The 142,879-nt window shown below is 45.5% G+C and overlaps 2 protein-coding genes, 1 long non-coding RNA gene and 1 pseudogene across 7 annotated transcripts; all 4 read left to right on the top strand.

The window, feature by feature from the left end:
- The first annotated feature begins 23,765 nt into the window (after positions 1-23,765).
- On the top strand, positions 23,766-81,908 carry DCP1A (decapping mRNA 1A). Of its 2 annotated transcripts, XM_045493178.1 has the most exons (10): positions 23,766-24,003; positions 26,031-26,071; positions 28,195-28,322; positions 52,089-52,155; positions 57,528-57,666; positions 62,671-62,784; positions 72,873-73,625; positions 75,810-75,875; positions 77,392-77,610; positions 77,918-81,908. In XM_045493178.1, the coding sequence occupies exons 1-10, from the start codon at positions 23,809-23,811 to the stop codon at positions 77,996-77,998; spliced, it is 1,803 nt and encodes a 600-aa protein (XP_045349134.1). In that variant the 5' UTR covers positions 23,766-23,808; the 3' UTR covers positions 77,999-81,908. The 2 variants fall into 2 exon arrangements, with proteins under 2 accessions (XP_045349134.1, XP_045349135.1); XM_045493179.1 differs by lacking the exons at positions 23,766-24,003; positions 28,195-28,322.
- On the top strand, positions 50,225-52,080 carry LOC123604865 (annotated as a pseudogene).
- A 5,346-nt stretch (positions 81,909-87,254) lies between the features above and the next one.
- Positions 87,255-101,546, top strand: LOC123605745. 2 transcript variants are annotated; one of them, XR_006715870.1, is made up of 3 exons: positions 87,255-88,861; positions 92,981-93,192; positions 101,288-101,546. It is a non-coding gene; the product is annotated as an uncharacterized LOC123605745 (long non-coding RNA). The 2 variants fall into 2 exon arrangements; XR_006715869.1 differs by having other exon boundaries at positions 87,256-87,643.
- A 2,945-nt stretch (positions 101,547-104,491) lies between these two features.
- TKT (transketolase) lies at positions 104,492-135,661 on the top strand. 3 transcript variants are annotated; one of them, XR_006715868.1, is made up of 16 exons: positions 112,753-112,882; positions 113,427-113,472; positions 114,823-114,940; positions 115,801-115,914; positions 116,667-116,764; positions 120,582-120,773; positions 122,754-122,872; positions 124,332-124,525; positions 125,297-125,461; positions 126,554-126,710; positions 126,840-126,970; positions 127,875-127,958; positions 128,065-128,158; positions 129,368-129,490; positions 130,208-130,458; positions 135,648-135,661. XR_006715868.1 is itself a non-coding variant. In XM_045493175.1 (15 exons), exons 1-15 carry the CDS (start codon positions 112,801-112,803, stop codon positions 130,381-130,383), a joined length of 1,893 nt encoding a protein of 630 aa, XP_045349131.1. In that variant the 5' UTR covers positions 112,753-112,800; the 3' UTR covers positions 130,384-130,459. The 3 variants fall into 3 exon arrangements, 2 of the variants coding, with proteins under 2 accessions (XP_045349133.1, XP_045349131.1); XM_045493175.1 differs by lacking the exon at positions 135,648-135,661 and having other exon boundaries at positions 130,208-130,459; XM_045493177.1 differs by lacking the exons at positions 112,753-112,882; positions 113,427-113,472; positions 135,648-135,661 and adding an exon at positions 104,492-104,738.
- Positions 135,662-142,879: the final 7,218 nt, after the last annotated feature.

Here is a 142,879-nt window from a genome sequence, read left to right as displayed (position 1 = left end):
TCTAAGATAGGAAACCATTAAAATCCTCGAGGAGAAAGCAGGCAAAAGCCTCTTTGAACTTGGCTGCAGCAACTTCTTTTTTTTTTTAATATGAAATTTATTGTCACATTGGTTTCCATACAACACCCAGTGCTCACCCCAACAGGTGCCCTCCTCAATGCCCATCACCCACTTTCCCCTCCCTCCCAGCCCCCATCAACCCTCAGTTTATTCTCAGTTTTTAAGAGTCTCTTATGGTTTACCTCCTTCCCTCTCTGTAACTATTTTTCCCCTTCCCCTCCCCCATGGTCTTCTGTTAAGTTTCTCAGGATCCACATAAGAGTGAAAACATATGGTATCTGTCTTTCTCTGTATGACTTATTTCACTTAGCATAACACTCTCTAGTTCCATCCACATTGCTACAAAAGGCCATATTTCATTCTTTCTCATTGCCAAGTAGTATTCCATTGTATATATAAACCACAGCTTTGTTATCCATTCATCAGTTGATGAACATTTAGGCTCTTTCCATAATTTGGCTATTGTTGAAAGTGCTGCTATAAACATTGGGGTCCAAGTGCCCCTATGCATCAGCATTCCTGTATCCCTTGGGTAAATTCTTAACAGTGCTATTGCTGGGTCATAGGGTAGATCTATTTTTAATTTTTTGAGGAACCTCCACACTGTTTTCCAGAGCGGCTTGGCTGCAGCAACTTCTTACTCAACACAAGGGAAGGCAAGGGAAATGAAAGCAAAAATGAATTATTGGGACCTCATCACAGTGAAGGAAACAATCAGCAAAACTAAAAGGCAACTGACAGAATGGGAGAAGATATTTGCAAATGACATATCAGATAAAAGGTTAGGATACAAATCTATAAAGAATTTATCAAACTCAACACCCAAAAAACAAATAATCCAGTGAAGAAACGGGCAAAAGACATTAATAGACACTTCTCCAAAGAAGACATCCAGATGGCCAACCGACACATGAAAAAATGCTCCACATCACTCATCATCAGGGAAATATAAATCAAAACCACAATGAGATACCACCTCGCACCTGTCAGAATGGCTAACATTAACAACTCAGGCAACAACAGATGCTGGCAAGGATGCAGGGAAAGAGATCTCTTTTGCACTGCTGGTGGGAATGCAAACTGGTGCAGCCATGCTGGAAAACAGTATGGACGTCCCTCAGAAAATTAAAAATAGAACGACCCTATGACCCAGCAATTTCACTACTAGGAATTTATCCAAGGGATACAGGTGTTCTGTTTCAAAGGGGCACATGCACCCCAATGTTTATAGCAGCACTATTGACAATAGCCAAAGTATGGAAAGAGCCCAAATGTCCATTGACAGATGAATGGATAAAGAAGATGTGGGATATATATACAATGGAGTATTACTCAGCAATCAAAAAGAAGGAAATCTTGCCATTTGTAGCTACGTGGATGGAACTGGAGGGTGTTATGCTAAGTGAAATTAGTCAGTCAGAGAAAGAGAAATGTCATATGACTTCACTCATATGAGGACTTTAAGATACAAAACAGATGAATACAAGAGAAGAGAAGCAAAAATAATATAAAAACAGGGAGGAAGACAAAACATAAAAGACTCTTAAATATAGAGAACAAACAGAGGGTTGCTGGAGGGGTTGTGGGAGGAAGGATGGTCTAAATGGGTAAGGGGCATTAAGCAATCTAGCCCTGAAATCATTGTTGCACTATATGCTAACTAACTTGTATGTAATTTAAACAATAAATAAATTAAAAAAGAAAAAAGAAAAGAAAAGAAACCATTGCCTATTCCACCATCATAGGTTTACAACTATGTTTCCTGCTATGAGTTTTATAGCTTTGTAAAATGTCATTTTATTATATGATATTTTGGGGCACCTGGGTAGCTCAGTCAGTTAAGCATTTGACTTCAGCTCTGGTCATTATCTCGCAGTTCATGGATTTGAGCCCCATGTCAGGCTCCACAATGACAGTGCAGAGCCTGTTGAGATTCTCTCTCTCTCCCTCTCTCTCTGCCCTTCCCCCACTCACACTCTCTATCTTTATCTCCAAATAAATTTTTAAAAATAAATAAATAAAACTAAATGATATTTTGATTTAGGTAAGACAACTGTCATGCCAAAGCTCTTCTACTATAAGTGTTATAAAAACATAAAGAAAACACACAAAATATATTCTAGTTTTATCTTCTATAGCAAAACGGTTTAGAACGTAGTTACCAGAGTCCAATCCTAGATTCAAAGGAGCTCTTTTGGAGAATCTGTGTGCCCTGATTGAGAATGAGTGTTCCAAATTATATATATGTGTGTGTGTGTGTGTGTGTGTGTGTGTGTGTATATATTCCATGTATTATCTATAATTATTTGTATGTCCAAATCTACATAACTACAATATATTGTCCTACTACCAGAAACCACTAATGTGGGGAAAAAAAGCAAAACAGAAACTTTGTATAGACTGATATACTCCCACACCTCTAAGCCATAGAGAGGCAAAGGGTATGTGAATGGCAAAAGAACTGCCCATTGATACAATATTAATGGTATATTTTAAGACTGAAAAACTCAATCCCAGTTACCTAACCTCTTCTAGACTCAACGGTTGCCTCTGTAATATGGAGATGATGGTATACCTACCTCATAGGTTATAAAGATTAGATATGATAATGTATGAAGAGGAATAATACCATCTGTTATACATAATATGCTTAACAAATGTTGGCTGTTATTATTTTTATTGTGTTATGTACATTACATTTTTTGTAGTAATTTTTTAAATAATGCATTTTCCTTGGGACCCTCTCTGTTCCCTCTTGCCCATAGAAAAATATATGCTCTATGCAAGCAAATGACTAAATAATGATTTGAGCTAAAGTTAAATTGCCTGGGAAGAGGTTTACAAAATTAGAGAGATAAGCTGGAAACCTTAGAGAGGTAATAGACCAAGAAATGCTCATTTCTCCATCTCTTGGGTGATAACTTCAGCTACTTGTCTACTGGCACTGAGCTTCTTGAGAGCTAAGGTTCACCTTCTCCAAGATAATTTAATTGACCATTTTCCTGACTATTTCTTTGTTTACTGGGAAGGCAGCATTATGTATTCCGAAGATTGAGAATCATGAAACCTGAATTTGGCTCTGACTCTGCCATTAACTGTGTGACCCTGGGTATTTGCTTCATTTCTTTAGCCCTTGGTGTTCCATTTGAGGAAGGAAGGAAGGAAGGAAGGAAGGAAGGAAGGAAGGAAGGAAGGAAGGAAGGAAGGGAGGGAGGGAGGGAGGGAGGGAGGGAGGGAGGGAGGGAGGGACAGGAGGGGAAGGAGTGAAGGAGTGAGGACCAGAAATGCCCTTCTAATTCTGAAAGTCTAATTGTTTGAGACTACATTTAGAATTTATCATCTCTACTTGTAGCCAGCAGAATTGTTCAAACCAGTTTTCAAGCTCTTTATGTGTGTTAGCCTTTGTGATGGCACTTCTATCACATTAGGCTTTTGGAAGAAATCCCTAGCCCAAAAACTAATCTTCCTGTCTTTGTTTGGCATCTCTACCCAAAAGCCAAGCATCGCACATCTTGAGGGCAGGAAGGCTCTCTGCCAGGCTCATGGATGGGCATAAATATTGACTCCCCAAGGACTGCAGGAGATCAATGGGGGGATATGTGCTACTTGAAGGTCCAGTAGGAATCACTGTTGGCCCAGAGCTCAGAAGGACTCTGTCATCCCTGACCAGCCTAAGTTTGGCAAAGAAACAGAGGACCCCTACCACTTCACATCAAGCAGAAGGCAACCAAAATCATGCTTTGAAGTTTCTGTTTTTGCCACATGTCTCTGCGAGGAAGATGAAGTATATAGACAGTTTATTCATTCTGCTCAATGAAAATATTTTGAGAGCCTACAATATGCCAAGCACTATTCTAGGCACTGGGAGTACAACAAGGAATAAAATTAAGTTGCTGTAACAGTAGCCAAATTATGGAAAGAGCCTAAATGTCCATCAACTGATGAATGGATAACGAAGTTGTGGTTTGTATATACAATGGAATACTACTTGGCAATGAGAAAGAATGAAATATGGCCTTTTGTAGCAACATGGATGGAACTGGAGGGTATTATGCTAAGTGAAATAAGTCAGGCAGAGAAAGACAGATACCATATGTTTTCACTCATATGTGGATCCTGAGAAACTTAACAGAAGACCATGGGGGAGGGGAAGAGGGGGAAAAAAGGTAGAGAAGGAGGGAGGCAAACCATAAGAGACTCTTAAATACTGAGAACAAACTGAGGGTTGATAGGGGGTGGGGGAGAGGGGAAAGTGGGTGATGGGCATGGAGGAGGGCACCTGTTGGAATGAGCACTGGGCGTTGTATGGAAACCAATTTGACAATAAATTATATTTAATATAAAAAAAGAAAGGAAGAAAATTAAGTTGCTGTATCCACAAAGCTTACATTCTGATGGGGAAGATAGGCAAATGGACACGTAAACAATTAGGTGTATGTGTATGCATACACGTATGCACATGTGCAAAAATGTGTGCATGTGTGTGCTATACATGTACATAGGTGGAAAATGTGTGCACGAGTGGCTGCAAATGCTTACATGTATATGTATGTGCCAGTAGGCAAGTGTTTTAGAGAAAAGAAAAGCAGAGAAATTGGCATAGGGAATGTGGAGAGAGAATTGGGTGCAAGTTGCTATTTTAAATAGTGTGGTCAGAGTGGGCTTCATTCATTAGGTGACATGTAAACACAGAACTAACAGATGAGGAACTGAGACATCTGGAGGAAGAGCATTCTAGGCAGAAAACAGAAAGTGCAGAAGCCTTGAGATGAAAACATTTTGTTGTATATGAAGAATGGCGAGGAATCCAGTGCAGCTGAATCCAAGAAATCAAGGTGGAGAGCAGCAGGTGGTTAGTGTGATGGGGTAAGGGGAGGGCTCATCATGTAGGGCTTGTAAGACACTGTAAAACATTTGGCTTTTATTCTAATTAACATAGGGATCCACTGAACAATTTTGAACAGAAGAGACATATGATCTGACTTGTGCTTTAAAATGATCCCTGGTGGGGCGCCTGGGTGACTCAGTCGGTTAATCGTCCGACTTTGACTCAGGTCATGATCTCATGGCTAGTGAGTTCGAGCCCCGCATCAGGCTGTGTGCTGACAGCTCAGAGCCTGGAGCTGCTTCGGATTCTGTGTCTCCCTCTCTCTGTGCCCCTCCCCCGCTCACGCGTGCATGTTTGCTCGCTCTCACAAAAATAAATAAAACATTAAGAAAAAAGCTTTAAAAAAAATAAAATAAAACGATCCCTTGAGCTTCTAATAATATACTACGAGGGAGGTAGCAGGGACACCAGTCAGGAGTTTACTGCAATTATCCAACAGGAGGCCAAGAGGGCTTGGACCAGGAGGGCTTAGCTATGAAGGTCATGAGAAGGAGCTGGATTCTGGATGAGTTTTGAAGGAAAGGCCAGCAGGATTTGCTCATAGATGCAGTGTGGAGGTGAGAAAAATAAAGTCAAGCACAGGCCTATCAAATTTTGGGTCTGAGCAACTAGAGCGAAGGCAGTGGGAGGAACACATTGGAAGGCAGGCGGTGTGGTGACACATTGCTTTTGCGATGTATGCTAGACACCCAGGGAGAGATGAGGATACAGCGCTGGAATTCAGAGGAAAGTCCAGGCTGGGATACCAGCTTAGGAGTTGATGGCATGTATGGGATGTAAACCCACGAGACTGGATGAAGGCCCTGGGGAGGAGGCATAAAGAAGAGAAGAGGTCTGATGCCTGAGCCCTGGGGCTTACCCACGTTAAGAGAGACTGAAAGATAAGGAGGAAGAAGCATTTAAGGAGGCTGAAAGATGTGGCCGAAGGAACATAAGAAGGAAGTTGCTCCAGAAGTCAAAAGAAAAAGAAAAATGGTCATCATGTCAAGTGCTCCTGATAAATCAGTATGAGGATCGCACCATGGAGGAAACTTTTAAAACATTGTAAGTAAAAGAAGCCAGTCACCAAAGGCCACATATTATAGGATTCCATTTATGGGATGTCCAGAATATGGATATTATATATGGAATGCCAAAAATGTCCAGAGCAGGCAAATCCATAGATTCAGAAGGTAGATTAGTAGTTACCAGAAGGTGGGGGAGGAGAGTAACTACTAACGGATGTGAGCTTCCTTTTGCGGGGTGATGAAAATGTTATGGGATTAAATAGTGCTGGTGACCGCACATCTTTGGGAATAAACTGAAAACCACTGCGTTGTATACTTTTTAACAGAATGAATAATATGGCGTGTGAATTGTGTCTCAACTTTTTAGTAATATATCTTGGCAACCTTTACCAATGTATTTCTTTTAATGGCTGTAGTGCACTTCTTAAAACGCGCTTTGTTGTCTGTCATACCTTAGTCTCGTTGAAACATAGAGACCAGATGGCATTCTTCAGATAACAAGACAGACCCGGAGAGAAATTAAATGACCTCTCCAAGGTCTCACGGGAGTTGGAAGCTGAAGACTAGTAGGCCGGGGGTTCCTTTCTCTCCCTGTGCCACAGCGCCCCCCAGTGGCGCTCAGGAGACATTTTCCGCCCAGGGCAGCCGGCTTCCAGCCTCCTGACGGATTCACCAGTTCTCAGGAAATTTTTCATTTGAATTGTTAAGACTGTATCACATCTGAAGACAGCTGTCCCTTTTTAAGATCTGGTTTATCTTTTGGTGAAATAATTTCTATAACCATGGCATTGGGGTTTGAAATTCTTAAAAAAAATGTTAAGTTGTAGGATCCTATGCCTAACATTCCAAGACTTTCAAGTAGAAAAAGAAGTTCCTTTTTATCAGTGCTTTAAATTGAGTCCAATGTACTGAGCATTTTCAAATGTTTGTGGTTCCTAACCTTCTGGGGAGGTTGGGGGACATGGCACTTTTGGAGAATTTCAGGAAAGCCATCAATCCTCTCCTGAGACAAAAGCACACACAAAATCTTGCTTTTAATCCCAGGACATTCACAGAACTTCGAAGGGCCATCCACAGGCCCCTGGATAAAAACCACCTCCCAGTTTTGCTACACCCAGGTCTATCTATAACATTTTCATCAATGCCACTACGTGCTTTTAATTCATTCTAACGTTTAGCATATGTGCACATCTTCTCAGCCTGACTGCTTGTTTAGGGATATCTCAGTACAAACTCAACTATCACAGGCAACCTGAAAACCCTGAAATATTTTGTTTCAAATGTTTTAAAAAGGACAGAATTGGGGCGCCTGGGTGGCGCAGTCGGTTAAGCGTCCGACTTCAGCCAGGTCACGATCTCGCGGTCCGTGAGTTCGAGCCCTGCGTCAGGCTATGGGCTGATGGCTCAGAGGCTGGAGCCTGTTTCTGATTCTGTGTCTCCCTCTCTCTCTGCCCCTCCCCCGTTCATGCTTTGTCTCTCTCTGTCCCAAAAATAAATAAACGTTGAAAAAAAAAATAAAAAAAAAAAAAGGACAGAATTAAATTTCAATTACCACTGAAAAAGGTTTTCAACTAATAAGATATTCAAATTAAGATTTGGTCCAGATTACACAGTGATGCGTTGATGTTCGGTCTTTAAATACACTGAGGATAAAACCAAACCAAATCAAACTCTAGGCTTTGAATATGGAGCAGAGGGGTACACGGGATAGACGATTCCTCATAACAGCAATTAATTATTAACTTCAGAAATATAAGGAAGCTCAGGGGTAGAGAAATTTGTCTTTTGAATGGCAAAAACGCTCCCTAAAGAAAATTCTTTCTTCTACAACCTTTCAAATCCTCTATTCAGGGGCACCTGGGTGGCTCAGTCGGTTGAGCATCCAACTCTTGATTTTGGCTCATGATCGCCAGAGTCGTGGGATTGAGCCCCACACTGGGCTCCCCACTGAGTGTGGTCCCCATCGAAATGGAATCTGCATATACCACTGTCATTAAATAACAATAAAAGATTGCATTGATTTTTTTCTTCACCTTGTTAAAACTACCTTTAATCTCTCTTTTCTACCAGGTGACTATCCAACTCTCTGGTCCAAAAGCCATTCTGAACAAGAGTTTGGTCATCTGCCTAAAATTAGAAGCCTATTTTCAAATATTTTTAAAAGTGATCCCTTTTTTCACTGTTTAATGATAAGGCGAGGAAAAGAGGGTAGTAATAATATCATCATTTTCGAGGCACCTGGCTGGTTCAATCGGTGGAGCATGGAACGCTCCATCTTGGGGTTGTGAGTTTGAGCCCCATGTTGGGTGTAGAGAGTACTTGAAAAAAATAAAAATCTTTTTTAAAAAAATAACATTTTCTTACCTCTAAGAGCTTCTCCTGATGCCCTGTTCCTAACACGTTATCTCCCAGAGAAAAAACACTTTCTTCAAGACAAATCCAACCCTCCTCTACGGACTTGCTGGGTGTCTGAGCAGGTAAGGGGGAACAGAGGCCCCTGCAGACGAGAAGGTGGTGACCTTGCTGTGCCGCAGACCGGGTGCCCAGCAGAAGCAATCCCACAGAGCCACGGAAGCCCCTCCCTCCCTGTGGTTGTAGCACAGGTTAAAACAGGTGATTGTACTTTGTGGGGCTCGGGGGAGTTTTTGCCTTAGATCCATTTCTCTGAATGGAAAACTTTGCCGTTTGTGTTATTGCTTTTACTATTGTTAATTCAACAGAAACCTTGGAGCATCAGGACACAAGACTCATAGGTGTGTACCTGATTCATTCTGAAATTATGTTTGGCTTTTAAAGGGATATTATTCAGCTTGCCGGGAGGACCGAGGGCTGTGATCATGCAACCTCCCCCTTTCTTTAATTCCTAGTCTTACAAGAGGCACCAAAACCAGATTCTCCCCCTCACAGTGGCTGCTTTTCCAGTAAGAAGTTTCAATCAATTAAACAGAGCACATAGGCTATTTCTCCCTCTCTTTCTGCTGATAAAGAGCAGGTTTAACCAGTATGTCTGCTCCATCTGATTATACTACTATAGGATTTTGGACGGCCACCAGGAAAATATATGTAAGAAAAATTACTGTAGCTCTGTGCCGGACTAGCTCACTGAGAAACTCCTGATTACCTAGCAGTATGCACTTGTCCTTGGCTAATGAATGTCCTCACTTTTTAACATATATGCCTGGCCTCAGCACTTTTCGGTCCTAAACTCTGCTGTACTTCAGTCCTCTTGACAGCTAGCGTGTGTTCCAAGACTCTCTAGAGTTGTGGATGGCAAAGTACCAGGAAGTGTGAACCGTGGTGCCACCATCCATTTCCCAGACAGGGATGAGGGTCTTTGGGTGGCCACCAGTGAGAGGGCAGGCTTGGGTTTCCAAGAAGGTTGACCCACATTCCAGAGACTCGCATTTCAGCAGAAGTACCACATTCTTCACATGCTGCCAGGGGCTATGCTGATTGTCCCCTACTTATAAAATGACAAAGCTAATTTATGGACTGTGAGAAAAGAAAAGAACATTGTGATTGATTGAGCCCTTACCATGTGGAAAGTACCATGTCAGTTAATTTGCCCACGTTTTCTCAATACAGGCAAATTTCTACAAGCCTAGGAGGTAGGTATTATTAACCCTATTTTTTTTTAATTTTTTTAATGTTCATTTTATTTTTGAGAGAGAGAGAAACAGACAAAGCGTGAGCGGGGGAGGGGCAGAGAGAGCCAGAGACACAGAATCCAAAGTAGGCTCCAGGCTCTGAGCTGTCAGCACAGAGCCCCCAGCTGTCAGCACAGAGCCCCACGAGGGGCTCAAACTCACAGGCTGTGAGATCATGACCTGAGCAGAAGTCTGATGTTCAACTGACCAAGCCACCCAGGTGCCTCTCCCCCCTTTTTTTTTCTTAGATGAGAAAACAGATCCAGAGAAGTCAAATGACTTCTTCTGAGGAGACAGCCATCAGGTGGCAGAGCCAAGACTGGGGTTCTTTTTTGACTTTCTGCTTTAGAATGCTCAGACATCGGGTGTCTTAAAGCCATTGGTGAGATACTGCTTCAGCACATCACAGCAAATAGGAGACATGGAGAACATTCTTTCCAAGAATGTTCCAAGAAATATTACCCAAGAATGTAACCCCAAAGAGAATCCATATGGTTTTCTCTGTAACAAAACAAAAGGGCGGGGGGAGAACATTGGTGTCTTCTCTCCTCTCAGCCTATCCTAATTTTACCCATCACCAAGGTTCAATTCCAGTTCTGTGTCCTCCATGATGGCTTCTCTGCACGTCCTTCATCTGGGACTCAGCCCTGGCTGTCAGTACTATTTTCTTGGCACTTAACCATAGACTGCTCTGTGTTGCTCATTTCCCTCCCTCCCCTAACTTCCCTTCTTAGCTCCTAATTACCTGATGGAAATTCTGATAAGCAGAGAAATGCTAAGAAAAGAGAAAAGGAAGCAACCTAAGTATTTATTGATGGATGAATGGACAAAGAAGATGTGGTATATACATACAATGGAATATTAATCAGCCACACAAAAAAAGAAGGAAATCCTGCCATTGGTGACAACGTGGATGGACCTTAAGGGCATTATGCTAAGTGAGGGAAGTCAGACTGAGAAAGAGAAATACTCTATGACCTCTTACATCTTAAAAACAAAATCTTAGGGGCGCCTGGGTGGCGCAGTCGGTTAGGCGTCCGACTTCAGCCAGGTCACGATCTCGCGGTCCGTGAGTTCGAGCCCCGCGTCGGGCTCTGGGCTGATGGCTCAGAGCCTGGAGCCTGTTTCCGATTCTGTGTCTCCCTCTCTCTCTGCCCCTCCCCCGTTCATGCTCTGTTTCTCTCTGTCCCAAAAATAAATAAACGTTGAAAAAAAAAATTTAAAAAAAAAAAAAAAAAACAAAATCTTAAAATCTTAAAAAACAAAACAAAAAGCCTCACAGATACAGAGAACAGATTGCTGGTTGCCTGAGGCAGGGGATAAAGGGTGAGTGACATGAGTGAAGGTGGTCAAAAGGTACAAATCTCCAATTATAAAATAAATAAGTCAGGGGCACCTGAGTGGCTCATTCACTTAAGCATCTGACTCTGGTTTCGCCTCAGGTCATGACCTCATGGGTTGTGAGTCGGGGCCTCATTTCGGGCTCCAAGATGACAGCATGGAACCTGCCTGATATTCTCTCTCTCTCTCTCTCTCTCTCTCTCTCTCTCTTTCTCTTCTCCCCAACTCATGCTTTGGCTTGCTCTCTCTCTCTCAAAATAAACAAACATTTTTAAAAAATAAATAAATACATAAGTCATGGGGATATAAAGTACAGCATGGTAACTCTAGTTAATAATACTGTATTGGGTGTTTTAAAGTTGCTAAGAGAGTCAATCTGAAGGTCTTTTTTTATTTCATTTTAATTTTTTTTTAATTTCTTAATGTTTTTATTTATTTTTGAGACAGAGAGAGAGACAGAGCATGAGCAGGGGAGGGGCAGAGAGAGAGGGAAACACAGAATCCAAAGCAGGCTCCAGGCTCCGAGCTGTCAGCACAGAGCCCAACGCGGGGCTTGAACTCATGGACTGTGAAGTCATGACCTGAGCCGAAGTCGGATGCTCAACCGACTGAGCCACCCAGGTGCCCCTGTTTCTTTTTAATTTTTTAACGTTTATTTATTTTTGAGAGACAAAGAGACAGAATGCAAGTGGGGGAGGGCCAGAGAGAGAGAGGGAGACACAGAATCCAAAGCAGGCTCCAGGCTCTGAGCTGTCAGCACAGAGCCCAACACAGAGATCAAACTCAAGAACGACAAGATATGGCCTAAGCTGATGTCAGACACTCAGCCGACTGAGCTACCCAGGCGCCCGTGATCTGAAGAGCTCTTACCACAAGACAAAAATGTTTATAACTGTGTGGTGACGGTGGTAATCATTTCACAATGCATACAAATATCAAATCCTTATGCTGTAATCTGCAACTAATAGGATGCTATTTGCCAATTATATCTCAATTTTTAAAAAGGTTTTAAAAAGTGAATACCCTGGACATTCCACAGATCGGATCATCAGCCCCTGAGACCCAGAGCTGACTCTATTACAGCAGGAGCACCGTAACATCATGGTATCCCACCTGCAGAGAAGGAAGGGAAGCCAGGGACAGATGCCCCAACATCCCGTCCTGTCAGAGTGAATGTACTGAGCTGTTCAGCAATGAAGGAGCAACAGACAAGGAAGCAAGCCTGTGCCCTGCTTCAAGACAGAAAAATTAAGAGTTAAGTCCACCATGAGTGCCTTCCAAAAATAGTTCCCAAAGTTTTTATGCTATCTAACAAGATTTTATGGACGCTAGAATTTTTATGTTTCTCCTGTCTTGTTTCACAGCCCAGTTCCATTATCCTTCTAGCATAAAACCATCTTTAATAGTTTCTGAAACAGCCACCAGAAAAGCTCTAGCAGGATAGCTCAGGCGAAATGCACATTACCTGGCAGTGGTCCACTAGACCACCGTTGGTACATTAGCATTTGTTTATCAGTTTTGCTACCTGATTTTCTTGGATGCCAAGGAGCCGAGAACCCAGATGAGTCCATGGACAGCGAGGCAGAGCAACCTTGTGGGATGGGCCCCGTGGTTGTGGGTACTGGCTCCGTCACTTAGTTTACCAGAACACCCATTCTCCCCAAAATAAAACAAGGATAAACATCCTTGCCCTGTCTTGTGTTGAGGATTAAAAGAGGTAATAGGTATGCATGTTCAACGAAAGAGATAAATATTTCCACAGCAGTGATGGGGTTCAGGACACATTACCCCAAAATATGGCATCTTGGCACATTGAATATTTCAGGCTCCAGGAACTTGAGAAAGCAGTAAGGACTCTCTGACCTTCCCCTGAAGCAGGTCATAAGACCCTCACATGAGAGATGCCCTCCTTAGACCCAGAGGAAAGAAGCTTTCTTATTTCAGAAGACACAGGGACACAGAAAGGAATTTAAACAAACAGACCTTGCTGAATTCCCCTCAGTTTACACTTAGCTCATACTCTTTGCCCTATCATGTCTTTCTGCAACTTCCCGTTGTTATCAAACCCAGCATAAAAACACTGAGGCTTGGGGTGCCCTGGTGGCTTAGTCAATTGGGTGTCCAACTCTTGGTTTCGGCTCAAGTCATGATCCCACGGTTCATGAGTTCAAGCCCCGCATAGGGCTCTGTGCTGGCAGTGCAGAGCCTGCTTGGGATTCTCTCTCTCCTTCTCTCTCTCTACCCCTCCCCCACTTGCTCTGTCTCAGTAGCTTTCAAAATAAATAAATAAACTTTAAAAAAAAACACTCAAGCTTAACCATTTCTTTGGATTTTCATTTCCTCATGATGAAGGAAGTCTTGGGTCACGTAAAACTTGAATTAAATCAATGTGTATGTTCCTCTCCTGCTATCTTTGTCAGTTTGAACTTCAGACTCAGCCTATTAAGGACCCTAGTATGGTTGAGGAAAGCTTTTCCTCCCCTACAGCAGGGAGCGTATTAAAAGATCAAAGTACCGGAAGAGTGGTGCTTTGTCATCATGGCAGAGTTCAGATGTAATTGACCAATTTTCTTATCCTGGAACTGTTAGGTCAAGATTGTTTGGTCAATTAATTCTATGCAAAATTGAACTGCCTAATATTTATTGAAAAAGATGCTACTGAATCCTCAAAGGTTTGTTGCTATGATTTTGGTTTAGAGTTAAAAGTAAAGCGTTTTGGGGTGCCTGAGTGTGTCCGGCTCAGGTCACGATCTCATGGTTCTTGAGTTTGAGCCCTGCATCGGGCTCACTGCTGTCAGCATAGAGCCTGCTTTGGATCCTCTGTCCCCCTCTCTCTCTGCCCCTCCCCCACACGCATGCACATGGGCTGGTGCTTTCTCTCTCTCTCTCTCTCTCTCAAAAACAAACTTAAAAAAATAAAGTATTTAATATACATATAAGTGATGATGATGGTTTTAAATAAAAGTAGATTCAAAAGCTGGGTAGAAGATCAAAAGAAAGCCATGTCTGTGTTTTTCTCTCAGCTTTTAAAATGCCCTTTTCTCCCCATCTGCATCTTGGAGGACAGGTGACCCTAAGGCACGGCCACTCTATGAGATTGTGCAATCAGCAGCTCATTTTGCTCAGCTCAGTTCTATGAAATGCGTGGGTCTGGTGGATGTGGGCCTAACCTACATTTTCATAAAAGGTCAGTTCTTTTTTGTTTCACAATGTTAAAGCATTTACCCTCTGCCAGACTGAATAAGAATGACATAAACTCATTGACTTTGCCTCTGAGACCTATTTTGCACTACCAGTCTCTAGCTTGAAGGACAAAATCCAAAGACTGCTCCTTTTTTATAGCCCCTATTACTTTTTTTTAACATTTATTATTTATTATTGATAGAGAGAGACAGACCGTTAGCAGGGGAGGGGCAGAGAGAGAGGGAGACACAGAATCTGAAGCAGGCTCCAGGCTCTGAGCTGTCAGCACAGAGCCCGACATGGGGCTCTAACTCACAAACCGAGAGATCATGACCTGAGCCGAAGTCGTATGCTTAACCAACTGAGCCACCCAGGCGCCCCCAGCCCCTGTTACTTTTTAAAAAGACCTTTCTAGCTCACATCAGAAAGATGTATGCTATTAAAACTTTAAAGATCAGTCAACTTCTTTGTAGGGCCAAGAAAAGACTCCTGGCTTATTCTGAGAAGACACACCAAAATATGACATTAAGATTACCTGTCAGTTTGGTTCAGCTGATGTATTTCTAGCAATTGTAAGTTACACGGTTCATTTCTTTGGTATGATGTGCCTTTCAACAGATCTCTTGGCTGCTTCCCTACAGATGATATACTCCAATCCTCAGGGATTCGTGGACTAACGAGTTCGACAGTTTTATTCGCATATATGCTATTAGTATAAGCTATGGGTGGGAATTTTTCCCTCCCAAGCCTCAGTTTCTAGTAGATTACTTTAAATGCAGGCATCTGTAAAGAGCAGAAAATGCCCATATGGTAATGTTTCACCTGAGTAATCATATTTCCATTACCTTTACTTAACCTCAAGGCAATTTAGCTCAAAAACAGATAAATGGAAAGTTTGGAACTGTGTATGTTTTCCTATGTTTCATTATTGAAGAATAAAAGGCCATCAGTGGAAAGCGAAGATAGGAAAGGAGTCACTGGAAAAGAAAACAAAAACCCTCCTATATGAAAGCATCCATCAATACTTAGGAAATGCATGACTTTTAGACATTTACAAATAAAAAGTCCCATCTCCCCAAATCCCTTAAAACTAAGTACATTTATATCCAAATAGTCCCACCTAGATTATTTTCCAGCATTAAATATACAAATATGTGTGCTCTAAAAATGCTCTTAAAAAGTACAAAGACTTAGAGGAGTCTGAAAGATTAAAGAAACATTAATGAATAATTTTTCAAAACTATAGCTCTTTAAAGAAATAATTTTGCCAGCTTTTGGTACAGGAAGATTTCACATAAAAATAACTATATCGTGTTTTTCACACAATTTTATCCAAAGGACCATTAATATAGTATAATATTTTAATGCCATATCCTTTTACTTCACTTTTGTTCTTTTGCTTGTACTTATCAGCGACCTAAGTAAAACAAAATTACAAATATACCGAATATACACAAAATGATTCTATTTGGTTCACATTTTAACATTACCTTTTTACACCATCTGCCTCGGGATTTTCAATAAAAATTCTTTTAGTTTGAAAATCTTCATCTTTGCCAAAAGACAGTTTCTAGAGCTTTGGAAAGTTGTCATGCTAATACAATCAGAAAATGAAACGGCACGGAGCGGCTTAGGAAGACACAGGAGAGTGGGTGTTTTATTACATTTCTGTACCAGATCATTGTTTCTAGGAGGTAATCCATAAATTTTTAATCCTTCTAGTGTTCTTGAGCAATGTAAAAGGGACTGCTCCTGACCTAGTTCAACCTCCTTTATCACAGTAGTGGCAACAATTTTATTGCACAAGAGAAATGGGTTTTTCTATTATCTTTTGGGTTAATGTTTATTGGATAGCTAAGGGTAATTTATGCTCTTCTCCTCAGATAATGAATATTGATATCTCCTTCAAGGTCCAGAACAGGGAATAGTCCTTAAATTCAAGGCTGCAGGCAACATACAGATGAGTGAATGGTTTTTCATATTGTGACAGCTAATCTCCATTAAATTACAGCATTTCCATAATTCAGAGTGCTTTTTAGTGTACATTATTTTGTGTTTAACATTATTTTATGTTATGAGTGCAATTGAGTGGGGAAAGATAGGATTAACTAATATTTGTGCCTTCAGGATAAATGTAATCAAGTTTACCAAAATAACATAAACTATATCTGGACCATATTTGTTATTCCACAAATCATGTAATAATTGATTTACATAAGAAAGCCTCCCATGAATCTTGTGTCAGTTTTGCCTCAAGCTCACATGTTGGATCACATATTGGATACCCAAATTAAGACAATATATAAGCAGAAAAAACAAAGCATTGAACCCTTTAAGAATGTAATACTGTGTGGGGTTCCTGGGTGGGTCAGTCAGTGGGTTCGAGCCCCTCATCAGGCTCTGTGCTGACAGCTCAGAGCCTGGAGCCTGCTTCGGATTCTCTCTCTCTCTCTCTCTCTCTCTCTGTCTCTCTCTCTCTCTGCCTTTCCCCCACTAGTGCTCTGTCTCAGTCTCTCTCTCTCTCAAAAATAAATAAACATTAAAAAAAATGTAACACTGTGATTTTACCTCAAAGTGGGAGGGTACAGTGAAGATACATATTCATTGTGGGGTTTTTTAATGTTTATTTATGGGGGGGGGGGGGGGGAAGGGCAGAGAGAGGGAGACACAGAATCCGAAGCAGGCTCTAAGCTCCAAGCTCCGAGCTGCCAGCACAGAGCCCGAGATGGGGCTCAAAGTCACAAACCTCGAGACCATGACCTGAGATGAATTTGGGCACTTAACTGACTGAGCCACCCAGGCACCCCAATACATATTCATTCTTAAGTGTATCTCTGTGCACATCCAATCCATAAGAGTTCAACAATTTATTAATATGCTTTAGCCACTGAACAAATTTTGTGTTGAAGGGAGCTAAGACTCATTAAATGAATTAAATGCATATGTAGAAGTGATTATGATGGCAATTTCACCAGATAAATAAATATTAGTAAATGAATAATGGTTATATAAGACTAGAAGCAAACCAGAACTAAAACTGGAAAGATATAGAAAAGAACTCGTGAACAAAAAAAGTCTCTAAGTTCTGTTGTCCATACTTAGTACATTTCGTATTAATCTGTAGAGTCAACAAGGAAGATTTCAGGTTACAGAGTTAACACAGCAGATTGATGCCTTTAAACTCTTTCTTATTGTGTTGGCTTAAGAAATACAGTTGATCCTTTAGATGAACAAATAAAAGAAGATGTGAGATAGATAGATATAGATATATATCACATATCACACATATCATATAGATATGAATATATATTCATATATATCAGTTCAATATAACTGATTGAATATATATATATGAATCATATATATATATATACATATATATATATATGATTCAGCCATAAAAAAAGAATGAGATATCGCCATTTGCAACAACATGGACGGACCAAGAGAGTATTTTGCTAAGTGAAAGAAGTCAGAGAGAGAGAAAGACAAATACCATATGATTTCACTTATATGTGAAACCTAAAAAAATAACACAAATGAATAAATGAACAAAAAGCAGAAACAGACCCTTAACTACAGAGAAGAAGACGGATGGTTGCCAGAGGGAAGGGAGTGAAAGGATGGGCAAAATGGGTGAAGGGGAGTGGGAGATACAGGCTTCCAGCTATGGAATGAATAAATCACAGAGTAAAAGGTACAGCATAGAGAATACAGCATAGTAACAGTGTCGTGTGGTGACAGATGGCAGCTACGCGATGGGGAGCACGGCATAGCGGATACACTTGTCAAGTCACTATGTTGTATGCTGAAACAAATGTAACATTGGGTGTCAACTACACTTCAATAAGAAAATAATAATACAAGAAGATAAAGGTGCTTTAGAAGTGGGGGGAAAAAAGAAATACAGTTGATTCTTGAACAACACATAGGTTGGAGCGGCAAACCCCCACACGGTTGAAAACCCAGGTAAAACTTTCGACTCCCCAAAAACTTAACTGCTACTGTTGACAAAGCTTTACCAGTAACATGAACAGTTTTTGTATGTTATATGTATTATATGCTATATTCTTACAGTAAAGTACGCTAGAAAAAAGAAAATGTCATTAAGAAAATCATAAGGAAGAGAAGACATACTTTTTCAATTTTTTAACGTTTGTTTATTTTTGAGAGAGAGAGAGAAAGAAAGAGTGTGAGTGGGGGAGGGACAGAGAGAGGGAGACACAGAATGTGGAGCAGGCTCCAGTCTCTGGGCTGTCAGAATAGAGCCCAACACGGGGCTCGAATTCATGAATCAGGATATCATGACCTGAGCCAAAGTCCGATGCTCAACTTACCAAGCTACCCAGGTGCCCCAAGAAAATATATTTATAGTACTGTTACTATATTTATCAAAAAAAAAAAAAAACCTTCCCATATGTGGACCCACACAGTTCAAACTCATGTTATTCAAGTGTCAACGGTACTTGCATTTTAATGCGCCCAAGGGAGAAAGAAAGACAGAATTAAAAGAAGTCTGAGAGCGTCTGTGGCAACTGTCATGCAGAAGTACATTTTAAACGCCAGCCTCCCAATTTGGCTTTAGTAGGTTATTTCATGATGCAATTGCAAAATCAATTGCCTAATGGTATAGGCAAGAATATTTTTGGTCTTTAGCCACTTTGTGACTCTGCAAATTTGTGCTTATAACTGATTGCTAATGCAGAGCTCTGGCTGGAGTTCTCTTAAAGTCTTGACTTCTTGTCAAAGCACTAAGCAATCTTCTGGTAAATCATATGCTTAATTTTAATTCCACTTCAGAAGACTGAAGTTTTATTGCTGACTTTCTGAACAATCTGGAGCAGTACAATTAGTTGGGATAGGCTAGACCGAGGTAACAAAAAAGTACATAATCTCCCAAAGTACATAATCTCCCAAGCCCAACACAGTCTACTCAATCATCTAACAGTCTGAGAAGGATACCCTGGACAGCAAGCAGCTCTCCTCTTTGTGGTGATTCAGGGTCCCAACCCCTTTCATCTTAGGTCTCTGCCATTCTTCATGGCCCCACAGTTGCCTGCACCCAGACAACAGAAAGGGGAAAAGCAAGTCAAGGGGGAACATGCTCCTTAAAGCTGTGGCCTGGAGAAGCCACACATCACTTCTGCCAACATTCCACTGGCCAGAATTAGATCAGAGAGCTGTACCTAAGCTAAAAGAGTTTGGGAAATGAAACCTATCTGTGTGGGGAAGGCAACAGAAAAGGATAAAAATGACTGCTGGTGAATAGTGTACAATCTCTGCCTCAGGGAAATCAGCTCATCTTGTACCTTTGGATGCCTTCATTTACAAATGCATAATAATTATCTACATCCATATACCAATCTTGAGAGTTTGTGAGTGAGTATACCTATGAAGCACTTTGCTGTTCCATGGAGAAGCAGTATGTATCAGTATTGAATATACTGCTAGTGTTTATACTGCTGCTATGCTATGGTTAATTTGAAACGTTCCATTGGGTTAAGTAACGGCAAAGGATGTAGAACTTTCTCCCAAAGAACATTATCAAGAACACCATGTTAAACACAATAAACAGATTAACTAAATGGTATGCTAATCCCATGTGCTTTTATTCCAGTTACATTACCCCATATGGAGATTTCTTTCTCCCTGGTTGAAAGCATTAGTATGTCTGCTCCAGAACTGACAGATTAAACTAGTTCACATATCAGAAATGCAATTCTAGAAAGCATCTAGTACCTTTTAGGATACTTTCATAAAGCTATGGGAAACCCAAAAGATTCCACCAAAAAACTGCTAGAACTGATTCATGAATTCAGCAAAGTCGCAGGATATAAAATCAATGCAGAGAAATCGGCTGCATTCCCATATACCAACAATGAAGCAACAGAAAGAGAAATCAAGGAATCGATCCCATTTACTATTATAGCAAAAACCATAAAATACCTAGGATTAAATCTAACCAAACAGGTGAAAAATCTATACACTGAAAACTATAGAAAGCTTATGAAAGAAATTGAAGAAGACACAAAAAATGGAAAAATATTCCATGCACCTGGGTAGGAAGAACAAGTATTGTTCAAATGTCAATACTTGGGAATGCAAGCTGGTGCAGCCACTCTGGAAAACAGTATGGAGTTTCCTCAAAAAACTAAAAATAGAACTACCCTACGACCCAGCAATGGCACTACTAGGCATTTATCCACGGGATACAGGTGTGCTGTTTCGAAGGGACACGTGCACCCCCATGTTTATAGCAGCCCTATCAACAATAGCCAAAGTATGGAAAGAGACCAAATGTCCCTCAATGGATGAATGGATAAAGAAGATGTGGTATGTATACACAATGGAGTATTACTCAGCAATCAAAAAGAATGAAATCTTGCCATTTGCAACTACGTGGATGGAACTGGAGGGCATTATGCTAAGTGAAATTAGAGAAAGACAAAAATCATATGACTTCACTCATATGAGGACTTTAAGAGACAAAACAGATGAACATACGGGAAGGGAAACAAAAATAATATGAAAACAGGGAGGGGGACAAAACAGAAGAGACTCATAAATATGGAGAACAAACTGAGGGTTCCTGGAGGGGTTGTGGGGGGGAGGGGGATGGGCTAAATGGGTAAGGGGCACTAAGGAATCCACTCCTGAAATCATTGTTGCACTATATGCTAACTAATTTGGATGTAAATTATAAAAATTACAAAAAAATGAAAAAAAAATAATTGACATGCATGAAGCACAAAAGTGACAGGTCTTCCAGGGAAGAGGAAGACACTTTCCCATCTCTGACCTGCCCAGCCACCTCTCCCTTCTCCAAGTAGTCTCCTCCATGGCCTTATAGGCGTTGGGTTTGAAGATGGCATTCACTCATGAATATTTATGGAGAATCTACTCTATGCCAGGGGCATAAATACTAAATACAAGAGACCCAACAAAGATGCACTCGCTGCCCTTAGCCTGTAGTCTAAGACACAAGAAAGATCTTAAGGTTTGGTTCACAAACACAAGGCAAAACCATGCATCAAAGCAAAGGGGGAAGAGTTTCAATTCCAAAGTATTCACATTGTCCTTAATATATCTTGAGAACTGTACAGAGCATTACAGTCAACATTAACACGTTTTGGGCCATGCACACATGCATTTTTGAAGCAATTTTCCATCTGAATATTGGTAAATCTATGTAAGAAAAAAATTAATGAATAAGTCATGGGGATGTAATGTACAGCATGATGACTATAGTTAATAATACTATGTTACATATTTGAAAGTAGCTAGGAGAGGGGATCTTGAAAGTTCTTACCACAAGAAAAAAAAATTTGTAACTAGTCATGGTGACAGATGTTAGCTGGACTATTGTGGTAATCATTTTGCAATGTATCCAAATATCAGATTAGTATACCATACACTTGAAACTAATACAATGCTATGTGTCAACTATACCTCAATAAAGTAATAATTTTTTAGGAGAAAAAAAATCACTTAAGTTTCAGGTGTGTCTTTGAATTTTATTCCAAGGGCTTGCATTATCTATTCAAAAAATACATATATTTTTTAAATTAGGGCACAGATTTTTAATTATTTTATTGAAAGTAGGTGGGAGTAAGACTCATTCTCAATGATGAAGAAAGGTAGCCATGGTGTATAGGAAGGGAGCCCTGGGGGAAGGCAGGAGTCTCTGGATTCTAATACCAGATGCCCCCAGACTAGTGTGGAACTGAGCCAGTGATTTCTCCATCCAGCTTCAATTAAATCACCCGTCAAATGAGGATGATCACACCTTCCCTAGCTCACCATTAGACTGTAAAATGAAAGGGAGCCCTTGCCTTTCTTCTCTGGTGAACTCCTACTCACCCTGGAGCACTAATGCAAACATCATCTCCTCCATGAAGCCTTCCTAGACTTTCCTGACCAGATGGAGTGAAATCCTCTGGGTTTCAAGAGCAACATCTCTAGCCTGGTCCCAGTTTCCTTACATTGTCCTACTTGTTTCTCCCGGAGCCAGGAAGTTGTCTTAAACAGTCTTTAAAGCTCCCGAGGGGCTACCAGTGAAAAGGGAAAGGGTTAACATTAGGCAGAGAGAGATAAAGGACCTTCAGGGAGGCAGACTGCAGCTACAAGTGGGAGGCTGAAGAAAAGGCCAGGTTTGGAAGAAAAAAAAAAAAAGGATGAAGGTATTCCAGACCTACCTGGGCTAGGTGCCATGCATGCAGTCTCACAAACTTTCTGATAAGGTCCCAATAAGAAGTCAGGGACAAAATTCTTCAGCAGCTACCCAGCCGGGACACATCTCACTCTTTAGAGCGTTATACTTTCCCTCAAACTATCGCTTCGCTGTTTCCACAAGATTCATTCGACTCCGTGAGACAAAGACCAGCGTCTCTCCGACCCTCCTGTGACACCAGCTCACACCTAAAAGTTCCAGATACTTGCTTAAGGAACAGTGAATGACTGACACGTTTCCTGTCTGCCTTTGTACACGCTTCTCACGTGATACTGCAAAGAATGTAAGACATGAAGTCTCTTCCCATTCACAAATGTAAAATCATAAATACAAATATTACAGGGCTTTTTTTTTAAGTTTATTTATTTTGAGTACGAGTGTGAGTGGGGTAAGGGGGGGGGGGGGGGGGAGAGAGAGAGAGAGAGGAGAGAGAGAGAGAGAGAGAGAGAGAGAGAGAGAGAGTGAGTGCGTCCCAAGCAGGCTCCATGCTGTCAGCCCAGGGCCCCACCGCCATTTCAGGAAACATGAGATCATGACCTGAGCTGAAATCAAGAGTGAGGCTTAACTGAGCCACCCATGCACCCCGGGGTATTTTGTTTGTTTGTTTGTTTTTTCCTTTCAAAAATTCAATTCCATTGGGGTATCTGTTCAATGTAAGAAAAAAAATTTTTTTTTAACAAGTTGAGTGGTGTGAACAGAGCTCCGGAGAGTCTCCGTTGTTTTACTCTTTAGCTAGTACCTGGCTCTTCAAAATGTGTTAAAATGCCCAACAGATGTTTGCTAAAATAATGTATTATCTTTATCTTTTTAAAGCTTTAATCGATATAGGACAAACCCAGGCCTTCGTGCTCTCCTCCCAAGACCGGATGGAAGGAGTTGCATGAGACCAAGACGAGGAAAATGAGCAAAAGTGAATTGCACAAGACATTCCTGTGTAGTTACAGGAGGCTTAGTTTGGCTTTTCTCAAAATTTTCCTACAGAAAAACACCAAATTGCTGGCGATAGTGATCCAGTGAGATCCGAGACCTGGGGCGACTTTCAGGGTACCGCCCTCCCTGCTCCCAGCTTCTCGGTGCTTTCCCCCCACGACCTGTGGAGTGCCACTCAGGCACAGCCGGCTTTTCGTTCCGCGGCCCGGCCTGCGCGTCCTCAAGCGCAGGCTGCCCCCGCGTCGGCCTGCTGCCTCGTCCGGCAGGAGCCCGAAGAAAGCTCGAGGGCAGCCTCGATCCCGCCGACAGGACATTTTAACCCGAGTACAGGATGCGCCTGCGCCCCCGCCGGCAAGCTCGGCCGCCAAAGCCACGCCGTACCCTAGGAGCCTGACGGTCCCGGAACCCGGCGCCCGGGCCGTGGACGCAGCGGAGCATAATAGCTGTTGTACCGCCCCGCCGCGAGGCCCGGAGGAGAAGCGGAAGTTGAGGGTGCTGACGCAGCTGGGGAACCTTGCCTGGATGGCACCATCCTGCCCGCGACTCCGCCCCCGCTGGAGGGGCTCGGCTCCGGAATTCAAGATGGAGTCGCTGAGCCGAGCTGGGCAGGAGATGAGCCTTGCGGCCCTGAAGCAGCACGACCCCTACATCACCAGCATCGCAGACCTCACGGGCCAGGTCGCTCTGTACACCTTCTGCCCCAAGGCCAACCAGTGGGTGAGTGCGGCCAGGCCGCTGAGGTCGCCCGCCCGGCCACCGCCTCTTAAAGGGACCGCGCGGACTGTCCTGGGTTGGGGACGATTCCGGAGGCCAGGGCGGCAGAGGAGAGGCCAGGGACTGGAGAAGAGACAGGCCGGTCCCTGAAAGGTGTCAGGGGCTTCGAGGATTGGGAGAGAGGAGCGAGAGAAGTAGGCCCAAGACGTCCCGAGGGAAAAGCCGATAGAGGGGAGGATTGCAGGAGGATCAGTCCCATGGGGTCGGGTCCGGGGACATGGGCGATCTGCCTTTGCAGATGTGTTGGAGGATGAGAACGGTGGGGTCAGAAAGATACCTGAAAGATTGCGTTTGAAGCTGTGAGGGTTATTAGGTAAAGTACATATACATAATCTATAAACACCCGTGCTCTCCCCCAACAAGCAGGTAAATAAGAGCCCTCTTCATAGAGGTCATTTGGATTTAAAGCTTGAAATCCAATTAGTTTCAATTCTTGGAAGGGAGGTGGTGGGGATAAATCCGGCTTTTATCTAACTGCACTCTGTTTCCAGAGTTTTGGAAAAGATTTCAAGGCACTTAGGAAAAGGGATTCCATGTTAATTGGATTCCCTTGAAACCTTTGGAAAAGAGACCCTGTAAATGTGTTTCGTTCCAGCTGTGCTGCTGGTGATGTCACTTCTGAATGCTCCATTCAGACTAAGTACTTTTTGGCTTTTTTTGCACGGGAGGGGGTCTGAAAAGTTACATTCAATCTGTTCTCTGACTTGTGAACCCCTGTTTAAAAGTAATATAGTTTCCAGTTTTCTAGTAATTGACCCTCAGTAATTTGCTCATTCAGCTTTAGGCTTTACTTTTGTCAAATAATCTGTAAATGTTTGTTGGATTGAATTCATAAATGACTAATGTTCACATTTCAGTAAGAAATGAAATGCTTATACTAACAAAGCTCTGAAATATTATTGGAATATATTCTTTAAGGTATAAAACAGAAACATAGGTTATATTTAATCAATAATTTTGTAAAAATGATTTGACATTTATAAACACTTAATTCAGATGAAGAAAGTGTTCAGAATCCTCTTGCTTTACTTTATCTTCTTTCCTTTACCTCCTGGAAGAGAAGGAGATATGGAAAGTCAAAAAGAACAAAATTATAGAATTTTTTTTTTTAGTGTAGCTGTTTTAGACATTGCCTTAGTTTGAATTGTTCTGAATCATTTTACTTTATTTGGTCTGCATATAAATTTGTGAGCTGTGAATTGCAGACAAATGGTGAAGACTTGGGGGCAGGAACTTATGACTAACAAGCTTTTATTTCTAGTTTTTCACGGATTTTCAGTGTTGTGGAATTTTAATTGTGGAGTCCTGCTTTACATGTGAAATGCAAGCCATAATCTGAATTGAAAAATAAGCTGCCGTTATTCATTCATTTGGATAATGGCACATAGAACATAAGCAAAACTTTTTCTTTGTTATTTTACAATGAGTTGTAACTTCTCACAAACTATGTTGCTTAAATGAACCAAAGATAAAATTAAAACTATCATCAATGTTTTGGGGCACCTGTTAAGCGTCCAGTGGTTTCAGTTCAGGTCATGATCTCGTGGTCTATGAGTTTGAGCCCCGAGTCAGGCTCTGTGCTGACAGCTCAGAGCCTGGAGCCTGCTTCCGATTCTGTGTCTCCCTCTCTCTCTGCTTCTCCCCCGTTTGCTTGCTCTCTCTCTCTCTCTCAAAAATAAATAAACATTAAAAATTTTTTTTTAATTTTAAAAAGAAAAATGTTGCAGATAATAGACATGTTGCTGTATTGAATATTGTGTATACATTAGTATGCATTAATAGCATAGAAAGGTTAAGAAAGAAACTGGTAACAGTAGTTTGTGGAGTAAAAGAGTTACTTGACCTGTTCCAAAGTGAGTAATTTTAAAATCAATAAGCTCATTTTAAACATGAATTATTTCTTCTCCATTAGGACCATTTGGGGCTGAAGTATGGGGGAAAAAAACTAATTGACTCATTGTCTATTATAGGAGAAGACTGATATAGAAGGGACCTTATTTGTATATCGAAGGTAAGCTTTTTAAAAAAATGATACATCTCTATTTTTAATCTAATGGTGAATAGTGTCCTATAAAGTTCAGCGTTGTTGTACATTTGTCTTTGGAACCTTCCTGCTTGTCCCTATTCATCCATTTGTAGCTGTGAGATTCTAACCAAGTTATGTCCCTTCTTTGAGCCTTCCTATGATTCAGAGCTAGTAATGTGTAATTTTAGCTTGAGAGTCATTTAGAAAGCCTGGATTACTCAGTTGCACACTTTATATTTTCAACTTTTCTGAGAGGTCATTATGTAAAATAGGATTGGTTTACAAACTACAGCTTTTGTTTTATTAGGCAACTTTTGTGTCCTAACTGTAACTGACAGGAAAGGATAGTCATGAGTCCTTATTTTTCTGGATCTCCCTTAGGTCTTGCTCTGACTGGGGCAGGTTCCTTCCCATGGTTTCTAAAGCAGAGGGATTCAGCAGGAATTATTACTGACATCTGGTCCTCCCCACCTTTTTGTATTAGGAGTTATCTTTTAAGGATTGCCTTTCTCCATTGATGGTAATTAACAAGAATTTGTCAAATATTCTCTAAATTCTGGTGTATGGCTTTGAGATCTTGTCCAAATACACTGCTTTTTTTTTTCCTTTGTATGTAAGTGCTTTGATATTACATATTAACTATAGCAGCTCTTTAGTCTTTGCCACTTTGTTCCCTGCCCTTCATCTTTCTCCTTTAAAAAAAAAAAAAAAAAAAAAAAAGGCCTTTATCCTTCACCTACTTCATTATTCTTTATTACCTATGTAAATCTCTAGAAACTCATTGTAGTTAGAGCCTCGGTATCTATGATATTTGGAAAGTACTTTCCTGGCCTTACTGTTACAGAATAGTACAGATCCACTGTTTGTAGAAAATATGAAGTTTAGTATAATAAATGATTTGGTTTAATAATATTCATAGAGGATTACACAGTGTTGATCCTAACAAAAGGAAACCAATGAAACTATCTGGGAAATGTGAGAATATTTTATGTGCCTTGGATTAAGGTATGCCACAGTGTCAGAATATCACTTTGCAGAGACCTTAGTCTAGAAGCCTGGATTTGGAGTCAGAAAACCTAAAGCTGAATTCTAGTCACATTATTTGTGTGACTTTGGACAAAAGCCTTAATCATTCTGAGTTTATTTCCTAATCTGTAGAGTAGTATTCTAAAATCTCTCCCATGTACACAGAGAAATGAATGAGAAACTGTGAAATGTTGTATACATGTGAGGAGTGTCTAAAGGGTCATGTACTGACTCACCCTGATAGGAGAACCAAAGACATTTGTTATCATAGGATTCGAGGCATTTTCTGTCTAACTCAGGAGAACTGTGGAAAGACCTGTTTGGTGTAAGAAACAATCATGATTGTTATGGTTGACAGTCTATACTAAAACCAAGTCTGTACCGTATTTAAAATTAGTGATATTTTTGTTGAGCAAATGTTTATTAAACATCTACTGGCTATCTATCTTGGGATACAACTGCAAAAAAACAAGACAAGAACCCTATTTGTGTGGAGTTTACATTCTAGTGGAGAAAGACAGTAAATATAAAAAATAATAAGTGGTATGGGAAAAAAGAGGTGGGCTGGAGGTATTGAACTTGAGAGCTGGCTGGGAACCTGAGAAAGAGTAGTTCTTAGGTAAGTGTCACTGAGAAAGTGGTATTTGAGGAGAAGCTTGCAGGGGGTGAGATAACTAGATTTGGGACGAGTGTTCCAGGCAAGGGTCTTTAGGTAGAAGTGCTCTCCTGTAGGGAAAGTGAAGAGCTCGGTGTGGCTGGAGCAAGAGAACAAGGGAAGAGGCAGAGGAGAGGAAGGCAAGGAGGACACATACCAGCCAAGGCCCTGGTGGCCTTAGCAAGGCCATCAGCCTTCAGTCTGAGGGACTAAGCCCTTGGAAACTTCTGAGAAGAGGAGGGATATGATCTGTCTTAAATTTTTTTTTTACAATTTTAAGTGCTAACAATGTTGTGTAATGCAATAATGTAGTTATTCTTTGAAATGGAAATGAAGTAGATAACATTTCTGTGAATTAAACAGTGACTACAGGGTTGTTTGGTTTTTTTTTTGTTGTTGTTGTTGTTGTTTTTTTGTCAAATCTAAGGTCAGCCTCACCTTACCATGGTTTTACCATTGTGAATCGACTGAATATGCACAATCTGGTTGAACCAGTGAATAAAGATTTGGAATTTCAGCTCCATGAACCATTTCTTCTGTATAGAAATGCAAGCTGTAAGTATATCTGTCTTATTATGGTTCATATGTTTACAATTAAAATTGAGTGACTTTAGTTTCTATCACACTATTTTTGGATTTGCAAGTTAATAATAAAAAACATAATCTATGCTCTTATGGTTATAAATGAGTCTCTTAGTAAGATCAAGCCTTTTAAATTGAGCTTCTAAAATTGAAACAGTATACACTTTTGTATACAGTAACATTTATATTGTTTTAGTTAAATAAACTATTCCATATAATAGCATTACATTATATTCCTATTGTTTGTTTTATGAAAGTAAGTTTCACCCTTTGTTTTGGTTGTGACATTCAATTATTGGCTGTCCATGCCCCTGAACAACAGAAATAGAACTTAGTTTGAGAGATACAGGGACTGATATTTCTGTCCCTAAAGCAAGTACTATCTTTTGCCCTGGGAGTGTTATTTTTCAGTCTGTTTATTGAGTGTCTGCTGGGTCCAAATTCTGGGCCACGAGCTGTTGTACTCACTGTTAATGACACAGTAACCTACGTACGGCAGGAAAGCAGTTAAGTCAGCTGTGACTCAGATGCAAGTGGCAGCTACTCAGTTGTAGAGCGACTTCTAGAGACCTTTCAGGCATTTTACAGACTCCTCAGAATGGTTGCATACAGTCCACAAAGCTCTTTCAAGAAGTAAGATACTAAAAAGTAACCTCAATTCCTGTATTTCAGTATGGGTGTTGAAGATACGAGTGTTTGAGGGCAGAAGAAAGGCAGTTTGTTTGGCACTGAGTGTAGGTAGATCAGACCTGGTTGTGGTAGCAGAGCGACTGTCACTATCATCCAAGGAGATTGCCAGAGAGATGTTACTTCTCACTTAAAAAGGACAAGTTACTCTTTGGATTTCACTTGACTGGGCGGTAACTAGTATTGAAGGAATGTCTTCAGTGTAAAGTAGCTCTGGAAATTAGGCAGCTTTTAATTCCCTGAGTGAGAAAGGATGTTGTTTCAGAAACAGAAGCCCCAAACTCTTCTCCACAGCTCACTTTATGTATCTAAGTGAAATAGAGTCTCTTGATTTTGCAGTGCACCATTTGTCCAGAAAGTTCCTCTCTGAGATTTAACTTCTGGGGACATACTGGAACTAATGTTAACAGCAGAGTTACTTCAGATGGCAACTTTCTTTGTGCTGAACTTTCGATTAAAGGGAAGATTCTGCAGCGAAACACAGATCCAGTTTTTTTGTGTTTTTTTTTAAGGGAAATTGGCTTAATTCTGCTCCTCACTACCTGGAAACTTAATCTAGCTATTGCTTCTAACAAAAGTTTGAAAGTAGTCTGGAAAATTATCAGAGACCCATGGATTTCATAACTATTTAGCATAAGCCTAATGTGAATCATAGTATTTCTTTCACAAGCAAAGGTTCCTGTGGAGTTGAAAGTGCAACATAGCACAAATAGAATTAAATCACGATTAACCAGAATTTCACTAATCAGAGCCTCGGTTATCTGGAAAGGTAGATCAGGCTTTTTTTGTGCACATCTAGCAGATACCTGGAGTACAACCTGATGTCACCATAAAAATGTGCTGTAACTTTAACCCCACTATAGTATCCTAGATTAATTTGTTGTGATGGTAAGAATTTAAATCGTCAGGAGTGTTTATTACGTTAATTAGAATATTCTCAAGCAGAAAGGTACACTAATGCATTTTATTCTAGAAAGATTTTCAACAAGAAGTTGAAACAAAGGTTTCCTTAGTAGAACAGAAAACTCACTTAACCAAAGTTGTCCAATTCCCCAGTTAGTTGAGGCACTGAATTATTTTCTAAGGGCTGTATGGTTTCTGGTATTGCTAATTAGAAATGCAAGAGCACATCAGCTTGTTTTCAGACTAGAGAAAGGCCTGAAAAGGTCAAGTACAACTCTGTGGGTGTATTAGAAACAGTCTACAAGAGGAGCTCGGGGAAGGTATTTAAAGGAACAGCTGTATCAGGGAGAAGTGACAAGGCAGGGTGAAGTGATTCTGGAAGTGTGATGGCCTCTCTTGGGTCTATGTTTTGTCTACCTAGTCTCAAATGTGGAAAATAGTCTTGTCAAGGCTGCAAGCGATTGAGTTGTTAAGGGATTTGTTCTTTAAACAAAAAGTTAATTAGTGTCTGATTGTGTATACAGGTAATTATACCTGATTCTGTGGCTGCTCTTCTGTCATTGTCTTGTGGGAAATATCACTAAAACACTGACCCGTTTCACTCGTTATACCTTCAGATCCAGCTTCTTTCAGTCATGTCCGTTTTTGGAGTTACTAGAAAATTGAGCTCTCATTTTTCCCAGTTCTAAATAAATTGTTTTGTTTTATTTTATTTTTTAGTTTTGATTTATACAACACCCCACCCCCACCCCCACAAGGAAAAGGTAAAATCTTGCAGAGAAAATGCCTACACTAGCCAAGGGCTTAGGTTGGTGATTCTGTTGAATATTCTGGAAGTAGTATATTCTATACTCATCAAAGGGCCTTTTGGCAGTCATGAGACCCCTATGAGGCTGTGGCGAGGGTTGGGAAGACTGCAGATTCTGTAATTGATTAAGCAAAGGTGTAGTTCCTAACACCTTATTTCTGACTTATAGTGAGGAGACAAGAGTCCCAGAGAAGTTAAGAAACTTGCATAAGAGTCGCAAGTTTGTAAGTGACATAGGCAGAATTCAGATCATCAAAGCCCGTGTTCTTTCTGGATGGCTGCAACAATAAAATTACTTAACTTCATCAATCCACGTTCTAGAGCAAGGCTGTCAACTAGAACTCTAATAATGGGAATAATGGAAATGCTCTGTATCCGTCCTATCCCATAGAGCAGCCACCAGCTACCTGTGACTACTGTTGAGCATTCAAAGTGTGGCTGGTGCTACCAAGACATTTTCTTTTCCTTTTTAGTTTATTTAATTTAACCAATTTGCATGTAAGTAATCATATGTGGCTAGCGGCTACCATAATGGACAGAAGAGTTGTAAACCATGAACCCATGCTCCAAACACACCCTTTTGTTGTGCCATATCTGAATTTGGGTTAGATTTTTATGCCTCTCATTTAGTCATTCTTTTTTAAAATTTATAAGTGATTCCTAGATACAAAGGCTGCAGAAGATATCCCTGAGGGTGGCTTTGCCATGGTAACACTCTTTTGGCATGAAATTTAATTTTCGGAAAAGAATTCTATTCTAGGCTTTGCCATTTTCGGGCTGTAACCTTGAATAAATCATGTAAACCACTGATCTGACCTGCTTATCTTAAAAGAGCATCATATACATGAAGGTATTTTGTCAGGCACTTATAAATATAAAATATTATAGACTGTGTCTCCATCTTGGACCCAAGCCAAGTGATCTTTTTAAAAAGTGAAAGAGTTGTAGGGATTTTAATATTATCCAGGTTCTCTTATAACCCAGACCCGTAGTGTCCTTCTTCACATCCCTTCTAACTCGCACCAGGACAAGCTGGAGACTCTGTTTGTCTTTACAGATATTATTTTCAGATGTTATAGGGGCCATTACCAGACAGCCTGAGGTATGATAAGTTGAAAATCTATACATGTTAAAAATGAGAAATATTAGAAAGTACAAATTTTTTAAAGCTCTCAACAGAAGCAGTTCTGGTCAGTGGGTCACAGTGTTCATTTTGATCAGTATACTGGAACGCAAAGCACCCTCCTGTCTAAAACTTGGGATTGAGGTAGGTGTTTTATTTGTGGACACCTCTTCCTAAAAAACACTAATGATAGTTTTTTTTTGTTTGTTTTTTTTTTAGTTTTTTTTAATGTTTATATATTTTTGAGAAAGAGAATGACAGAGCGTGAGCAGGGGAGGGACAAATAGAGGGAGACACAGAATGCAAAGCAGGCTCCAGGCTCTGAGCTGTCAGCACAGAGCCCGACGCGGGGCTCGAACTCACAAATTGTGAGATCATGACCTGAACTGAAGTCAGACGCTTAACCGACTGAGCCACCCAGATGCCCCCAAAACATGATGATAGTTTTAATTTTATTTTTGATTGGTTGAAGAAACATAGTTTTTTTGCTGTGTAAATATGCGTTACTACTGATCTGCAGATCTTCTATTCTCATTTGTAAAGAGAATCCATGTTACCAACTGTATTATAAAACCATTCTTTGGAGACTCTGAACTTCCAGGAGTTCCATGGCAGAGGCACATCAAAGTAAATCTCCTTCAACTCCTGTCCAGCAGTATCATGACAGAAAACCTTCCTCCTACAAACATTTAGAATTGCTGTATAAAATATTAAATGCATAGCTTAGACAAAAAGAGAATAGGGGACATTTCAGTGGCCAGCATCAGAGTGAGAGCTGAGGGCTGAAGTGAGGAGCTTATAAACTGACACTGGCTGCCAGCTGTTAGAGCTTCTTATGCATGGAGCTCTCCTTCAGTAAGGACCCCATTACAGTGACACGGGGCCAGGAGACAAGGCCATGAACTCTCACAGGTGGAGAGGTGGAGCTGAGACACCTTTATATACATACAGCCAGGTCCCCTAATGCGCTACATATTAATGAATCAGAAAGATAGCCCACCAACCAAAGAGGAGGACAAGGCAAGTTTATCTATCTCAGTATGGGCTGTGGTTAGAGGGAAAATGTCTCCCCCTGAAAATTGTGGCCATGAGCCTTCTCTCATACAGGATTTGGGGTTTAGGTTATACCATTCATTTGGTATAATTTCTTACCCAGGCCAAAAACTAACATAAAAATTGATCCTCAGCTGGTGAGTACCCTAGGACACCTGGTAAAAGCAAATGCAAAATTCTTCTAGAGGGACAACCAGATTGCCCAGGGAGCTCATTGATAAGCCTCATGGTGTAAAATTACTAACAAGGAGTAATTATCTACAAGGAGATAATTCACAAGGAGTGTGAATTATCTACAGGGAGATGATTCACAATCAGTGAAAGGTAGAACACAACAAACAGGATTAGCCAAACCTTCCCAGGAACTTTAGTTAATGAAATGATCAGAGACGTTAATGGATGTAAATGTCACATGTATAAAATAGTGACAGGTAGCTTTGAAAAATAACCAAGTCGAATTCCTAGAACTTAAAATTTTAATTATTGAAATAAACTCTGCCTGGACTCAGCAGTTAATTTGTAACAACAGAAAAGAGAATTGAAGAATAGAAAAGGACATCTGAGGGAATTCTCCAGAATTCATCCCAAAAATGGAAAGAAATGGAAAATGGGACCAAGAGCATAGGCTTGGAAAGTCTAGCATGTAACAGAGAAGAATTTCAGAATATAAAATAGGTTTAAGAGAGACAGTATCTGAAGAGATTACAACTAAGAATTTTCTAGAATCCTTGAAAGACATGAACCTCAGATTTAGGCAGTAAAATAAGGCACCAAGCATAGTAAGTAGAAATACACAAAAAGAAGCAACCAAAGGCTACTTGAGACTAATTACTTACAAAGAGCACCAGTTAGACTGACAGCATATTTAGTTGCAGCTTCTGAGTTCAGAAGACAAAGGAATAATGTTTTCAGAGTACTGAGGAAAAAACAACCCACACTTCAGGAGTTCAGGAGAACAAAATAAAGACATTTTTCAACAAAAACGGAACTTTTGCCTCCAGCAGCCCCTTTCTGAAGGTGCTTCTAAAGCAGTGCTGCCTGGTACAATAGCCACTAGCCGCACATGGCTGTTGAGCGCTTGAAATGCTCCTAGTGCAACTGAATTCTGAATTGTATGTAATTTGGTTCAGAAATAAAATTGAGTACAGAAGTAAGAAATGAAGTTTACAAACTATAATGAGCAAAGAAAAGGAGGTGAGTCAAAGTAAGCATGGACTGTATAAAACAGTGAAATGACTGACGTGAGCAGAGGTGCTAAACAGGTGAAGCAGGATGCTGGGGAGGCTCAGTCGGTTAATACCCGACTCTTAATTTTTGGCTCAGGTCATGATCTTGCAGTCATGAGATCAAGCCCACCTTGGGCTCTGCGCAGACAGCAGGAAGCCTACTTGGGATTCTCTCCTCTGTCTCATTCTGCCCCTCCCCTGCTTGTGTGTTTTCTCTCTCTCTCTCTCTCTCTCTCTCTCTCTCAAAATAAATAAATATTTTTTAAAAAGGTGAAGCAAAAATACTAGACACTAATAGCTTAAGGTAAAAGCTCTTCAAACCTAAAGCATCCCACGACTCAAGTAAGAATAGATAAATTGATTAACCATAGACTTAAATCAAGCTGTTTGTGTTCAAATGATTCAGGGTAACCACTGCAAAACAAACAGGATGTCTTTTAAACCAGTGCAAACCAGGATGGGGAAAGAAGTGAATGAACACCACGGGAAATAGAGAGCCCAACATAAAATGACATAAATAAATCAGTAACTAGAACAAAATGTTAAGTGAACTAAACTTGCCAGTTCAAAAAGATTGTAGGACAGGATGAAGATACAGAATTTGTGAGTAAGGCTGTTTTCAAAAAACTTAAAACTCAAAACCTGGAAAGATTGAAAGTAAGGGGATGGAATGCAATCTATCAGGCAACTGTTAACCGAACAGAGCTGCTGCAGCTGTGCTAATCATACCTGATAGACTTCAGGTGAAAAACATCAGGGGCTAAAGTTGCCACATAATGAGAAGAGGAATGAATTACCTAGAAGATAAAACTACCCCATATGGGATATCCCATATCCCATACGTATACCTAGTATATGCCAGAAATACATATCAAATGTTAAAAATCCATAATCATAGGGGGAGATTTTAACAGGCCACCTCAGTAATTGACAGATAAAGCAGATGGTTGTGAGTTACTGAAACAGTACAGTTAAACTTGATCTACCGGGCATATAAAGAACCCTGCCTGCTTCCAGCAATTCGAGAATTTGCATTTTTTTCAAATACATATTAGAATTTTATAAAAATAACCATATGTAGGCCACCCAGCCCAAGAAGTTAAGAAAAAAGAGAAACTGGGTTAAGTTGGAGGAAAATACAGATGAGTAGCAATTAACTGCAGAACAAAGAAATTTCACTAGAAGGATAGAACGAAATCAACAGTAAAAACTCTCCCCCATAACCTGATTGATCCAACAACAACAAAAAGAGTGAGGATGGGGACAGATTGGGCAATATTAGGAATAATCAATATATTTTTTACATATTGCAACTAAATGTAGGGAACACGTTTTTTTTAAAAACAAGAAATCGCTATGAAAAACTTTCTGCCTATATGTTTAAGACTTAGATTGTATGGTTTCTTAGAAGAAGCATAGTATAACAAAACTTATTCAGGAATAAAGAGATCTGAATACACTCAGAAACAATAAAATGTTGGCTCAGTAGTTTAAAATCTTTCCCATCACATCTAAATAAAATGCTAAGAAGAATGTCGTATTCAGTAAGTGGTACGAGGACAGTTACTCTCCATTTAGAGACTGGCCTCTGAAAAAGCAGATATAGGATCTGTACATTTCTGATCTTCTCACAGGACACTTATCTCGACAGTCCACTCTTCTACAGTGAGGAGATCATGATTCTATTACCCACTATTCCTTCAGCAAGCATTTGGGAAGCCCCTGCTACACGCAACTTAGCTTACTATTCTGTTTCTTCTAGAAAACGCTTTCCCTAAGACCAGTGTCAGGAGTCCTTTGATTTCCACTTCCGTGGAAATTTAATTTTGGAATGCCCCAAGACTATTTTCTGTAAACAGGGTCCTGAGCAATTTTTTTCTAATCCAAAATTTGGTATTATATGAATCAACAAAAAAGTAAAAGTAAGCAAAATTAGTTTTTCTCTTTGTTACAGCAAGACAGTCTCCATCGTAACTTGGTTCATCGAAAACATTAAAGTAAAGGTTTGTGGTCCCAATAAGCTCTATAAAGTCAATTCTGGCATTCAGTGATTTCCTTTTGCAAAAACTATTTCGGTATTGTCTTTTACTCTGTTTTTAAACAAACAAGCTGATTATTTAACTCAGACGTACACCTTAATACAGTGATACTTAATGAACATCTGTCATTTACCAAGCACTTTACCAAGCGCTATATATACCATTTCGATTAAAACTATAAGGTACTTTTAAAGAATTTTAGTTATTTTTTTAATCCTTAGGTTCTGTTGCATTTTCTTAGAAAAATTATAAGCAAGAAGTCATTAAATTGTGTTAGAACTCTACCTTTCTGAAAGGGTCAGGATTCTTAATGAAATATGTTACTATATCAATCCCAGTGCTATGACTATTACTCCTAAAACAGCTCTGTTAATTAATGGTAAAACTTAATGATTTAAAATCTGTGATTAGAAATACCAGCTATAAATTTTAATGATTAGGCTAGTACTAGTGAAAATCTGATCCACCAGAGACTGTGGAGGAATTTACATGTTTAGGGTTTTTTCCTGGTCATTTTTAGCGGCAACACTGATCCATTAATTAGAAGAAATACACAGTCTAGATTTTGTCTTCTCAGACCTAACTTTATTCCTTCCTTAGACCAATGTATGATGGTGGTTTTAGCCAAAAAAAAAAAAAAAAAGATTATTTTACTTTATGTGTATGTTAGACTTTGCATTTTTTTTACTGAAAGATAAACAAGGACAGTTATTCACGTTTCCTGCATCCAACACCTCAGGGCATGGATCTCCCACTGAATGACACTTTTCATTTTTTTTAATGTTTTCTATAATCCAAAAGCACTTTTGGAAAAATGAGCAAAGTATGTTGCCCTGTAACCTGCGTAACGACAACAAATCACTGTAACAAGCAAGTGAAAATAAAAACGTTATTGCTATTGAATATTTTTAAGAACTTACCTCCAAAAGTCTGTGAGAAGTACCTCTTTGTTTCCGCTTCACTTACAACTTTTCCTTTGTATCGGGCATCAGTCTCTTGATAGAGAGCATTTTTAATTAAAATTAGATCACTAGAAAAGGCAGGGAGATTCATTTCCATAGTGTTGAAAATACAGCTGCCAAATGGAAAGTTTTAGTAGAAGAAACACTGTAATGTGTACTTTTTTTTTTTTTTTTTTTTTGGTCTCTGCTTGCCCTTTCTCAGTTCAAGGGCAAGACTCAGAACAGTAGAGATGGTAGGTGGCTCCTGGCATTTGCACAGATCTTCAGACTCCAAGCACAGTGCAGGAAATGTCCTTGCAAGAGAAGTTTACAATTTGTCAGGTCAAAAAATGTGACTTCTACCTCCAGACTGAAAGAGGAATTTATAAACAATTCTAAAAGCTCCACAGTCCATTCCCTGTGATCTTTGAATGCAGCACAGTGCTTCTCGAGCAGCCTGAAGAAAGGCAGGCGGTGTTCGCCATCTGCAGCAGCAGTGCTGTGGTTGGTGTGATTCCGTAATCAGTGGAGGAGAAAGGACCTGTGGCAAGTGCATTAATCTGGCCTTCTGGACAAAGATAAGGAAAGAGCCTTGCTGTTGCCACGTTAGTAGATTGAGGAGGTAGAAACACCATGAAAACATAGAGTGTAACTGAGACCCCAAGGCTGACCTGGCGACGCTGTCAGGTCAGACATTTCAAATGTCTCTATTGCTCTGTCTGTTGCAGCCACTGTTTGGTGTTCTAATAGAGCCTGTAGTGTTCCAGTGGAGTCTCTAGTAGGGCCTCTGCCAAGTACCTTCTGGTTAACTTTGTAAGTCTGTGAACATTTCAGAATTTCCAAAGCAGATTCATTTAGTGTATCTCACTAAGTACTGGCTTTTTTCCCCCCTAAAGTAGAGTTGTCAGGTAAAATGCAATTTTATCTTTGTTTTTTATTGTGGTATTACCATAATTATAAATATTTTAAAAGTTAACCATGCATGCACCATTTATCTCCTTTAGATAATTAATAGTTTCTCTTCTGAGAACTCGCAAAGAAAAGCAACAATTACTTATAGCTAAGTGGCAGAAATGTGTTCTTTATATGTATGTATACAGGTTTTCACCTCTTGTTTACAAAGTGAAGTTCATTGTGGAGGTAAAAATTGAAACGGGTGCCTGGGTGGGTCAGTCGGTTGGGCGTCTGACTTCAGGTCAGGTCGGGTCATGATCTCACAGCTCGTGAGTTCTAGCCCTACGTTGGGCTCTCTGCTGACAGCTCAGAGCCTGGAGCTTGCTTTGAATTCTGTGGCTCCCTTGCGCTCTGCCCCTCCCCCGGTCGTGCTGCCTTTCTTTCTCTCTCTCTCTCCCTCCCTCCATCTCTCTCTCTCTCTCTCTCTCTCTCAAAAGTTAAAAAAAAAAAAATTTGAAGCAGAGTAACCACTAGAAGATTTGAAGCCACTCTGGAGTAGGCAGAATAAACCTCAAGACTGAGGTTCAGTCCCCTGGAGGGTCCAGGCAGATCTGAGCTACTTACAAAGTCACTACTTCCAGGGATGCTCAGCATTTTTTTTTTTTTTTTAAACAGAAAGGCATGGGATAAGCATTTGCTACCATTTAAAAATGACATTTTAGGGGCGCCTGGGTGGCGCGGTCGGTTAAGCGTCCGACTTCAGCCAGGTCACGATCTCGCGGTCCGTGAGTTCGAGCCCCGCGTCAGGCTCTGGGCTGATGGCTCAGAGCCTGGAGCCTGTTTCCGATTCTGTGTCTCCCTCTCTCTCTGCCCCTCCCCCGTTCATGCTCTGTCTCTCTCTGTTCCAAAAATAAAATAAAATAAAATAAAATGTTGAAAAAAATAAATAAATAAAAATGACATTTTACACAGGCACCTGGATTTCTACCTTTCCTTCTTATGACAAAGTGGCTGTATAGCCATACAGCACCTGCATCCCTATAAGCACTGATAGTCAGGAACTCTGGGTAGGGCATGCCCCCCACAGCCTCACGGATCCCACCACACCCTGTGTCTCTTAGACTACCATGGGCATTTGCCTTACAACCCTGGTTTGGATGACCTGTTAGTAAATCGGCAGAAAAATACATATATAGCAGAGAAGTTAGGGAAAGGAGAGAAAAGAAGTTCCCTCTTTTCTCACCTACTATTTGAACTGTTTCCCAAAGCCCTAAATGTGGATTTTTGGGAGCACAGAAAACAGGAACTCAGCTCCTTGGAGGCCAGGGACCATGCTTCCCAACCTTTGTTGTCCCTTCTGATACATAAAAGTGATCATTTCTGTGTGGGACACTGGGGTGAATAGACCACTAGGGGTCGGACAGGTCCAACATTTGGCATACCCATAATCACTTGCAGCGACCCACCCCCACCCCCAGGGGAAGCTCTGCCTTGGGAGAGCAAGTACTGTGTGGCAGGAAACTCTTAACAGCAGGCGTCAAACCCTGGTGTGACTCCCCATTTTGTTTCATTTACTTAGAGCTGCCATTATTTAAGAATAGGAAGTCTGTAACTGGAAACGATCAGTTGTAATATTCTTTGGGTTTATTTTCTTAATTTCCCAAAAAAAGTTAGTGGTCATTTCATGTATCTGAATCCCATACTAAGATTACAGTGTTTAAAGGGACTATGGAAGTGATATTGCCAGTAAATGGTTTCAGGCTTGATTTAATTTAGAGAGGGGCACTAAATGTGAAAATACTAAACCAAAGAGCGTGCAGAATAACATTTTAAAATTTCCTGACCTATGTCTTTAATCAGTGTTCACTAAATAGACACTGCAATTTTTTTTTTTTATCATTTATTTATTTTTGAGAAATAGAGACAGAGCGTGAGCAGGGGAGGAGCAGAGAGAGAGAGGGAGACACAGATCTGAAGCAGGCTCCAGGTTCTCAGCTGTCAGCACAGAGCCCGACGTGGGGCTCGAACTCCCGGACTGCGAGATTATGACCTGAGCCGAAGTCAAGACACTTAACCAACTGAGCCACCTAGGTGCCCCTAGACACTGCAATTTAAATTTTTTTTTAATTTTTTAAAAGTGTATTCATTTATTATTTCTGAGAGAGAGAGAGCGCGCGCGCACACGGACAGAGGAGGGGCAGAGAGAGAGAGAGGGAGACACGGAATCCAAAGACACAGAATCCAAAGCAGGCTCCAGGCTCTGAGCTGTCAGCACAGAGCCCACATGGGGCTCAAACTCATGAACCACAAGATCCCACCTGAGCCAAAGTCCAACGCTCAACCGAGCCACCTAGGCGCCCCTGCAATTTAAATTTTAGAAAGTACACTCTCTCTTCTATGTTTGTGTTCATTGGTGTTTTAAGATGTGTGTTCTTTGGCCATAACAGGTAAGCTGCTGAGGTAACTGAATCCCGTTTACCAGCTGCATGTATGGATTCATAGCATTTTCCTGCCTGCCTGTTTGCCACCTACCACAGTTCCTGTCAAAATCCTAGGCCAGCCAGGCTGCGGCCCCACACCCTTTTTCCTGTGTTCTACTTTCCACCTCGGAGCCTTTCTCTTCTCTCTTTCCTTTAATGTCAATGTGGAGCCACCAGGCTAGGCTTATTGTCCTAAAGGAAATGATCTTTCAAGGCAGGGGCATTTGCTGTTTCACTAGCTGGGGCAGGCTACTGTTAACATAATCTATTCCATTCTTACATTACTTTTATAATCAGAAGGATCTTCCTTATGTTTAGAGTAAATGTTTTTGACCATATTCAAAACACATTTTCTTGTTCTTCCTTCCTGTGTAGAGGATCTTTGTCAGTATCATCTTTAGAAATTTTATAACTCTTAACACCATTGCCAAAAAGCTTTTATCAAACCCCTTTTGTGTTTGGCACCATACTGAGAAAATCTCCAACCTCCTCAGATCCTTTTAGAAAGTAGGTCAGATCTAAATAATAAATGAATCAAAAAGACAGCATGTGCACGAGAGTGATTCCCAGCTCTGTTCTTGTGACATTTCACAGCATCTCAAGAAGTCTCAAGGGATTTTACAAAGCCTCCAAATTAATTTGGATTCTCTTGATCTTATACATGCCGTATACCATTCCAGATGAGAAGCAGAATGAGATGTAACATCAAATCATAACGGGCTGCTGGATCTGCAAACTGCGCTCTCTGGGAAAATGGAAAACTCTTGCTCCTCAGCTTTTTCAGATTTCTCAATATTGGGGCACCTGGTGGTTCAGTCGATTAAGCATCTGACTTCAGCTCAGGTCATGATCCCACGGTTCGTGAGTTTGAGCCCCACGTCGGGTTCTGTGCTGACAGCTCAGAGCCTGGAGCCTGCTTCGGATTCTGTGTCTTCCTCGCTCTCTGTCTCTCAAAAATAAACATTAAAAAAATCTTTAAAATTTCTCAGTATTAAGTAGTCTAATGGCTTTAATCTTTTGTCAGTCTTGTTTTTCACGATTTTAAAAGAAAGATGCTGTCATTTAAAAAGCAAAGGAAACACTTAATTTTCGATATTCTTTTCTGCATTTTGATGTTTTTCATGGAAGTACAACTTAAAAGTAATTAAATATCCTACCACACTCCCTAACTCTTTGGTGACTTGCCTGTACTGCATGACTTACTTGGGACAGCTGTTAACAGCTGCAAATATGGTGGGGGGTCCAATAGGTAGATAGTTTGCTTTTGTCTTGAGAAAAGCCACTTATAAATCAGGATGCCATCATTATTTGCCACAGCAAAATAATACTATATTGTCAAATCCTTAAATTGCTGTAGTTAATCAAGGAAAATTATGTCGGGATGTTTCAGCAAATGAATTGTTCACGGTATGTGTTGGGCCTTGGAGTGGAAGTTCTCTTGAGGGAAGAATACTTGGCTTTGGCTGGGAGACAGGTCCTCCGTGATCTGAGCTATCTGGTAACTTGTCTGTCTTTCCTCACCAGTGACAGTGACAGGCTCAGGGGCAGCTCTCAGGGCTTTCTTGCCAGTTGCATGCACTGTGCATTTGATATGTTGGCAGACAGAGCTGATTCTTGGATGCGTGTCTGAACCTCTACAGGTCCACTTTTGGCAGAATCGAGTGTGACTCTTATCCCGTACCCATTAAGCTATCGTTATGGCTTCCTTATCTTTATTTCTTCTGCAAACATGCCTTTGAAAGTGTTTGGGTCTCTTTTGGCAGTTTACTTGATAATGTACAAGAGTGGAAGGCGTGTGTCTTATTTCTAAATTCTAGAGTATTTCTTTAAGGGAAGAAGAGAGGATATAAGTAAAGTTTTGTCAACGTAAGTTGATAGTTCTGCTGGGTTTATTTTGATTATCCATCCATATGGAACTCTTCTTTCTTAAGAGTTAGGCTTTCAACCCCCTATGAAAACATTATTAAATGCCCCTGTTCAGCCCAAAGAATGTTCTGAGCCTAATGTATTGCATATCACAAACTTTCTGATCAGTCTAAGTTACATGGGTGTGTCCATCAGAGGGAAACTGGAATCTTGTATTTGGACTCTTGTGTTTTGTGTGTTCTTTAGCCAAGGTTGGAAGAGGCATATTTAAAGAAAGATGGTTGCGTGTACTTGCCATATATGGAGTCTTTTCAAAGCCCAATCTGATTACTCTATGTAGGAGCAATCCTTAGCCGCGAGGAATAGGAACATAACCAAAGATACTGCGGAAGATACTGCTTATATCTTGTCTGTAACAGAGCTTCCTCTGTGTTCCTTGTCAAAGGGATGTCAAAGCTAAATTTAATCTGTTTACTTACATGTAAGATATTCCAAGATTACTTGTTATTCATTAGACATTGATTCTGCTTGAAGCGTTGGTGGTGTTTTATAGTTCTGTGAACAGAAGAGGGGCTGTGAACCTGGATTCCAAACATGGAAAACTCTTCACATCAGGCTGCATGAAGGCTCAGAAAACAAAAGCCAACCTGGTAGTGTGGTAGTTAGTGTGCACAGTCACCTGCAGGACACATAGCCAGGCATGGAGCCCAACAGTCAAGGACGGTTTTAGTGAAATTGAAGGGTTTCTCTACCAGAGAACAGGTTAGGAAAAAAATTCACGTTGATGATTTCATTCATAAAATGAAGCCATTCATTCACTGTATCAATGTTTTCACTCCCTTTGCAAGGACAACTGAAAAAAATCCAATTAAACTTTTATTTCTGTCAAAAAAGGAACTTTAAAGTTGTGATTGGCCATGAATGTTTTTGTAGAATATAATGACGTTAATTCAGCATGAATAAAAATTTGCCATTAAAAAGCTTTTGTACACTGAAAACTATAAGACATTAATGAAGGAAGTCGAAGAAAACACAAAGAATTGGGAAAATATTTCATGCTCCTGGATTAGAAGGAGTAATATTGTTAAAATGTCTATACTGCCTTAAGCAATCTACAGATTGAGTGTATTTCGCATCAAAATTGCCATGACGTTTTTCACAGAAATAGAATAAACGATTCTAAAATTTGTATGGAACCACAAAAGACCTCAGATAGCCAAACTTGAGGATGAAGAAAAAATCCAGAGGTATCACAGACCCAGATTTCAAGATAAACTACAGAGCTGTAGTATGCAAAACAGTATGGTACTAGCACAAAAATAGACACATAGATCAGTGAAACAGAAGAGAGTACCCAGCAGTAAACCCACACATATATGGTCGAGCTAATTTCCAACAAGGGAACCAAGAATATACCATGGGGAAAAGACAGTCTGTTCAGTAAATGGTGTTGGGGAAAGTGGACAGCTACCTGCTACTATCTTATCTTACACCATACACAAAAAATAAATTCGAAATAGATTAAAGACTTGAATGTAAGACCTGATACTGTGAAACCCCTAGAGGAAAACATAGGTGGTAAGCTCCTAGACATCAGTTTTGACAATGATTTTTTGGATTTGACACCAAAAGCAAAGGCAGAAAGAGCAAAAATAAACAAGTGAGACTATATCAAACTAAAAGGTTTTGCAGAGCAGAGGAAACCTTCAACAAAATAAAAAGGCATCCTACCAAACGAGAAAAATGTTTGCAAGTCATATATCTGATATGGGGCTAATATCCAAATTATATAAAGGACTCGTGCATCTCAATAGCAAAAGAACAGTCTGATTAAAAAGTGGGCAGAAGATTTGAACAGACATTTTTCCAAAGAAGACATACAGATGGCCAACAGGTACATGAAAAGATGCTCCATATCACTAATATCAGGGAAATGCAAATTAAAACCACAGTGAGGTTACTCCACACATGTTAGAATGGCTCTTGTCAAAAATACAAGAAATAACAGGGACACCTGGGTGGCTCAGTCAGTTGAGCATCTGACTCTTGATTTCAGCTCAGATCATGATATCATGGTTCGTGATATCAAGCCCGGCATCTGGCCGTGCACTGACAGCACAGACCCTGCTTGGGATTCTCTGTCTTCTCTCTCTGCCCCTTCCATGCTCAAACTATCTCTCTCTCTCTCTCAAAATAAATAAATAAAACTTTAAAAAAATATGTAAGAAACAACAGGTGTTGGAGAGGATGTGGAGAAAAGCAAACCTTCATGCACTGTTGCTAGGACTGTAAATTGGTACATCTACTATGGAAAACAGTATGGAGATTTCTCAAAAAATTAAAAATGAAACTACCATATGATCTGGCAATTCCACTTCTGGGTATTTATCTGAAAAAAATGAAAACACTAATTTGAAAAGATATATGCACTTCTGTGTTTATTGTAGCATTATTTACAATAGCCAGAATATGGATATAACCTAGGAGTCCATCAATGGATGAATGGAAGAAGAAAATGTATATATACACAATGGAATATTATGCAGCCATTAAAAAATTGAAACCTTACATTTTGCAACAATGTAGATGGACCTTGAGGACATCATGCTAAAATGAAGTAGATCAGATAGAAAAAGATAAATATTATATGATCTCACTAATGTGTGGAATCTTTAAGGAAGAAAAAAAAAAAAACAGGATGCCTGGGTGGCTTAGATGGTTAAGTGTCCAACTCTTAATTTCGGCTCAGGTAATGATCTCACAGTTTGTGAGTTCGAGCCCCTCATCAGGTTCTGTGCTGATAGCGCAGAGCCTGCTTGGGATTCTTCCTCTCCCTCTATCTCTCTGCCTGTCTGTGCTCACTCTGTCTCTCTCTCTCTTTCAAAATAAATAAACTTAAAAGCTCATGGATATAAAGAACAGATCGATGGTTGCCTGAGATGGGGGGAGGGGAGATCAAAAGGTACAAATTTCCAGTTACGAAATGAGTAAGTTATGGGGATGTAATATACAGCATGGTGACTATAATTCTATATTCTGTCATCCTTTTATTGTATGTTTTTTAACTTATTTATACTCTTTTATGTGTTAGTTTAGTCTATAAGCATAATTAAAGCTCATTAAGTTTTTGTTTTATAAAAAAATGTGTTCTTTCATGTAATGAGGCAATGGCTGTGTGGTGTCAAGACCACTGGCCTAAGAGTGAGAGTACCTGAGTTCTAGCCACAGTGCCAAGACTGTTTTCTTCTGATTTGTAATAAGCTATTTAGCCTTTCCATGAACCTCAGTTTCCATCCATAAAAGTGCACAGTGAGACTTCTGATCCAAACAAGATGGCCTAGACCTACTTGTCTCTCCTTGCTTCTCCCTGTTAAGTACAACTATAAAACCCAGAAATAACACAAGAGACAATCAGTAGAACTCTGAAAGGTGGAAAGGGGAAGACTCACAACTGGCAAAACAGCACAGCAACAGGGTCTTACAACCCTCTCGCCCAACAGAAGATGGGGACCCAGGCCTGGTATTTGCTGACCTCCAACCTAGCAACACAGGACAGGTCAGGTAGGCTCATTCCCCTCCTGGATCAAGTGGTAGTCCTGCCAACAATATCAGGTGAGCCCAGAAAAACTGGCAGAAAGGATTAGAGGAGCCCTGCTGACAATGAGTGGCCACCAGGGGGAGTGCTTTCCCTCCCTCCCACGAAGGGGAGGGAGGGGTGGAGGAGGAGTCACATCACTGGCCTAGTCTGGGAAGCAGTCTTCATCTATGAAAGTCAGAGGCTCTCTTCCAGGACAGGCACACCAGGTGGCCTAGCCATGGGGAACTCCTCCCACACCTTCAAGATACTTGGCTGAGAGCCGACTAAATTCTTACTTCAAGAAATTATAAAAAGAAGAGCAAATTAAGCTCAAAGCATCCAGAAGTAAGGAAAGAATGAAGATAAGAGCAGAAGAAATCAATGACATTGAAAATATGAAAAGAGAAAAATTAGTGAAACAATAAGCTGGGTTTTTAGAAAACTTTTAAGTTTATTTTGAGAGAGATGGAGACAACACAAGTGGGGGAGGGGCAAAGAGAGGGAGGGAGGGAGAAAATCTCAAGCAGGCTCCTCACTGTCATTACAGAGCTCCGTGTGGGGCTCAAACCCACGAAGCAATAAGATCATGACTTGAGCCGAAACCAAGAGTTGGACATTTAACTGACTGAGCCACCCAGGCACCACAAATTAAAAAAAGATCAATAAAATTCACAAACCTTTTTAGCAATACTAAGAAAAAGAAAACACAGTGTACCAGTATCAGGAATGGAATAGTAGGTATCACTATAGATTCTCCAGACATTAAAAGGGTAATAAGCTAATGCTGTGAACATTTAAGTACTTTATTTTTCTTTAATTTTTTTTTTTTACATTTTTTAAAATTTATTTTTGATAGCACAAGTGGGGGAGGGGCAGAGAGAGACAGAGACACAGAATCCGAAGCAGGCTCCAGGCTCCAAGCTGTCAGCACAGAGCCCGACACGGGGCTTGAACTCACAAACTGTGAGATCATGACCTGAGCCAAAGTCAGACGCTCAACCGACTGAGCCACCCAGGCACCCCCTGTGAACAGTTTTATAGTCATAAACTTGATAACTTGGAAGAAATGGACCAGTTCCTTGAAAACCCAAACTACAAAATTCAACCAAGACAAAATAGATAACATGAATAGTCCTATAGCCATTGAAGAAATTGAATTCATAATTCAAAAGAAAAAAATCTCCAGGCCTAGATGGTTTTACTGGAGAATTCAAAGAGGAGTTAACACTAATTTTACATAGTTTCTTCCAGAAAACAGACAAGGAGGGAACAATTTTCAACTGATTTTATAAAGCCAGTATTACTCTGATACCCAAACTAGGCAGACAGTACAATAAAAGAAAACCACAAACCAGTATCTCTCAAGAAGTAGGTTAAAAAGGGGGCGCCTGGGTGGCTCAGTTCGTTGAGCATGTAACTTTGGCTCAGGTCATGATCCCACAGTTTGTGAATTGAAGCCCTGCGTTGGGCTGTGTGTCGACAGCTCAGAGCCTGGAGCCTGCTTCAGATTCTGTGTTTCCCTCTCCCTCTGCCCCTTCCCTGCTTGCACTCTGTGTCTCTCTCAAAAATAAATAAACATTAAAAAACAAAAAAATTTTTAGAGAAGTAAGTTAAAAAAAATCCTCAGCCAAATATTAGCAAACAACAATATAGAGAAAAGGGTTTTATTCCAGATCTGCAAAGCTGGTTCAGTATTGAAAATAAGGGGCGCCTGGGTGGCTCCATCAGTTTAGCACCTGACTCTTGGTTTCAGCCCAGGTCATGATCTCACAGTCATGAGATCAAGCCTCTTATCAGGCTCCACACCAAGTGTAGAGTCTGCTTGGGATTCTCTCTCTCCCTCTTTCTCTGCCCCTTCCCTACTTGTGCGCACACACATACACACTCTCTCAAAAATAAACATTTAAAAAAAATACATTGAACATCAGTTTAATCCACCATATCAAAAGACTAAAGATGAAATAGAACTATCACATGATCATATTTAGTGTTTTTGATGCAGGGAAAAAACCCATGTCCATGCATGATAAAAACTCTTAAGTTGGGAATAGAAGTAAATTATGTGATCTTGATAAAGAGCATCTGCAACAGACTTACAGCCAGCATTATACTTACAGTGAAAGGCTGAATGTTTTCCCTTTAAGATTGAGAACAAGGCAAGGATGTCCACTGTCAACACTGCTGTGCAACATAGCACTGAAAGTTCTAACCACTGCAATAAGGCAAGAAAGAAAAATAGGCCTACACATTGGAAGAGAAAGGGGAGAAAAATAATAAAAATGTTATTCGCAGATAACAGACTAAGTACAAATTCCTAGAACTAATTAGTGAGCTTGGTAAGATATGAGAATACAAGATCAACATTCAAAACTCAGTCACAATTAAAAACTACCATTTAGGGGCGATGGCTGGCTCGGTCGGCAGAGCATGCGCCTCTTGATCTCGGGGTCGTGAGTTAGAGTCCCACAGTGGGTGTAGAGATTACTTAAAAAGATAACCTTAAAAACAAGCCACCATTTATAGCCCTTACAAAGAAGGTTAAGTACTTAGGCATAAATTTAACAAAACATGTACAGGATCTGTGTGCTGAAAATTACTGATGAAAGAAATCAAAGAAGATCTAAATAAATGGAGAGATAGACTGTACTTGTGCATTGAAGTACTCCACAGTGTACAAATTCACCTATTCCCAAATTGCTCTGTAGGTTTAAAGCACTTTCTTCTATCAAAATCCCAACAATGTTTTTTGTAGGCATAAACAAACTTATTCTAAAACTTCTATGGAAAAGCACAGGCCGTAGAAGATAAAACAATTTGGAAAAGCATAAATCAGGGGGAATTATTAAGGCCTACTATATAGCACAAGAATCAAGACAGTGTGGTCCTGGTGGAGGAATAAACACATAAATAGGATAAAATAAATCTGGAAATAGACCCACACAAATATACCCAACTGATATTTGACAAAGGTACAAAATACTCCTCAATAAAGAGAGGAGAGCATTTTCAACAAGTAATGCTGGATAGAACATTTAGACCAAACGAAAACCTTAACCTAAACCTTTTTATACAAAAATTAACTCAAAATCAATTACCAACTGATGGAGCGCCTGGGTGGCTCAGTTGGTTAAGCGTCTACCTTCAGCTCAGGCCATGATATCATGGTTCTTGGTTACAGGCCCGCATCAGGCTCTGTGCTGACAGCTTAGAGCCTGGAACCTGCTTCAGATTCTGTGTCTCTCTTTCTCTCTGCTCCTGACCCTCCTCCCCCCCCCCAAATCTTTCTCAAGAATAAATAAAACATTTTAAAAAATTGATTACCTACTGAAATGTAAAACTATAAACCTTTTAGGAAAAATCATAGAAAATTTTGTTACTGCGGGTCCATCAGGAAAGAATCCTTGACACCAAAAGCATGATCCATAAAAGGAAAAATTGGTAAGTTGGACCTTGTCAAAATTAAAAATCTTTGCTCTGGAAGGACCTTACTAAGAATGAAAAACAAGCTCCAGATAGAAAATATCTTCAAACCACATATCCAACAAAGGCCTAGTATCTTGAATATCTAAAGAACTCATAAAATTCAACAGTAAAAAACGTCCAATTAGAAGGGGCAAAAGACATGAACAGACATTTGACTAAACAGAAAATATGGATGACAGAGAAGCACATGAAAAGATGTTCAGCATCATTAGCTTCTAGGGAGATGTAAACTAAAACCACAGTGAGATGCCACTATATACCTGTCAGAATGGATGAAGTTAAAAATAGAAGAACAGATGCTGGCAAGGATGCAGAGAAACTGGATTGCTCATATGTTGCTGGTAGGAATATAAAATAGTACCAACACTCTAGAGAACAGAGTTTCTTGTTTAAACTGGACATGCAACTTCTGTGACTCAGTAACTGTGCTTTGGGGCATTTAACCCAGAGATGAAGACTTACATTCACACGAAAACCTGTGCATGAACATTCATAGCTGCTTATTTGTTAATAGCTCAAAACTGGAAACACACCACGTGTCCATCAGTGGATGAACATTTGAACAGGTATGGCCACACCATGAAATACTACACAGCCGAAAAAGAGAGTGGGGGTGGGGATGAACAATTGGTGCAAGCAACAACTTGGATGAATATCCAGAGAATTATGTTGGGTTAGAAAATTCAATCTCAAAAAGTTGCATGTTATATGATTCCCTTTATATTCTGTAACATTCTTGAAATGACAACATTAAAGAAACAGAGAACAGATTAGTGTGTCTGCCAGGAGTCAGAGATGGGGGAGAGGACCAAGGGAAGAGGGTGTGGCTATAAAAGTCCACCAGGGATCTTTGTGGCCACAGCAATGTTCTGTAACTTGACTGTATCAGTGTCAGAAGCCTGGCTGTGAAATCATACTATAGTTTTACCAAACGTTACCAATGGAAGAAACAAAGGGCACATACAGTCTCTGTTTATTTTTTCCAAGCGTGTGTGAAGCTACAATTATTTCAAAATTAAAAGTTTAATTTAGCCCTTTTCCTTTGGAGCGCCACTGAAAATCCTGGTGTCGCCATGGTGTTACCGGTATTGTAAGAACAAAACATACCCAAAGTCTCACTTTGGCAGAAGTGTCCCTGATGCCAATATCCACATCTTTGACCTGGGGCAGAAGAAGGCAAAAGTGAATGGGTTCCCACTATGTGGCCACATGACGTCAGATGAATATGAGCAGCTCTCCTCTGAAGCCCTGGAGACTGCCTGTATTTTTGCCAGCAAGTTCATGGTGAAAAGCTATGGCAAAGATGGTTTTCATATCCAGGTGCAACTCCACCCATCCCCATCATCTGTATCAACAAGATGTTGTCCTGTGCTGGGGTTGACAGGCTCCAGACAGGTATGTGGAGTGCCTTTGGAAACCCCCAGGGCACATGGTTAGGGTCCACAGTGGCCATGTCATCATGTCCTTCCAGAACCATGTGATTGAGGCCCTACGCAGAGCCAAGTTCAGGTCCTCTGGCCACCAGAAGATCTTCATTTCCAAGAAATAGGGCTAAGTTTAATGTGGACAAATTTGGAGACATGATGGCTGAAAAGCAGCTCATCCCAGATGGCTGTGGGGTCAAATACATCCCTACTCATGGCCTCTTAGACAAACGACAGGCTCTGCACTCATGAGAACCTCAGCACTGCTCCCTCCTTATTCATGCCCACCAATAAATTCTACTTCCTGTCTTAAAAAAAAAAAAAGTTTAATTTTTAAAAAAAGACATAATGATACCTGCACTGCCTGTACCAGTCACTTTAAGTATGAAGGAAGGTGCAGCCTGGGCCAAGCTGTGAGTATCATGGTGGGCGCACGTGGTAGCAATGAGCCATAGCTATTCATATGTTTGTTTTGACTTACAATTCAGTATTTCTGTCCCACCTTATCCAGAAAGTGTTTACAGTGGTTTTTATGTATTGTTAACCTTTAATTATAAAGTTCATTTATCTATTCACCAAATAGTTTTTGAAGGTTTTTTTAGTGTTGATCACACCACACGTGCTGGGAATGAAAAAGGAAAAGAAGTGTGATAGACTGAGCTCAGCCCCAGCATTTCCATTTCCTGCGTGAACGATGTTGATCATAGGCTGGATCTGGAGCTGGTGTTTGTTTTTATTGTAATTACTGATTCCATATTTCAAGCTTCGAAAGATTGATGGAGGTTCTGTTGTTTGGTTCTGCTGGTGGGTGAACTTGGTTTTCGATAATTAAAACACTTTTTTTCACATTTCACTGTCAATTTGAAATGCATCTCACAATGTTGATTCTTAGTTTAACAGCACTTTCCTTTCTTGGTAACACAGAAAATAATGGTACCTCTTACACTTAGTGGCACCTTAGGCTCAATGAGATCTGGAAATCATGTCTGAAAACTTTCTTTCGCAATTTTCATCTGAATATTTTACCTATCTTAATTTTATTAATAATTTTATTAAGCAGTTTAAGGGAGAGGCTTTTTTGTCTTTAGAGGAACTCTTAACAATTTGAGGGTTTGATGGTAAATTCTATTGGTGGTAAGTTCTCTGACATTCCGTGGTAATAATATAGTATTTACGTATGCTCAAATGTTGAAACCGCATTTCCCATTATCTTTTTTTCTCCTTTGTTTTTCAAGTGTCGATATACAGCATCTGGTTTTATGATAAGAATGACTGTCACCGCATAGCCAAACTCATGGCCGAGTAAGTATTTCTTTTACAACATAGATCTAATTAATGATATATGAGAGATGAAAAAATTACTTTCCCCCTCGCTTCTGTTTGCTACTGAGTCTACTAATTTGTTTCTCCCCTGATTTCCTGCTTATTGTCCAAAAATTGGAAGAGGCAGAAAAGCTTAAAACTAGAATTATCTGTAACCCTACTACTCCCATTGTTAGTGTTTTAGTCTGTTTCCTTCCCGTCTTTTTATTTGTACATTAGGTCGTGTGTGGTGGTTTTTTACAAAAATAGATCACCCTGTACCTCCTACTTTTCAGTTCAACAGCCTTTTTCCAGTTTACGCTAAAGAGTCCTCTGTGGTATTTGTAATTTTATCCAGTCCTGAAGACAAATCTTAATTTAACCAAACCCTTATTGTTAAGCATGTGCTTAGGGCTGACCCCAGAGGACGCTATCACGCCCAGGGCACAGGCAGGCGGCGCTAGGCTCTGGAGAGACGAGTGGTGCGGCGCTCCGCAGCCAGTAGAGAACTCCTGCCCGCGCCTCCTTGACGTGAACTCCGCTGTGGCGCCGACTCTAGGTGTAGTGGTCCCCCAGTTCACTGATGGGCTGTGTTCCAGGAGATGCTTTGTATGTCAGAATCTTGGAATTGGAAAGCAATTTCATTGAATGAGAGTTCTAAAGGGGTGGCTTACTGTCTTTTCTCAAGCTAGCCCGCAGGAGCCACCCCTCATCTGGCTTCTCTGTGCTGCTGGTGCTGCTGGTCTGGGTTCTGGGAGCCCGAGACACCGTGGCGCTGGAGGGGCCTGCGGTGCTGCGGCCACCAGTGTATTCTGGCTCACCTGTGTTTCCTTTTTGGTTTTTGCCTAAATCTCCCCAGAGATGTGAACCCCCACCCCATCATCGGAATTCCTTTCGTTCTCCTGCAAGGTTTTTATCTACATCTTTGGAAGAAAACTGTCTTAATTTTTTAAGAAACAGTCCAATTTCACACTAATTTCTGTAAAAGTGTAAATAAATAAGCCCCAAACCTCAATTCCAGGCATATTTGCATTTTAAAAGAAGCCCATATGGCTAAAGCAAAGTTTTAATCGAAGACCACTGTCGTGTCCTGATTGGATGTCTGTCCGCCTTCTGCTTTGATGGCTCTGGCCGTGAGCTCACAGGATAGGCTGTGTTTATTACTGTGGGCATATACCCCTGAAGACATTGTTCCAAATGAACTTGCATCAGTCATGTTGGAAAACATGTTGCCTCTCTAGAAACACCCTTCTTTCCTTCCTTTCCTTTCCTTTCCTTCCTTCCTTTTTTTTTTAATTAATTTATTTTTTTAATGTTTTTATTTATTTTTGAGACAAAGACAGAGCATGAGCAGGGGAGGGGCAGAGAGAGGGGGAGACACAGAAGCAGAAGCAGGCTCCAGGCTCTGAGCTGTCAGCACAGAGCCCGACCCGGGGCTTGAACTCACAGACCGCGAGATCATGACCTGAGCCAAAGTCAGACACTCAACCGACTGAGCCACCCAGGCGCCCCCTTCCTTCCTTCCTTTCTTTTAATGTTTTACTTATTTTTGAAAGAGAGAGAGAGAGAGCAGGGGGAGGGGCAGAGAGAGAGGGGGACAGAGGATCCGAAGCGGGCTCTCTGGCTCTGCACTGACAGCAGAGAGCCCGACGTGAGGCTCCAGCTCACTAACCTCAAGGTCATCATCTGAGCTTTGCGAAGTTGGACACATAGCAACTGAGCACACTTTATTTTTACAACACCTTGTCCCTGGAAATGAATTAAAACTACTTTTTTTACAAAGTCATTTACTTATTTGATGACTACTTTTTGTATTTTTGAAAGTGACAGCAAAGGCAGTTTACTTCAAATTACTTAGAAGACACAGATGTATTGATTCTTGGTTATCCTGAAATCCAGAATATTTTTCTGAAATATCTAAACTTTGGAATATGTTAGTATATAGACTTTCTCCTGTAGGTTGAGAACTTTTGGGCCCCAAGTAAGAAATATGTTTCTTTTAGCTTTAATAGCTACTTACAGGAAACCATTTTGAGCTTTTGTCTAAACTGTCAAGGCCAGTGGTACGCCTCATACAAGACTTCAGGTGGTAAATGAGGCAGAAGACTGAAGGCCTATCTGAAAATATTGTACTGAAACCAAAAGTAGGATGAGGAAGTAGAAACAGAAAGCAAAAGGGAAAAGGAGCATTTGAGTTTCTTTCACAAGAAATGCCCAAAAGAAGCATATTTGCCTACACTTCCAGCTGGTTTTACTAGAAGCAGGGGAGTTATTGAAAGTGATTAGAGAGTGCCCTCATGAAACTGTTAGTAATGAGTTTTCAAGTGCCTGGCCTATTTATGGCTGAAGAGAACACCTTATATGTTAACATGAACTCTGTGATAAATGGTGTCGTGGTCACCAAAGATAAAGAAAAGACTGCTTTATCTTTCTTTGCTCTGACTTTGCCTGTGTACAGCCTCTGTTTGCTACATAATTCAGAATATTATCTCTGCCCACCAGAAATACAGGTGTGTATTGGCATATTGTGTGTGTGTCTCAATAAATGTGCCTGTCGGTGCCCATTCTGTTAAATCACTGTTTCAACAGCTGCAATATAATAAAAATTCTCCAAGTAAAGAAGTTGATTTATTCCAAAAGATGTTTATAAAAACTGAGAAGCTCTGCGGTAGAGCATGCACACCTCTAGACCTGTACTGTATCTGAATTTAGAAATCCTCTCTGGTCAGTGGCAGGGTTGAAAATCCACTAAACTTGGGAAATGCTGACTCTCCTAAAGAGGAAATCCACCCTGCCAGAAACTCTTCCTAACAATAAATACTTGTTTGAACGGTTGCATACGAAGACTGAAATTTGGAGAACTCATGGAAGTGAGCCTTATTCCTGATTTATGGGTAGTCTTGAGGGCATATTTGAGAAGAGGGTGCTCCTCAGAGAGTTTGGATTGGAAGAGGCCTGATAGAGTCCCGGCATCTTTCCTGTCCCTTCCTTGCCACCTGGACATGCTGTTCAAAGCAGAAGTGAACATTGTAAAGAGGCCTGTTCCATCAGTCTAATAGTGGCGACTATTAGAAATGTTTTTGGGGCACCTGAGTGGCTCAGTGGGTTGAGCGTCCAACTTCAGCTCAGGTCATGATCTCACAGTTCACGAGTTCAAGCCCCGCATCGGGTTCTGTGCTGACAGCTCAGAGCCTGGAGCCTGCTTTGGATTCTGAGTCTCTCCCTCTCTCTCTGCCCCTCCCCCACTTATACTCTGTCTCTCTCAAAAATCAAACATTTTTTTAAAATTAAAAAAAAGAAAGAAAGAAATGTTCTTTTGGGGGGCGCCTGGCTGGCTCAATCAGTAGAGCATGCAGTTCTTGATCTCAGAGTCTTGAATTGCAAACCCCATGTTGGGCATAAAGCTTACTTTATAAAAAAAAAAACAAAAAAACTTTGAACCAAAATTACAGATCCAGATCCAGTCTGGAGCAGGGATGAGGGGAATACCAGGATGGACAAACCAGGCAGCCTGGCAAGAGGGAGGAGAAACAGGCTGTGTGACCGGAGTCTTCAATGAAGGTGAATTCAAGCTGGTGCAGCTTGAAACTGAGTACAAATACAAGTCTCTTGAAACAGCACTCTTTTTTTCCCCCTCGTTATTAAAGGAGTGCCTGTTAATTATGGAAAATGAAGAAACGGACAAAAAAGGAACAGGAAATTGCTTGTGATCTACCATCAAGAAATAACCAACGTATATCTCTCCAGTCTTTTTCTCCTTTGCAACAGGCCTCACAGTTGGGGCCATATAGTCTTTCTTGTCTGATGTGGATATAAATGAGACAATATGGATGCTAATTGGTCTGATCTTCATATCACATACCAGTCTTCTTTCATTCTACTGTAAAGTCTGTGACTGTACATTTATTTCAGAAATAATCATCGTATTCAGAGCTATAAGCATCTAGATAGAGAAATAACACCATTACTTTAAAGCAAGATCTTCTAAACAGAAATCTTGCCTTAGGAGAAGATTCTGGTCAAGTAAATTTGGGGAAATGTATAAGCCCACCCTTCTTGGAGAATCAAATATACTTTAGTACGTTAAAAACTCAGAATGAGTCTGCTGTTTAAAAAAAAAAAAAGTGCTTAATACTGTTTAACCCAGTGTTTTCAAATAAAAGAACCATCCCACGCACATGAATGGGAGCTCCTAGGCAGGTTGTTTTAAAGCAGTGAACTGACACTGAAGTGGCCTATTCTTGTCCTATTCCTGTTGTTCAAAAAAACCCAAGGGGGCACCTGGGTGGCTCAGTTGGTTAAGCGGCTGACTTCGGCTCAGGTCATGATCTCGAGGTCCGTGAGTTCGAGCCCTGCATCGGGCTCTGTGCTGATAGCTCAGAGCCTGGAGCCTGTTTCAGATTCTGTGTCTTCCTCTCTCTGACCCTCCCCCATTCACACTCTGTCTCTGTCTCAAAAATAAATAAACGTTAAAAAAAATTTTTTTTAAAAACAACAACCAAGAAACAGATGTTCTGCTACTGAATTGTTTTATTGCCTGTCCTTATCACCATCCAGAAAGTTTTCAGCTTATACAATAATCAAGTTGTCCTGTGCCCATAATATCCTGTGGCAGGTAATCCTGTTCATTAGAGCTGGGATTAAAACCTAAATGAATCTTAAAAAGAAAAAGACCCCAGCCCTGTCTGGCATTCTTAACCCTCAACTTTTCTTGCTTTATTTTCAAGTGCAGAATTAGCCTGAGCACCAATCAGAATGAATAGCACTGCCATGATCACCCTGACCTCACCACCCACTTGGTGATTTCTAAGGAGAGAATAAGGGAAACCTTTGAAGATTTGCTGAAATCTTTTTTTTTTTTTTTTAAGAAGCTCCTCTCCCTCCCTCTCCCTCCCTCTCCCTCCCTCTCTCTCCCTCTCTCTCCCTCTCTCTCCTTCTCCCTCCTTCTCCCCCCCTCCCCCAGTCCAGTGTCAGTACAGACTTTCCACAGTGGTTGCTCAGCTATGCAGCCTGCCCGTGTCTTGCTGACTACATGCTTTTGAAAATGTACTTCACCTGGTAGTTTGAGTTTGAAACTTCAAAAAAGAGAAATAATTTGGTCATTTTTAACATATCTGCTCCTACCATCCCTAGAAAAGAATTCTGTACTCTGCCCTTCTAACAGTGAGACACATCAGTTGGCATTGTTGCACATGAGCTGGTAAAGCAGTTAGTTATGTACTCCCAATACAGACCGAGGCCCTGCAATTGTATTCGGAGGAAGCGTATCCTATGACATTCTTCCCGTATCCTCAGAAGACAAACACCAGGAGAGTTCGTGGGTCAGATTGTGCCTAAAGAAGTCTTTCTAAAATCTGGTTCTCCTCCTCTAGTGTGGTAGAAGAGGAGACACGGCGGTCCCAGCAAGCTGCTCGGGACAAACAGAGTCCCAGCCAGGCTAACGGCTGCAGTGACCACAGGCCCATCGACATTCTGGAGATGCTAAGCAGAGCCAAGGATGAATATGAGAGGGTGAGACGGACTGGGAGGACCAAGAGGGGAGAAGGAGGCAGGCGGGGAATAGGGGGAGAGGGCATGTTGGCATGTGCTGGGGAAGTCACCTCTAGGCCAGCAGAGATAATTAGTCCAGAAAGAATACATGTCTTACAGTTTTTAGCCTAAAAGGGAAAGAAATTTGCTTACGTCCAAGCCCTTGACTTGGTGTGAAAGTTTAGAATGCTCTTTTTCTGTTCCCATAAAATTACTGAAAATGGTTTCAGGGTGCAAAAGTTAGCCTGCAGCAGGTAGTTCTTCAAAAGCTTCTTGCCTGTTCTTCACCCCTGCGGCCTCTGCTAGGGCTTAGGAATATGTGTAGCCTGATCATTTGCACCTGCTAATACAAAGGGTATATTTATGGTCTGCAGTTGGTGGTAGGTTCACAGCCTTCATTAAGCATTATTTGAAATTCTACCCACGTGTGAAGCTTCTCTAGATTTTTTTTCTTTTCTGTATATTAGTTTAAAAGTGAAAGGATGGCGTTTTCTCCCTGAAATTGAATAAAATGGAAGTTGTAGTGCATTTGTTAACTTATTCACTACACACTTACGAACCGTCCACAATGCGTCAAGCAGTGGGCATTTCATTAGTGGTCTTCAAACCGCGTGGCTTTGGAACTGCCCTGACTTTTCACTTGACATGGGCCCCTGAGAGCTTCACGCTTCATAGGAGGCAGACTGAAGGTTTCCACTGCTGCGCTTTGTTTCAGTGGAATTGTAATTGTCACCTTACTCTTTACTCATATGTGATTAAGTACTTTTCTTTTGTTTTTTGTGTAATCCTCACCTCACCAAAAGTTCCAGGGACAGGTGTGAAAAGCACTCTCTATGGTGTGTTTCCCAAACAATTCTGCTCCAACACTAGCCTCTACATAGTTAACAGGTGACCCTTAGGAAAGGTTCCAGTTGGTCGAGTGAGTTAAGGAAATATTGTTAACATGGCTCCTCCTCCCCCATCCTCCTGGGGCTTTGGGCTTTGCAATGCTCAAGACTCTGAGGGGCCCTACAATAAGTACAGCAGCACCGATTCCCAGGTTGATCAAACTGTGGGACCATTTTTCTCATATTCCACTTCAGCATCTTAAGAATCTAGAGTTTAGGGAGCAGACTTTGAAACAGTGCTCTGGAAGGTCGTTTCCTCCAGCAAAGGAAAAGTCCTATTCAAACACCAAAGGAAATCTCACTTCTGAGGTAGAGAACTGTACATTAGAGCCCCTGAGAAGTTCAAGTTGCATCAAATTCCTCAGTGTCTCATAGAGAATTAAGAGGAATTTATGGAACTCTGAAAATTAATGTAGGAAAAGCAGTATCTCTGTAGTGGATGCATGAACACTTAGGATCCTAACTGGATGAGAATAAATTCCGAGAATAATTTTCTGTTCTTTTAGGTCACCTTATATTCCCCCAAATTCCCTCTCATATCCTTAATGAGATCTGGCTATCTATATAGATGCCTTGTTCTGTTTTTATAGAGGCCTTTTTGTGTTCTGAGAACAGGTAGCTAATAAATCCAGGGCTCTGTCACGCATTCCTAGTGATGACTAGATCACGGTGCCACACGGGACAGAAAGCGTAGGTGCTGTGCACCAGAGCTGGTGCTCTGGGAGGTGGCCTGGCTTACTCCTCAGCCTAAGAAGCAAGTAGCCACAAAACGAAAGAAGGAACAGAGCCTTGGTTTTGTCCACAAAGCTATAAAGGAACTCTAGGTCAAGCAGGCAATCTGAAAATGTGACACATTGCAAAAGGTAAGAATATGGAGAGCACGGTAATTACCGTTGTAAAGAAAATTCCCCCATGCTATGGAATAAGTAAAATGATGTCTATGGCTAGATTAAAACTAATAAACCTTTGGGAATTTTGTAAATCTTTGGTACTTCCTTTTTATAATTCTTTCTGGTTTTGAAAACTATCTGTAAATAGGTGGAGCTTCCTGAAAGAGCAGGTTTTTTTCATGTCTACACTTGCCTGTCGTCCAACCAAATGGGAGTTGGAATTCGCAGTGACCCGTGAATTCATAGCCAAGTATTTGCATGGGCGCTCTCAGCTGCCTCACAGCTCCAGATGGCCCTTTGTTTATCTGTAGTAGAGACTTAGATTGACAGTCTAGGGCAGAGGTGCAAGCCATGCCTCAGTGATGGCATGTAACCCCAATCCTAAATCCCCCCCCACCCACCGTGAATGAAATTCCATGCTTTGGGGTGAAGGATTTACAGTAAAGACTGTTGGGAAATTAAAACTCTATAGTAAACATTTTCTCCTAAAGTCCTATAGTTTGTTTTAACCAACTTACCTTTTTTAAAGGTAAGAAACAGGGCCCCAGGTGGCTCAGTTGGTTGAGCGTCCAACTTTGGCTCAGGTCACGATCTCATGGTTCATGAGTTTGAGCCCCGCATCAGGCTCACTGCTATCAGCATGGAGCCCGCTTTAGATCCTCTGTCCCCCTCTCTCTCTGCCCCTCCCCTGACATACTCTCTCTAAACAATAAACAAACCATTAAAAAGTAATAATAATAAAGGTAAGAAAGATAGCTAAAGCCACAATCCTTTACAGCGGCCCCTTACTGAGTTGCTTGTAGCCACAGGATATAATCCTGGATTTTGGTTGAGAGGTTGTTTGTATTTCATATTTAAAGATTAGAGTAAAAGAAAAAAACATAATCCCACCACCTAGAAATAATCACTGATAATACTTTGTATCCTTCCAAAAATATGTGTAAATGTGTCCCAGAGTGTATGGTATGCTTCTCTACACTAGTTTTATTATTAACTAGTTTTAAAAGTCGCTTTTATTAGTAACTCTTTTGTAACCAGTTTTTTTTTTTCAAAGAACAATACCTTGATGACAGTAGCTGTTTATTCATCTCACAGGGGAGTCCCTGTGAGATTTCTTTCGGTAGAATGAAAACTTTTTGAAAAAGAGAAGAGTGGTATTAATAGCTGCATGTTTTTTCTCCCGTGCTTTACATAAACAATATGCTGTTCTTTTCTGATTCTCTTAAGAACTCAGAAATATATCCTGTGGCTAAGTCTTCGTGTTCAGCATTTTCTCTTAAGATAAACTATTTGAAATACAATTGGTAGATCGAAGGATTTTGTCATTTTTAAGGTTTTTACTAAATATTATAATTACCCTCCAGAAAGTTTGATTGTCCATTTCCCCGAATCTGTACAAATAGCAAGTGTCATCTACAAACTCAGATTAAACCTTCCAAGAACAGCCCTGCACATGTATAAAAAAAATGTCTGAGACCTTTTAAAGTACAGTCCATCTTGTAGTTCATGTTGAGTTAAGTAGAGGAGACTAAACTGCCCCAAAAACCACATGGGCCATGGAAGCACATGTAGTGGGTGGGCCAGGGTAGCCCTGATGCAAACAACCTGGCCCTGCATCAGAGAGTCATGTGCAGCTCAGCTCCAGCCAGTTGTTGCAAAGGTGTCCAGCTTCTCTCCGAAAATAACAAGCTGGGATTTTTATGTGAAAACTCCCAATTTTGAAAATGTTTCTGAACATTGTATACCCTCTGCTCTTAGGAACTTGTTATGAACATTGTTTTGAGCTTTTCTGTGATGCAGTTTAATTCCAAGCATTCTCCATAATGTGTTAGTACATATTGATGGTGGTGTTGCACAAAGGGGTAGAAAATAAGATATTTCATAGGCAGTTGAAGGGGGTTAAGAAGTACAGACTTCCAGTTATAAAATGAGTAAGTGATGGGGATGAAAAATACAGCACAGGGAATATAATCAGTAATGTTGTAATAACTTTGCATGGTGACCACACTTGCCTGGGTGAACCCTGTGTGATAGGTAGAATTGTCTAATCACCATGTTGTGCACCTGAAACCAATATAACATTGTGTGTCAACTGTATTTCAGTAATAGATGTTTTTAAAAAGATATTTCATAGGCTGTCCCAGGCTATTTCACCTCTGTCTAAATGGATAACACTGAATAAAAAGTGTTATAAGGATTACGTCATTTGAATAGAATAAATGCATTTTAGCCATTCATTTAACATTGGAGTACCTAACGCTGTGCTAAGCACATGTACTTATTCTCTGCTATCAAAATTAATGTGTCCCTGGACTGAAGTTTGGGGCTTCGTTTTTAAGTCTGGTCTCCTGAGTGTTCTAAACTGTTTCTGGTGTCCATTGTGACATGGGTAATGGATCACATAGCCCAAATATAATAACTTCAGCTCCTAAGAATTCATAATTCTGTGCCCACCTAATGATCTGTTTTTAGGATTCTCTTTAAGACCAAAAGTATTTTCACTTTTGGTGTTACATATAAGTTAACAGGAATTTTAAAACATTTAATGACTGTCATCTTGATGGTGATGCTTAGAGATCTTTTTAGTTTAAGTTTTAAGAGTATACAATGATTTCAACCAATAGTGTTGGGAACAATTGGCCATCCATCCACATACAAAAAAAGAAAAAAAAATCCATAACATAAACGTAACACCTTATACAAAAATCAACTCAAAATGGATCCTAAATCTAAATTTAAAACTACAAAAATTTAGAAGAAAACTGCATTTTACCATATGACCTAGGTATACCACCGCTAGGTATTTACTCTAGAGAAATGATGCTTTTGTCCACACAAAAACCCGTGCATGAGGTTTTATGAATATAAAAGCTCTATACGTAATTACCAAAAACTGGAAATAGCACAAATGACCTCCTATGGGTGAGTGTTCCACAAGACAGTAATGTGGTCATACAGTGCAACACTACTTAGCAGTAATATATGCACTTCAAGGGATATAAAAACAATTGTCACTATTATCTAAAACCAAGTGCTCAACTGTCTAGAAATTTTATTTTTTAAGTTACTTACCTGAGAGTCCAAAGCAAAACATTTGGGGGAATTTTTGCTTGTTTTTAAAATAACATTGCTGATAACCTCAGATGTCTTATGAGCCAAATAGTAGTCAGCAAACTGTTCACATGATATACTTTTCCTTTTAATTTCAGAATCAGATGGGCGACTCCAATATCTCCAGCCCTGGGTTACAGCCAAGCACTCAGCTCTCCAATCTGGGAAGCACCGAGACTCTAGAAGAGATGCCATCTGGGTCACAAGATAAGGTTTGTACAGTTAAAGCCCTAGCTTTGCCCAGGGTACAAAACACAGAGTAATATTTTGTAAGGATATCAGTGAGGTACAAAAAATATTTGTTGTTTACCTGTCGAGGTGGATACATACAGGCAACAACATGGTAACTCCTGTCATTTGCCCTGTGTTTCCGTCTGGATTTTGCAGGAGCCTCCACTCTGGTTATAGATCTTTTGCCATTGCCATTCCCTTCCCTGCTCTTCACCCAGCAGCCAGAGTAATCCTGATAAACCAGAAGTTAGAGCACGACATCACGCTGCTCAAAACCGCCCAGTAGTATCCCATCGCCCTCCATTAAAAAAAAGCCAGGGCCTTGTCACTGGTCCATGGCCTCCTGACCCCTGCCTCATCTCTTACTTCCTGCCTTGCTTGCTTGGCCCTGGTCTCGTTGGCCCTTCTGCCTTTCCACAAATGTGCCAGGCTTGCTCCTGCCTCAGGACAGGCCTTTGCACTTGTTGCCTTCGCCTGGAGTACTTTCCTCCCATATAGGGCTTGCTCCCTTTCTTCCTTCAAATCTCAAGCATTCTCCATACAGGTGAGGCCTTCTCTGGTCACCCTGTTTTAAAGAACCCTTACCCCTGTCCTCCCATGCCTTATTTTCTCCCTAAGGCTTCACCAGCTAACCTGGTTTGCTGTTTTCTTACTGTATGCACTGTGTCTCCTCCCCATCCGAATGTAAGCTCTTGTGGGGGCAGGCACTTCTGTCTGCCTTGTTTGTTGCCATATCCCCCGCACTTAGCATTGTGAATATTTGTTGACTAAATTAGTTTTCTTTATAACCAATGGCTTGGTAAATGAACAAATACCAAGTAAAACCCATAGCTTTTTAATTAAACTTCTTATTTTGAGATAATTACAGATTCACATGCAGTTACAAGAAATAATACAGAGGGACACCTGGGTGGCTCAGTAAGCTAAGCGTCCAAGTCTAAATCAAGACATCTCAGGTCATGATCTCATGGTTCGTGAGTTTGAGCCCTGCATGGGACTCCGCACTGTCAGATTGGGGTTCTCTTTCCCTCTCTCTCTGCCTCTACCCCTCCTGCGTGCACACATGTGCACACGTACCCTCTCTCAAAATAAACTTTAAAAAATAAATAAATACAGAAAGATCCCATTTCTGTATTTACCCTTTACCAATTCCCCCACTGATGACAGCTTACAAAATAAAGTACAATATCACAACTAGGATACCGGTAAAATCTACCCATCTGGTTCACATTTCCTCAGTTTTATTCACATTCACTTCTGTGTTAATGTGCATGTCTGTATTTCTGTGCAATTTTATGTCATATGTAGCTTTGTATATCTGACACCACAGTCAAGATACCGAAGACTTACATCAACACAAGGATCCTTTGTGTTGTGCTTCTATTCTCACACTGACTCCCCTGTCATACTTCCTTTCCCTCTCCTCTCATCCTTAACCCTGGTAGCCATGAAGCTGTCCCCATTTCTATAATGTCATTTCAAGGATGTTATATAAATGGAATGATATAGAAACCTTTGAGATTTTCTTTCTTCGTTTAGCATGATTTCATTGAGATTATTAGGTTTTTCAGTAGTTTGTTCCTTTTTACTCTTCCACCCAGTCAAGTAGAAGTACCAAAATATGTTTAACCATTTCTGGCAGTTTGCCTGTTGAAGGACATCTGGGTAGTTTTCAGTTTTTAGCTGTTGCAAATAAAACTTCTGTGAACATTTCTGTACAGGTTTTTGTGCAGAAATTTCCATTTGTCTCGGATAAATGCCCAGGAGTGCAGATGTTGGGTCATTTGGTAATTTCATGTTTTAGTTTATTAAGAAACTGCCATAGTGTTTTCCAGAAAGGCTGTACTATTTTACATTCCCATCAGCAATATATCCATAATGTTTTTAGATATTTAGATGACGATTTAAGCCAGTTTTTTAATACTATATTCCCATGCTTCATTTTTACTGTGTTTGCATTTAGAGTCCTGAAGGTCAAACATATATTAAAAACTGTGCTATATAAAATGCAATTTTTGCAAAACATGTGTTGAGGGAGAGAAGGAACAGCCTGCCTGTGTTCCTTCTGGTCTGGCTTATCAGCCCTGGGTGTTCAGTGGAGGCAGTCACTTCCCCTTTGCTTTCTGAATGATGGGCTTAAGGGTTCTTGCACTGCCAACTCCCAGAGTTCTTGTCAGAACCAAATGAAGAAACAGACCCAGGACCCAGAGAACCATTTAGAGCACAGACCTTAGGATAAAAGAGGTTTCCTATTACTGATCAGTATTATAATTCAAACCAGGCTCAGGAAGTCAATGCCTGCTTTCTGAAAGGGTAAACAAAGCTTCCCAGAGCCCTGCCCAATATCCAGAGTCTGGCCTCGGCACCGCAGCAGAGTACTCTCACGTCTCAAGAGTACAGCAGGTGGCAGGCCACACTCTTCTTGGCTAGATAGGTTTTGCAGTGGGTTGGAGCAGCACTCCAACCACGACCAGGAGAAGGGCGGGGAGGAAATGAGAACTACGCAGAGATTTCCAGGCAATTGCAAACAATCAAAATGCTCTTAAGCTTTGTTTCTTAAGTCCAGTAGCACCTGGTGTCAGCATTTTTATTGTACAGAGAATAGTTCTTCACATGGCAACATAAATTATATAATCATGAGATGAAGGTAGCATTAATACCAGTATTGTGTGTGTGTGAAAACTGAGACCCAGGCTATTTTTTTTTTTTTTTTTTTAAATTTTATTTTAAGTAGGCTCCACATCCAGTGTGGGACGTGAACTCACAACCCCAAGACCAAGAGTCACATGCCCTATTGACTGAGCCAGCCAGACACCCTGAGACTCACATTAATTTTGTAAAACTCGGGGCGCCTGGGTGGCGCAGTCGGTTAAGCGTCCGACTTCAGCCAGGTCACGATCTCGCGGTCCGTGAGTTCGAGCCCCGCGTCAGGCTCTGGACTGATGGCTCAGAGCCTGGAGCCTGCTTCCGATTCTGTGTCTCCCTCTCTCTCTGCCCCTCCCCCGTTCATGCTCTGTCTCTCTCTGTCCCAAAAATAAATAAACGTTGAAAAAAAAAAAATTAAAAAAAAAAAAAAAAATTTTGTAAAACTCTAGCTGCTCTAGGATTTGAACAGTTTCTTACTGGGATATAATTAATACATAGTATACATATTCAAATCTAAAGTGTCAACCTTGTAACATTTTATAAATGTAACTTAAACATTGTAACTACCACCAAGATCAAGAGATAAAAAATTTCCATCACCTTAAAAGCAATAAAAAATGAGTTCATTTGCCACAAATAGGGCAACTGCAATGAAAAGGAGAAAAAAATCTTAATCATTAAGTTTATTATTTTTTTTTAACGTTTATTTATTTTTGAGACAGAGAGAGACAGAGCATGAACGGGGGAGGGTCAGAGAGAGAGCGGGAGGCACAGAATCTGAAACAGGCTCCAGGCTCTGAGCTGTTAGCACAGAGCCTGACGCGGGGCTTGAACTCACGAACCGCGAGATCATGACTGAGCCGAAGTCAGACGCTTAACCGACTGAGTCACCCAGGCGCCCCTTAATCATTAAGTTTAAAGACATTTATTTTTATGCATAGCTTCCATTGTATTATACACTAGAGACTATTTGTAATAAACTTTCAAACCAAGTTAATAACAGGGGGAGTGAGAAATGGACCCCAAAGAATGCCTTAAGAACCATAAAACACTGTCCATTGAAAGATGAAGAGTGTGAGGGGCACCTGGGTGGCTCCACCAGTTAAGCGTCCGACTCTTGATCTCGGCTCAGGTCATGATCTCACGGTTCATGAGTTGAAACCCGGCATCGGGCTCTGCCCTGACGGCTCAGAGCCTGCGTAGGGCTCGTTCGTTCTCTCTCTCTCTCTCTCTCTCTCTCTTTCTCTCTTTCTCTCTTTCTCTCTTTCTCTCCTCCCCCCTTCCTCTCTTTCTCTCTGTCCCTTCCCTGTTCACACACACTCACACACTCTCTTTTTCTCTCAAAATAAATAAACTTAAAAAAGAAAGAAAGAAAGGAAAGATGAAGGGGAGTATGACGAGCTGTAGCTGCTCAGCCTGTCAGCAAAAGCTCTGGTGTTGGATCTGTGGGCACACAGGGTTCCGCTGGGCACACAGAGAATTGTACCCTCCTGTGAGAATAGTGCTGCCGCTATTCCCTCCTTCTCACAGTCTTCTGAGATCCCAGTTTATAGGTCAAAGTGATCTGGATATTGTCAGAAGCCATGCGATTGACTAAAATTAGCTTAAATCCATAATCAACCCTCCACACAGATTGTACACGTGTTTAGTAACACTGCCACCTGGTGCTGAGGAGCAAATGCTGTCAAGTCCCGATAATATTCGGTTCCATTTCAGTTTCACAATTCACAAGTCCCTTGGGACTATTTCCCTGGTATGTTTTATATTGCTTTTTGGTTCCTAAATAATACATAGCTTCTGGTGTGCCCAGTACACTGACCGGGTCGGAAATCTGACATGGACACCATAGGTCCAGACAGAAATAGGAAATTCCCTAAGTGACAAGAGCTGTGGGGTGAGGAAGGAATAGAAAAGCCTAATTCAGTATATTGGAATTTGGCGGTGCACATACTCTTCCTCCCAGAATCCCATTTCACAGGGAGAATGGTGAGACTAACCCTTGATGTAAGGGAAGCATTGCAAAACATGGAGTCCAGACTTGAAGCATATTCAGACATGAGGGAAGAAGAAAATTCACCTTTTCTGTGGATGAGGCGAGATGAATCCATGAATAAGTCAGTCCAAGTACCAGAGCAGTGCAGCCAGTTTTTCTTGTCCTGGGCAGAAGGTAGAAGGGTCCTCTCAAATGCAGAGACCGTAAAGCTTTTGTGTGGAGAAGCATGCTTCGTTCGCGTGTCTCTTGTGACTGATTCAGCAGCCGGGTACATATTTCCCAAAGTTGGGCACGGTTTGACCTGTAGCCATCTCTTAGGTGTATCTCTGTTTTCCAGAAGTCCTTATCGTTATCCAGTTGAGTAGGTGTCCTAGACTATACTTATTCGACATCTCAGTGCAGGGGCATAAGGGTCAAGAGCGTGGACTTACTGTTAGCACTGGGTTGGAGTCTGGGTCTGTCGTACTCGGGTGTCACCTACAAAGTGGCAGTGCTACTAGCACTGCCCTCACTGATGAGTGATGCGTGTCAGGTGTGCAGCACGGGGACCCCCCACACAGTACATGTCCTGTCTGAGGTCAGTCTTCCTGCTGTCGTAACTTCGTTTATCTCTTCTTACAGAGATTTCTCTGAAACCCTAATGAATTACCACACATCCTATTCCAGACACAGTCTGAGAATGTTTCTGACCTGGCAGAGGTTGTAGGGAGGCTGCATGGAGAAATCTCGAAGCTCTCTGCTACTTTTGCAATCAGGGTTCAGGGCTCTCCAATATGGTTTCTTTTTTTTTTTTTTTTTTTTTTTTCTTTTTTTAAATTTTTTTTTAATGTTTATTTATTTTTGAGAGAGAGTGCAAGTGGGGGAAGAGCAGAGAGAGAGCAGGCCCCAGGCTCTGAGCTGTCAGCACAGAGCCCGACACAGGGCTCGAACTCATGAGCAGCAAGATCATGATCTGAGCCTAAGTTGGACACTCCTCCAACTGAGCCACCCAGGTGCCCCAGTTTCATTTTTTAACGTGAAGTCAATTTTAAACTGTTAGAAATACTTTTTTTTTTTTTAAAGCATAAGTGTAAAAACATTCAAAATGTACATGCAGGTAATTTTAATTGTTCGAAAGTCCATTTATGTTCCACTAGACAGGTAAAAATTGCTACCTGAATCATGCCATTTTTGAAGCCAAAGGTGTATTTCATGTTGAGTTATCTCTATGTCGTGTTGTTTGATTGCTCCTTTTCTTATAATGTAAAATATTTGTATTCTTACCTGGGAAAGACTCAAGTTTTTGCAAAGTAGAATAGCCCCAATGTGGTCTGTATTTCTCAAAGTATGTACATCCACGCGTTGTTTTGTGTGTATATACATACATATAAAACAGGATGTGGTGGTTAAGATTGACATAATTTGTATTAATGAATAAAAATTAGTGTAGTTTTCCAGTACTTTTTGCCAAGCAGTCTTGACCATTTTGTTCTAAACGTAATGTGTATAAAAAGAGAATTAACCCAACTCAAAAATGGGCAAATGACTTGCATAGTCATTTTTTCAAATCTACAAATGGCCGGTGTGTTGGCAAGAACGTGGAGAAGTTAGAACCATTTTGCACCATTGGTAGAAATGTAAAATGGTGCAACAGCTTTGGAAAACAGTTTGGAAGGTCCTCAATTCTATTCCTGGGTGTATACCCAAAAGAATTGAAAACAAGGATTAAACATACTTTACACCAGTGTTTGTAGCAGCATTATTCACAATAGCCAAAAGATGAAAACAGCCCAAGTGTCAATGCTCAGATGAATGGGTAGACAAGATGTGGTATATGCATACAAATGGAGTATTTGTCAGCGTTTTTAAAAGGAAGGAAATTCTGACACATGGTACAGCATAGATGAATTTTGGGGACACTGCCAAGAGCGAAGTAAGCCAGTCACAAAAGGCCAAGTATATGATTGCACTTAAACGAGGTACGTAGAGTAGGCAAATTCATAGGAACAGAAAGTAGAATAGAGATTATCAGGGGCTGTGAGTGAGGAAGTAGATAATGGTGGTAGTTATACAGCATTGTGAACGTACTGAATGCTGCTGAGTTTTACACTTAAATATGGCTAAAATGGTAACTTTGGTTATGTATATTTTGTCATCACTGTCAGAAATCGGTGGGGAGGAGTGGAATTATGTCTGTGCTCATCAGTGGACATTTATGATGCCAGAGATCTAAAAGTGAATCAATCCTAGTGCCCATCTGGGGAAATGGAACCTATGCACCCCTGCTACTAGTTATGTGGCCTGGACAGAGAGGACGAGAAGTGTGTCCCAAATGGGAATTTGCTGTCTGTTTTTGAATTACCTTGAATGGATTTGAAATGATACCAGTGAGTTTTAAATAAACAACTATGTCTTTTTTTTTATATTTAACGTTTATTTTTGAGAGAGAGAGAGAGAGAGAGAGACAGAGCACAAGCAGGGAGGGGCAGAGAGAGAAGGAGACACAGAATCCTAAACAGGCTCCAGGCTCTGAGCTGTTAGCACAGAGCCTGATTGCAGGGCTTGAACTCATGAACTGTGAGATCATGACCTGAGCCGAAGTCAGACGCTTAACTGACTGAGCCACCCAGGAGCCCCAACAACTGTGTCTTTAATGAGTCATTGCATCAGGGCATGACAGATTTATAATCTGTCACGGTAATGTTATTTTGCATCACGGGATATGATATTCCAGAAGGATTTGATGAATTTTTAATATTCTAACATAGTATTTGATGTTTCTTAAAACATATACAAACACAGGTTTATTATGATTGCTAGTAAGACAGTCTGGTGTTCATATAATGATAATAGCCAACCTCCATTTATCGAATGCTTGTTGGGCACCAGGTATCATATTGAGAAATTAACTTTCACGTCAGCTCTGTGAGAAGTAATTGCCATAATTGCCCCCATTTTTCAGATGAGGTAACTAAATAGACTATAATTTTCCCAGCTAAGCTGGGAATTAAATCTGGGTGTCTTTGATTTCAGATCCTAAACTCTGCAACTTTTTCAGAAGTAAAAACATAAGGAAATTAAACCGTATACAATCTTTTGCATTTTTTTTTTTTTTTTATCTCCACAGTTTATAATAGATGTTAGTGCTACATTGTATTTGAAGTAAGATCCTGAATCTGGAAAATTCCTTAAAGTACAAGAAGTGTTGTGACTACAGCATTAATGGGGGGCTGGGGGGGTGGGGCCTGAATCTTGCCATTTGAGAATCCCTTCACTTAAAGCCTTTTGTCCCATTAACTTGCCAAGAAATATTACATTAATTCTCTTTACTGGATATTTTCTAAGAAGAAATGATTCGGTATGGAATTACAATTTTCTACAACTAGAGGAAGTTTCTGCCTCTTCTCCACAACTGTTCCTTTGCCCCACCTCCGTTCTCTCACCTAGCAGGTGATAAGACACCCCAGTGGCACTCCCTTTCCATCCACCCCTCACAAGTGAGCCACCCTGCACACCCCCTGGGTACTGGCCTCCTTTCCCTGGTTCCCTCCACAGCAGAGGGAGCCTCAACCCCTCCCCTGAGAACCTGCTGCCAGTAAGTCCCTCTCTTCCCCACCCCACCCATCTCAGCACAGTGTCCTGGGCACCTGCTAAACCCGATACAGGTGTCCCCACCGTCCCCTTTTCAAAAGTTCACATTAAGCCACTTTTGCTTTTAGGAAAGACCCACATCGGTAACTGTTTTGCCAACCGAAAGAAATCCAAAGACAGTTTTTGCTTGTGTGAGAAGAGGTAAAAAGTGAAATAACATTGGACATTTGAGCTACTGATGCAGCGGGCACCCTGGACAGAGGGCAGCCCTGCCCAGCCCCTTCCCCAGGAACCACACTCAGCACCCCAGCCTCAGGCCGCCACAGCCTTGACCTGGGTCTGTGAGCACCTGTTAGCAAGATGTGTTCTAAGGTATCAGAAAAGCCGAAGAGAGGGGCACCTGGGCGGCTCAGTTGGTTAAGCGTCCAACTTCAGCTCAGGTCATGATCTCAACCATTCATGGGTTCGAGCCCCATGGCAGGCTCTGTGCTGACAGCTCAGAGCCTGGAACGTGCTTCAGATTCTGTGTCTCCCTCTCTGATCCTCCCCTGCTTATGTTCCATCTCTCTCTCTCTCTCTCTCTCTGTCTCTTTCTCTCAAATATAAATAAACATTAAAAATTTTGTAAAGAAAAGCTGAAAATGGGTTATTTTGGGGACCCAGAGATGCTCAGAATTTTTCCATATGAATCAATGGTAATTGCTTCTTCACTTTCTGCCATTTTGGCTTAGAAACATTTCCCAGGAACGCTCCCCCTTCAGATAGCAGAGAAACCTGTAACTACTTGTCACACGGATGCAGCAAACACTTGCTTGGGAAAACCAGTGCTTTTTTCCTGTAGAAATGTGGTCACACCATAGTGCACTCATCCTTCTGCTTCAGGGGCAGTGTAGTGTCGGGCCTCTATCGGCCTTCTGAGGAACTGAAAACCGTGTGTTTCAGTGAACTGTCTTTTTCCATGTGAATATATATCCGAGCAGCTAAGTAGTGTACACGCTTATGGAATAAAACCTATGTCGAGGCTGTATGTGTTTTCAAAGTACTTAGGTTAGTTCCCCACTGGAACACAAGCCCTATCAGGGTCAGACTTTTTTTTGTTCCTCCCTACTGTGTCCTGGGGGCACAGGTCAGCGCAGGTCCTGGCACCCTGCAGGCACTCTGAAAATAAAGGGCAAATGAATATGACCATAGCACATGAAGGGAAGGTGTAGGAAAGCTCAGGAGTGGAAAGCGTAAATATTCCCCCTCCACATCATTGCAGTGGTATCAGTAAGCCAGACCACTACAGCAGATGCAAAGTGAACATTCTCAGACCTACATGTCTGCTTCTTCTGAAGGAATCTGTGATCTTGTAGTAGAAAGGAGGAACGGCCTGCTATTTTAAAAAACAGTTCAGTTTATTTTCTGGTACTTAAGACCTAGTCCTCAAGGTGCAGTGCCTAGCTTTTTATCAAGAACTATGAAAATAAAGATAGGATTACTTACTCAGCGTTTGGCCTCTGTCCTCTTGAGTATTGTTTCCTTGCTTGTGTTACTGGTACAGGGCAACCAAGCACTATTTGTAATATTTCTCCTTTACGTTATATCCCTTTGCCAAGAAAACAAGGTGAATTCTAACACTATCCTGGGAGTCCCTAAAACTTGGATCTTAGTACTAATGCAGATTTCTGCCCACCAGCATGGGGAGACAAGATGCATTTTGGCCTTAGTCCCTAGCACATCTTCAGTTTGTTCCATTTCCTTATTTTCAGACTCCATCTATCGTTGCTTCTGCAAAATGTTTTGGTTAATGGGAAAGAAGTCTGGTTACACTGGTTTGCAAGAGATTTCTTTCATTGGGCAGTTTGATTTGTTTTTCAGTCTGCTCCATCTGGACACAAACATCTGACAGTGGAAGAATTATTTGGAACCTCTTTGCCAAAAGAACAGCCAAGTGTTGTGGGTCTGGATTCAGAAGAAGTGGAGAAGCTGCCAGGAGATGCCTCCCAGAAAGAGCCCAGCTCATTCCTACCATTTCCCTTTGAGCAGTCAGGAGGAGCCCCTCAGTCGGACAACCTGGGTGTCCATCCTGCCTCCCACCACTCAGTCCAACCTGAAGTCCCCACCCCGGTGCTGATCACTCCCGCCTCCATCACACAGTCCAGTGAAAAACAGGCCCCCGTCTATGCCGTCCCGTTGCGCCCTGTGCTCAGTCCGACTCTGCCAGCAGAAGCTCCTACGGCACAGGTTCCCCCCAGCTTACCCCGAAACACCACCATGATACAGGCGGTGAAGACCACGCCGAGACAGAGGTCTCCACTCCTGAGCCAGCCAGTCCCTGAGCTGAGCCACGCCAATCTGACTGCCACCCAGAGCCCCTTCAGGGCCCCACTGAGTGTGACAAACACAGCTGGTACCTCGCTCCCAAGTGTTGATCTTCTCCAGAAACTCAGGTTGACCCCACAGCATGACCAAATACAGACGCAGTCACTTGGGAAAAGTGCCATGACATCCGGCTTTTGTTCAGCAGCCGGCCAGCTGGCCACACCTGAGAGCTTCATAGAGCCTCCCCCTAAGACTGCAGCCGCGCGAGCTTCAGCATCCCTCAGCAACATGGTGCTTGCTCCCCTTCAGGTACCGGCAGGAGGGTGGGGGGCTCTAACTGGGTAGGATGGGGCTGCAGAGGCCTTGATGTTGACTCCCATGAGACAGTCGCTTCAAAGAGACGACTGTTCCGTACACCCAGGGCCGGAAGACAGGAGGTGGAAAGCCCAGTAATGAACAGCTAGACCGTTGGTACACGGTGTTGTGACCCAGTTCCACTTTCCCAGATATCTCAACTGATACAAGCTAAAAAACAATATCGGTATTTTCCTGTCAGGGCATGCGTTGTAGGGGGTTTTGTTTGTTTCTGCCTGACAATTCCAGGAGTCTGCATTTGACTCAGGACCATAGATCCAGATTATCCCCAGCGTTGTCCCATCCCCAACTCCCTTGGTACTCACTGAGTGCCCACCTCGGGCCATAATCACATCCCAGATTTGGAGATACGGGATCAAGTAAAACTTCCCAATGAAGCTCATATTCAGCTGAGATCTGAAGACTCAGTAGGAGTTAGTCAGCTCTTTCCTAGACGTAGAGAAAGTGTTTGAGGTCAGGAAAATAGTGTGTGCAGAGGCCTGGAGATGAGAGGCATTAAAGACCTGTAGTGTGGCCGGGCCTCCTCTGGGAGGACCTTGGGGGCGTAGGTACTGCTGAGGAGCAGGACTTTGTAAACTCCGTGAAGCAGTCCGAGGCTTGTTCTCACAGCCCCAGGGGGCCTTTCTAGGGCTTTAAGGGGAGGTGGTGAGCTGGGAAAGGAGAAGGTGGAAGCAGGGCCACCCGAAGGAGGCCAGACAGTTACCCAGGCTTGAACTGGTGCGGCCTGACTTCGAGAGTGTGGACCAGCAGGTTTGTTAACAGGTGTGGGCAGTGGGGCCTGGTGGTCGATTGGGAGTGGGGCGTGAAGAAGAGCCTTGCCACTCAGAGAGGGATGAGGCTGGTGAGTGTGCAGATGAGAGTCAGCTCCAACTGCAGTGATGCGTACGAGATCACACAGCTTCTCGAGAGGGGCAGAGTCTTCTGCTTGAGAGCAGTGTTGCTTGCCTCCCAAAACTTCAGTCCTGTGCCTTTGATAAGAATCCACAGTCTTAACATCATACCAAATAGTATTATACAGACGAGCCCATCATAATAATCGTGTGTGATTTCTTAGTTAGTGGACTGTTCTGTTCCAGTCCTTTAAAATCTTGCACAGAAAGAAAGGGAGTTCAGTATCTTGGTTATATTGTTCAATTTTCATTTTGGGCCATTTCTGTTGAGGTTCTCTGTAGTATAAGCAGAGAGAATGTTATAACAGATTGGTGTCACCCCCTGACACACCCGTGCCACCACTGTTCTGACCCCTCCATGTTTTGGCCTTGGGGACAGCTCCCAGCTCTCCAGTGAGCCTCCTCACAGGGGACACTTACATACGTGTATATTTCCATTTCCATTTCATTTAAGGCCTGGGGCTTCACTGAATTCTAATGCATTTGCTCTACAGCAAGAAGTTCTTTGTCTCCCAGTGAAGGAGGACAAAATGTAGCAAGCACATGGAAGGAAGGTGACTCTGCATGAGGACTGTTTAGTGCCGCCCTGTCCAGAGTCCACACGGCCTTAGCAAGGTCTCGTGCTGCCAGAACATGGCGTCTCTACAGACTCAACAGCAAAAATGTGCTTGGGCTGTCCCCAGCTCTTAGATACAGGTTTCTGCTTTCCTTAGAGACCTCTTGACGGCTCTGCACACAGCCCCTTTCTTAGGGAACCCGAGCGGTTCGGAGGCTGTCCCAGAGCCCTGGCCTCACATATGACACATTGGTTACGTTGTTAAATGTTGCTGTCAGCCTCTTCCCTCAGGAATCTAGGAGCTAGTTAATGTCTGAACTATTCCTTATTGCTAATGTGGGTTTATCCCTGGTCGCTGGGAAATCTTCATGGAAACTTGTTAAGTCTGTTCATCTTTTCTTTTTTTTTCTTTTTTTTTTTTTTTTTTTTTAATTTTTTTTTTTTCAACGTTTATTTATTTTTGGGACAGAGAGAGAGCATGAACGGGGGAGGGGCAGAGAGAGAGGGAGACACAGAATCGGAAGCAGGCTCCAGGCTCTGAGCCATCAGCCCAGAGCCCGACGCGGGGCTCGAACTCACGGACCGCGAGATCGTGACCTGGCTGAAGTCGGACGCTTAACCGACTGCGCCACCCAGGCGCCCCAATTCATCTTTTCTTTTTAAACATTGCAGTCTATGCAGCAAAACCAGGATCCTGAAGTCTTTGTCCAGCCTAAGGTGTTACCCAGTGCCATCCCGGTAAGGACCCCCTTTCTCTGAAGAACACATTATATTTAAGTTCTTCTGCTGTGTGTGCCATAGAACGTTGTACCTTTCAAGCCTAGAGCCCTCTTAGATGCCCCTCCTAGGCCAGGCTCCCCTGCCACCCCAGCCGAGTTCATCGCCACGGCCCCTGTGGGCTTCCAGTCACCCAGTCGCCCTGGGCCTCCAGTCACCATCTCTGTACTGATGTCTTCCCTGACCGTACGCAGGGCAGGATCAGCCACCAGCTGGGCTGGGCGCTCTGTGTGTGTCAGCTGAGTGCACGTCAGCCTGGTTTCCGTGAGGAGGAGGTGCTCTTTGCCCCGAAAGAGCTGTGATGCCCTGGTTACGAGTCGCTGTTATGCTCTGGGCGCTCATTGCTTCCCGCAGCTATAACGACAGCGCCTCCCGGGCCTGTGCACTCTGTCCTCTGCTTGTTCTCTCCTGCTTCACTTTTTAAATGTTTTCCCCACCCTCCATTACCTACCAACCTCAAAGTGCACACTTATTTTTTTCAGTTCCTAAACTTCTATGTTCCCATTTGCCTTTGAGCCTTTGCACCCTCCTCAAGTCTTAGAACTTCAACTGCAGCCAGCTCCTGACTGGTGGTATGAACTGGTCTTTCCTATATCTCATCCTGCTGCGTGGGTATCAGCAGAGGCGCTCAGCCTGGCATGGCACCAAACTGTGGCAGTTTATGAATGGGAGGGGTGACAGAAGAAAGGAATGTACAATCTGCTGATTGTATCAAATGTGGGAATTATTAAAAATGCTGATTATTACTGGCTTAGTGTATTCTGATGGTTAGCCATCGTTAGCATAGAAGCACATCTAAATGGGTAGATGTTCATTTTATTTGTAAGAGGTTATGTCTTTGTTTTTTAATTTTTTTAAGGTTTTTATTTATTTTTGAGAGAGAGCAAGACAGACTGTGAGCAGGGGAGGGGCAGAGAGAGAGGGAGACACAGAATCTGAAACAGGATCCAGGCTCTGAGCTGTCAGTACAGAGCCCGACACAGGGCTCAAACCCACGAACTGTGAGATCATGACCTGAGCTGAAGTTGGATGCTTAACCAACTGAGCCACCCAAGTGCCCCAAGAGGTTGTATCTTTGATACCTGTAGTGGTATAATAAATGTATTAAACACTACAGAAGAAACTAATGCTTCATATAACTGGATTTTTTTATCCCCCCCCCCCATTTTTTTTTGAAGTAAAATACAGATAAAGTGCAGGTGTTTTATGAGTTTTAACACACATATATTCCTTGGGTAACCACCCAGTCAAGACATGTAACATTTCCATCACCCCAGAAAGTTCCCTCTTGCCCTCTTCCAATCATTCCTGTGCTCCCCATATAAAACTTTACATTTTTAATTACCATAGGATTGTTCTTACTGTTCATATCTGGCTGTGGTCCTATTTCCTTTCTATGATGATCAGACTTGGCATCCCAATAAACAGGCCCTTCATCCTTTAACAAGCTTTGTTCATGACCATTGCTCCCCTGCAGGTCGCAGGCCCCACGCTGGTCACTGCAACAACCATGGCAGTGTCCTCAGTCCTGCTGTCCCCAAGTGTTTTCCAGCAGACAGTTACAAGGTCCGCAGACCTTGAGAGGAAAACAGGCGCCCCCTCTCCCCTGACTGTTGGAACATCAGAAAATCAGAGAAAGCCTTCCATTATTCTCAGCAAGTCTCAGCTCCAGGATACATTAATACATCTAATAAAGGTATGTAGGACATCAATGGAGTCTTTAAACTTTCATTCTTTAATTAAAAAAAAAATATGTAAGTTCTTCTTAGAAAATCAGTTCATAAAGTAAATTCAAGCCTAGCCAGGAGTAATGTTTCTCTCTGAACATACACTCCTAATGGAAAAGTGACTGAGTGAATTCCGAAGTATGGTTTGCACTTGTCTCTGGGTGGTGAGATTCTTTGGGTGATTAGTTCTACAAAGCATTATACAGGTTTTTTCCTAAACTTTTGTCAAGGAAGTAAGTTCTACTGAGGTAAATGAAACATTACCATCTCTTCCAGAATGATTCCAGCTTCCTCAGTACACTTCACGAAGTCTACTTGCAGGTTCTGACCAAGAACAAAGACAACCACAACTTATGACTGGAGTAGAATAAATCCGAAGGCAGAATGTCGACCTCAGAAACAAATAGGCCTCGTCATGGAAACTTCTAAACAGAACTTTAAGTTGTGAGAATCCTGAAATTGAGCCTATGAGAAAGAGACTCATTCCTTAAGAATGTTTTCCAAGTGACGTTCTCAGTGATAATGGAGGTTTCACTGTGAAGCATCACCAGCAGACCTTTGTTTTGACAAAAAAAAAAAAAAAACAAAACAAAAAAAAAACTAAAAAAGACCATTGTGTTAAAGTTGTGTGGGTGTTTTCATCAGCTCTAAGAAAGGGTGTGAAATTAGGAGTCTGATTTTCAGCTTGCTTTCACTTTCAAGGTCTTAGGAGGGGTCACCAGCCTTGCAGCAGAATTCAGCCCAGCCGCGCCCCTTCCCCTGCTCCTCCCCACCCTAGAAACTCGAGTCTTAGGCTCATAGTCAAGTTCTGAAAAGAGCAGAAGTCTGCTCTGTGCAAAGTAGCTTTGAGTTTTAAGGATCAGAGTTTAAGTTGGCGAATTAAGACTGATTTGTTCCAAGTGAAGTATATTTTATATGAATGCCCCATCTGGGCCTTAAAAGTTCTGAAATTTCTCAGTTGTGCTTTGTTTCTAAGTGTCCCCCGTGCTGCCATGCAGCGGCTCCCAGGGCAGTGATACCATGAGAAGAGGGCCCCGCCAGGCCCTGTGACAATATGGGAGTAGCATGTCACACCTTGGAAGCAAAGGCTGGGGCTGGTAAAGACCAAACGCGATCAGAAACCTTCACTTTATGTTAAACTCTTGAGTGGTTTGGACAGTGTTAAGTTTTGTGTGAAGTGTAGCCTTATTTTCCTTTTCTGTCTAAACGCAGAAATCATTGTTGATTGTTTTCCTTAACACTTTGACAAAAGGACCAGTGGACCAATCTGACAAAGCCATTCTGGTTCCATTCCTCGAGTCTACTGAGAGTAGTTTTAAAGCTATGCAGAAAAGGGAGCTTTTATTCACACTGCCCTTACTTTATTGTAGAATATGGAGGTAAAAACAAAGTGTGAAATTCAGAACTTTACCAATGTATTCCTAGGCTGTGAGTACTTGTGCAGCCCAAAGTGTGAAGATGTGTAAAGATGCTTTGTTATGCTGCTATTGACCTGCCATGATTTATATTTATTCTTTTATGGCATGTAATGGTGATTAGTAATATTTTAATGTAGATTTTGATTTATTTCAGCAATAGTAATTTTAAGATACTCTTTGAATGAAAGTGTCTTCGTTTCTATGATACAGATCATTTTGTAGTATTTAACCAATTAAGATGCACTGCTTACTTTTCTGAGCACTATTTAATGATGGGGTAAAAACCCAATTGGTTCAACCAGCTAGCATAAGGATTAGCTATGAATAATGCTGATGGATGTGATGGTTCCTCGGAACAATCATTTAAGCTTTAATGGTAACTGAATCATAAATCCATAGATTTTTTTTTTTTCCTAGCTGAGATTTTAGAAAACTACTTGTGAATGACATACTTGTTTTAGTTTGGTCTTAGTTCTTTTTTAGCATAAAGAATACTTTAATTGGCTTTTGTTGGTCTAAACATGCTTCCTGGGCAACTTTTCTGCTTGTCAACTTAGTGTCTTCTCTTCCTGTCTACCTGGTTATTTGTGAATTGTTCAAAAGTCAGGGAAGCTCATACATTCTCATACTCCATTGGGAATAGTTTGTTTTCAAAAGTAGTGTGTAAATTCAGCAACCAAAAATGAATTGCTCGTACGTCACCCAGGAAGGAGAACATCGAAGTAAGATACAGAGTGTTATAGCAGGAGATGGTGTTGGGGGAGCCCATGTGACTCCAGAAACAGGTTTTCTCAGAGAAGAGGTTTGACTACACCCCCAGTGTAGCTTCAGTGGGCTTTGGCACGTGGAAGAATCAAGGGATTCTTGTTGTGATAGGCATTTGACTTGAAATGCCTTGAGTATGTATAATATTATGTGGGAGTTAAGAGCGACTATCTTAAAGAGGGTCTGCAGTCAGATCTGTTAACATTCACCCTTTAATTCCAAGCAAGGAATATGTTAGACAGAAAAGAGAATCTATGATAAGGTTTCTTTAGTGGGAAAATAAACTTTTAAGTGCCCAAGTCATGGAGACCTGAAAAGGGTAAGCCTGTTTCAACTCTAAGATTCATGTATGATTAACTTAAAATTCAGAAGCCAGAAGTTCACTGTCACGATTACCAGGAAGTTTAGGCCAGAATGAGTCCCCAGAAAAGTCAGGCCAAGCCTGAACAGTCGCGGTTGTATGACCCTGGCCTGGAAGTCACAGCTCAGTTGCCTTACTCCTCGGTCACACTTACTATCCAGAACCTCATGCTGGCTTAGGTTGCACGTTTACGTTGCTGCGGTGACTTCACTGGAACCTTCACTTCAAACCTTAGTTCAATCAGAATGGACATCAAAACACAGATGCTTCTTGCTAGTTCTGCATTTAGGCCACCATGTCCATCTGTGCGCCACCCCCTCCCCCCGCCCCCCGCCCCCTGCCCCAGGCCAGTGGGTGGCCCTGCTCTTGTGTTGTAGTCACGTGGTGTCCTGAATGGACTCCTGCACCTCCCAGACAGCCTTGTTCCTTTAAGACAGAAGCCCCTCCTCGTCATGCGTCTCTCCAGAGTCCCTAAGGTGGGACTTTGAATCCTAAGTTTCCAAGTGACTGTCAGTGTCAGGAGATGCCTCTCATACTGTCTATGTGGGAGTGTCCACAGCTCACCTTCCAAGGCTTTTCAGCAGCCTTCACAGAGTGGTGTCTTGCAAAGAGCCCAAGTTGACTTGGGTCCTTCTCTGCTGAAGGCTGCACACACCTTGTTTAGAATGTGTCCGGCCCAATTTTGCATGTCAAGCATCTGTTCTTTTCCTGCCTGTGTTTCCTTGTAAGAACTATAAACCCTATCAAATCCTGTACTAGGTAAATATGTTTAAACCATGCAGCTTTATTCTTCCCCCCCCACCCCCCCAAGAATGTAGCTTCAAGTTTTCTCATTTGGGTAGAAGAGGCCATAACTGCCATTGTATTACTAATAATGCAACATGAAATTGAAGGTGCCTAACTGCTTAAAAAACAAAATCAGCCATCACACAGTAACTGGGCAAAAGGTAGAAACAGGAATGAGAGGGGGCACAGGCACGGGGCGTCTGGTCCACGTGAGTGAGGACAAGGATTCACGGGGACGGGTGTCCCGCATTCTTGCTGCATATTTGCTGCTGAGCACACGTTTCTTTCTTACCTAGCTTTGGTTTTCTTCGGTTGTGTTCAGAGTACCTTCTGGAACCAAGAGTGCCCTGTGTTTTCAGGTGTATAAAATGTTAAGATCTAAACCAAGTAAAGGACCTTGCACGGGCTTTTTAAAAGCTGTGCCTGAGAACATTTCCCTGAGTGGGCCGGGGCCTCAAGGAGCCTGTTTTCCAGCAAATTCAGCAGGAGAGATGTGTGCAATGTTTCACTCGGTTTTGTATTTGACATCATTTGAAATGCTAAGATGCAATATCGTTCACTTTGGGGAAAATGCAGAAGCGTGTTTCCCTTTTACCTGTGTGATCCTTAAGAAATGTGTTTTTAAAATATGTGTTCTAAATGGTTTTTTATTCTGTATTACTGCTTTGGCCATGTGGCTCTCATGACTTTCCGTGTACCAGATTCTCCGCTCCCTGAGGCGTGGGGGTGAGAAGCTCTGGAATTACAGCAAGATTTTGTTCCATGAGCGCAATACTTCATCATTAACATTTTTAATGGTATGGATTTTATACCATCTGTGTATGTTTGCAAATATTAAGTTATTACATGTTTTCAAATGAGCATTTTTCATCCTAAATTTTATATGTTTGCAAATATATTTTTTTAATAAAAGTTCAAAACCAAGTTTTAGCACCTACTACATTTTAATTGTGTTTTTATTTAATTTATAGAAATGGAACTTCTAAATGAGTTGCTACCGTTTGCCAGAGCCTCGCACTGGTGAGATGGGTTAAGGTGAGAGAGCAAAGCTGCCAGAGAAAGCCTCTGGCTGTCTGTTTCCATCCTGGGCCCAGCCAGCTGGGCCACAGGCCACACGGGCTCCTGGGCCTGAAGACCCTGAGTCCTGGCGTCTGTGGATGAGCGCCTCCTTCCCTGGTAGCTAAACATTAAGTGTGTAACTTCTGTGAGTAGACAGCTAAAGAACTTCATTTACTCTGCTGTGGTTTCCCCAGATACAGAGTATGGTTTTTCTTTTTTCGAAATTTTATTTAAACTCTAGTTAGTTAACATACTGTGCAATATTGGTTTCAGGAGTAGAATTCAATGACAACAACTAGTGCTCATCATGATAGAGGGTTTTTTTTTTTTGTTTTTTTTTTTTTTTTTAGAGAGAGAACAAGTACAATCCAGGGAGAGGGGCGGGGGGGGGTGGTGCGGGGAGAGAATCCCAAGGAAGCTCCATGCCATCAGTACAGAGCCCAACACGGGGCTCGATCTCATGAACCATGAGATTATGATGTGAGCCTAAATCAAGAGTTAAAACACTTAACCTACTGAGCCACCCAGGCGCACTGAGAGAGGATCTTAAGCAGACTACACGCTCTGCATGGAGCCCAACTCAGGGCTCTATCCCATGACCCTAGGATCAGGACCTGAGCTGAAATCAGGAGTCGACCACTCAGTTGAGCCACCCATGTGCGTCTAGGTTACGCTTCTAATCACAGACAAAAACACTGTTCTATGGGAGACTCTACAATCTGGGGTCAGTTCCCACATTCACTCCATTCATGAGTATCGAGCTATCATGTGCCCAGCATCCAGGATGGTAAGGGAAGAAAGAGGGAGGAAACTAGAATATAATCATTATAGGAAATAGAGAAAAGTTTAAAGAGGAAAAAACTGGTTAATCACCCATCTCCCTAACAACTGTTAACATTTTAGTAAATGTTTAGTTTACTAAACTAAAAATTTAGTTTAACTAAATTGTCAACAATTTAGTTTCCAAGCAAAATTCTCCATAAAATGTTTGTTATCCATGCCTACTTTCTTAAGGCAGAGGATAAGCTAGCCTGTGCTTTATGGCTGTTTACACACACACACACACACACACACACACACACACACACACACCCCAGTCATGTACAGCCGCATGCTCCTTCAATACTTATTCTTGGATCTTCACGATGAACCATTTTAGGGAGAGGAAGTCGAACCTGAGAGCGGCTGGGGTTATGTGCCAAAGTCGCTTATTAAGCCAGAATGGGGTCACAGACCTGAAGCCAAGCAGGCCGAAGAGCTGGTCTAGAATTCCTTTCTTGACTCTGCTGTCTCCATGATCAATCATCCTGGATTGCTTTTTGTAGTTTCTTGGGTCTCGTTACCACCTCTACCAATGTTTGTTAAAAGCTAGAGTGGTCTGCTCACCTGCTGGTTTGTATCTGTCGGCGCCTAGGAAACCAGGTAACTAGGCTCATTGGAATTTCTTGAAAAACTAAGGTCAGTGGGTCCTGAATAAGAGCTGTAGCAGATGGGTTTTAGGTTTCTTAGTTGTCTCTAATAACATGTTTGTGTGTTTGGTTTTTTGGGGGGGGTTTGGCCAGAGGCACTGGTTGTGCTTAGACTGATATCAGTCCATCAGTCTGAAAAGGGCCCCAGAATGTGGAGCCCAGAAGACAGCCACAGTCCACAGGAACTGTTTTCTTACCAGGTCCCTGTCACTCCAGAAAAACGAGTCTGGTGCTGCCTGAGCCCTGGCAAGGCCTGGGTGGCTCCCTCAGCCAAACCGCCCCCCCCCCCCCGCCCATTTTCTGTGAAGTCTCTCGAAGATTTGGCAGCGGTGCCCTGGTTTCTGAAACAGGTGCAAACCTGAACCCCTGCACACATTGCTACCCAAGCCCCACTTTGTTGTTTCCCTGACATGTCCCCGCTCCCAGAGATTGTCCTTGCCAGACCTCTCATGGGCAGGGGTCTTTGCCCGAACAGAGCTGGACACCCTCTTTGTCCCACTGGCACTGAGAAGCTTTCCCAACTGAGGTCAGACCCCCACCCTCCACCAGGCTCTCTGGGTGGGGAAGGGGAGTCTAGTAATGGTGTGTGGGCTGTTGCCCCCATTGAACATGAACGTCCAGGGGATCCACCCCAGCAGGCACCTCACCCCCTTTTTGAACAAATATTTTGTGATTCCTCCTTTACCATCCTGACTTGGAATTCACATAGAATAAACCTATGCCTGCACACACAATTTTAAAATAATATCCTGGGGCACCTGGGTGGCTCCGTCAGTTGAGCATCTGACTTTGGCTCAGGTCCTGATCTCACACTTTCATGAGTTCGAGCCCCACGTTGGACTCTGCTGTCAGTGCAGAGCCTGCTTTGGATTGGCTGTCCCTCTCTCCACCCTTCCTCTGCTTATGCGCTCTCTCTCTCTCTCAAAAATAAATAAATATTTTTTTAATAAAATAATATCCTAATTGTGATATAAAGGAGAAATTTTAGGGGTGCCTGGGTGGCTCAGTCGGTAAGTGTTCAGCTCTTGATCTTGGCTCAGATCACGATCTCATCATTGTTTGCAGGTTCAAGCCATACCTCAGGCTCTGTGTTGACTGGGCAGATTTTCTCTCCCTCTCTGTCTTCCCCTACCCTGCTCACGCACGTGCACGCTCTCACTCTCAAAAATAAATAAACATTTAAATTTTTTTTTTATTTAAAGGAGAAATTTTTAAGTATTATAATGAAATGCTCCATATTAGGTATGTAAATGTTCGAGCACAACGACACACATTCCCCAAATTTGTAGAGAAGCCCTGCTTCACTCTGACACTTGTCCCCAGCCCACTCAAAAGATGGCTGCTCTCTGGGCACCTCGGTAGCTCAATGGGTTAAGCCTCCAACTTTGGCTCAGGTCATGATCTTGCAGTTCATGAGTTTGAGCCCCACATCAGGTTCTGTACTGACAGCTCAGAGCCTGAAGCCTGCCTCAGATTCTGTGTCTCCTCCTCTCTCTGCCCCCCTCCAGCACTCATGCAGTCTCGCTTGCTCTCTCTCTCTCTCTCTCTCAAAATTATATGAGCATTGGGGCACCTGGATGGCTCAGTCGGTTGAGTATCCGAATTCAGTTCAGGTCACGATCTCACGGTTCATGGGTTCGAGTCCCACATCGGACTCACTGCTGTCAGCCTGTCAGCATGGAGCCTACTTCAGATTTTCTGTCTCCCTCTCTCTGCCCCTCCCCTGCTTGTGTTCTCCCAAAAATAAATACATATTTAAAAAATCAAATCAAACGATCAACATTTTTAAAAAATTAAAAAAAAAAAAAATGATGGCCCCTCTCCCACAACCACAAAGGGCCTGGCCAGGGCCCCGCACACCTGGGAGCCAGCCTCCTCCACCCCTCCGTCACCGCAGCCCGGAGGCTCTCAGCTCTCCGTGCCCAGACTCACTGTGCCTCTCCCAGAAAGGAAACTGAGGAGCCCTTTCGGTTCTTCAGACCTCGGAGAGAGCGAGGTCATTAATTAGGACTCCTGGAGGGCCCTGGGGTCCTGAAATGATGGGCCGGTGCCGTGGCTGCTGCTCTCTCGACCAACCACCACCTCCCCAGGCTGTGTCTCAGGGAGAGGGCAGAGGAAGGCGGTGGGAAAGGCGGGAGGAGGTGACACACCAGACGCTAGTTAGTCCTCATCTGCCCCTCGCAGGTGGGGGCGTCGGCCCTTCAGCCCCAGACACCGTGCTTGACACCAGGTGTGCACGCTCGAGCAGAGGCACCCACACCCACGCATGCGTGTGCCGCTCCCATTACACCATGGCTCCCTGCGAACCGGACTGCTGGAGCCCCTCTGCACCCACACCACGGCCCACGGTAGGGGTGCGTCTTATAATTGGTGGAATTGAGTGAATTTCACCCTCAGGACCACCTGGGAGACACAGGTCGTTACTTCATTTGTCTGATGAGGGAACTGGTGATTGAGTCATTTGCCAAAGAGAATCAGCCCAAGTTCACCCAGATAGAGGGCAGCAGAGGCCAGAGTTGAACCCAGCTGTGCATGCCACCTCCCTCTGGGTTTGTGGTTTGTGGAGAAAGCCATGGAGGTTCCTAGACAATTGCAAAGAGCATTTTGAAATGGCAGTGGTGTTGCTCCCCCTGACAGGGGCCATTTATCCGTTAAAGGACTGCCTCGCCTGTTGTGATTACTCCCGGTCATCTCCACACATGTGGCTATCATAGGTCTTCCTCAGCCCTAGGCCTGAAGGGGACAGGGCAGGCCCAGAGGCATCCTGTCGAGACACTGCCTAAGCAGGGTAACTGAGGCCCAGGGCAGGAGGCAGGTGTAGACCCAGCCTGCTTTGCCCCTCCATAGCCATTGCTGCTTTCCAATTCAGTGTTTTAGAATTTGAAATGGGTTTACTGTTTTGTTTTGTTTTTTAATTTTTTTTTTAACGTTTATTTATTTTTGAGACAGAGAGAGACAGAGCATGAACGGGGGAGGGTCAAAGAGAGGGAGACACAGAATCTGAAACAGGCTCCAGGCTCTGAGCTGTCAGCACAGAGCCCGATGCGGGACTCGAACTCACGGACCGCGAGACCATGACCTGAGCCGAAATCAGCCGCTTAACCGACTGAGCCACCCAGGTGCCCCATGGGTTTACTGTTTAAAAAAAAAAAAAAGGCACAAAATGGAGCTACTTGTGCTAAGCCCCAAGTCAGCAAATTAATTCCTAACCTACTTGCAGATTCAACCACTCCCTGGGAGTGGAATTATATTTTGTTGTTGTTGTTGTTTCAAATTTTTGTTTAAATTCTAGTTAGTAATAGCCAAATTATGGAAAGAGACTGAATGTCCATCAACTGATGAATGGATAAAGAAGATGTGGTTTATATATTCGATGGAATACTACGTGGCAATGAAAAAGAATAAAATCAGGTCATTTTCAGCAATGTGGATGGAACTGGAGGGTATTACGCTAAGTAAAGTAAGTCAGTCAGAGGAAGACAGATATGTTTTCACTCATATGTGGATCTTGAGAAACTTAACAGAAGGCCATGGGGGAAGGGTAGGGGAAAAGAAAAATAGTTACAGAGAGGGAAGCAAACCATAAGAGATTCTTAAATACTGAGAACAAACTGAGGGTTGGTGGGAGGTGGGATAGAGGGGAAAGTGGGTGGTGGGCATTGAGGAGGGCACTTGTTGGGATGAGCACTGGGTGTTGTATGGAAGCCAATTTGACAGTAAATTATATTAATAAATAAATAAATAAATAAATTCTAGTTAGTTAGCATACAGCGTAATATTGGTTTCAGGACTGATGGGTTTTGCCTGGAGTGGAATTTCAAACCAATCAGTCTAGAATTTCCTAATCAACACTAGTAAAGTAATTATGATAGACTTTGGCCCTTCCCCCAGAGGAAGGTAACCTTGCCTGAAATAACCCTTTGTTTTGTTTGTGACTTCCTTGTCCCTGCCCACTTCTGCCTACAAAAGCTTTCTACTTTGTAAGCTCCTCCTTGCTCCTTCTCCATGCTACAGGAGATGCTGCCCCAGTCATAATCCATTAGATCTCAAATGCACTCCATCGAATTTTGTTTTTTAGCAGAGTTGGTGGCAGCAGTGGATTCTGGCGTGAACTTCCACCAGCATTTGGGGATCAGAAACACAGGTGTGGTACCCATGGGAACCCCATTTTGATCCTCTTTCTTGCCATTTCCGAGGGCCCTGGGTAAGTTCTTCTTGGTCCTGAGCTCTGCCCTCTTTGCACTGAGGACCTGATCTAACTGGCTTTCCAATACAGGGCTGGTCAGCTTGAGCTGGCAGACAGTTCCACCTGGAGCCAAGCCCCTAGCCTTTCAGACCAAACTCCCAGGTTTCTGATGGAAGACCCTCAACCCTTAGTTCTGTCCAAAGATCCGCATAGGAACTGTTCACGTCACGCCCAGTTCTCCATCCATGCACAGCCCCCAGCCCACAGTTTGGAGCTGCTGGTTCAAGGTGACATAACTCCTACTGCTTCCCTCTATCCTCCTCTCAGTGCTCAGTCTAGTAACCCTCCATCCAAATGGTCTTTCCACTCCAGAGACTATTAAACGTTTATTTATCTTTTGAAATCATACCACCAACCACTACAGGTGAGCCTCTCAGGCATCTTTCACTCCTCAAAGGCCAATCTAACGGCCATGGTCATGTTGTCCCTTCATTTCCAAATCTAGGCCACTGGTTATTGATCTTTGGGGGTGACTCTAGATCTTATGAAGATGATGTCTTCTGCACCCTCTTTAAGGATGCCTCTCAGGTCCATGAGGTTGTTTAATACTGCCAGAAATACTTGACATTTTGTAACTGAGTCCAACCTGGTTACGCTCGATGAACAACAAGCCAGTTGGGGTAGGGAAAGCCAGCAAAACCAGGAGATGGCAGACTACTGTCCCAAAGAACCATTTCCCCTGGGCATGAATTTTGAGCTTCTTTTTAAGTTAGCAAAAGGAGGGAGAAGGAAGGTGCTGGAGTCAAAGGTGACTGGCATCTGTAGACATCCAAGGAAAGTCCTGTAATTTCTTTGCACCTGTTCATTTGATCTTTGTGTGTAGGAATCCGATCATGTCACTCCTGTAGATATTAAACATTGCATAGTCATTTCTGTACTCACTTCCTTATCTCCTTGAATGAGGCTGATTTCGGGGAAAACACTTTTTTGCAAATCTCAGCTATAAACAAAATTTCTTTGATGACTAACATGCCTATGTGCAGGGCTAAGCAGAAGTTTCCAAGCTCTGTGTCACAGCAGCAAGGGAAATGGAAGCAACATGGAGTCAGACATGCTAAGTTTCTCCCTGTGACAGTTTGTCCCAGCTAAACACTGACAAGATATGTGAAGAAATGTGTAAGTAGCTCTATGGTCAGAGGTTATCCAGGTTGGGGGCTGATATTCAGAGTCCGATAAGAACTTTTTTAGTTAGATCTTTTCCCCTAAGCTAAATGTACCCCCGGGGGGAATAAAGACATCCCAACACAGGTGGGTGGGTGTGTCAGTCCTTTGATACCATTTAGACAGTAACACAATTCGTTGAGGAAATAAAAACAACAGCTCTTGTGTTTCCAATCTAGTCAGGGTTACAAGAGCAGAGGTGTGGCCCCAGAAACAGTTCAGAGTCCACCACCAATCCTTTTTACCAACCCCAAACCTCCCCTATTTATCTCAAAAGCCTAGTCCTTGTGCCTTTGAGATGTAAATGTCCCACGTAGTCTTCTCCATGCAAGTTCATGTGTGTCCCACATAAATGTGTGGAATTTTACACCTCCAGGTGGTATTGACAAAATTAATTTGTAAACAAGCTCTAGTTTAATTGGCTTAAAGAAAATTAAGTGCTGAAATAAGTTAAATTCTGAGAAATATAAGAGAAACTTAATCCAAATGAATTTCTGGTTCACATGATCTGGGAAACTATTTGGTATTAAAGCTAGTTTAAGTTCGTTGGTTTAATTAAAACAGGCATGTCTATTTTTTTTTTTGTTTGTTTGTTTTTTTCAACGTTTTTATTTATTTTTGGGACAGAGAGAGACAGAGCATGAACGGGGGAGGGGCAGAGAGAGAGGGAGACACAGAATCGGAAACAGGCCCCAGGCTCTGAGCCATCAGCCCAGAGCCCGACGCGGGGCTCGAACTCACGGACCGCGAGATCGTGACCTGGCTGAAGTCGGACGCTTAACCGACTGCGCCACCCAGGCGCCCCTTAATTATTCTTTAATGTGTATTTGTTTTTGAGAGAGACAGAGCAAAAGCAGGGGAGGGGTAGAGAGAGACGAAGACACAAAATCCTAAGCAGGCTCCAGGCTCTGAGCTATCAGCTCAGAGCCTGACACAGGGCTCAAACTTACTTACGAACAGTGAGATCATGACCTGAGCCAAAGTCGGACGCTCAACCCAGTGAGCCACCCAGGCACCCCTGAAACAGGCAAGTTTCTAGAGTTATCAGCACTAAATATAATACTTTTTTTCTACCCAGGTTTCCTAACTGGTCAAATGTCATATTTGTGTAGGTGTATGTTGTCAGTGTTCCAAAAATTGTATGCAATTCCTAAAGTCTGATATGTACTGGCATTAATGTTATCATCATAATTTCAGTTATTTAAAAATAGTGTGTTTCACAGAAATGACCAAATTTCCTTTTCAACTCCATGATAATGAATTCTCATCAGATCTTTAACAATGGACATTTCTAAGTCTTTGTCGTTTGCAAAGAGCTGGTATTTTAATCTGATGCTTGTGCCTGTAAAAGTGCCCCATCTTCTGGGAGACTCATGAAGCATGCTCTAGGGTACAGGTTCCTGGTAACTTGAAGATCATAAAACTGAACTGGTAAGAATTTCCAGAAGGGATAGACAACCTGGATCCAAGGAGAACAAGAGTTAATAACACGAGAACTGAAGAGCATGATTACAGTTGTTAGGACATGCCTGTAATTGGACGGAGTCCTGAATTCTTCTAGTTTCCTCTATCTGGCTCCAGCTCAGCAACCTAGTATTTCCAATTTTCTCCCATCCTTCCAATTTGGAATCACTAAAAACAAAGACTGCCCTTAGATCTCCTTAGAAGGAATTACATCAGGTCCTCCTCACCACCCAGATGGCTGCCAAACTTCAGGGACTTGAGTCTTGGTACACTTCCATTTTTTTTTAAGGTTTTTTTTTGGGGGGGGGGGTTGTTTTTTTTTTTAAGTAATCTCTACACACAACATGGGGCTGGAACTCACAACCTCGAGATCAAGAGTTGCACACCACCCACTGAGCCAGCCAGGTGCCCCTCACCCGGGTACACTTCTTACAGCTGAAGGAGGCCCCACCAGACACCTGGTCCTATACAGACCTGTATCTTTCCAGGTTGTTGCTAAGGGCAGGTAACCTTTCAGACTGCTGGATTTGTCATCAAAAACTCTGATCTGTCTGTGATGCTAGAGACCCCCTGGTCTGTTTCCCTATGTCTGGTTAACAGCCCCAAACTTGGGGAGCATTGTGTCTAAGCTCTACGCAAAATAAGGACACAAGGGGAGCGCCTGGGTGGCTCAGTAGGTTGAGCGTCGGACTTCATGATTTCATGGCTGGTGGGTTTGAGCCCGTGTCAAGGTCTGTGCTGACAGCTCAGAGCCTGGAGTCTGCTTTGAATTCTGGATCTCCGGCTCTCTCTACCCCTCCCCCGCTCGTGCTCTGTCTCTCTCTCTCTCTCTCAAAAATAAATAAATATTAAAAAAAAAAAAAAAAAAAAGACACAAGGAAGGGTAACCAAAACTGCCTGTGTTGTCTACCAACCCTTAAAATTACACACGTCTCCATGGCAGTTACCTTTCCAGTCCTGACCCAGAAAGTCAAATGGAATTACTAGGAGGCATTCATGATTCAGCTTTCGCTTCCTTTGGCAGGGGCCCTGCTTCCCTACTTAGGAGTAAATGTAAATGAGGCTGTAATCAGGAACATCTCCTTTTTTGTTTGTTTGTTTGTTTGTTTATTCCCATGAGATCATGACCTGAGCCAAAGTCAGGCACCCAACGGACTGAGCCACCCAGGAGCCCCAGGAACCTCTCCTTCATTCTTGAAAATACTGCAGAATCTGCTGCTAAAACAATAGCTGGCCAACAGAAATGCTTAGACTGTCTGGCCAAAGTTGTTCTTGATTACATGATAGCCCTGATTATCTTTTAGTTGAGCAACGAGGTGTCCACGCTGGGGCCGACACCACCTGTGGCATGTGGATTAACACTTTTGGGGAAGTTGAAACTCAATTACATAGGATCACTCAGCAAGCCACTCAGTTTAAAAAGGTGACTCCTGGAAGGAGCCTGGGTAGCTCCGTTGGTCAAGCATCCTACCCTTGATTTCAGCTCAGGTCATGATCTCTGCCCCACATTGGGCTCTGGCAGCGCGGAGCCTGCTTGGGATTCTCTGCCTCCCACTCTCCCTGCCCCCTCCCCCACGTGCGTGTGCTCGTGTGTGTGTGTGTGTGTGTGTGTGTGTGTGTGTGTGTGTACACATGCATGCTCTCTCTCTCCCACCCTCACAAAATAAACAAATAAGCATTAAAAACAAAAAAAGTGACCCTTCAAGGGGGGTTGACTTACGTTACTTCGATTGCTTTGAGTCTCGGCTCCTAAGTACACTCTAGACGTTGGGACTTATCTATTTATAATAGTCATAGTTATCTCCCTGGCACATTGTATTCTTGCCAAAGCTTTAAATGCACGTTTACAGCTGCTAACCACCAAGGCAATGACCTCCCTAAAACTGGAATGTCAAGAAAGGAATAAACAAAATAACCGACTAAAAAATTGTGAGCCTGAATTGTGGCCTATGAATACTACAAAGATTCAGCAAAAACAAACAAACCCTGCCTGACCTGCGAATGTCTCCCAGAGGGTCAGGAAAAGCTGTAAGAATTGGCAGAGCAGTAGCTAAGAGTGGCTGGCTCTGATGCCTTAAGTGTGGATCGCATCTCCCTCAGGCTGAGATTCTGATCAAAATGGGGGAGTTATTAAAAAAAAAAAAAAAAAAAAGCCCCAAATGGAGTAATTTGTACTAAGCTTCACGTCAGCAAACCAAAACTTAGTACCTAACCTAATTGCTCAATTCAGTCTTTTCTGGGAGTGGAATTTTAAAGCAGCCTGGAATTTCCTGACCAGCACTAGTGAGGTCACCTTCATGATAGACCCGTGGCCTTCCGGTTCCCGCAAAGGAAAGTACCTTTCCTGAAATAATCCTTTCTTTTGTTTGGGACTTCCTTGTCCCTGCCCCCTTCTGCCTGCAAAAGCCTTCCACTTTGTACAGCTCTTCTGAGCTCCTTTCTACTTGCTAGATAGGACGCTGTCTGATTCCTGACTCCTTGAATAAAGCCAATTAGATCTCCAAATTTACTTAGTTGAACTTTGTTTCTTAACAATTGTCTCAATTGCCCTCACCCATACCAGCTTGGCACAGGTATGATTTTTTTTTTTTTTTTTTTTTTTTTTTGCAGGGAATACTATTATTTGAAAACATGCTGTCCATGGTCACCTCTTCCTTGGAGCCTTCCTTGATCTGCAGCCTCAGCAGGCAATTCTTTGTCCAGATCACAAGACAGATGCACACATGGCCCCTGCTAACCTGTGACATCCTCAGAGCCAAGTACAGAGACAGGATCACCTTCCTTCCCTGAGCATCTAGCACAGCACCGGCACACAGTTCTCGGTACGTGGAATGAATGAGTAGACATGGAGTCAGACATGGAATGAATGGTGAATGAATCACAGGCCAGTGATGGCAGCAGCTCTTCTCTGTCCTGACTGGGTGACTGGCTGCAGCTGTGCTTCTGTTTTGCACAGGAGCACGGAGCAGATGCTTTCCGGAGGCCTCACCTAAGTCACCAGAACAGGACAGCAGACCGGGTGCCCGGGTGCCGTTGCTAATTGTGGGGAGAGATAGTAGAAGGCCTTGTGTTTGGAGGGCTTGGGACTTTATCTCCTCACTAATCCTCCCACTCCGCCCTCTGAGGGAGGCCCCGCTAACGGCTTCACATTTCCCAGGAGGAGCTGTGGCTCAAAACAGGAAACAATCCCTCTCCGTGCCTTTCTCCGGAGAGCTTTAGTCCTGCCCTAAGTAACCATTCACTTCAGCTATTCCTCAACAACCCCCCCTACCCGGGACAAAATCCACTTAATCTCTCCACACTTAAACAAACACATTCATCTTTAATATCCATGGGAACAGTCTAGCCACCTCCACCAGCCTGGCTTACTCAGGAGCTAGTGGAGAGAAGGACTAAACTGAGGTTCTCCCCACTCAGTCCTGCAGACCACGCAAGGCAGGGCCCAGCTGCCCTAAACGTGCCCTGAGTGTCAACAGTGCTGCCCTAGCCGGGCCTGGCACGGCGCCCCTGGGAAGGAGCTGACGGAGACTGTTGAGGCAGCTCCCTGCTCCCCACCCAGGGAGGCGCCCAGGCTGCACTGTTCACACTACAATGACGAGGCACCTTTCCTTTGTGCACAAGGAACGTGGTCCTGGTGGCGCTCGGCTGGGCTCCACACTGGTGCTCGCCTTCCATCAGTGCCAGGTCTCTACAGCCCCAGGCCTTCCGGGGCGACTCCAAGGGTCAACCCCCGGGTTAGTCCTGGGATTGGCCAAGGAGACACAGGGTCTGGTCTGCAGGAGCAGCCAGAAAAAAAAGCCTTCTCCCAGAAGCACAGTGCTGGCTAGAGCGAGAGCACAAGTATTCCTGTTATAGTGTGAACCCAGGAGCAATGCAAGCATCCACCCAAAGGGGACAACAGCTGACTTCCTCCGAGCCGGCGACAATCCTGGGGGAGAAAAGCATGCAGACTCTGTGGGGAAAGACTTAAGATGCACAGTGACAAAAGCAAAAGCAACACGTGTAAAGGGTTTGAGACCTTTTTAAATTTAAATTTTAATTTTTAAAAAATGTTTTAATGTTTATAATTTTTGAGAGACAGAGCATGAGTGGGGGAGAGGCAGAGAGAGAGGGAGACACAGAATCTGAAGCAGGTTCCAGGCTCTGAGCTGTCAGGACTCACCCTGACGCAGGGCTCAAACTCATGAACCATGAGATCATGACCTGAGCCGAAGTTGGATGCTCAACCGACTGAGCCACCCAAGCGCCTCTTCATTTTAATTTTAATTTTTTTATTTTTATTTTTTCCAAGCAGGCTCCACGCCTAGTGCAGATCCTAATGCGGGGCTTGAACTCATAATACTGAGATCAAGACCTGAGCTGAGATCAAGAGTCGGATGCTTAACTGACTGAGCCACCCAGACACCCTCTTATTTAATTAAAAAAGAAATTGTTTTTATTCAGTAATTTCTATGCCCAACATGGGGCCTGACGTCATGACCCCAAAATCAATGGTCAAATGTTCTACTGACTGAGACTGCCAGACGCCCTGCAACCTGGGTGGAAAAAGGGGGGGTGGGGAAGACTGGAAGGAAATACACAAAATGTTGACCGTGATGATCTCTGGATGGTGTGATTTTGGGGGATTAAGGGATCCTTCTGTGTGTGTATCAGTCGAGGTTCAGAGAAACAGAACTGAAAGGAGGTCTATATTAAGAGCTTTGTTGAAAGGGATTGACTTATCCATCGTGGGCACTGGCCAGGCAAATCGTAGACATGCAGGGCAGGCCTAAGGAAGGGCAGCTGGGCTTTTAGGCACTGCTGCTTCAAGTACAGTAACTTTTTTTTAATAAGATTTTCTCTTTTTTTCTTTTTTTTATTATTTTGAGAGAGACAAAGACGGCACATGAGGGAGGGGCAGAGAGAGAGGGAGAGAGAATCCTAAGCAGGCTCTGCTCTGTCAGCACAGAGCTCAATGGGGAGCTCGAACTCACGAAACCGTTAGGTCATGACCTGAGCTGAAATCAAGAGTTGGACGCTCAACCGATTGAGTACCCAGGTTCCCCTTAAGATTTTGTTTTTGAGGGGCGCCTGGGTGGCGCAGTCGGTTAAGCGTCTGACTTCGGCCAGGTCACGATCTCACGGTCCGTGAGTTCGAGCCCCGCGTCAGGCTCTGGGCTGATGGCTCAGAGCCTGGAGCCTGCTTCCGATTCTGTGTCTCCCTCTCTCTCTGACCCTCCCCCGTTCATGCTCTGTCTCTCTCTGTCTCAAAAATAAATAAAAACGTTAAAAAAAAAAAAAAAAAGATTTTGTTTTTGAGTAATCTCTACACCCAGCATGGTGCTTGAACTCACAAACCCGAGATCAAGAGTCTCATGTTCTACCAACTAAGCCAGCCAGGTGCCCCACTTTTTTTCTTTAGCCTTTCAACTGAATGAATCAGATCGACCCAGGTTACATCTAGAACAGTCTCCTTTACTGAAAGTCAATTGATCACAGACTTCAATCACACCTAAAAATACTTTTCTAGCAATATCTAGTTATTGTTTGAACAACTGGGAGACTATAGCCTAGCCAAAATGACACCTAAAAATGGACCGTCACAGTATTTTTGTTAAATTTCCTAATTTTCTACAAGGAACATGTGTTACTTATATAATGTGGGTTTTTTTTAAGCAATGAATGACTACCATGAGATACCATTTTGCACCTACAAGATGGTTAAAATAAAAAAGACCTGGGGTGGGGCACCTGGGTGGCTCAGTCGGTTGGGTATCCAACTTCCCGCTCAGGTCATGATCTCACAGTTCATAGGTTTGAGCCCTGCGTCAGGCCCTGTGTTGACAGCTCAGAGCCTGGAGCCTGCAGCCTGCTTCAGATTCTGTGTCTCCCCCTCTCTCTGCCCCTCCCCTGCTCGAACTCTCTCAAAAGTAAGTAAACATTAAAAACAATTTTTTTTAATAAAATAAAAAAGACCTATGATAACAAACGTTGACAAAGCTATGAGGAAATTGGAACCCTCATCCACCGCTGGTAAAATTGTAAAAATTATGTAACCATTTTGGAAAACCGTTTGGTGGTTCTTCAAACAGTTGTTTAAAAAAAGACACAATATGGGGCACCTGGGTGGCTCAGTTGGTTGAGCGTCCGACTTCAGCTCAGGCCATGATCTCGCAGTCTGTGAGTTCGAGCCCTGCGTCAGGCTCTGTGCTGACAGCTCGGTGCCTGGAACCTGCTTCGGATTCTGTGTCTCCCTCTCTCTCTGCCTCTCCCCCCGCTCATGCTCTCTCTCTCTGTCAAAAATAAATAAACATTAAAAAAATAATAATAAAATAAAATTTAAAAAGACACAATAGGGGTGCCTGGATGGCTCAGTGAGTTGAGCATCCAACTTCAGCTCAGGTCATGATCTCATGGGAGTTTGTGAGCTCAAGCCCCACATTGGGCTCGTTGCTGTCAGCACAGAGCCCACTTTGGATTCTCTGCACCGCTCCTCTCTGTCCCTCCCCCACTCATGCTCTCTCTCTCAAAACTTAATAAACACTTATTAAAAAAAAAAAAAGATAAAAAAGACACAATAGACCCAAAAAGGAGTCATTTGTGCTAACGCCCACAAAAGCAAACCTAACTTAATTGCAGATTCAGCATCTCTCAGGAGTGGAATTTTATTTATTTATTTATTTATTTTTTAACATTTATTTATTTTTGAGACAGAGAGAGACAGAGCATGAACAGGGGAGGGTCAGAGAGAGAGGGAGACACAGAATCTGAAACAGGCTCCAGGCTCTGAGCTGTCAGCACCGAGCCCGACACGGATCTTGAACTCACAGCAAGGTCATGACCTGAGCTGAAGTCGGATGCCTAACCAACTGAGCCACCCAGGCGCCCCATCAGGAGTGGAATTTTAAACCAGATCAGTCTGGAAACTCCTGACAAGCATTAATGAGGTGATGTGTGTAAAAGACCCCTTCACTCTCTTCCACCAAGAAGGATGACCTTGCCTAAAATAAGCCTTTGTTTTGTTTATGACTTCCTGTTTCTTCCCCCTTCTGCCTGTAAAAGCCTTTTCTGTTCCTTTCTGCTTGCTAGGTGGGATGCTGCCCAATTTGTGATTTGTCAAATAAAGCCAATTAGTTCTTCAAGTTTACTTGTGTAACACAAGTAAGCACAGAATTGCTGTATAATCCACGCCTAGGTGTATGCCCAAGAGAATTGAAAAGCTATGTCCAAGGGTGCCTGGGTGGCTCAATAGGTTAAGCATCTGACTCTTGGTTTCAGCTCAGGTCATGATCTCACAGGTTTGTGAGTTCAAGTCCAGCATTGGGCTCTGCCCTGGCAGAGTGGAGCCTGCTTGGGATTCTCTGTCTCCCTCCCTCTCTCTCTGCCCCTCCCCTCTCTCTTTCTCTCTCTCCAAAAAATAAATAAGTAAACTTAAAAAAAGAAAATATCTATCCACACAGTTTTACATCACCATTTAAAGCAGCATTATTCATAACAGCAAAAAAATGGAAGCAACCCAAATGTCCATCAACCCATAAATGCATGAACAAAATGTGGTCTGTCCATACAATGGAAAATGATTCCTCAATTTAAAAAAAAAGGAATAATGCACTGATTCGTGCTACATACAACATGGATGAGCCCTGAACATATGAAGTGAAAGGAGTCCGTCCCCCAAAACATATATTGTAGGATTCCATTTATCTGATACGTCTAGAATAGGCAAATTCATGGATACAGAAAGTAGCTTTGAGGTAGCCCTGGCCTGGCAGGGAGGGGTAATTAAGGAGCAACCAGTAATAGGTGTGAGTTTCTTTTTGGGGTGACGAAAATGTCCTAAAATTGGATCATGGTAACGATTGTACAACTCTAGAATTCTATGATTGCACAATTCCAAAAATCACAGAATTGTACACTTTAAAAGGGTGGATTTTGTGATGTGTTAATTATATCTCAGTGAAGCCATAGTTTTTAAAAAGAAGCAGTTTACATGAGAAAGGAAGGAGCCATGTGTGTCTGGGTCCCAGGAAGTCAAGTCAAGATGACGCTGGTGCTTCATCTCCTGTCTCCAGGTTCCCTTTCCCATCCGCTCCTCCTCCCCATGTGCCTAGGACCCCAGGGTCTGCAGATGTCCAGGAGAAAGCCATGTACAAAATTCTATTCAATCAAAGAGGATTCTCTCTTCTCATTGATCTTCCTTTGGCGTGCTGGCCACTGGGGTCCAACCTCTCTTACTGCCAGCATAACACTGCCAAGAATAGCTCCCAAGCCTGTGAAAAAGACAGCAGCCTTGCAGCCCTGCTAAACTCACTTGAACTGGCTTCCTGCAGGCAGAGGGTAGCCCAGCAAGGCTCTGAGCCAGCACTCCGGGCCTGGCACAAAGGGGAAACTCAGCCTCTGTGTTGCAAGCGTGAACCCATTTCCTAGATATGAAGAAATTGAGGTCCCGTTCAGAAGGGCAGGGATCCACCCAAGGCCATGCAGGTTTCAGATTCCCTCTTCCACTTTCTACCCTGAGTACATGCTGGGACATCTCCAGTGAGAGACAAAGGTGACTAAGTCACAGAACCACTTTCTAGAGAGTTCTTTGCCAAATATGTATCAAGAGCTCTAGAAGGGTTGCCACCCTCTGACCCAGTACTTTCCTATTTAGAACTCTGGGTTCTGGAGATAACCTGCCAGGAGGACAAAGGTTATAGGCACCAAAATGTTCACTGCAGGGTAATATAGAATGGTGAAAAATGGACACACTCCAAATATCCACCACTAAGGGGCGGCTAGTAAATGAGGACATCACTCTATGACAGGACGATACACAGCTAGTAAAAATGAAGTCTTGGAAAAATTTTAGAATGCTAATGAGAAAATGTAGGAGAAAAATGGCAAATTGTATACGATCCTGACAATGTGTTAAAAATAATAATTTTTAAAAAGAACCCGTAATAGCAAACACATATTGAGCAATGACTCTAGTTTTCAGCCGCACCTGATACCTGGGGTCCAGATGTGTCCTGCTGCCCCTCTCCAGCCCTTCTCCAAGACCTTGACCTTTGACCCTGCTTTATTTTCTTTATAACAATCCTAATGAATCAATATTCATCAAATGAACAAACGACTTTTAACCTTCTTTGGATGGAATTATGCATGATTTTATTTTACTTAAAAATTTTTCTGTACCTTCTAGGTGTTTTTTTAAACTAATTAATCAATTTATTTTATGTATTTTAAGTAGACTCCATGCCCAAGATGGGGCTTGAACTCACAACTTTAAGACTGAGAGTCACATACTGTACCAACTGAGCCAACCATATGCCCCTATACCTTCTAGGTTTTTGCCCAAAGCATGTTTTACTTTTATTTTTATTTATTTAAAAAAAAATTTTAGTGTTTATTTATTTTTGAGAGAGAGACAGACAGACAGAGCATGAGCAGGGGAGGGGCAGAGAGAGAGGGAGACACAGAATCTGAAGCAGGCTCCAGGCTTTGAGCTGTCAGCACAGAGCCTGACGTGGGGCTTGAACTCATGAACCGCAAGATCATGACCTGAGTGGAAGTCAGACTCTTAACCGACTGAGTCACCCAGGCACCCAAAAACCTGTTTTTAAAAATAAAAACAAAAGCAAAAACAAAAGTCAACTAAAAAAAAGAAAAAAACACAGAGTTTTCATGAGTTGAACCTTATGTGATCTCACCTTCCTGGGGGCAACATTATCAAAAAAGGCATTTTCCCAAACATGCCTCCAGAATGAAATTTGGGGCATTGAGAGGAAAGATGGGTTTATGAAAACTTAATTAATCAATGTACAAGCCTATAGAGAATGCCCGCAGTGGGCCCTCTACTTGATCTCGGTGGCCATGAGGCTAGACACACACTCACATAGGAATTATTCCAGTCCCCTGCAGGCCGCAGCCCTGGATAGGAGTCCAGGAAAGTGTCTGGAGGCCCCGGACTCGGCTGCTGGCTCCGATGCAAGCCCAATGCCAGTGCCCAGCCCAGGCTTGCCGCAGGAGCATACACATGGGCCTAGAGCTGCCAAAGCGATGCCCAGCGCTGTCACTCAGGAATGCAGCTGCTTGGGACTGTTCACGCCTCATCAGTGCCTACTCAGTGGATGTGCAGGAGCACATCAGGGTAGCTCTGCCCCAAGCTTCACGTGGATAGCAAAGCAAGGACGGGAGGATGAGCACCCACCGCCTGGGGGTGTGCTCCCAACCCCAAAACAGCCAGGGCCGCAGCCTGGCTTATGAAACACAGGGGCAGCTTTACATAATCATGGAAAATCATGAGAAAAAGTGTCTTCATAAAAAGGCATCCCCTGACCTCAACAACATTTTTTCAAGATAGAATTTTGTTTTGCTTTTTTTGGACTAGAAAAGTCATCCGTGTTCCCTGGCACTAAATTCCAACAAAAGAGAAATCTGAGAGTCCACCTGCCTATCTCTGCCGGCTCTCCTCGTCCACACAAACTTACAAACACGCACATACAGGGGCAGCATGCACACGCATGCTTTTAGCTTTTTTTTTTTTTTTTTTTTTTTTTTTTACTTTTTTAATGTTTATTTATTTTTGAGAGAAAGAGTGCGAGCAGGGCAGGGGCAGAGGGGGAACAGAGGATCCGAAACGGGCTCTGAGACAGCATGACCTGAGCCGAAGTCAGATGTTCAACCTACTGAGCTACCCAGGCACCCCGTTTTGTGTTTTTGTTTTTTTTTTTTATCTTTGACAGAAGTAGAATCACACTCTACCTGCTGTTCTACACCTTGCTTTCACCCTGTTACCAACATATCACGACATCTTCCCACCAGATGCTGAAATTTCAATGCCTAACCGGCTGTAGCATATTCAGCCCTAGAGGGCACCCAGCAAAGCATTGGCCCCAGGTCTGTTCAGCTCCAGAACCCAAGTCCTAATGGTCTTCTCGACATTTTTCTCTGCAGAGCTCTTAGAACCCTGAGAATTGCCTGAGAATCTTCTTAGAAGCGCAGGCCCCACCTCAGAGACTCTTGATTCAGAAGGTTAGATGTGGTGCCCAGGGAGCCGCATGCTAAGTAACTGCTCCAGGCAATTCTAATGATGTAGCCACTGAGAGGACTGCCAAGTCTGGTCGTAGGGGCCATTAAGGACCTGCATTTCCCCCACAGGCCCTCCTGATTGTGGTCCCCAAGTCAATAAACTCTGAGTAAATGAGTAAACCCATTTCTGAGGTTTGGTCTTCATGCTGATCTGGTAAAATGACCACTCAGGCCTCTGCCAGTCCCTGTCCTCTGCTGCCCAGACCTGTTTGCAGCCGGGGTTTCCCTCAGGATCATCTCCCAGGTATGGAGCTTGCTGTCTAAGGGCATGAGCATTGTGGGAGCCTTTGTGCTGGAAGGGCTGGCTGGACGCCATGGGCCAAGCAACAGAAGAAGCGGGGCCTTGGCTCTGCCCCGTGCCTTAGTTAAAGCACACAGGCTTTACAGGGGGCCACGAAGGTGCTGTGGTGATGCCGCCTGCACTCTCCAGGGCAGGCAAGAGAGGGAAATGGCATGAGTGAGTGTATGTGTGTGTGTGAATGTGTGTGTGTGTGAGCATGTGGCAGTCCCATGGTTCCAGCCATCTCTGCTCCCGCTCGCGCCCAGCCCGGCTCCCTGCAGTACCCAGCAGAAGTGGGAGAAGCATGCCTCCCACTCCCAGTCTCCCATACCAGTCGCCTCTGCTCAGCATTGCTGATGGGTCCTGGCATTTCCTTCTGAAATGTAGCTCAGAATTCTGTGGTCAACACTCAGCTCCAGGCAGCCATTACAATCCATCAGCACTGTCGTGGTGACCAAAAGCTACCCCCAATAACAGTGCTAGGCTGTATGTTACCCCTCAGCACCCCAGTTTCCCTCTCAAGCCCCTTCCAGTGATCCTGGAGGTCCCTGGGGAGCCGGCTGTGGAAACTTACATGGGGACTTGCATTGCCCAGGTTGCCCTAAGTGTGCCCTTCTCCCCAAGTGCTGTGTGGGTCCTGGGGATGGCTCAGCCTCCTGTGCATGACTCTGCTTTCAGGTCGCTGTGGCCTTTTGCTGACACCTGATGCCGGCAGCAGGACAGCTGTGCCACCTCCTATCCTCCAGCAGTGTCCCTTTGTGTCCCAACTCCTAAAAAGCCAGATTCCCTGCCCTGATGTCTCCCAGGGACACTCTGTCCCTGGGTGCAGCTCTAGCAGTTGCTGGCTGTGTGACCTTGGACAAATCATGCAACGTTACACTTTCATTCCCAAGGCATTTACTGAGCACCTACTGTATATGAGACACAGTCGTAGTCCCTGGGATAAAGCTCTCCAGGAGGTGGCAGGGGACACCACAGATGGGAAGGAGGGCTGCTCTGGATCCAGGCCACGCGAAGGGTTCAGGAATGGCATTACTGACTTGGGGACTAACACATGCAAAAACTTCTAGGTGGAGTGGGCTTAGTGTTTTTTAAGGAAAGCAAAAAGGGTAGTGTGGCTGGAATGGTGTGGGTGTGGGGGCACCATCGGAGGACAAGGGAGAGAGGTGGGAGTAGCAGAGCATGCACACCACAAGGAAATGTGTTCTACGGGTGGAGGGAGAGCAAGGGGAGCTTAGCTGGGAGGCAGCAGAAGTTCTCTCTAGCAGCCCCAGGGAGCATAACCAGGAGGCTGAAAGAGGATGGGGGTGATGGGAAAGGAGTAGAGGAGCAAAATGGCAGCTTGACACCAGGCATAAAGCCGTGACCAGCAGGACCCAAGGTCTCCCTCCCGATTGCCATGTGATTTATGAGGTGCATGTGGCTGAATCATGACTCAGGACCTGGAGACAGGAGTACCCACTTGGACAAACACCTCCAGTAAACTCAGGATTCTGGTCCCGAAGTGGACCCTGGGGAAAGAAAGCCAGGAGCCCCTGAAATACGATTGAAGCCAGGATGAAACAGATCTCATTCACCTGGACCCAAGATGAGAAGCTGCCCCCAGGGGACACTAGAGCCCCACGGTGGGGAGGAGGGCTCCATCACTACTGGGTCTCCAGAGCCTGGTTGAGTCTCCTGCCATCATCAGAGACCAGGGTGGGTGCAGAGTGGCAAGGATTAGTCCCACCAGGCAGATGGGGAAATTGAGGTTTGGAATAGGAAACCACTGCTCTAAAGGAAATAGAGTTGGAAGACACAGAGCTCTCAAATGGTTTCAAAGCCATGTCCTCTTTTTAAAAAAATTGTTAATGTTTATTGATATATTTTGAAACATAGTGCAAGTGGGGGGAGGGGCAGAGAAAGACAGAGACAGAGACAGAGAATCCAAAGCAGGTTCCAGGCTCTAAGCTGTCAGCACAGAGCCTGACCTGGGGCTCCAACTCATGAACCTCGAGACGATGACCTGAGCCAAAGTCAGATGCTTAACTGACTCAGCCACCCAGGCACCCCAAAAGTCATGTCCTCTTTATTCAGACCCTGCCAGGCCTCTGACCATGATATACCCTGGTGATACCTCCCTTTGATCTTGCAGCCCTTAGGCCCTAATAATTTGTGAAAGGCCTGCCACTTGTAATTTCTCAGTTAACGTCAGCTGGTATTATCATTACTACTACTGCTAATTCTCATTTTCATAATCCCCATCTTATAGGCCCCCAAAGCCCTGGGGCTTACTCTCTTGGGACTGGGACTTGTAGATGGAGCCATTCTGCTAGGGAAGACCTCTGCACCCACAAGCCATGTGACCTTGGCTGGTCTCAATTTGCTCATCTGTAAAATGGGTTACCAATGAAACCTCCCCTCTCAATTCCACCCAGAGCTGTGCGGAGGAAGGAGACAGAACATTCTGCAGTGAAGATGTGAGTCAGGCAAACTGAGCTAAGCCTAGAACCTGGAGTTATTATTACTTGTCTGTATAATTAATTACGGCAGGGCAGTTGGAGCCTGGCAGCCCCAAGCTGCCCAGCAAATGTCTGGGTCCGAACAGGGGGAGGGGGAGGTTAGGCAGGTGGATAGAGTGGGGCTGGGTCCCTAGGCGCCCAGGACGACGTGGTCCTGGGTTTCCCTGAACGGCGCGGGAAGGCTAGGCTACTGGTCGCTCTTGCGGCCAGGGGGCGGGGCGGGGGCGGGACGAGGAGGGCTCCGCGGCGCAGAGGCCTGGGGTGATGCCGGCGCCCCGCCCTCGTGGGCGGGTCCGGGGAGTCTTAACTCGCCCCTTGCGGCGCCGGGCCTAGGCCCTTGCCAGTCATCGCCGGAGCGGTAGTGCAACCCGTGCGTTTCCGCGACCGCGTCCTCGTCCTCCACATCCGCTTGCCCGCCCGGCCACGCCATGGAGGGCTACCATAAACCTGATCAGCAGAAGCTGCAGGCCCTGAAGGACACGGCCAACCGCCTGCGCATAAGCTCCATCCAGGCCACCACGGCGGCCGGCTCGGGGTGAGTGCCAGACGCGTGGCGGGGGAGGGCGCCGTTCCGAAGGCCGCGGTAACTGTGGGCGCGCCAGCTCCATGTCGCGCTGCACTAAGCCTCCTCGAGGGAGGCGGCCGGGTCGCGGTCAGGTAGCAGAGGCGCGCGCCTCGCAGGGCCCGGGCCGGAGGCGCCTCCCGCCGCGGCGCGCGCTCTCTGGCCGGCTTCCATCCGGTGGGCCGCGGCTCCCGCTGCGTCTCGGGCCCGCCCTGCCCCTCGCCGGGCGCCGGCTCCCTTGCTGCTCCGCGGCGCGCGGACTGTGCTTGGGAATCCGGAGCCGAGAGGGCCACTATTGTTGCACTGTGGCCGAGAGCCCGGCCCTGTGCCATGCGCTCTGCACGCGCGGCCCTCTGTGGGCGCCACCGCCAACGTTCCACCTTGCGGATGGGGAAACCGAGGCTCCGAGTTTGAGTCAGTTGCTCAAGGTGACACACGGCGAGGGCTGCAATTGAAATGCAAGCTGCCCTACGCGAGAGCGTCTGTTTTAACCCTTCATTTTGCAGGTTGAGTGGGGCCGGGCCCTCTCTCCGCCTCACAACCTCTCCCCTTCGCCTCTTCACGTTCCTGCCACCCTTGCTTTTGGGTCTGATTCTGGAGCAGGGGTCTGCTGAGATGCAGAGTGGGGAGGAAGTGGCCGTGTGGATGCAGAACCCCGGCACGCGGCGTGCAGGGGAGGTCTAAGACGTGACCTGCGGGCCGGAGGCGGGAGGAATGGGAGCGGGGATTTGGAAGGCTGAGAGAACCGAGGATAGAGGACAAGGTCCCAGGGCATGGCCAGCCGCCAGGGGCAGGGGTGGGAGGCCCATCCCCCAACATCCTTTCCCGCCAGCCTTTCTGGCTGAGAAGGTGCTGAAAGGCTGCTGCTGATCCCAGGGAGCCGCCTCCGAAGGTAGCAGGGACATAATGGCAGGGCGCTGTGCTGCTGGAGGCAGTCGGTGAGGTCCGTTGAGAGGGTGGGCCAGTGAGTTAGTTACTCCACAGGCTTTCTCACTCTGTAAAATGGAAACACTGGTAGCTCCCATTGAAACTGGGTGGTTTCAGGGATTCCAGCACCTCCCTTGGGGCCTGGCGTGAGGCTGCAGAGACTGCCCTGTGCTGGATTGATGAAGTGATCTTGAGGGTTGGGTAGGGGTGATTTTCCAGGAATCTCTCCAATCAAGCTGTGTGTTTAGAACAACCCCAAAATTCTGGCTTCTGGCCAGTGTCATACAGGGTACATTAATAAGTAAATCTCTTCTGACTTTCAGGATGGGTACTCACTCACCTTTTATGCCTTCAAGACCTCCAGTTCTCAGAAGGGATTAGACCTCCCCTGGTGGGCAGCTTCTCCTGCCCCCCCCCCCCCCCCCCCCCGCCCCATGCATGCTTTAGAGCTGTTATTTCTATCGGGTTTATGTCAGACTTGCCCATTCTGATTGATGTCCCTTGCCTTGCTCGCAGTGCCTCTCCCCTGCCAGACACCTTGCAGTGCCCCTCCCCTGCCTGACACACAGCAGGTCCGCACACCTTGTGTTGCTTGCTGGGTACTACTAGATCTCCTTCCCTTGACCATTTCAGTGGGGTCATTCACCCTGCAGGGCCTTATTGATCCCTACTGTGTGCTAGGACCTGTCTAGCCAGGCTCTTGGGGATCTAGCTGCAGAGACAGCAGTTACCCGACTAAGTGGTGTTACATATCTGAGCATCTTGCGAAGCTAGATATGACCTGCAGGCAATTGCAGGGTCCTGCCCCCAAACGGGTATCCCTGGCATGACACAAAGCATCGTTTATTGCTAATGTTGTCTCATGCGTTTTGAGAATAACCGTATGATAGATGCTGTTACCTGCACACTTTACAGATGAGGAAACTGAGGCTAGGGTGTTAAGTGAGCTGCCCAAGCTGCTCATTGGTGGCTAGCTTTTCTGTGCTCCCAGTGAGGGGCTAGGGTTGATAGGAAGACTCATGGGGCTGGCAGGGAGTGCCAGGCTGGAGAACGGAAGTTGGGGAAAGGAGAAGGCCAGGTGCAGTAATGGCAGGTATCAGTCAAGTCAGTCTGAAGGCACTTGGAGAAATGAAGTAACATTATAATGGAAGGGGCCTCCCAGGGGGAAGTTGGAAAAGGGAAGACCAGGTGCAGTGATGGCAGATGTCACTCAGTCTGAAAGCATTTTGAGAGAAATAAGATAACATTACAGCTGTTGGGGGTGGGATCAGTGGCTCTCCTGGGTCTCTGTTACGTGGTTAAAAACCTACAGGAAGAAGATACAGTGTGTGGCCCTGAGAGACACTCAAGTTTACATTGTAATGCCTTTTGGAGGAACTCACTGAGCTCAAAAAGTGTCCAGTTGCCAAAAGGAAAAAAAGAGCGTAGAAGACATGATTCCTGTGTTGTTTGTGAGTGTGTAAAGACGCAGGAGAGACTTAGAGAACACTTCTTTTTCAGAAGGAAGTAACACTGCTACACAACCCCTGTCACGAGGGGTGTTCGAGGGTGTGTGCTGAGCTCTGTGTGTGCACAAAAGATGGCAACAGAGGACTCTGGATGTTCACCTTGAGGCCCTACCCACTCTCCACAGGGAGTGAGGCCCTGGCCCAGTCTGGGCAACAGCCACAGCCAAAGTGACCATCCCTTTTCTGGGGAGCTTACGCCCTGGGGGAGAAACAGTCTTTCTCCAGGTCTTTTCATGGCCCCCCACAGGGGCTGCGCTCACACGTTCTGGGTTCAGGAGGGTTCTGGATTCTCAGGAGCTTTCCCATTCGTCTGCCATCACTGACCCCATGTCAGCTCCCCAGGCCCCAGGGAGTAAGGACACTGGCCTCTGTGTCAGAGGCGCTGAGGGACAGAGCCTCACAGAGGGCTCTTTGTGGAGGCAGCTTCAACAATGGCCAGGCTTCTCCGGGGTCCTATCCCTGCACATGCTGAGGGAACTGTGGCAGGGAGCCAGCTCATCTAGGCTTTAAAAAAGTGAAACCCGATGGTCTTGTCAGAAGTGGCCTGGCTGCTGAGGCTGGTGATGAAGATTTTGTAGCTCTCATTGACCGGGGCTCTGGGCTGTGGCATTATCCAAATAGTGCTGAGTGCTGTTGGAGGACACCTTTAGAATTAGGCCTGAAGTGTGGGGTGGGGGGAGAGGGGGCATGATTTGTGCCTGTAGCGAGTCCCTTGGGTTCTGACCCACAGTGTTGGGAGGGATACCTGGGAATATAATGTCTGGCCAGACCTGGCTGGTGAGCAGAAGACGACGGGAACCTAACCCAGGCCCTGTTCTGAGCATCTGCAGCGTCCGACTTCAGCTCAGGTCATGATCTCCCAGTTTGTGAGTTCGAGCCCCACATCCGGCTCTGTGCCTGGCTCTGTGTCCGGCTCAGAGCCTGGAGCCTGCTTTGGATTCTGTGTTTCAGTCTCTCTCTGCCCCTCTGCCACTTGTGCTCCGTCTCTCTCTGTCTCTCAAAAATAAATAAAAATGCAAAAAAAAAGAAAAAAAAGAAAGAAAGGCCCTTCCCATCCCAGGGAAGTTTCCCCATCTTGAAAGGAGAAGTCCTTAGGTGGTTTTCAAACTGGATCCTTCACGAGTAGTCTGGGGGAACGGACTGAGCAAGCTCTGGGGTCCTGCCATCTGCTGTTATGAGCTCCACTTTCTGGTGGTCCCTGTAACTTTGAAGTGACAGGAAGGACATACCCAGCTTTGGCATTCGAGGATGCTTTGGCTGAGTGCTCAGAGGGCCCCTTCATGGCCTAGGCCCCTTTGAGTCTCTGGCCCCGTGTATGCCCTGTCTCTCTGGGCAGAAAGCTGCTGCCTGGGCCTCCTTTCCCTTGGGGGCTGCTTTCCACCCCATCCTGATGCTGATTGAGGCAAGAGCACACACAGCCCGTTGAGATTTCCCCAGCAGCAGCATTTCCCAACTCAGTGTGAAAACACCAGCCTAGAGTGACTCAGTTCTTCGCCTGAGTGACCTTGGAACTCAGCAGTGCTGGTGGTCAGTGTTTCTTGAAACCAAGAACCAGCTTAAGGTCTGACTGAGATGTTCCATGGTTTCCCGTCAGCTCTGAACGCATTGTGGCCCCTGTCACAGCCCTGGTCCCTGGGCTTTACTTCCTTAGGCAGCTCTGTGGTCACTAGAGCCTGGGTCACAGCATCTGGAACTTCCACAGCTGTTTGCCCCGGATGCCTGGAGCGCCCTGAGGGTGGGGGCCTGCCCGGAGGTCTCTGTGCTCTTGCGCTGACCAGTGAGGCAGAGTCTGCTCAGGCTGTTTGTGGGGGTCTAGGTGAATGACTCCAGCGGCAGGTGGGCCCGGCTGGCTGGGCCTGCACGGTTTGGGCTTCTTGTTCAGAAGTTGCACTTGTGGCCTGAATGGATCTCTGAGGGCTGTACGATGGGACAGGGAAACGCGGACATTTGAGAACTTCCTCCCCTGGGGGCCCCCCACCCCTTTTCCTCCTTTGAAAAACAAATCTGGGGGCACCTGGGTGGCTCAGTTGGTTAAGTGTCCGACTTCCATTCTGGTCACGGTCTCACGGTTGGTGAGTTCGAGCCCCACAGCAGGCTCTGCGCTGACAGTGAGGAGCCTGCTTGGTACTCTCTCTCCCCCCACCCCCACCGCCTCTCTGCCCCTCCCCTGTTCACTGTCTCTCTCAAAATAAATAAATAAACTTAAAAACAATCTGCAACAGCTCTATTGGGTATTATATGCAAATCATAACATTTTAAGTGTACAGGCCGTGGCTTTTAGTAAACTTAGTAAATTAACCGTGATTGATCATAAGTTTTAGGACACTTCATCATTCCTAAAAGGCCCCTCTTGCTCATTTGCACTCGCTCCCAGCTCCCAGGCGACCACTAATCTAGTTTCTATAAATTTAATTCTTCTGGGCATTTCATATCCGTGGAATCATACATAATGAGATCTTTAGGGTCTGGTTTTTTTCACTTAGCATAATGTCTGGAAGGTCCTGCATATTGTAGCATATGGCTGCAGCACTTAGTTATTTTTGTTGCTGAATATTCCATTGTGCGGGGATATACCACATTTTATCTATTTAGCAGTTTCTCTTAGTATTAAAAATTTTTTTTTTTAACATTTATTTATTATTGAAAGAGAGACAGAGCGTGAGTCAGGGAGGAGCAGAGAGAGAGGGAGACACAGAATCCGAAGCAGGCTCCAGGCTTTGAGCTGTCGGCGCAGAGCCTGATATGGGGCTCGAACCCACAAACCACAAAATTATGACCTGAGCTGAAGTCGGATGTTTAACCAGCTGAGCCACCCAGGAACCCTGATTTTCTCATAGCATTTGCTTTTGTCCTAGTTCTTCTGTTGGTAGACTCTGTGACCTTGGGCAAGGCACTTCCCTTCTGTGAGCCTTAGTGGTTCCATCCTCAAAACGAGGAAGAGGTTAACTTCATCTCTGATATGTTAAGTGCAAATATCGAACAACTGCCATTTTTCTGTGCACTGTGCCCAGCTCTTTACACATACACTACCTCATTCCGTGAGGTTCTGTTACTATCTCCATGTTTACCGAGGCTCAGAGAGGTCACATCCTTAGAGGCTCAGGGCCAGGATACATCATTTATTCATTTGTGCATTGTGTGCCAGGAGCTGTTCAGGCCTGAGGATACGACAGTGAAAAGTTCAAAGTCCCTGCTTGCCCGGAGCTTGTGTTGCAGTAGGATAGACAGGCAGAAAATAGGCATGTGATGTCAGGTGGTGGCAAGTGTCAATGCGGGGAAGAAGAGGTCTTTTTATTTTATTTATTTATTTGTTTATTTATTTATTTAGAGAGAAAGAGAGAGAAAGAATCTTAAGCAGGCTCCATGCTCAGCACGGAGCCCAACGCAGGGCTCGATCTCTTGACCATGAGATCATGAGCCAAAAATCAAGAGTTGGACGCTTAACAGACTGAGCCACTCAGCCAGCCAGAAGAGGTATTTTTAGATAATGTGGTCAGGGAGGGCTTCTCAGAGGAGGTGGCATGGGATAAAGCTGGGAAAGTCTGGAGGCAATCTTTCCAGGCAGGAGCCAGCTAGGGCCGTCTGGGAACAGAAAGAGGTTAGGACTGCTTTCAAGGTTCACTTCCACCTTGCACCCTGGGATTCCCTCCTGAGTATTTTTGTTTAAATAAATATATGCCTAAACAAGAATATAAATAATGCTGGGGCACTTGGGTGGCTCAGTCAGTTGGGTGTCTGACTCTTGATTTCAGCTCAGGTCATGATCTCAAAGTTCATGACCTGGAACCCCACATTGGGATTCTATCTCCTCTCTCTCTGCCCCTCCCCTCCCCCAAATAAATAAACAAACCTTTTTTTAAAGATACATAAATAATGCACATGTTATAAATAACACACTGTATGCGCCTACCACCAGGCTTAAGAACTAGGACATCACAGTGCTTTAATATTCCTGGATGTCCCTCCTCCTCCAGAAAGAGCTACACCCTGAATTTTGCATTTTCAGCCCATTATTTTCCTTATTGTTTTAAAATATTTGTATATCTCTGTAAATAGGATGGTCTTCTCTGGTCTGCAGATCTGTCTGTAGTGCACTTTGCTCACATGTGGGTGTTGGGTCTGTGTCATTCACTCATTGTCCCTGTGCTGCAATGTATTCCCTTACCTGAACATAATGTGATGAGTCTATTTTGTTGATGCACACATGGGTGGCCTCCAGGAGTGGCCATTGTAAACGATGCAGGGACAACTCCTGTGTTTCCTAGAGGACACATTTTGCTGGGGGAACGTTGCTACTAGTGGAGTTGCTGGGCCTTAGTGAATGTGCATCTGCAGCTGCTAATTGGTTTCTTTGTAACAGTTCAAAGATTACTTGGGTTTTCTATTTCTTCTTGAGTCAGTTTTGATAAGTTATTTTTTTTTTAAACATTTTCCTGTTTTGAAACTTACTTGCATCAGGTTGTTTAGAGTATTGTATCATCTGGTATGCCTGTCCTTCCGCTTCTGACACTGGCCTTCTCTTTTTCTGGATCTTGCCTTATCAGAAGTTTTCTAAATTTGTACTCTTTTGTTAAGAGCTATCTCTTGGCTTTGATTTTTTTTTTTCTTATTGTATATTTGCTTCCTATTTCATGAATTTCTATTTTTTATTATCTTTCTACTGTCTGAGCTCACTCCATTTTTCTAACCTTCTAAATTGTTTCTTGACTGTGGGTTTTCAACACTTGTGATTTTTACTTTCTTCATTGGGTACTTACTTCCTCTTCACAGTAGATGACTTCCTTTGTACTTTTACACGTTGGGGTCTCCCTTGGTGAGGCTGTTTGGCATCCCTGGTTTGTTCTTTTGCTGAGAAGCCTTGTGACTCCTTGTGATTTGGCCCAGCTTGAGTATGGGTGGAGAAGCGTCATTTTTATGGAGACTTGAAGCCATATTGATAATGGAGAGTAGCCTAGTCAGAGGGGTGAGGGACCTTCTCTGCACTTTTCCTGCAGGGAAACTGGTGAAGATATGGAGTGCATGCTAAAGGGAAGAGAGGGGGAACACCTGGAAGAATGTGTCTTCTGCTAAGTGGGACCATAGAGACACTTATCAGGCCTTACTCTAAGCAGCCAGTGCCCTCTTCATAGGTTGAACAAATCGAGGCTGAGAGCGGACCGTTTACTTTGGACAAACTTGTAGTCCCCATGCGTCACAGGGAGTAGGATGTAAAGTACCCTACAGCCCCCCACCCGTCTCTAGCCAGTTTGTATCCATGGGTGTGTCACAACACCAGGGGTGGGGCCTCCACCCCCAGAAGTCTGCCCCCAGGCAGGCTGGGGTTGCTGGGAAAACTCAGGCCCTGAAGCCACAGATTCCATACACTTTGGGCCCTGAAGTCCCTGTAGTAGGTTGAGCTTACAAGTAACCATCTCCTGTGTGCTCAGCACTCTACAGTTTACAGCCACATCTCAATCTTTGGCTTGTTTCTTTCCTCCTGCCTGCCACATGGTCAGCAAGGCGTCATGGTCCCAGCCAGCACGTGAGGAGTTGGAGTAGCACTGAGAGGTTTGGCATCAGGTCCTCCAGCAGATGGTGTGGCCAGTGGTGACAGATGCATTATGTTACCGGGCCTCCCGGCACCCACCCCGCCTCCCACCACAGCATCCCCATTTACAAGTGAAGGAGCTGAGCCTTGGGGAGGTGAAGCATTTGTTCTTTCTTTACTCTGTGGGTACCAGGCCAGCAGTGAGGCGGGGATGCAGGCTTTGGCGGGAATAACACTGTAGGCTTACTCACCATGGACCTAGCAAGGAAGGGTTAAAATCAACACTCTTCAGCTTCTGGAGTGTCTTCACGGCTGACCTCTTGCCTCCGTCCGCGTCTCCTCTGCCCAGGCCTGGGCATGCTGCCGCCACATGAAGCCCCTGTGGGGAATGTCACCTGGGTTCACATGGTGGGCGGGGCGGGTTGAGCTGTTGCACCTGCCTTCCTTCCTTCTTCTCTGAGAGGTTGGCGCACTCTCCACCCGCCTGCTTCCCCAACTTCTCATCATGGGGTCATAACTTCTGAAACATGGGGTCCTCAGAGACCGGGCCACCCTGGGAGGCTCGGGAGGCCTGACATCAGCCTAACTGGTGTTGATGGGGATATCCTCCAGCTGAAGTTCAGCACAGGAATGAGGGAGCGGGGTTCCTGCCGGCAGAGCAAGGTTTCCTATTTACATCTCCTCACCTCCCTCTTTCAGGCCTAGTGTCTTTTCCCCATGACCAGGAGTTCATAGAGATGGCTAAGTATAAGATGATTGTGTGCCGGGAATGTGGTACTAAACCAGCATGGGCAGTTCTGGGTTTCTCTACTAATGTGTCTGCGCTGGGAGTGACTCACCCCCTAACCCAGTGGGGGGAGCAGACTGGCAGGGGAGGAGGGAGGTGCGCGTGAACTCCAGATGTTGCATGCCCCCTTGGGTTTGGCATTGGGCATGTTTCCACGTGGACCTCCGAGCAGCATCAGAGGGCTATGCTAAGCTGCATGGAGCGGGTGGCTGGGAGGCACTGGGCTCTGAGGCTAACATATTGACAAAACTGTGGACAAGGGAGGCTTCAGGACCAGCCAGGAATTACAGCATGTCCCCCAATCTCTAGCCCCAGTGCTGGGTTAATTGTGTGGGGCCCAAAGAGACCTGAACAACTCTCAGCTAAGGTAGAACCTTTGCACTTTCTGTTGTTAATGCAGGTTGTTATTTGCTCTCTCAAGTAACTGTATTTCATAGAGCAAGAGGCTAAAGAAAGGGGAGACCCCTTGACCCCACTACTCCAGGGCCGGAAGGGCAGTCTCTTGTGTCAGCGCCCCCTGCAACCCTTGTTGGGTTTTCATTTTTTCATGATCTTAGCCTTTGTGGAAGATGAGATTATATGTTTTGCCTTTTAAATTCTGCACAAAGGCTTGGCTTTTAATGGCTATACCAGCTTTTAAAATGCCGTTGAAAAGCTTCCAGGTAACCAGTGATGTCTCGGGGAGCCCGTAACCCCACTTTTCCGACTGCCGACCCCATGGACTGAGGCTGCTGAGAGATTTGTGTTCATTCTATGAGCCTTACTCCCTCACCCCCCTGCCCATGGCCTGAGAGAGCCAGCACGCTTGGCAGCCTGGGAGGGCAGGGTATCCCTCACAAGTGGGCACCGTCCTGAGCAGTGCCTCCGGGATATAGCTCACGGGTCGGACATAAAGGGGTCACTGCTTCCCGGTTGCTGAGCTCTCCCAACTGCTGTTAGGAGCCGTGAGGTAAGAACTAGGCTCTACTTTCCAGCCTCGACACTGCCTTGCACTGGGTCTATTCTGGGCCCAGTCTCCGGGGCCCCTTCTTTCTTATTCTAGTCTGGCCCCAGAAATATTCAGTTGCTGTGTCTCTGGGGATCTGGACTCTTGGGCCCCAGGAGGGTGAGACCCCGTGCCACCAATACAGCATCCTCGAGACCCCGTGCAGCCCTCTCAGGAATAGGAGCGCGTGGCTCTGATTAGCCAGGCCTGTGACTCCCTAGAACATGCACCCCCCAGGACCCCATATATGGGCCTGAGGTGAGTGCTGTAGGTCAGAGGCCCAGGGCCATGATGCATGCGTCTGTCTCTCTCCTGGCCCACAGCCACCCCACGTCATGCTGCAGTGCCGCGGAGATCATGGCTGTCCTCTTTTTCCACACCATGCGCTACAAGCCCCTGGACCCCCGGAACCCTCACAACGACCGCTTTGTACTCTCCAAGGTAGGAGCCCAGCCTTCCAGCCTTCTCCTGGGCCAGGTGTCTCACGGGCCCTGGAATGGTGAGAAGGTGCCGGCAGCGAGTGATCTCCAAGGGGACCTACCCCCTAGTGTAAGCCTGGCCCCGGCCCACCCTCTCCACCCACGCTCCCTGTCCACCGGCTCGGCCCAGCCCGTCTCTTGGTGTCTTTGTCTGTGCTGACCCAATTGGCACACTAAATCCATGTTAAGAAATAAACAACTGTTGATAGGGGACCGTGAGAATGATCTGCCAGGTGTTCTCCCCCTGTTTCGTGTCAGCAGGTAGGACTCAAGTCCATGTCTGGGGTACAGCTTTGTGGCTTTGTGCACACATCTTTCTGTGCTGGGCCAGCACTCCAGGGCCACTGTGTGCTCCCTGAGGAGTGGCGCACCACAGCAGGGTTTGGGATGAGCCGCCCTGTCCTGCCACTCACTCGTGAGAATCACAGCCACAAACTATTCCACAGACCCCTGAAATGCACCTGTACCCAGCTCTGGCCCTGTGGCCTCTGGGCTCCCAGGGCAGGCATGAGAGCTTAGAAGGCTGTCCAAGTCTGCTCACATGCCAGAAACCAGGGATTAGGGCTGCCGGCTGTCTGCTGGGGATTTGGCATCGACCGGCCCCACAGCTGTGCTCCCCCTGCACCTGTCCCGGAGCCCACTCGGCCTTGGCTGTGGGAGCTTTGAGCTGGAGAGGGATGAAGGGGGAATGTGGCCTTCACTTGCTACTGCCCTGGAAGAGCCAGCGGGATCGGCCGGGCCCCGCTTTCAGTATGTGGCAGGAACAGCCCCCAAGTCTCAGCTCCCCAGCTGATGCCCCCTCCACCGTTCGTCCCCTGGCAGGGCCACGCGGCTCCCATCCTGTATGCCGTATGGGCTGAGGCCGGCTTCCTGCCTGAGGAGGAGCTGCTGAACCTGAGGAAGATCACCTCTGACTTGGACGGGCACCCTGTTCCGGTAAGCAGCCCCCACCTCGAGCAGCACAGGCCTCTGTCTCCACTTCCTATTTTTCAAGGGCTGTGGGAAAAGGGGGCAGGGTGCTCACCGAGAAACCGATGGTGTGGAAAGGGGGAAGAGGGCGTTGAGGTGAAGACGGAAGGATGTAGTGGGGGTTTCCAGGGCACAGTCTTCACCCCAAGCTGGTCCTTAAAGACAAGCAAGGCCTTTTGAGGCCCCAGCCCAGGGATCAGCTGCAGAGACGACCTCTCCTCAGGCACCACACATCCAGCCTCCTTGCCCCGCTGGGCTTCTCTGGCTGTGCAGACAGGTTCACCGGGAAGTCAGTGAGGGTGTCGCAGCAGGATGCTGGTGACACCCCAGGGAAGGGTCCCAGCTTACTCCTCGAGGTGCTGGCTCCTGCGAATGTTCAGAATTCGTGGGTCACCATGAAAACTCACCCCTGCCCCTCCCACCGAGCCGGGCACCCACAAGGGTCAAATGTTTCATCAGTCTTGTCATAGACTCCTCCCGGACACTGTGTAGTAAGGTGGGTGATGTGGGAGCCTGAGGTCACACAGCAAGCTTGTGGGCAGGGCTGGCACAGTTACCGTTACAGGAGAGTGAGAGGTCACACCCTGGGTGGAGGCTGCCCACCCTGCACCTGATCAGCGGTGGGGGAGGGCGGGCCCAAGACCGGGTTCTGGGAGGGTAGTTGGGAAATGCTATTGCCTGCTCTTTCCCCTATGAGTAACTGTGGCTCTCTATGACAGAAACAAGCTTTCACCGATGTGGCCACTGGCTCCCTGGGCCAGGGCCTTGGGGCCGCTTGTGGGATGGCCTACACAGGCAAATACTTCGACAAAGCCAGGTAACACTCGCACTCCCCAAATGCTACCCTCAGTAGTTTTGGGAGGGGTCCTCAGTGGCCCCGCCTTAACCCTTGCACCCAGGTACCTTCTCTTGGGGTGGGGAATAGAAGCTGAGTAACCATGCATGCGGGACCATGACCGGCCCCATTTCCGGATGAGGAAATAGGCTCATAGGAGCAGAGACATGCCCAGTGTCCCTTCCTAGTGACGGCAGGGCCAGGAGTGCACCGAGAGTCATTGGGCTGGTGAATTCCTGTGGCATTCCCCAAGACCAGCATCTGGACCCTGAAGTCTCAGAAGGCCCCACCCCTCCAGTGTCTGGCCACATGCCCAGGCTTGAGCCACATGCCTTCGTCGTGGGGAAGGAGATTATGTGTTCTGCAGGGTTCTGGGCATCCCTGAGCCCCACCTGTCAGCCAAAGAAGAAACAAACACTGGGGAGATTGACCTGCAGAGGGTGGGCAGAGAGGTTTGCCCCTCCAGCCCGGGGACGTGTGGAGGAGAACCCCCTTGCGCCAGATCTCAGTCACAAGGCTATGTGGTGTGGCCAGATTGGGCCTGCAGACCGAGGTCTTTATTGGTAGGAGGGGAGAAGTGTTGGCTGCGGCAGATGGTTCCTTCATTCCTTTATTGACTGGGACCCTGTGCTCAGTGCTTTCTAGGGTTTCACCTTGATAAGCCCCCTGTGGGCTGGGTGGTGACATGACTACACTTACCCCTCTCACAGATGGGAAAACTGAAGTAAAATACTTTCCTAGTGGTGGCGGCAGGATTTGCACCCAGGACCAGCATCCAGAGTGTATTAAGAGGCCCCAGGCTGCTCTGAGGGGCCTGAGGGAAGCAGATTCTGGGAGCCCGTGAGTAGGATTCCTGGAGGAGTCCCTTCCCCGGTGCCCTGCAGTCCACTGGCAAGACAAGGACCACAGCCAGGGCAGTCAAGAGGGTATGGTGGTCACTGTGGATCCAGTGAAGAGAAGGGCTACAGAGAGCCTCATAGGATATGACACTATGTGCAGGGGAAAGGGCTCCTGAGACCGCTCTCCAGGAGGTGAGCTGAGGCTGGGGGCTTTCAGACCCTCTTGGGGCCAAGCTCAGCTCCACCAGAAGTGATTCACCATGAGGTGAAAGGCACAAAGAATGGGATGTATGTTTAAGAGTATTTTATTTGGCCCAGAACCAGAGATGTGAGTTAATTATTCCCTACAGATGCTTGAAATAATTCCCTGTGAAGGGTCATTTCCTGACCCTAACATAATGGAACAAGCCAGTGTAGGGAGAAGGGGTTTAGCTGGGTTCTCAGCAGCCAGGGCTGGCTAAGGCTCAGGCCCTTAGACTCTACCTTGTTGGGAGCGGGCGGGGATGTCAAGGGAATTACCCGGCTCCCGGAGGTAGCAGCCTGATCGAATAGATCTGGCCTCGGGTCACGTCTCTCCTGTCATTCAACCAAGAAACATACGTCAAGTTGGCTCACTTTCATTTCTCTTTTAAATAATTTTGTTTGAGTTGTCGAGTACAGTTACAGCTCATGTGAAAAATATGGAACAGCATTAAAAAGAAATGAACCGTTTTCCTAGTCTCAGCTACCTCCCATTTGAATCTCATTTAATGTACCATATTTCCTCCATGTTATTGAGAGAAGAAACTTAGAAATTTGTAATCTTAGTATGTATACAATTTTACATTCTGCTTTTTAGAAAAATCTAAGCATCGTGAATATTTCTCCCTTAACTGTCAAGAGCTAGTTTTTTGCTTTTTTTTTAATGTTTATATTATTTTTGAGAGAGAGACAGAACACAAGCGGGGAGGGGCAGAGGGAAAGGAGACACAGAATCCAAAGTGGGCTCCAGGCTCTGAGCTGTCAGCGCAGAGCCTGACGCGGGGCTCGAACCCACAAGCCATGAGATCATGACCTGAGCCGAAGTCGGATGCTTAACCAACTGAGCCACCCAGGCGCCCTGAGAGCTAGTTTTAATGATTGCGTAGTGTTCTCTTTTATGGATATAAACCTGTTAGGCAGTCCTGTTGTTGGACATTTGAGGTGCTCTTCAGATAACCTCTGCAGCAAAGGTAGGCCTCTCTTTAGGATTCCTTCTCTTCAGGGTAGTTCACAACCGTGGGCATTTGCAGCCCCCTCTCCAAATCTAGCAACTTCAGTATAGAGCCTCAGGGTTAGCCCCAGCTTCTGTGGGGCCCCTTTCCTGCTCACGGGCTTCCAAGTGTCTTCTCAGGACCTTAGCACGCCCTCCTGATCTGAGCCTGAGGCTACGCTCCACCCTTGGCCCCAGTGTGACTTCCCTAGAAGTGGGCTTGGCCTTGGGAAGGCAGCCAGTGTGCTTCCGTGCAGTCTCCTGGGGAAGTCAGGTTCCCTACCAGTCTCCATCAGGCTCCTCACTTTCTGGAGCTTCTGTAACAGATGCGACCCCTGCAGCATCTCTGGGCCCCCTTGCAGCCTGCAGAGGGGACAGGAGACCAGCGTGGGGACAGAACACAGCTTCAGACAGGCCTCTTCGAGTGTGGGCCCTGAAACTCCTGCTCTTGGCCCAGGACCCAGCGGCCTGGCCTGCTGGAGGCCACAGAAGGGAGGCACGGTCAGAGGGAGGATGCTGGAGCCCTCCCTGACCTGGCGGCCTGCAGAAGTGCTGAGTCATGCTGACAGCACACCCCGGCTGTCCCCGCCTCTTTTCCAGCTCCCCTGCCTTGGCCTGGAAGTCGGAGGCCCTGAAGCTAGAACAGTTCAGCTGCGGCCCACTCCAGGGCTTGCCTGCTGCAGCAGCAGGCAGCTGTGTCCCCTCTGAGCCTCACTCCCTGGGGCCACACAGCTGGACCCCAGGCCAGGAAAGGGAAGGATCTCCATGTCCTCTCACTGCTTCCTCTGTGTGTGTTCCTAGACAGCAAGGAATGAACTCAGTGTGGGCTAAGGTCCCCAGCTGCGTGATCTTTAGACAAGACCCTCGATTTTTGAGCCTGTTTTCTTGCCCGTGTGATTTGGGAACAGCAAGTACGCTTACCTCAAGGACAGGGCTACTCAGTACAGGGAACCCCTAGGTGCCACACACAGGCCCGTGGATGATGAGGTCATTGGATCTAACGCCTGTGGCCGCTGCCCCTCAGCCACCTCCGTCCCCCCACATCTCAGAGCCTCTGAACTGGTGTCCCTTCCTCTAGCCTCATCTCCTTGGCTCCACCCTCCCTGGGATCTAAGGAAGGCTCTCTTCACTAGGTAACTTGCCCCCAAGTTCAGTGCTCTTTTTATCAGGTAGCACTGCCTTTGAAGCCATCATGGTTGCCTTGTGGACTCAGGACAAGGCCCCCAGGACAGAGAAAGGGCTAGGCCTAGCGTGAGTCTTGGGGTGAAAAGCAGCCTTGGAGCCTCAGGGAGAGCCCATCCTAGGATGCACTGTTCCCACTGTGATCCCGGTCCTCAGATGCCCCTGTTAGTGACCCTTCTCCCACCTGACAAATTGCCCTGGGATGCTCCTGGTGCCATGTCTCGGCCTCCCCATCCTGCCCCTGGGATCGAGTCCCCAGGGCTCCCCAACATTACTAGTTCCTGGGCAGGTGGAGAGAAGTAGACCCACCCCATGCAGGTGTCTCAAGTCCCGTGCCCCCGGTGAGAGTAACCCCACCAACTGTTCATTTACTCAGCAGAGCCCTGGGTGTGGCCCCAGCTGGGCGGCAGGGACCTGATGGATGGCACTGTCGGATGTCTTGTGCGGCTGCTGTGCCCTTCTCTGGGGACAGCTCTCCAGGAGGGATGGGCTGGGTGCACGGGGCCCCGGATGAGGGGTTAGCCTCTGACCCACTTCCTTTCTGCAGCTACCGCGTCTACTGCATGATGGGAGACGGGGAACTGTCGGAGGGCTCTGTGTGGGAGGCCATGGCCTTCGCCAGCATCTACAAGCTGGACAACCTGATTGCCATTCTTGACATCAACCGCCTGGGCCAGAGTGACCCCACCCCGCTGCAGCACCAGGTGGACGTCTACCAGAAGCGTTGCGAGGCCTTTGGGTGAGTACGGGGAGGGCTGTGGCCTGCGCACGCTCACGGCAAAGGAGCCATCCCAGCTGGAAGCTTTTCAGGTTCAGGGGCTGAGTCAGCTGCGAGCCAAGCCCCATCTAAAGAAGGTGTCTGTTTTTCAGTATTCGACTCAAAATTTCAGACTTAAACTAGCAACCCAAGCCTCCAGCTGGAGTTGTGGGCTGAGGCCCAGAGTGAGTGAGTTCCTTTATTGGTGAGGCTGTGGGACATGATAGTTCTCGAGGGGTTTGAGCATCCGTCCGGTGGCTACTACCTGTGCGTGGCCCTAGCCAGCCTGAAGGGCAGAAGCAGGCCCCCTCTCCTGGTGAAGTGGGAAACACGGGGTTTTCAGATTTCCTCGAGGGGCCATGAATGGTTGGGAATTTGGGGTCACGTACTCCCAAGCAGGGAGGTCATCTGGGTGGGTGTTAGCCAAGGGGGGCCCTCACCTCAGTGTCCCTCCCCTGACCCAAATAAAAGCTGTGCTGTGGTTGAGGCTCTAGGGAACCCAGGCCCCCGCACTCATCCTCTGCTGAGGAGGCCCTGGGCTGGGGCTGTGCAGGGTTCCAGGGGCCAAGGGCCTCCAGGGCCGCTCTTGTAGAGGAGTCTACCTGGCAGAGGTCAAAGGTGGGATTGCAGTCTGTGGTTACATAGCAGCCACAGGTTGTTCTCTCTGGTGACTGACAGAGGAGGACACTGGGCCACCAGTGTCTCTAGAGCCTCCTCAGGCCGTGTTGGCTGGGGACTTGCAGCATAACCCTGGCCGTGTCCCTGGGTCTGTGTCCATAACCTGTGTCCACAAGTCCTGGTTGTGTCAACAACTTGCATTGTGAACTTGGGCAGGCAGGCTTGTTCCATCCTCGGTGCCTCAGTTCACGTGTCTATAAAATGGGGGAAACAGAGTGCCTGGGTGGCTCAGTCGGTTAAGCGTCTGACTTCAGCTCAGGTCATGATCTCGTGATCTGTGAGTTGGAGCCATGTGTCGGGCTCTGTGCTGACAGCTCAGAGCCTGGAACTGTTTCAGATTCTGTGTCCCCACCTCTCTCTGCCTCCCCCCTGCCCCATCTCTCAGAAATAGTAAACATTAAAAAAAAAGTCTTTACATTAAAAAAAAAAAAATGGGGGAAACAACAGTACCCAGCCCAAGGGATTGTGGTGAGGCTGCAGTGGGTTCATATGTGTGGTGCTCGGTGAGTGCCCACAGAGTGCGCACTCCAGACACGTTAGCTGCTATTTTATTGCTACTAATTTGATTGCTGTTGATTGCTACTGGAGTCCCAGAAAGGAGGGCCTGAGAGAGAAAGTTCGGCCTGCCCAGGCTCCTTCCCTTCTATCTTTGTCAGCCTGGCTCACTTTGTAAGTGTTTCCAGCACCACATCCAGCATTTATGGAGTGATGAGATGTGTTCCCTGAATAAAAGGCCAACAGCAGACACATTCCAGACCCAGTGCATTGTCCCCAATGCAGCTTTCAGGAAATGAGTAGATTTCAGGGAAACGAGTAGATCAGAAACGAAAGAGAAAATAAATGGACCAAGCTTTGCAATACTTAGGAAAGAGAAAATCTATTCAGAGGCAAATAAGAGGAAGTAAAAGAATGTGTACAAAGGAGAAAGAAAAAGAGAAAATGAAACCAAAAGTGGGAACAGAAAGTCCAAAGTCTTTTTTTTTTCTTTTTTTAATGTTTATTTTGAGAAAGAGCAAGTGGAGGAGGGGCAGAGAGAGATAAGGAGACAATCGGTAGCAGGCCCCTGGAGGTCGGTGCAGAGCCTGATGTGGAGCTCGAACTCCCTAACCACGAGGTCATGACCTGAGCTGAAATCAAGGGTTGGATGCCCAATCGACTGAGCCACCCAGGCGCCCCTGACACTCTTCAGTGTTTCCCAGCCTGTGGCTGTGCAGCAGAGTGAGGGCAGCCACTCGGGGGGTGGGCCCCGTCCCTCACTGCTCACTCTCCTTCCTCTGTCCCCAGCTGGCACACCGTCATCGTGGATGGACACAGCGTGGAGGAGCTGTGCAAGGCCTTTGGCCAGGCCAAGCACCAGCCGACGGCCATCATCGCTAAGACCTTCAAGGGCCGGGGGATCTCAGGTCTGTCTGCACACCCTGCCTCGCTCACCCCACCCCTGGGACCAGGCCCTGTGGCCAGTGGAGGCAGTAGGGCTTTCCACAGGTGGGGGTGGTCTTTGAGGTCCTGTGTCTGGGATAGTACTGACCCTTTGCCACCTTACACCGCATGCACCTGGCTGGGGAAGGGGGGTCAGGCGATGCTGTGCTCTGAGAAGTGACTCAGTGGTCAGCGTGGCTGAGCCAGGATTGAAGCCCAGGTTGGGCAGGAGGAGAGGAGGGCCTGCAGGAGGACTCACGAGTGACACCGTCCCCCACACCCTTCCTGGTTGTCATCTGCACGGCATCCTTGGCAGCTCTTGCCGTCCGCCCTGAGTGGAAGGGCTGGCGCAGAGGGCCCAGAGAACCTGGGAAGACCGGGTAAAGTGCGTCCAGAGTCCTGTATGAGCAGAGGGCCTGGAAGGGTCTGGAAGATGTTCCTGGCTGGGCCTGAGAGCATAATGCAGGTGTAAGCCTCCTCCCCAGCACTCAGGTTCCTGGGGCTCCAGACCCCTCGGGCTGAGGCAGCCCTGGCCCATGGTAGACATGGGAAAACATGGCTAGAAGTGGTCAGGGAACTTGCCCAGGGACATGGGGCCTAACTGTAGACCTCGGGCCAGCTTCCCTGTGCCACATGCCGTGGCAGCCCACCTGCCCACGTGGACTCGGGAAATGAGGACAAGTACTGCTGTGTGGGAGAAGGTGTGTGGGTCTGGAGCCTTCTGGTAGGGGGTGGACATCAAGGAGAAGACCCTTGGGATCCTCCCCACCCCAGTGCTGCTGCCTGGCACTGATACCTCAGGTGTTCCCATCAAGTGGGATCTGGAAACCGCAAAGCTTCTGGGGCAGGCGGTGGTCTGTGGGGGTGCTGCATGCTATGTGGGAGGGTCAGTCCTTGGCTCTGCCTGGGCCGCAGTAACCTCAGAGGAGGGGGCTCTTAAGCCTTGCTGGTCCTCACACAGCAAGGCAGCATGGTGAGGAACGTGCCTGGGTGCCATTCTGCTGCACACCAGTGTGTTGGGTGACCTTGACTGTGCTCCCTCTGCTCTGGGCCTCAGCTTTGCCTCTCTCGTGGGCAGCATTCCTCCTGACCAACCCATTCAACAAACTGAGTAGGTTTCTACAACAGATCCCTCCCTGCATGTAGGGAGGCAGTACAGCGGCCCATGCATGCTCCCCTCCCCCGTTGGCTGTGGGCTCCTGGAGAACTGCCGGCTACTTGGTGGGCACCAGGCATGTGGACTCCTGGTCACCACGACCCTCTTTTCCTGACCCCCATAGCTCCCAGCACAGGGCTCTGCCTCACTGGGGCAGCATCCTTCCTGCCCTGTATTTTCCCCTCCAGGGAGGCCTCCTGGCCTGCCCTCAACTGGTGGAGCGGTTTCCTGGCCCTCGGGAACTACTGTCTTACTGGGCCCTCTGCCCTCCTCTGTTGCACCCACAGGCATAGAGGACAAGGAGGCTTGGCATGGGAAGCCCCTCCCCAAAAACATGGCCGATCAGATTGTCCAGGAAATCTGCAGCCAGATCCAGAGCACGAAGAAGATCCTCGTGACTCCCCCACAAGAGGATGCCCCCTTAGTGGACATCACCAACATCCGCATGCCCAGCCCACCCAGCTACAAAGTTGGCGACAAGGTACAGAGTTGGGCCTTGCTTTTCTGGCCTGGCTGGCGTAGTCGTTGTTCTCTGGTTTCCAGAGCCTGGGGCCTAGATGTGTCTCTGGGAGGCTCAGAAAGGGAGAGAAGAGGGATTCGCTGGTGAGGAGGAACCCTGAGGTGTTGGTCCTGCCATCTCCTCCGTGGGGACTGCCAGCTCTGGAACTATTTACCTGCACAGGCTCAGAGAGGACAAGAGACTTGCCCAGTCACACAGCAACCTACTGGTAGTGCTGGGATCAAAGCCCACAGCACCTGAGTGTCTCTCCATCCCTGGCCCTTCACCCTGAGTCCCTAGGTCTGAGCTCAGGACTCTTCCCCCCCCACCCCCCACCCTCTGGTGTGTGGCCTAGCAGAGCCTCAGCAGGCCTGTCCTGCTCCAGGGCCCTCCCCTGTGTGAACCATTACCAGGCTTTATGACTCCCAGGCCCTCTGTGTATTCCTGTGTGGAGTGGGGTAGATTCATGGACCTCTGTCACAGGAGTGGGGGGATCTGTTAGAACATCTGCAGCTTGGAGGGCTCACAGCTGGGCTCAGGACAAGAGGCTGCAGGCACTTCCAAGACCTGTAGAAGTTCTTGTTGGCAACCTTACAGAACTTAAATTTCCATGGGACTGGGTGTTGCCAGGCTTCCTTTTTCTGCCCCTATTGTTCTCCTTTTCCTCCCTAAAAGTTGCAGCCCCTCTGCTGAGGCCAAGCCAGATTTCAGGCCATCCCGGTGCTCAGAGCCCTCATGCTCTATCCCCCACAGATAGCTACCCGCAAGGCCTATGGACAGGCCCTGGCGAAGCTGGGCCGCGTCAACGACCGCATCATCGCCCTGGATGGGGATACCAAGAATTCCACCTTCTCAGAGATCTTCAAAAAGGAGCACCCAGACCGATTCATTGAGTGCTACATTGCTGAGCAGAACATGGTGGGTGCTGGGGTGGGCAGGCGGGCACAGGGCCAGCCACAGCCTTGGGGCTGAGGTCCTCCTGTTCCCCTGGGGCAGCTATGTTGGCAGTGTTAGGTGCCTGCTGGAGGCCATCCCAGAGAGACCACAGGAACCGCCAGGACCCAGCATTGATCTCGAGTACTGTAGTGGCAAGGGAGAGGGATGTGCCCGTGATCGTCGGGTGCACATATCCCGGATGAGGGTACAGACAGGAGCTGAGTGAGGCTGCGGTCGCACGCAGGAAATGCGGTGTGGAGGCCACGCGTGCTGGTGAAAGGCGTGCAAGGCCTGTCTCTTGGGGTAAAGGGCCTTCCAGGTGGTAGGACAGGCACAGTCACAGGCTGGAACATAATGGGTCCAACAGCCCTGGTCCTCTGGCCAAACTGCCCAGCCTGGCCTACAAGCCCCCAGCGACTGGGAGCTTCCTCTGTCTGAAGGCCATCTGGCCCTACCCTATCCAAAATTCCTTCTCCTGCTGAACTTGAAGTTCTGTCTCTGAGGCTTCTAGTCTGGGCAGCTGGAGGGTCCAGACCAAACTGGCAGGGTGTGTGGGCTGGCGTGGGCCCAGGGGCTGGGGAAGGAGGACTCACATCAGGAGGCAGCCAGTTTGGAACCACTGCCTGCATTCGGTGCTTCTAAGCAGGAATTTGGGTCTGGTACTTCCTCAGGCATAAAGAGGGTTGGGGAGGACTGGTGTCTGTAGAGGGCTGGGGGTTGGCCAGGAAGATGGGGCCTGGGGTTTTGCAGAACCCCAGGAAAGAACATCTGTGTCCAAGTTTATTAGCCTACCCTCTGCAAGGTTTTGCTTATTTGCTAGAAAAAAAATCCCCAGGAAAGTAATTTTAAGAGAATTTTTGACGTGGCTATTCCAAGTCAAAGGAGTTTGATGTTCAGAGACAGACTGTGGAATCGTGGGTACCCAGGGATCTCTTGCATGGGGAGAAGGGAATTCACTTACTAGGATGACTGAATCCTCCGACCCTCAAGAGGGGTGAGACGTTCTGGGCTCTCCGGCCACCCTCTCCCCCATCTTTGGGGCCGACACTGACCACCCCCCTACCTGCTTCCCAGGTGAGTGTCGCCGTGGGCTGTGCCACACGCAACCGGACAGTGCCCTTCTGCAGCGCTTTCGGGGCCTTCTTCACACGGGCCTTCGACCAGATTCGCATGGCGGCCATCTCTGAGAGCAACATCAATTTCTGTGGCTCCCACTGTGGTGTGTCCATCGGTGAGTTGAACGGGGCCAGGACGCTTGCACCTGTAACTTCCCCAGACTTTCAGATCAGGAGGTTGGGGGTACAGGATTCCATTCCATGGGTGGGGGCTTATTTCAGTTGTATCCTTTCCCACACCCCAGGGGAAGACGGTCCCTCTCAGATGGCTCTGGAAGATCTGGCCATGTTTCGGTCAATCCCCACTGCAACCATCTTTTACCCAAGTGATGGTGTGTCTACGGAAAAGGCAGTGGAATTAGCAGCCAATACAAAGGTTGGTCACATGGCTATTCTTTTTTTTTTTTTTTTTAATGTTTGTTTATTTTTGAGAGCAAGTGGGACAGAGGATCTGAAGCGGGCTCCGTGCTGACAGCAGAGAGCCTGATGCAGGGCTTAAACCCACGAACCGAACCACGAGGTCACGACCTGAGCCAAAGTCAGACACTTAACCGACTGAGCCACCCACAGGGCCTGGTCGGTCACGTGGCTATTGACCAGTATGGGCAGGGTGGGGGTGGGGGGTGGTGTCAGCATGCCAGCCAAGAGCTGGTCTGGTCATTGACTGCCCCACAGTGGTGTCTCCTGACCTTGCCACTGGTGTTTGTATTTTGTAGAGGTTAGATCAGGAGAAACAAAATACACATGCCCCTTCCTGCCACATAGCAGACATTGCTAACCCCGCACCGTACTCTCCTCACTGAGAATCTGCAGCTCCTGCACCATCGGGCCGTTGACGCCTGTCTGCTCCCCTGAGCTGGGCTCTCCAACACCGAAAGAATGGGCTGAGTAACGTGGTTTCGACCAAGAGCCACAATGCCATAGACCGGGGTGCCCCCATGGGTCCCCTTCCTTTGCCAGATGCCCTCTGGGGAAAGCCCGACTTAGAGACCAGCCTACCTGAAAGAAAAGCCATTTTCTGTCTGGGGCCTGGGGCTGGCCAAGCTGCTGGGCTGCTCTCGCTCAGGAGGAGTGTCTGGAGAGGTCCACCCTGTTGAGGAACGATAGTCCCTTTTCCTACTTGAGGGGCAGCCAGCATGAGGTGGCTTGTCACACACCCATGGGGGGACAGCATGGTGGAGATTTGCAAGTGAGGAAGGCTGGCCTTTCTAGAAGGAATCCACTCCCTGAGGTTGGCCGTGCCGCATCCTATAATCCTTTGTCATTCTGTTCTGTTCCAGGGTATCTGCTTCATCCGGACCAGTCGCCCAGAAAACGCCATCATCTATAACAGCAATGAGGATTTCCAAATCAAACAAGCCAAGGTCAGTGCCATACATGCCCCAGTGAGATCCCCAAAGCATGCCCGAAGCCAGGGCTCACCCCGGGCCACCAATCCCTGAGCCTCATTGGCATCCATGTCCTCCCCAGGTGGTCCTGAAGAGCAAGGATGACCAGGTGACTGTGATTGGGGCCGGGGTGACCCTGCACGAGGCCTTGGCTGCTGCCGACCTACTGAAGAAAGGTGAGGAGGGAGGGACCCAGCAGGTCCCAGATCAGGTGCCGATGGTGTACTAGGTCTTGGGGGTGAGAATGAGTCTCCTCGAATTAAATGGTAGTAATAAAAGCCACCTTTTGAGCACTTGTGACTATGTGACCAGCATGATGCTAAACGCTGGGGCTGCAGTGGCCATAGGCCCAGGGCCACAGGCAGGACTTGAGGTGCCTCAGCACGGTGGTCAGAGCAGAGGTCTAGAGCCTGCCAATAGGCCTGAGTCGCCACTTAGTGGGGGCACTGGTTATTAAGCATCACCATGCCTCAGTTTCCCCATCCATAAAATAGAGATACTGTTACCTTCCCGGGGGGGCTGTCCTGAGGATTTAATAAATGTGACCTAGCATTGTTATCACTGCAGGTTCACAGATGTTAGCTACTGATACAGTAGGGGAATTAGCCCCCACCCACACCACACAATCGCAACAGACGCCTCGTCGTAGCCGTGCTGAGCAGGAAGGAGAAGGCAGACGTGGGTGTCCTTAGGAAAATGACCTCAGATGTGGGTAGGAACTGATAAGCAGAGAGGCCCAGGCAGAAGGAACAGTGTGTACAGGGCTCCAAGTTGCTGGAGAGAAGCCAGGGGCAGCCCAGCCCTGTCAGGGATGGAGACCCAGGGGGAAGACTTGAAGCAGGCACGGGACAGTCAGACTTGTCCTTCTGAGGCCATTCTGCTGGGTCCCCGCCTGACCTGGCACCTGGGCCTGCAGCCACCGCACCCCGTGAGCCCCGGCCCTGTCTCACGTCAGACACCTGGAGCTGTCCTCTGGCTTTCCCTGTATCTTCGAAGGCACCTGGGAGGATGAAGCAAAACTGTGCAGGTCCCTGCTGTGCCACTCCGCACTCTTTGGTGGTGCAAAGGCTGAGAGATCCTGACCCAGGATATGAGGGAAGAGAGAGGGGCGCTTCTGTTCCCCAAGACCAGATGCTCCTAAACCAGGGGGTGCGGGATGGGCCCAGAGGATGTGGGCATCACAGATCAGCAGAGATAGAGGGCAAGCCACTGAGGGTTGGCAAAACACTAGCCAGGTGGAGGGAACAGAGGGACGGAGGATGCAGGCCTGTAACTGTGCAGCGACTCTTCAGACACCTCCGCCTGCCCCCACCTATCAGAGGACACACCCACAGCATCCAGCACATTCTGCTCAAACCGTGCCCTTGTGTTTTCTCCCCTCACAGAGAAGATCAACATTCGTGTGTTGGACCCCTTCACCATCAAGCCCCTGGACAGGAATCTCATTCTCAGCAGCGCCCGAGCTACCAAGGGGAGGATCCTCACCGTGGAGGACCATTACTATGAAGGTGACGAGCCCGAGCTAGAGAGGCAGGGGCAGACGGGTCAGGGGAGGGCCAGGGCCACAGGACCACAGTCAGAGGGCTGGATGTCTCTCCATCCCCCACCCCAGGAAACCCAGAGCCGTCCTGCGGAGCAGCTAGCACTTGGCCTCTTAACGGGCCCCAGGCTTGGCCAGGGACCCAGCAAACGCAGCTGCTGGCATGGCTCCTTGGAGCCCCTGCCACCCGGGGAGCCCGTGAGGATCTTGACCTTGCCTCTAAGAGTAGAAAAGGTGGCCTGTGTCCCTGACATAGTTGGGCGTTAAGGCTGTTGTACGGGATCGCACTGGGAAAGCAACACAGAATCTCTGTCTTGTACGGTCCTGTGCACAGCAGCCCCTCACTAGCACACTCCATGTGTCCTCCAGGACAGGCTCCACTCCAGGGGAAGAGATGGGCCTAGTGTCTGGGGTCAAGTCCAGATGCTCGTTCGTTTATAACCGCTGCCCAGAGGATGGTGTTAAAAATGATACAGAGGCTGCATTTGGGCCTATGATAAAACATAAGTATCGTGAGTGATTGGTGATGTCTGCTCTGGCTGCAGGCCTGGGGAAGGGTGTATGTGTGCGGTCTCTGTCATCCTTGGGTAAAGAAATAAACAGATTAGCAGAGGGCCGGGGAGGAGGTGCCCACTGCTCACCCTGAGGCCCACGTCACCTGACTCGCCTCCTTTCCTTTACCCAGGTGGCATAGGTGAGGCAGTGTCCTCCGCCTTAGTGGGTGAGCCTGGCATCACTGTCTCCCGCCTCGCTGTTGGCGAGGTACCAAGAAGTGGGAAGCCAGCTGAGCTGCTGAAGATGTTTGGCATCGACAGGGATGCCATTGCACAAGCTGTGAGGGACCTTGTCGCCAAGGCCTAGTAAGGGTAAAGTGTGCAAAGGGTTCTACACATTCCCGAGATTCTGGCAAAGGTGCTCAAAGATGTAGTGAGAGGAGTAATAAATTTATGTTTTGAGAAAAAATGAATTATCCCTGAAGTGTTTATTTGATGTGAATGCAGCCACTGCTGGTAGAGGGCGAGGGAAGGCATCTGGGTCTTGGTCAGTCACCTCCCCTGGGCCCAGCATCTGCCCTCAACCGCCAGAACTGCTCCTGCCCCCAGACACCACCAGACAACGTTAAACTGCAGCCTGCCTTCCAGCCCAGAGGCCACAATGCAATCTCACCTCACCATCAGCCAGCGGGCTCCGTGGAGGTGAGGGAGCCTCCTCCTAGTCTGGAGGGCCCCTCAGGGCCGCCTCACCTTCCTCACAGCCCTGTGGTCAGAGGTCTCCTTGGGTAGGGAGGCGCATTTGTTTATTGTCCCAGCTCCTCAGGTCCTCTTAACGAGTAGCCTCAGAGAAGCAGAGAGAAACGGGGCAGTCCCTCTCCTAGGGAAGGTCACCCCCTCAGGTTGGCATCAGAGCGGCAGGTGGTGAGGCAAACGAGGAGGCCCAGCTGCGACCCGGCACCATAGACCAGAAGTTCTCAATCCCGAGTGCAGAGTTTATGAAGATGCAGGTTCCCAGGCCTTGCCTCTGGAGCCTGGGTGACAGCGGGTCCAGGAGCTTCTGTTTTCATGCTTAATGGGCTCCGCAGACCTGTGTGCCAGGCCTGCCCCACTGCTGATTCTCTCATCCTGTGACCAGAGGATTAGTTCTCCCCCTACCAGCCTGAGCTCAGCTGGGGGGGGGGGCGAGTGGGGAGCAGGCACTACAGAAGGCCCACATGTGGGGGCCGTGGGAAGCAGTCTAGCCTTCTCTTACTACATGGGAAAGGGAGGTGAGGGGAGGATAACTCTCAGCCACAGCACTGGGTCCTGACACAAGTGTGATTGCCCCTTTTTGTATAATCCAAGATAAAAACAGCAAAACCATAGAACAAAAACCACCAAGGTCTGCAGGCAGCAGCCCCGAGACTGAGAGCTGCGGTAGGTGTGCCACCTGGTGGCCATGCCTGGTATCGTGATGCCTTAGAAGCACGAGGAAATCCAGACAGAGCTGGAGGTGGGTGTGCCATCTCTTGGCCATGCCTGGTACTACCTGGCCATGCCAGGACAGACTCCTGCCTGGTACCAATGAAAGGCCCTCCCGGCCCAGCTGGCAAAGAGGGGAAGCTGGAGATCACATTTCTTCACACCACACAGTCATGCACGTGACATGGCTACGGGGGGTGTATGGGGTCATTTACAGTCCCCAAGCTGCTCAAAGGAGGCTGCAACTTGCGAGCCTGACAAAGGGGCAGGCAGGGAGGCGGCAGCCTCAGAAATCTCCGCAGACCAAAACCCTCCGGTGTAAGAGACCTGTATTCTGTTCCCACCTGCGCCACTCTCCACTCTGCCACTGGGGGGATCATCTCCCCAAGCCTCAGTTTCCTCATCTGTGAAATGGGAATAACGGCAGCACCTCCTAATAAGGCTGCTGTGAGGACGCAGTAAGGGATGCAGGAGTACCATTAGCATTGTGCCAGGGGGCTGAAGACAGCTGCAATTCAGAGCGAGTCCCAGGCAAGGGCACCAGCTCTACCGGTAGAGTGGGCACTGGGTTGTGTGTGACCACAGACGAGTATTCAGGACACACAGGGTTCCACCTGCTGCAGCCCAGGCTGGTTTCCAACACCTGTTAGTTTTTCGCGGCACTGTATGGATATACCATATTTTATGTATCCGCTCATCAGTTAATGGATACTTGAGTTGTCTATATATTCAGGATACAAGTCCCTTATTAGATTTATGATCTGCAAATATTTTACCCTATTCTGTGGGTCTGTCATTTTAAAATTATAGATTCACAAGAAGTTACAAAGAAAAGTATAGCGGTCTCTTGACCCGTCGCCCAGCTTCCTCCCAATGATGGCATCTTACGTATTAGCACATTACCAAACCAGATAATGGACACTTTCACAATGTCTCAAGTGACCACAGACTTACTCGGATTTTACCAGTGTTCATGTCTTTCTCATTCATAGGACCTAAGGGTTTTCCCTTTTTTTTTTTTTTTTTTTTTTTTTTCTGTGAGGAGGATGGGGAGGCGGGACTGTAAGATACGTCACCTGCAGTTAGGGGGTGGGGGGGCCAAATGATCCTTCCCTCAGTGAAGTTCCTTTGCTTCCAAGGGGCTGAGAGCCACACAGATGCCTCTTGCTGCAGAGCTGGGGTCATAACTGTGCTGCCCAATCCCACCAAAGATTTCCTCCCAGATGGTGTGTTGGAGGTAGGGACCTGGGTCCCCCTCACAAGGAAAGCCACCACCTCAAACAGTCTATCCCTGCTTCCCGGGCTCCAGGATCCGGGGCTTGGGAGGATATTACTTTTATAACTAAAGCATTTTGGAGGCACGTTCCAGTCACCCCCCCCCCCCCCCCCCCCCCAGAATATGGCCCATCTGGGCCTTCCCTATGCTCTCTCTGTCCCCCTCTGGGAAGGGGAAGAGGTAACAAGACATCAAGGGGACACCAGGCAAATGCCCTGGGCAGGGTTCCAGAAATCACTGACCCTCAGGGATCTGGGTGTTAGGGATATGTGGATTTGAAGTATGGATCACAGACCGTACGTAAGTGCAGAAAGTGGGAAGAAGAGGGGACAACCATAGGGCTCCTTCCCCTGCCCCAAGTGGCAGCTCAGTGGGGCCCCCCAGCAGGGATACTGCTCCCGCTGTCCACTCCAGAGAAAGCAGGTCACCCAGACATGGCCCCTAGTGCAAGAGGAAGAAAGTTTCCCCTGAAGTGGATGCCACAAAGAGGCCCAGGTTGGGAATGCAGGGTCTGTGTTCCGCCCGTTTGGTGCTGACGTACTTGAGACCAGGTGCAGCTGTGGGAAGAACGAGCCTTTGGTCCAGCTGGCAAGGCAGGAAAAGGCTGGGAACTTTCCAGGGCTGTCCTCAGGGCTGGGGGTCCTGCTGCTGCCCCTATGACCTGGGCCTGACACCGGGAGTTATCCTGCTCCCAGCCCCTCTGGGAACTGGGAGGGACAATGGGAGGGGCAGGGAGGGGCCCAGGAGCTGCGGAAGCCTCTATGTTAGTCGGCTCAAGCCACCATAATAAAATCCCACAGGCGAGGTGGCTTCAACAACAGAAACTAAGTTGTCACTGTTCTGGAGGCTGGGAGGTCCCAGACTGAGGTACCAGCCAGCTTCTGGTGAGAGCCCATGTCCTGGCTGGTAAATGTGGCCTGCCCTCCGCAGACGTGTGGACACAGCGTGCGATTTGGGGTCTCTTCTCATAAGGGCACCAGTCCCACTGGGTCAGGGCCCCCCTGCTCATGACCTCATTTAACCTTTAGATGCCTCCTTAGAGGCTCCATCCCCAGATGCAGTCACATTGGGGTTAGGGCTTCAACCTATGAATTTAGGAGGGACATAGTTCAGTATGTAAGAGCCTCCAAAGCCACCAAGTTCACAGCTTGCCTCCTGCTTCTGCCTGAGTCTCCATCACTCACCAAGGGGGAGTTTACGGGTACACAACTTACACACGGCCCGTCTTGATGCTCCTGTTGGTGACTTCAGATCTGAGCATTCAGTAAATAACGCTCGTCACATATGTTCTCGGAGGGGAGGGAGGAGGGCAGCTGACCAGGGTTTTAACAGAAACTTCCTGTCCATGTGCCACACCCTGAATTCAGGGGGTTTCCACCTCTCCTCCTCCATGCTCAAAAGACAAGGAACCACTACCCAATTCAGAACCGGATGAGAAGCTTTCTCTCTACAAGAGAGTATTTGGAGCCAAGCTGGGGTCCACCAGGGTAGGAGTGGGGGGGAATCGCACGTTAGCTGATCTCAGGGACACAGTTTCAGCCGCTAGCCAGTCTGGCCGTCAGCAGAGGCCCGGATTGCATATCCTGGGAGGAGGAGACTGGACTGCCACCATGAGGAACGGACTCATGGACCAGAGACCCCGGGCTGCCGCAGTGCCTCCTGGCAGTCAAATAGCACTGAAACTGCAAGATGCATGCTGGCACAAAGAGCAAGCTTTCAGGCAGCTCCCATGAGACTGCACAGGGCTCTTCCCCACTAACGCCCCAGGTCCTATTGATTTTACTGCCTACATGACCCCCAATGTGCCACTTCCTGCCCCATTCATCCTAGTCCAGACCTCCATCACCTCTCCCTGCTCAGATGACAGTCAATGGCCTCCAGCCACCTCTTGACCTCTTTCCATCCCCTCAGCTCATTCTCAGTGTGGCAGCCCAAGGAACCTTCTAGAACCTGGTACAAATACTCTCCTGTTCAACAGCCCCCTTCCCATGACTCCCACCAGATGAAGCCCAGACACTGGTCGAGGCCCTGAGTGGCCTTCTGCCCCCCACTCGGCCTCCCCTCAAACCGTCTCCCCCTCACTGTCCAGGCCCCAGTACAGGCCCAGTTCCAGCTTCTCTCGGTTCTCTCCCACTTCCTCTTCTGCCTCCTACCCCTCCCCAGCCTGGGCTGGTGCCTAAACACTTAGGGCTGGGGAAAACACAAGTCAGTCTGGCCCAGGAAGAGAGGACCAAACAGGAAGAAGTGAGAGATTGGTGGGGGTGGAGGGTACAATCACAAGAGGCTTCTGGGAGGAGGTTACATCCAGGAAACAGACTGGATTCTGACAGAGTGGGCTGTGTGTGCATGGGGGTTGGGCGAGGGCCTTTCAGGAGGAAGGCACAGGCTATCTGGGCAACAGCAAACATCTAGCTTGACTGGAGGCCTCGCGGAAGGGGTGGAATGATATGGCCTTGAATACTTCTGATTTTACTTTTGCAGGAAGAGGAACTTCTTTCTTTCCTTCTCCAGTGTTTTACTGAATGCTTTCCATTGCCCAGGTTCTGTGCAAAGAGGAATCCAAAGGTGAGCCAGCCCCAGTCCACGGCCTCCAGGCCTGTGACTTCCCAAAGCTGGTTAATGAAGAGATAGGAGATTTCCTTCCGCAAGTACCAGGTCCTAGGCCCCAGGCAATGCCTTCCTGTGGCTTTCCTTAGCAAAGACAATGCAGACTACAAGGCTCAAAAAGGGGTTTGCTAAACCAAGAGAAAATAAAGGCAGAGAGTACTTGAAGTCTGAAATTAAATCAAATTCAAACTAGTCAGACTTTCCAGAGGTTCCTAAACTTCCCAAACCAAAATATCATCGGACTCTCTGTTCATATCGCCCACACGCTTGGGAAGTCTGTGCACAAGCCGGAAGTGCGGTGGTGATCTCCAAGGCCACTCACCCTCTCACCAGCCTCCGGAGATAGTTAATCTAGACATCGTGGGGGCAAAAACTATCTTCCCCACTCCACTGCCTCACTGTCTGTGCTCATGTCCGTCCTCTCTCCTCCCAACTCAAACACAGTAGGATAACAGAAGGTGGGGGAGGGCAGGATGAAGCAGAAGGAGAAACTTTAATATTTTAACCCAAAATTTAATATTTAAAAAAATTTTTTAATATTTATTTTTGAGACTGACAGAGAGCCTGAGTGTGAACAGAGGAGGGGCAGAGAAAGAGGGAGACACAGAACCTGAAGCAGGCTCCAGGCTCTGTGCTGACAGCTCAACATGGGGCTCGAACTCATGAACCATGAGATCATGACCTGAGCCAAACCAAAAGTCAGATGCTTAACCAACTGAACCACCAAGTACCCTTGATTTGCCTGGACTCTGTTTTGGTTTTGTTTTGTTTTGTTTTTGGCTTTAGCAAGGTCTGTATTTTCTTTCTTTTTTTTTTTTTTTAATATGAAATTTATTGTCAAATTGGTTTCCATGCCTGGACTCTTAAGTACAGTCAGAATACACTTTCTTTCTTGTTTTTTTTTTTTTTTTTTAATATTTATTTTTGAGACAGAGAGAGAGAAACGGGGGAGAGGGGCAGAGAGAGAGAGACACAGAATCCGAAGCAGGCTCCAGGCTCTGAGCTGCCAGCACAGAGCCCAACATAGGGCTCGAACTCACAAACCGTGAGATCATGACCTAAGCTGAAGTCGAATGTTTAACCGACTGAGCCACGCAGGTGCCCCAGAAACTTAATATTTTAATAAGTTGTCAACCAATGACAAATAAGTTGCAGGCTTTCTGAACTAAATATTTCTAAATTCTCATGCTTTAGGGGCGCCTGGGTGGCACAGTCGGTTAAGCGTCCAACTTCAGCCAGGTCACGATCTCGCGGTCTGTGAGTTCGAGCCCCGCGTCAGGCTCTGGGCTGATGGCTCAGAGCCTGGAGCCTGTTTCCGATTCTGTGTCTCCCTCTCTCTCTGCCCCTCCCCCGTTCATGCTCTGTCTCTCTGTCCCCTAAAAAAATAAATAAACGTTGAAAAAAAAAATTTTTAAATTCTCATGCTTTAGAGGGTTCCCTAGAAAATGGCCTTCCTGAGATCTCTGGCTAGGAGAAATCTCTTCCTCTCTTCTCTGTATTTCTTCCTTTCATAAGGGAATTCGATTTATTACCTTCTATCAAGGCAATGTGTTCTGAGTTGTGAAATCCTTAAAACCTGGGTAATTTCTTGGTTCATCTTTATTTTCTCCACATAGCCAGGGACAGTGCTTTTGCACAGGGCAGATGTCACATGAATGGCTGTCCAACAAAGTGAGTAATTAAGAAAAGAGTAGCAAAATCTTGTACATCAGCCTGAGAAAACTTTGTGATGGTGGTTGGAAGAGTTCCATGTGCAGACACATTGCCAAAGGTTTCCTGCATTTCGTCACCATAGAAACACAGGAGTGCGTCCACTCCTATAGCGGGAATGACTTTTACTTTTATAAAGGAATGTTAACTCATGTGACCTCTGGGATGGCTTTGCCTGCCTTTGCAACTCCAGATGACAGTTCGCCGAAGCTTCATTACTATGCCAGCCACCCACACAGTCACTGTCGCTGGTGTTCTCTGTTCCTCAGTGTGGATCTATATTTCCATCTGGAATACTTTTTCTTCTGCTTGAAAGTCTTCCTTTAACATTTTCTATACATGTTGGAGATTAATTACTTTGGCTTTGGCTATCTGAAAAACTTTTTTTTTAAGTAAATTCTGCTCCCCAATGTGGGGCTTGAACTCACAACCCCCGGATCAAGAGTCACATGCTCTACTGAGTGAGCTGACCAGGTACCCCTGAAGACTCTTTATGACACCCTTGCAGGCCATAGAATTTCAGGTTGACACGGTTTCCCCCCCCACCTTTGATATTTTAAAGATTTGTCCTCATTGTCACCTCACTCACATGGTTTCCAAAGAGAATCCTTGTGTCTTTTGGTTCCTCTGTAACATGATGTTTTTCTCTGGCTATTTCAAAGATCTTTTTACCACTGGTTTTTATCAATTATTTATGTAATTCATTGTGACATGTTTTGGTGTAGTTTTCCTCCTGCCTAGTGTGTTTGGGGTCCATTGAACTTCTTGGCTCTGTGGGTTTATAGTTTTCATCAAATTTGGAAATTTTCTGCCATCATTTCTTCCAGTATTTTTTTCTTTTGCACCATTATCCCCTCCTCCTCCTGAGATTTCCCTTACGTGCAGATTAGATTGCTTAAAATTGTACCACAACTCAGTGGTGCTCTGTTGTTGTTTTTTTTGTTTGTTTGTTTGTTTTTTAATTATTTTTTTCCTCTGGGCTTCATTTTTGGATACTTTCTAGTCCTGTGTCTTCAAGTTTACTAATTGTTTTATCTGCAATGTCTAATCTGCTGTTAATCCCAACCAGCATGTTTTTCATCTCTAGAAGTAGGATTTGGGTTTTTCTATCCTCCATATCTCTGGGTTTTTTTTTTTTTATTTTTGTTTTTGTTTAATGGGCTATAATCTTTTAGCAAACCTGAGTGGGAGGTGCAGAGATTTCCCATACACCCCCCCATCTCCACATATGCACAGCCTCCCTCCCTATCAACATCCCCACCAGAGTGGTGCATTTGATACAGTTGATGAACTTACACTGACACATCATTATCACCCCAAATCCACAGTTTACATTAGGGTTCACTCTTCAGGTTATATTTTCTGTGGGTTTGCACAAACGTATAATGACATGTGTCCACCATGATAGTAACACACAGAATAATATCACTGTCCTAAAAACCCTATGTGCTCCTGCCTAGTCATCCTCTACATAACTTTTTTAATACATGGAATACAGTTATAATAATTTTAATGTCTTTGTCTGATTATTCTAACATTGTGTTGGTTCTGGGTCAGTTTTTTTTTTTTTTTTTTAATGTTTATTTTTGAGAGATAGAGTATGAGTGGGGAACAGGGAGAGAGGCAGACACAGAATCCGAAGCAGGCTCTAGGCTCTGAGCTGTCAGTACAGAGCCCAATGTGGGGCTCAAACCCACAAATTGTGAGATCATGACCTGAGCTGAAGTCAGACGCTTAACCAACTGACCCGCCCAGGCGCCCCTGGGTCCTTTAAGTTTATTTACTTACTTTGAGAGAGATCGTGCAAGCAGGGGTGGGGTGCAGAGAGAGGGAGAAAAAAGAATCATAAATAAGGTCCACATCATCAGCGTAAAGCCCGACATGGGGCTCAAACTCACAAACTGCGAGATCATGACCTGAGCTGAGATCAGGAGTCAGACGCTTAACTAAGCCACTGAGGCACCCCGGCTTTGGGTCAGTTTTAATTGATAGATATTTCTACTATTTCTTTTCATGTCTGGTTATTTCTGATTGGGTATCAGACATTGTGAATTTTACCTTACTGAGCACTGGATATTTTCTGAATTCTCATAAAAATTATCAGGCTTTTTTCTAGGATGTACTTTCTTGGTATTTTATATAGTAACCCCTAAATCACGAGCTTCTGCAGTCTGGCTTCTGGGAACAGATCCTGTTCCCACCCCTATGTGGGTTCTGAGGATTGTTCCCTCTGATCCACACAGAGGGCTCTTTCCCCAGCCTTGGGTCTTTTCCTTGCACATACGTACCAATGGGCACTCAAGCTGAGTGCTCAGAGAGGATCCTGGGCATCTCTCCAGCCTGCTTTCTCTCTCTCTCATCTCCAGTAGGCTACACTGAATTCTAGCCACCTTGGCTTCTCTGAACTTCTACCTGCTTCTCCTCGACTTGAGGAGCCCACTGGGCACCACCTGTGTTTCCCTCCCTGTCCTTGGCCTGGAGACCGTCTCCAGGCAGTAAAGCCAAGGCAATCAGAGGGCTCACCTCCTTTGTCCCCATCTCTCAAGAAGCACTGCCCTTCATCGCCTGATGTCCAGCATCTCGAGAACTGTTGTTTCATTGATTTTTTTTTTTTAGTTTTTTTTTTTTTTTTCAGTCAGGAAGGTAAATACAGTCAGTCCCTTTTACTCCATCTTGGCTGAAAGCAGGATTCTACATCTTTTATTTAGATAAATAAATTGTGTGTAGGATGGAATATCCATGCACGGAAAGCAATGCTTTAACCAGTCACAGAAGACTACATATTGCATGATTCTATTTATATGAAATGTCCTGAAAGTCAAGTCTATAGTCAGAAAGTCAATTAGTGGTTGTCTAGGGTTGGATAGGGGAGAATTGGGGTGTGGGGTTCCTTTCTAGGTGATGAAGCTGTCCTCACATTGATGGTGGCCATAGTTCCACAACTCCACGAACACACTGAAAGCCACTGAACTTTGCACTTTAAATGGGTGAATTGTATGGCATGAGAATTTCAAAGTTCTCACAAACAGAAAAGAACAGCACGTGAGCTGCAACACTTAGCAAAAATCAATTTTGAAAGCATGCCCGGGGGATATCCAGGGGCAGCAGGGTCCTCAGGACACAGATACTGTTTGTATGAAGCTTAAACACAGGGAAAACAACTCCCTAGACTATGTTCAGGGACGCCTATAGGCCTGTGGTGCAGAGAAATGCTCCACATACTAAAAGTGGCTTCTGGCCCCTCTGGAAGAATAGAGAAAATGACAGGGGTGTGTGCTGGGGAGGGAGGTACAAAGGGGGCAGTTTTACCTCCAATGTTTTATTTCTTAGTCTGGGGCAAAATCCTTCTCTATCCTTTCCTATATGCCTTAGAGTTTTAAAAAAAAAATAATAATGTTTATTTTTGAGAGACAGAGACAGAGAGACGAGTACAAGCAGGGGAGGGACAGAGGAGAGGGACACAGAATTTGAAGCAGGCTCCAGGCTCTGAGCTGTCAGCCCAGAGCCCGACACAGCTCAAACCCACGAACCATGAGATCATGACCTGAGCTGAAGTCGGAGTCGGAAGTTCAACCAATTGAGCACCCCTGAGAGTTTTCTTAATAGGATCACTTGTAGGACCAATCACTCTGCACTCCCACCCAGGTCAGGCACCCTGCTTCCTCGTATAGTCCAAGCCCCTTGCCTGGGTCTGACTTCCCATCTCATGCAGGTGCAGAGAGAGCACCAGAGAGTTTAAGAACCCAACCTTTTCTACTTGAAGCTTATTTTCTCTCCCCCAGAGTAATGCAGCTTTGCCATCACCCTTGCACATGCCGTGTGTTTCCCAACCTTCTGAAAGCCCAGGAAAAAGCCTCCCAGCTCCTAAAGACAGCTGCCAGTGGAACCACATGAGGTGCTCCTCTGTACCTCCCCCCAGGGCTCTGCCCTCTCCTGCCACCACCCCCCACCCTCCGCTGCCTCCGAGAAATGCCAAGCTCCTAGTAACCCCCACCTTCAGGCCGCATGCCCAGCAGGCACTGGTTGAAAGACTTCACCGAAGCCCTCCTCTCACCCCCAGCTGGTGTCCCTCCCTGAGAGCTCCATTTCTAGCCAGCCTCATGCAGGCTCGGGGCTGAATCAGGCCTAGCCCCTAGGTGCCAGGTGGGGAGAGGGGGGCCCAACCACAGATCGGCAGGGCTGGGAGCAGGACTGCCACTCAGGGGACCACTTATCCCTGGGGGACCTGTATATAAAGGGCTCTGCCCAGCTCCCAGGCCTCTGCACTCACCCCTGCCTGAGGCTGCTTCTCTGCCCCCAGCCTCTCACCTGCTCATTCTTTTTAACTTAAAAAAAATTTTTTTTTATTGTTTATTACTTTTGAGAGAGAGACAGACAGACAGACAGACAGACTGAGAGCAAGCAGGGAAGGGGCAGAGAGAGAGACACACACAGAATCCGAAGCAGGCTCCAGGCTCTGAGCTCTCAGGACAGAGCCTGACACGGGGCTTGAATTCACAGACCGTGAGATCATGACCTGAGCTGTAGTCGGCCGCCCAACCGACTGAGCCACCCAGGCGCCCCTAACTTTTAAAAACTGAAATGTCACCTCCATAAAGAAAAGCACATAGAACAGATACACAGTGTAACAAATCGTTAAAAAAAGAGATACCTGTGTAACCAGCAGTCAGGTCAAAAGACAGAATGCCTGGCAGTTCTTTAAAAAACACCTTTAAAACTCACGATACATTCTGAACGTAAAGATAGGCACAGAGATTAAAACAGCAGCTACAGACCCTCCATGGAGTTCTATGAGCCTCTAAAGGTTTTCCTTACATGCTTCAGATTTGTCTTAAGAGGCAAAACATTACAGACGGAAGTTGAGCCCTTCAGGTACCCTCCAGACCCCATGCATCTCCCTCACCCCCAAGAGGTGGCCAGTGTCCTGGCCCCACATTCCCACCCCTGGTCTGTGAACATGAACTTCACACCGAACTGCAGTCTGAGCTCCACACAGTACTATTTCATCACTTTGCACTTACCCTTCCGCAATGTGATCTGCCCTCAACTGTGGATTTGAGATTTTATCAGTGTCGAAGCCCTGAAGCCGGCAGCTTTCTCCCTCCCACAGAGAAAGCAGAGGAACCAGTATTCTGCCGCAGGAATCCACCTGCAGTTCTGGATCTAGTCTCCTGTTGAGGACATTCAGTTGTTTCCAACTTTGTATTTTACAAACAACGAGGCAACGAGGCAACGAACATTCCTGCACCTGTGGCTCTCAATGTCCCCACCAAGACTTTCTCCAGCAGTGCAAACTCTGGGTCCTCAGCCTCCCCAAAGAGTACCAATTGCCTTCCAGGAGAAGGGGGCCAATTTACAGCCCACCCTTGTTAACAGGGACCCACTGCTTCGAACGTCAGCAATTAGCAGATGGTAGGGGTTGCAAGGACCTACTCATTCTTTAGATCTCCAGATTAGATGTCTCCTCTTCCAGAAGGCTTTTCTCAGTCCCCGCTGCTCTCCCAGGAAAAGCCAGCACACCGTCTCCGTACCCACAGTCCACCTCACCCCATCCTCCTGCAATTGTCTGCTCACACACCTGCCTCCCCCAGGAGACCATGAGGCCTGTTCCTTGTTTGCACCGGTTTCCTCCCATCCTGCAGAGGCCCTGACAAACAGTCAGTGCATACTAAATGCTCACAGAATGAATCGGCTTTCTTCTGGGAGTCATGACCAGAAATGTACTAGAAAAGCCACCCGTGCAGGATCTGACCTTCATAGCTACTCGAGAAACATCAGTGCAACCTGCCTATCCCCGCAGCCCAGATGC

This window comes from Leopardus geoffroyi, chromosome A2, assembly GCF_018350155.1.
Source record: "Leopardus geoffroyi isolate Oge1 chromosome A2, O.geoffroyi_Oge1_pat1.0, whole genome shotgun sequence".
Classification (NCBI taxonomy): Eukaryota; Metazoa; Chordata; class Mammalia; order Carnivora; family Felidae; genus Leopardus; species Leopardus geoffroyi.
This window is presented reverse-complemented; position numbering and strand designations above follow the sequence as displayed.

What these genes read in the sequence shown, in the direction of transcription:
- DCP1A (XM_045493178.1), top strand. Translation starts at nt 23,809, where the DNA reads ATGGCACCATCCTGCCCGCGACTCCGCCCCCGCTGGAGGGGCTCGGCT. An exon ending in ACCTTATTTGTATATCGAAG is followed by an intron (nt 26,072 to 28,194) that starts GTAAGCTTTTTA and finishes GTCAAATCTAAG; the next exon opens with GTCAGCCTCACCTTACCATG. An exon ending in ATAGCCAAACTCATGGCCGA is followed by an intron (nt 52,156 to 57,527) that starts GTAAGTATTTCT and finishes CTCCTCCTCTAG; the next exon opens with TGTGGTAGAAGAGGAGACAC.
- TKT (XM_045493175.1), top strand. Translation starts at nt 112,801, where the DNA reads ATGTTACCGGGCCTCCCGGCACCCACCCCGCCTCCCACCACAGCATCC. An exon ending in AGGAGCTGAGCCTTGGGGAG is followed by an intron (nt 112,883 to 113,426) that starts GTGAAGCATTTG and finishes TCCCTCTTTCAG; the next exon opens with GCCTAGTGTCTTTTCCCCAT. An exon ending in GGAGGACCATTACTATGAAG is followed by an intron (nt 129,491 to 130,207) that starts GTGACGAGCCCG and finishes TCCTTTACCCAG; the next exon opens with GTGGCATAGGTGAGGCAGTG.